The sequence below is a fragment of the Mesoplodon bidens genome, assembly GCF_964165515.1.
Source record: "Mesoplodon bidens genome assembly, chromosome: 6".
NCBI lineage: Eukaryota > Metazoa > Chordata > Mammalia > Artiodactyla > Ziphiidae > Mesoplodon > Mesoplodon bidens.
In genome coordinates, this window is record NC_138162.1 from 112,097,584 (window position 1) to 112,229,765 (window position 132,182).

At 49.2% G+C, this 132,182-nt stretch overlaps 3 protein-coding genes and 1 long non-coding RNA gene across 6 annotated transcripts; 2 read left to right on the forward strand and 2 right to left on the reverse strand.

The window, feature by feature from the left end:
* Positions 1-8,316: 8,316 nt before the first annotated feature.
* Positions 8,317-21,974, forward strand: NEIL2 (nei like DNA glycosylase 2). The gene is made up of 5 exons (XM_081238059.1): positions 8,317-8,481; positions 10,328-10,467; positions 15,640-15,974; positions 19,672-19,871; positions 21,559-21,974. The coding sequence occupies exons 2-5, from the start codon at positions 10,330-10,332 to the stop codon at positions 21,918-21,920; spliced, it is 1,035 nt and encodes a 344-aa protein (XP_081094185.1). The 5' UTR covers positions 8,317-8,481; positions 10,328-10,329; the 3' UTR covers positions 21,921-21,974.
* A 6,191-nt stretch (positions 21,975-28,165) lies between these two features.
* Positions 28,166-62,046, forward strand: FDFT1 (farnesyl-diphosphate farnesyltransferase 1). Of its 3 annotated transcripts, XM_081237871.1 has the most exons (9): positions 28,166-28,264; positions 29,113-29,271; positions 40,240-40,337; positions 41,151-41,334; positions 46,335-46,463; positions 50,233-50,424; positions 53,419-53,595; positions 54,712-54,864; positions 61,163-62,046. In XM_081237871.1, the coding sequence occupies exons 1-9, from the start codon at positions 28,259-28,261 to the stop codon at positions 61,382-61,384; spliced, it is 1,320 nt and encodes a 439-aa protein (XP_081093997.1). In that variant the 5' UTR covers positions 28,166-28,258; the 3' UTR covers positions 61,385-62,046. The 3 variants fall into 3 exon arrangements, with proteins under 3 accessions (XP_081093997.1, XP_081093998.1, XP_081093996.1); XM_081237872.1 differs by lacking the exon at positions 29,113-29,271 and having other exon boundaries at positions 28,167-28,264; XM_081237870.1 differs by lacking the exons at positions 28,166-28,264; positions 29,113-29,271 and having other exon boundaries at positions 39,931-40,337.
* A 3,662-nt stretch (positions 62,047-65,708) lies between these two features.
* Positions 65,709-85,536, reverse strand: CTSB (cathepsin B). Its single transcript, XM_081238192.1, has 10 exons — positions 85,396-85,536; positions 73,998-74,148; positions 72,938-73,023; positions 71,892-72,006; positions 70,216-70,334; positions 69,353-69,438; positions 68,915-69,058; positions 68,439-68,555; positions 66,915-67,043; positions 65,709-66,576 (listed from the first exon to the last, which is right to left on the reverse strand). The coding sequence occupies exons 2-10, from the start codon at positions 74,121-74,123 to the stop codon at positions 66,491-66,493; spliced, it is 1,008 nt and encodes a 335-aa protein (XP_081094318.1). The 5' UTR covers positions 74,124-74,148; positions 85,396-85,536; the 3' UTR covers positions 65,709-66,490.
* A 22,917-nt stretch (positions 85,537-108,453) lies between these two features.
* Positions 108,454-111,993, reverse strand: LOC308619053. The gene is made up of 2 exons (XR_014016118.1): positions 111,747-111,993; positions 108,454-109,140 (listed from the first exon to the last, which is right to left on the reverse strand). It is a non-coding gene; the product is annotated as an uncharacterized lncRNA (long non-coding RNA).
* Between the last annotated feature and the right edge of the window lie 20,189 nt (positions 111,994-132,182).

The window sequence follows — 132,182 nt, forward strand, 5'->3', positions numbered from 1 at the left end:
GTCTTTCCTGGGAGGTTCGCTGCTGCCCTTTGCAAGGCAGCCCTGAGCCACTGAGGCCCCTTTGCTGATCCGCTCACAGGCTGCGTCTGAACCGTTTCTCCCTTCATTCCTTTGGGCAGTTGGCCGAGGCTTCCTCTGTGTGTGACGGGGGCTAGTGACAAGGACGAGCTCGTGACCTTGACAGGTAACCTCTAGGCTTGGTTTCCTAGGAGAGGGTTGGACCAGCCCTTAACTAAATTTCCTGTGGCCCAGAAGTTGCCTCCCAACGAAGGGGGCATTTTTAGACCTCCCGTCGGGCACACCAGCGGCTGGAGCATGAGGCCGAGCTGCAGGGCAGTGGTCTCTCCAGCCCTCCTGGTTTGAGACGTGCGCTAGACGTGCTCTGCCATCTTCTCCTTTCTGGTTTGATCCAAACAAGCCCCTGGAGGGGGTCAGGGGTGCTCCACACCAGTGGCACAGAAGGTGCAAATTTCTCCTTTGTCCATTTTGTCTTCACTTTCTTAGTCTACAGAATTGCTTAATTGCTTCATCTTAAAAGTGAGGTGGGGTTGTGGGGAGTGGCCCTAAGGCCTGTGGAAGGGAACCCAGAGGGGCAAATCCACCCCCACTGAGAACTGTTGGCAGTAGCTTCCTGCCTCTCAGCTGGCTTATGCCAAACCCAGTGGGCAACTGGCGGCCTTTGACCTTTCACAACACCCTGGTTATTTTTGAGCAGGTAAGGGAAAAAAAAAACTATAACAACCATTCTTCTATGTAAAAGCCTTTTAAGTGGCTAATAGCCAAAGCTATTAAACACAGCTACCATCCAAAGGGATGAGTAACCGATAACTCTAGCAAAGAATAACAAAAGAGATTCAAAACCGAAAATAAAACCTACCAGGATTTATGTTGGCCTTGAGGAGGACGTGTTTCCTGATGATGAAGTCTTTGCTGAAACATTTTTGCCACTTCCCTTTAGGAATGGTTTTCAGAAGGATATATATATATATATATATATATATATATATATATATATATATACACATACACACACACACACACACACACACACAATACCAGAAGATTGACCTCATTCCTTATATAGTCATAACTTATGCTTCACTCCAGATGGTAAAATCCAGCTTGATTCAGCCTCCTTGCTCACCAGACGTGGTTGCTTTCCCAAATCAATGCATCCTCAGAGTAAGTCAAGTTGCTACCAGTCAAGATACTCGAAAGGATACAATTCCCAGATGTTTGGGAAGTGGCTGGAGGCGGGGGTAGGGGGCCAGCAACGAGAAACGTCTGGCCTAACACAGTGAGTGCTGCAGCCAGTGGCATGTGTTCGGGCTCAGACATCCCTCACATTCCCTTTCGGGCTCACCTCTCACTATGACAAAAATTCTGAAGCACAGGTCAAATCATTTTAACAGTCAAGAGCATTAATCCTTAATATTTGACTTTTGGATGCCTTTAGGGGGTGAGTAGTAGCAGATTTAGCCATGATTATGTTTGGCTTGGGTTGACAGTAGTGAAAATAAGTTTATATTCACTGAACATGCCTCAGATGGAGCTGGGCTGGAGTTTATTTGACGTGCCCCCCTTTCCGAGCCCACAGAACTTACTGACTTGGATACTAGGGCATGAGAAACAGCCATTTGGAAAGCTGCTTTTGGAGTGGAGGTGACTGGTTTTCAGTTTTTTAATCATTTTCTGACATTGGAAACTACTCTTCAGATTGCATCCTTGCCTTGCTTGAAGCTGGAACACAAACATGCCACCATCCTTAACTACACAGATATGTATCTTCCCAGAACCAAGGACCAGCCTCAAAGCTTCCAGGTTTAGCCTGGGAAGTGGAACCCATGCTCCTGAGGGCTCCCTGCCCTGGACACTGTTGCTTTCGTTCAGTTCCTTAGCCTCCTGGGAGCACTGCTGCTCTATTTCACCCTGGCTCCTGTGCGATCTTTATCTCCCCTCCAGTAGCTGCAGCTGTAACGTCTGCAAAAAGACTTCAATAACAAGGAGAACTAAATAATCCAAGCAAGAATGGCATTAAAACAGACCTAGTTTCTCAGAGTCCAGTTTTCTTTGGGCCTGTGTGTGACTAGATCACTGGTTGAAGCTTGGGGGATTGTGGGTTTAGTTTTACAGAAAGAGGCGATCATACATAGCCCAGCTGTGCTCTGGGCTAACAGGAACAGTGGAACCAGGAAAAGCCTGCAAGGTACTGGGCGGTACTCTTGGGCCCCAGCTTAGCAGCGGTGGCAGGCCCTGTGCGAGGGTGTTTTCACACAGACCCAAAGAGGGAGCTTCTCTTGAGTGAAGGGTGATAAATGAGATCCCCACACCCCGTCACGCACACGCTCCATCCCCTCCCTGCTCTGCGGTGACTGCCTTCTGTCCTACAGCTGTGGTGGCCTCGCTTCACCTGAGAAATAAACATGTGACTGCATAGGTTTTTAACCAGATGTACTTGAAGTTCAAATCACTGGGCAGTTTGGAAGTTCCAAATCAGTGAATCTCTGATTGCAGGACTTAATTCAGATGAAGTTCAATACTAGTAAGCGATACTAGTGAACACTAACAGTAGACCCCTGTTACAACGAAGGTATTGTAGTCTCTTGTGCTGCTGCTTCTTTAAGATAGATCTACTCAGATGAATTGGGTTGTAATTAGACGTGAAATATTTAGCTCTATCATTCCTCCTCTGTCCTTTTCCTTTAGAACTCATGAAAATAAAAAAATTGAAAATATCCGTTATTTCTAGGGTTCTTGATTATCTTAAGACTTTGGGGCTGGGCTGGGAAACAAAAGAGGTAAGACTGAAATAACAGAATCCTAAACAGACCTTTGACCAGGACTCTGCTGAACAAAGCAATGGGTGATACCAGCTAATGTGCTCCATTGCTTTGTACTTACTCAGAGAATCCCCCAGACATCTCTGTAGTGGTGTGGGCTGGAAACACTTTCAGCAAGTCTTCCTGTCCCCCGACTCTTTTAACATCCTTGCAGATTTCCTTAATGTGGCTTCCAGACTTACCACAGCCAGAGTTCCCCCTTTACCCCAGCCCTACCATAGTGTCCATGTTTTGAAATTATTTTGTCTACATAATTATTTGGGCTTTTCTCACTTTTTAAAGATCAAAACCCAAACTGCATATAAATTACACTTCAGTTTTTAAAAGAACAGAAAGCATAACTGCTCATCTCTGCTACCAGATAGTCCGTAACACTAAGCTGATTGAATTCCCGTCTTAGGCAGAGATGCTCGATTTAGGTTGCTCTGCACTCTTGGTATGGCTATCGGATAGATGTTTACCTTGGGGCTTTTTGACTATTTGAAAATGGCTCATGGGGTCCTATTGGTTGAACCTCTGGGTCCCGGGGGCTCTCGGAGGGGACCACTACCATACAATCACTTCCTGGAACAGATTCTGTACCCATTTCCACCCGTGCTTCTGCTTTCTTGAAAAGTAAGGGAGGGACTTCCCTGGCGGTCCAGTGGTTAGGACTCCACGCTTTCACTGCGAAGGACGCGGGTTCAATCCCTGGTCGGGGAGCTAAGATCCCACAAGCTGTGTGGCACGGCCAAAAAAAAAAAAAAAAAGGAAAGAAAAGTAAGGGAGGAGCCCACCAGAAAGAGCCAGACACGGGATTCTGAGGTTTCAGAATTCTAGTCCAGGTTTGGCCAGTGTCTAGCTGTGTGACTCTGGGCATTTCACCAAACTGCTCTTCACGTCAGCAGCTTCATCTGCAACGGTTTTGGAGGAGGGAATCTTTAAGTTCCCTTTAAGCTCTAAGCAGTTGTGAGAGCAGAAGTAATCCGAAATTATCCTTGCCATATCTGGTATCACGCAGTGAGCACAAGTCCCATACCTGGTTGGTGCTGTCAAGCTGTGAGGATGGTCAGGAAAAGACATGAAGAAATTCATCCCTGGGGTCACACTGAATTCGATACAGCACCCAGGACTTTGGACCAGCAGCTCTGAAACCACAAGTTGAGCAAAGTGGCTCATCTCTCTGAGTCTTACATACTCTTGTTGGTACGGATGAAATCTCAGGGCCCCAAGATTTGAACGTACTCCCTCTGGGGACTCCGGATGGATGTTCTCCAAGGGGAAAATAGTACCTTTATTGTGACCCAAGTAATGAGGTTTAAAAATGTTTCAGAAGCTATTCATCCAAATGAGCATTGCCTCTCAAAGTAGCTGCCTTGGAAACTACTTATTCCACTGTTTCAGGCACGGTGAAAACATAGGTTGGAACTCCCTTTAGAGGCTCTCCAGACCTGCCTGGATCAGCCTAAGAGAACCAAGCTTATTGCTTCTCAGCCACAAACAGAATTGGGGTGGCCCAAATAGAATTACATCACTTGACCAATTTTTGTCACCTGTCCTGATTCTAAACGCCCCTTCAAAGAATAGAAATTTGCCATCTTGAAGAGCTATTGAAGAAAGGACTGTAGGCTCTGAAAGCTGATTTCAGTGGAGGAAGCAGATCGATGGGAAACATTTTCAGGTCTTTTACCGCTGATGGGGACAGCATGCCATGCTGTAGTTGTGGTGTGTTTTCTTACGTCCATCAAATGACCTTGGTGTCTTCCCTCACTACCCAGCCGTGTTGATGAGGTTTGGGAGGCGCTTCAGGTTATGGGACCGGAACAGGGTCCTGCTTGGAGAATGCTTGAAGAAAGTCATTTCTGCAATTTGGGGCAGTGTTTTTTTTTTTTTTTTTAATTTTTGGAGTCCCAGACCTCTCTGAAAATGTAACAAAATCCATGACCACTTTCCTAGAAAGGTACACATATATGAGTGGTACACATACACCACTCACAATTTCAGGGGTTTTATGAACTCTGGAAACTTCTCCATATTCCCCAGGTTAAGAACGCCTACACTCAGGCTCCAGTTTAGTCTAGGGCTGCAAGGCTGTGTTGGTCAAACTGACCAGGTCAGCTCCATCTGACCAGGGTGTCCTGGTACTTGGGACCCAGAGCAAACCTTGCCATTTAGCTATGAAGTAAAGCAGTGGGACAGTCCCAGGGCAGTTGTCAAGGCCCCTGGAGCTGCTCTAGGCCCCCCTGGAGGTCCTGCAGCCTAAAATCTAGCAGTTTGCACAGGGACAGGGCTGAGGAATTCCTGGTAGCCCCTTCCTTACAGGAGGGTTTGGCCCTGAGGTCTGTGGGAGTATAGGGGGGGTCACAGGACACGAGCTGCTAAGCACTGGGGGTAGTATTGCTGAGGTTTCCTTCCTCAGCTGACCAGGGCAAGTCGAATTGAAGGGAAATAACCCCACTAGGAAAAAGGATGCCTGGATTGGGAGGCCATGCCTGACTCATTTACAGACCATGAGGGGTCTCAGAGATCATCGGGTCCAAACCCTCTTGTCCCACCAGCGTCGAGGGAACTTGCCCAAGGCCACAGAGCTGGCATGAGGAAGAGGGGCACTTACTGAGCACCTACCCTCACTAAGGAGGCCAAGACTGGCATAAAGATACCTCCCTTGCAGTTAACGCGCTCACCATTTGGGGGCGCCGGCGTTCTCTTCCTTGTGGCCTCCAGAATGCAACAGCCTGATTTTCAAACATTCAATCTGAGACAACCCCGGAAATTGTGCTAAAAAAAGTACCTGCCACTTACCGAGCACTCCTGCAAATCAGCTGCGGTAGTAAGTAGCTTTATACATCCATTAAAACTTTCCTATATCCTCACAACCACGTTTTGCACACGAAGAAGATTCAGCCCATGGATTTTAAGTAGCTCCCTTAGGCCACAGAACTAGTACATGCAGAACCAGGATTCAAACCTGACTGCAGAATGTGAGCTTTTACACCGCCCCCCCGCCTCTCCCAAAGAGTGGAAACCTAAAAGCTGAAAACCCCGCACAACCTGGGGTCCCACTCCAAGATGAAGTCTTTCAACGTCTTTCTAGAAGTTGGGGAGAATCCTTGGTTCCGAATTCTCCAATTTAGACACGATGAAAGAAGGCCCTAGAACCACTGGAAAATAGGGCTCACCATCCACAGGCCAAAAAAGAGGGGCAACTGGAATGGACCCAGGAGCCTCACTCTCAGCCCTCCAGGCTCCCCAGGGGTTCCTAGAGACACATGAAACCTCCTCCATGTGGTTCAGGACCCCAAGCTCACTCTTTGGCAGTCTGATTCCTCACCACATCCTACTGCTTTTCTCCATCACATCCTTTCTTGCTTTAATCGATTTTCATGGGCATTGTAACTTTAACCCTGTTTAAGATGTCACCAGCACAAAGGGAGAGGGAGAAATTGGCTCCATGGCCCTTAGAAAACTGGGTGCTGACCCCCGTAGTGCTGAGGCCCAGGCTCCTGTGGGCTTTGAGGTTGCCCCCCCTCCCCATCCAGGACGCAACTAATAATAACTAAAAACATATTGATCTATCGCTATATGTCAGGCTCAGTGCTAAGAGATTTAGGTGAATCATCTCAGTAAATCCCACCATAACCCAGTGAGGTAGGCATTTCACTGCATTTTACAGACAAAGAAACTAAGGTATGGAAAGGTTAAATTACTTGCCCAGCTCTGCCCACTGAGCGGTGGGATTTGGACTCAGGTAGTCTGATGCAGCAACAGTGTTCTTCGCTGCTATTCTGTAGAGTTGCGCTTCTGGAAGCTCGCCCTTCTCCAGGCAGATTCCCCAGCTTTATTGTCTTAGAATGGTGATTGCATACATTTGCACCGCACTTTACAGTTTATGAGTTTCGTATCTAAGATCTAACTTAGCCATTCATTCAAAGAATATTTACTAAGTGCCCAGCAACTGCCAACCACTGTGCTCCGAAGTCCTCGCTGCTCCACCTTGTGTCCCTGGACCAGCAGCAGCAGCAGCAGCAGCCGGGAGCCTGTGGGAAAGGCAAAATCTTGGGCCCTGCTACAAACCTTGCTTTGTGATATTTCCATAATAACACCATGAAATAGCTATCCCACTTCATGCTGAATAGATTCAGAGGTACTGTGACTTGCTTGCCTCCCCATAACTACTATTGAGGCAATATATGTAAGGAGCTTAGAACAGTGCATGTGCTCAGCAAACAACAGCTATACTGTAAATGACAGAGGTAAGCTGTGAACCACGTGGTTGCTCAACTCTACAACCCTTCGGCCTCAGAAGAGCCCTCTTAGGCACCAGGCATTCAGTCCAAGAGGTGAGGCAAGGATTGTGGCTCTGGCTTCCTTCCCAGCTCAGCCAGAGTCTACAGAATGGGGAGTTAGGGGCTCCAGAAGCTACTGTTAGGGTGTGCTTGATCCTACAGCACGTGGCATCCTGTGGTGGGTATGTTGTTCCCAGAAGAGGCCAGGTACAGAAAGAGGGAGACCAGAAGGCCCAGGGGGGGATGGAAACACCATCCCCTCAAACCTCATCCCCCCTCCAGGGCTCCTCTGTGCTGAGCACCCTCAGTAGCCCAGACCTTCCAGCCTTCCTCTCCTCACTTCCTGCCCTAGCTAGTTCAGTAGAAGGACCACCCATACTGCTCCGGCTGGATCAGCAGGACACAACCTGGGGAGGGACTGGGCCTGTCTCCCTATGCTGGCCAAGACCTCCCCAGGGCCCTCTCAGCTATGGTCCCTGTTGCCTGCCATCCGGAACAGTTTCCCTAAACTTCCCTGCTGACTTCTTGGAAAGTGCTGGCTCCCCATCCTCTTTGGAGAATTAACAACAATGGAACATTCTTATTTTAAAATAGTCTACTATTTTATCTTTTTTATTGTCTGGAAAAATTTAATATTACCTTTAAAGCAAAATTTGCTTATGGTAAAAATTCAAATAATAATATTCAAATTATATAAAGTAAAAAAAGAAAAAAAAATCCCACCCTTTAAAAACTTCATGAGATTTCTTGACAACCTGTTTCCTTTTCACAATTACCTCGCTGGGCTCGGAGGCCCAGCAAACCCAAAGGCTTGCCTTTGCCTGACCACCTAAATTTCTCCTATTCAGCAACTTATTTTTCTCTATCTTCGTGAGATAATAAACGTTCCAAAGGCGATTGCTTCTTCCCCACCGTCTGCTCTGACTCACTCTCTCTCCACCCTTTAGCCGCGACACTCGGCATTGGCCCAGCCTCCAGCGACCTCCTTAGGGGAGGAGCTCCGCACCCTCACCCGCTCTCCCAAGGGCGAGAGCCCCCCCCCACTCCCGCCTCCCAGGACAGAGCCCCGCACCTGTTTGGACAACGAAATCCCGAACCCCACCCGCGCAGGGCGAGTCCCGCCTCCTACGCTCACCGGGGGGAGGAGCCCCGATCTACCCCACCCCCCCGAGGGAGGAGCCTCGCTCTACCCACTCCCCACCTCCAGTCAGAGGCCCGCTCCCCTCACGCCTCCCACGCCCGCCTACGACAGAGTCCCGCGCGCACCCCGGGCGGAACCCGGGCGCACACCGGGCGCCGGGTGTTCCACGGCCCGCGCGGAGGCGGTCTGCGGGCCTCGCAGGCGCTGGGGTCTGGGGTCTGCGGGCGGGGAGCCGGTAAGTCCCGCCGCGGGTCCCGCTGCGGCGTCGCGGGACGTGCGCGGGTGGGGAGGGGGCGGAGCGGCGCGTCCTCGGCGGTAGCGGGTCCCCCCCCCACCATCGGAAATACAGGGCTTTCCCCAGCTTTACCCTCGTCACCTTGTTACCGGCGTGAAAACTCAGTTACCGAACCTTTTAGAAGCATCCCTCATGGAAACCCGCAGCCCGGGTTGAATTTTTCTTTCTTTTTTGGCTGTTTACCACTTTTTAACATTTTTCCCCCCGCGCCCGACCGAGGCTCCTGCAGTGACCGTCAGTCCCGTCTCTGCGCCCGCTTCTCCCCCCCATCACCCCGAGAAGGCGCTGGGCAAAGCAGCCATTTTAGACTGTCCCGGGGGCGGGGGCGGCGGTGACGCCCCCTCCTCTGTCAGTGTGGTCCGCTAGCCAGCCCCTTACCAGCCTCGCGCGGTTAACGAGGGTGCGCGGGGTGTCCCCTCGGGACCTGTGTCCCTTCGGCTTCTGATCTTTTAAGGCTGTGGTAGAGGCAGCTCGCTGCCCAGCTTTCCATCTCCATAAATAAACCCGAGAAAGAAACATGCCCTTGTGTCGAAAGATTTTAAGCATCAGAGGCATTTCAGAGAGGAGCTTTTCCAGAAGCTTCCACGGTTGGAGAGACCAGGGCGCAGAGCTGCACTGTGGCCGGTCTTCCTGCAGCCCCGCAGTTTTGTCAGGAGAGCCTCTCGAGTGACTTGAAGGTCTGATTAGGGGCAGTTGTACTACATTTTAGTGAGTCTAAAGCACCATCAAATTAAAAATGCATATTGTGGAACGTGCTGCTAATTAAACTCTGAGAAAGCATGGACTGTAAGAGGCACCGCCATTTCAGAGATCTTTAAATATTACTTAAAATTACTGAAATGGAGTAGCTACCACTGTGCCAGGAAACTGCTTAATTCTTTGGGTTTTCATCATAACTTGCAGTCTTGTGCAGGTGAGGAAACAGGTGGGTAAGTAGGGTAAGGGTGGGGGGAGTGCCTTCTGTGTCTTAGAAGCTGGGGTGCCGAGCGCTCAGGCCCAAACATGTGAATGCCTCCTGCACAAGCTCGCAGTGAACTTGGATGATTTGGGCAGGAAGAGGTGGGGGTCACAGGTCACCCTACATCACGGTTAAAATGGAACCCCAGCTGTTTTTCAGTTACCAGGGATAAGCGTCTCTAGGTAAGCCAGATGTGGCCTCTCCCTGATCTGACCTGACATGACCCTGTGTCTGCACCTGTCATGATTCTGAGCTCTGCATTGTTGTCACATACGCACTGCTGCTACTAGCAGGGTGGTCCTGGCAGGGCTGGATCTGCATCTGTGTCTGTGTCCCTTACAGCCTTCTCTGCCTCGACCAACTCTCCACTGAAAGAGGGGAGATAAAGCAGCAGCAGTGGGCTGGAATGCTTGGCTTGGGGAGGCAGAAGAACAGAGAAAGCCTGGAGATGAGTTAGGACCGCAGTCCAGGACACAAGTAACCAGGGCGGGCTCCCGTCCAGGCTGCCACAGGATCAAAGCGGAGGGCGCTCGTGGTGTGATGCCTGGCACACTGTTGGTCCTGCCTGAAGGAAGGCGAGAGGGGCTGGGATGGGGCAACCGTCCTCGGGAAGCTGGCTCACAGCCTGCCGCACGGGGGCGTTCTCTTTGATCCGAACCCCCTTCCCAGCCACATTCCCTTTTGGGCCGTATATGCTCTTAAAGTTGATGGCAAAAAAAAAAAAAAAAAAAAAAAACCAAAAAACGGCTGCGTGGAGCTTGGCCCCCATCAGAAATGCTAGAGAAACCAGCTGAGTCAGTGGCCTCTTGTCCACATTTCTGCCTGCAGGGATGCCGGAGGGGCCGTCTGTGAGGAAGTTTCACCATCTGGTCTCCCCCTTCGTGGGGCAGCAGGTGGTCAAGACGGGGGGCAGCACTAAGAAGCTGAACCCTGCCGGCTTCCGGTCCCTGTGGCTGCAGGACACCCAGGTGAGTTCATGGGCTTCTGACGGGCTCGTTCCACAGCTCCCCCCAGCGGCCGACTCCATCAGCACACCCTGTACCGCCCCTAAATGTGTCTCAAGACTTGCCGCGCTCTCACTTCCTGGAGCCTGAGGCGACCACGCTGGGGCTCCACGCAGCTCCGCTTCTGACATTTCTCAGCCTCGGGTGAACAGCACAGTGGCCTGCGGAACTATAAGAAATACATGTGCACGAGCTGGGTATTCACATTCAGCGTCTGGAGCGGTTGTGATGACTCCGGCAGACCCTGATGTGCACCTTTGTTTGGAAACCGTGTTTAATTCTATGGGGCCAGCAAGGAGGTGAGGAAGGAGCATAGCCTTCTGATCTGGGTTTCAGCCTGACTCCTCTTTGCTCTGAGCATGAGTCAGAACTCCCTAAGGCAGCGGTCCCCAACCTTTTTGGCACCAGGAACCGGTTTCGTGGAAGACAATTTTTCCATGGATGGCGGTGGCGGTGGGGGGGATGCTTCAGGCGGTAACGTGAGCGATGGGGAGCGGCAGATGAAGCTTCGCTCGCTCTTCCGCCCACCGCTCCCCTCCTGCTGTGCGGCCCGGCCCGGTACCGGGGGTTGGGGACCCCTGCCCTAAGGGGCTCGCAGAGCTCTTTGTGGTCTGACTCATGCCTCCCTCTCTGGCCTGCAGTTCACCCCGCCCCAGATCTCTCTCCAATCATTTGGAACCATCTACAGCTCCTCTCACAGTCCTTCACGGTCGACGTGCTGCTCCCCTGTGCGGGCAGGTCTTCCTTTTTCTCCCAGCCCCACCCCCATTCCTGTCCTTTCATGTTACCATGGTAATTCCTGGTCTCCTGGATTCAGCTTTGCCGTCACATCCTCTGAGAAGCCTGCCCTGCCTGCTCTGAGTTGGAGAAGAGACTCTGCTGTGCTTCCCGGGCACCCTGTACCTCCTGTTGGATGCCCACTGCTGAATTTGTCCTGCCTGTTGAGTGGAGGAGACAAGTAAACAGGGCAGGGGCTGTGACCTCAGCAATATTGTATTCCTGGCACCTAACTGAGTGCCCGGCACTTAGGTGGCATTTGGTAATTGGCGGTAGAAAAACCAAGGATTTCTGCTGCTTCTTAGCTGTGTGTTCCTAAGCAAGTTACATAACCTCCTAGCTCTAGTGTCTGCTAGAGTTGTAAAATGGGGATAAACACCTACCAGTTGAAATTGTTGAATTAAGCAGACTTTTTGCCTGGCACATAATAGGTGCTCAGTAAATACTAGTTTTCTGTCTTCCACCTTGCCCTTCTCTCTCTCTCTCTCTCTCTCTCTCTCTCTCTCTCTCTCTCTCTCTCTAGTACATACATACACACACACACGCACACACACAGGCTATAAAACCATTCTTGGTTAGAACTGGAAGAGGTCTGGAAGAGGTCTGCTACACCTTTATGTGTGTTTTCTGCATTTGGAGGTGGGGTTCAGGGAGGGGGAGTGGTTAGCCCAAGCCGACGTAGCTAGCAAGGGACAGAGACTGGAGCACAGGCCCCCTGACCTCCAGGTTTGCGCTGTTCCCGTTAGAGCACCTGGACTCTTTGTCCAGACTGTCCTGCAGAGTTTGCAGGACAGGATTAATGTCCCTTTGTCTCTGGGTCCCAGTGGCCGGGATCTTAGCACCTGCCTTCACAGAGCTGGCTTGCACAAAATATTTACTCAATAGCTGAGTAGACAGAAGAATGTGAGGCAAGGGAGCCCTGAGATGGATCTGGGCACTGGTGTCCCAGTAAACCAAGGCAAGGGTCAGTGTTGGGAGCCCAGAAGCCTAAGGGAGGTGGCCTTGGGGAGCTGCCCGGCATGTGGGTCCCCATCAGTGGGCTCCCTTTCTGTGCCTCTGTCCGTGGGTCCTGTTCTCAGGATCTGAGAGTTGAATTTGGAAGTTTAGACCTGTGTCCCTAAATGGGAAGCTGTTAGGTAACAATGAGTGGAGGAAGGGAGCGTGTGATTAAGGCCCAGCTGAGGGCCTCGACATAGAAGAGGTCCTGTGGCCTGGAGAAAAAGCCTTCATGATGAAGACGGGACTTGAGATGGACCTTGAAGGATGGAGGACTTAAGTGGGTCAAAAGGAGAAGAAAGGGCATTTCAGGTTTGAGAATCAGTTACAGATTCAAAAATGGAGATGGAATGAGCAGGGTGAGCTCGTGAGGCGGAGGAAAATTGGCCCCACTCTGTGCCAGCTGTTTATCTGGCATGGCCCTTCACTGTCCTTCCTTATACGCTCTCCAGTTTCTGTGTCAGGAATTATGTATAATTGTTCATAACAGACTCAGAAGAGTGGCTTATACAAGTCAGGAGTTTTTTTTTCCCCCCCTTCCCATAATGGAAAGTCCAGAGGACGCCATCCAGGGTGGTGTAGGAGTGACACGAGGTCACTGGGCCCCAAGCTCCTGCTCTTCTCTCCCTGGGGTGTAGCCCTCATCCTCATGATGATGATGATAACATGGCTGCTGGGATTCCAGCCATTACATCCACATTCCAGGCAGGAAGAAAAGGCAGGAGAGAGCTGGAGACTGGTTCATCCATTTTAAAGAGATTTCCTGGAAACCACATTTGACCATTCCTGCACAATCTCACTGGCTTCCCCATCCGTAAGGGAGGCTGGGAGATGTAGGTTTTTAGCTGAGTATGTTGACGTTCCTATAAATCAGTAGATTTGTTGGGAAGAGGGGAGAGAGGGATATTGGGAGGCAGCCAGCAGTCTCTCCACACTTGGTCCCATATCATCTTCTCTTTTGTTTTAGCCTCTCATTTTGCAGAGCACACACTCCAGAGCTGCCTAAGAAAGCATTAGGGGTGGGAGGTAAATATTGAGTCCTTTCCGCCTGTTCATGTTTCTGTCCCATCCTAGTCTGGGTGGGTGGGACATCTGGAGATCAAATCCCACTGCATACTTAGACTTCATATCAGTCCTCCAATTAAAAAATATTTACAGCTTTATTGAGGTGTAATTCACATCACATCCAGTTCACCCATTTCAAGTGTATAATTCAGTTTCTTGACACAGAGTTGTGCAGCCATCACCATAATCAACTTCAGAACCTTTCATCACCCCCAAAAGAAGCCTTGTGCCCGTGAGTCCTTTCCCTTTCACCCCAACTCTCCACCCCCAGCCCTAAGCGACCATTTTACTCTATTTTCTGTCCTACAGATTTGCCTTTTGGGGGGGCAGTTCACATACTTGGAATCATGCCGTGTGTGACTGGCTTCTTTCACTGAGCATAATGTTTCGTAGGTTCATCCCTGTTATAACCTGTGTCAGAACTTCCTTTTAAATCCTGAATTTCCTGAGGGAAGGAGCAGAGACTCACTCATCTGTGTGACCCTCAGCACCTAGCACACTGTCTGGCACGTTGTATAAACCCAGTTAGCAATTAGAACTGAACTATCCATAGTGTCAGAGGAATTTAAAAGAGGGACGGCGGAAATTGCCATTGTTGGGAAGGGTGCAAGGGTCTCCTGACCTAGGCCTTTTGACCTGGTAAATATTTTGACCTTGAGGGTCATCTGACAGATATTTTCATCAGCCTTATTCCAACATGGGTGAAGTTGCATCGAGAAAGTGTTGTCTGGAGCAGATTCTCTTATGCCTGCTTAATTCCTTGCTCAGGTTTTTATGTAAGCTCAGTTAAACCATTTCTGATGTGTGGCAGCAAACAACTGTGCTCAGATTTGCAGTTAAGTTATTCTGGAATTATTTAGAAAGATAATGCCCTCTTTTGAGGAGAGGGCTTCAAAAGACTGCTCCAGGGCTTCCCTGGTGGCGCAGTGGTTGAGAGTCTGCCTGCCGATTCAGGCGACACGTGTTCGTGCCCCGGTCCGGGAAGATCCCACAGGCCGTGGAGCGGCTGGGCCCGTGAGCCATGACCGCTGGGCCTGCGCATCCGGAGCCTGTGCTCCGCAACAGGAGAGGCCACAACAGTGAGAGGCCCGCGTACAGCAAAAAAAAAAAAAAAAAAAAAAAAAAAAGACTGCTCCAGTTGTTAATTTTTATACTAATTGACAAATTGGAGATCTCCTCAGAACTGTGATCTTTAAGTATGTACCTTTGGTGGTCAAATTATCACAGGCATTTCCACTATTAATGCCAGACGTTTTGGTTTTAATTCTTGGAAAGACTGCCTGAATTTCGGGTCTTGCAGAACAGGCTTATCCTGGAATCGGGCCATATACACATTACCTGCCAGGACTAGCAATATGAAAATAGAATACTCAGCAGGTGGAACATTCTTTTACACACATTTTCCGTTTTCATTTTCGTCTACTGAAATCATATTGATCGTCATTTTTTATTGTGAGGTCTCTTGTGGCCATTCCTTCTATCAAATCCAATTTCAGTGGGGTGGTGAGGGCTACAGAATTTTACAGTGGGTTGTCTTTAGCTGCTGTCAATTTGTGTATGGTGTGTATGTGTATGTATGCTGATGATCTCTAACAGAGAAAAAGTATTATGAATTGAATACAGGAATGACAATTAGTATTTACTTATTAGCTAATTCATGAAAAAAATTGGGAGTATTTCCCCTCAGGTATTCTAGGGTGACCCTGCATCTAGCGTGCATCTATTTCATTGCTGATCTGATTCTTCCACTTGCTTCTAATCACTTTGAAAACTATGTACTAAGTGCCCACACGACTGGAGCAAAAAGCAAAAGGCAAGTCCCAGATACTCAAGTTGGGAAAGTTTCATGGAAGAGGCAAGAGGGGAGACATCTGCATTAGGATAAATGTCTGTATACACCTCTTCCAGTCTTCCCCTTTCTGGGTAAGACTCAGTCTGTTTTGACTGCAGTAACAGAATACCTCACACCACGTGGCTTATAAACAACAGAAATTTATTTCTCACAGTCTGGAGCATGGAAAGTCCAAGGTCAAGGTGCCCGCAGATTCAGTGTCTGGTGAGGACCCACTTCCTGGTTTGTAGACAGCCATCTTTTTGCTGTGTCCTCATGTGGAAGAAGGGTCTCTTTTATAAGGGCACTAATCCCATTCATGAGGGCTCCACCCTCATGACCTCATCACCTCCTGGAGGCCCCACCTCCAGACACCATCACACTGGGGGTTGATTTCAACACATGAATTTTGGGAGGACACAAATAAGTCTATAGCAGGGGCTTAGATCGTGTTCATCTTTTTCTAGGTCCACGGAAAGAAATTATTCCTTAGATTTGATCCAGATGAAGAAATCGTGTCCCCTGGCAACAACTCACTGTCAGAGCCTCTACAAAAAGAGTGGGAGGAAGAGGCCGGGCACCACCAGGAAGTCTGTGGCCAATCCTCCGGGTCCCCAGGAGGAGACGATGCTGTCCCCAGTGGAGACGATAGTCTGCAGTGTTTGTGGGGAGACAGCCCTGCAGGAGGTGCTGAGAGGTGGCTGCGGGTCAGCTTTGGTATGTTTGGCAGCGTTTGGGTGAACGAGTTCTCCAGAGCGAAGAAAGCAAACAAGAGGGGTGACTGGAGGGACCCTATCCCAAGGTAAGGCGTGGTTGAGCAGGCCGTGGGCTGTGACTGTCGGCAGCTGTGCGGGGTCCGTGGGGTTCGCCAGGGCTCTGCTGTGCGGGCCTGGGCTGGGCTCTGCAGGCACGCTGGGTGGTCTCCAGCAGCCCGCCGCCTAGGAGGGAGAACCTGCGTCTCTGCCCACTGACGTGGCAGGTTGACGGTGGTCTGCACCCAGAGAGGGATGGGGAGGGACCACCTGGCAGCTTAGAGAGCGGGGAGCACTTTCCCAACAGACACAGCCCTTGAGGCTGGGAGGCCTCTGAACAGCATCTCATGGCTTGACTAGTGCTCTCTGAATGTAGGGGTAGAATTGCCCCAGTTTTCAGTCTGTTAATGTTGAGGAGAATATCAATGCAGAAAACTCTCTCCATGTTCAGGATTCTTTGCTTAGTGTAGATTCCCAGAGGAATCATTGCTGGTCAAAGAGAATGAACATTCTTATGGTAGCACTGAGTTTTTTGTGTACTTTTTATCAATTTGGAGGGGCTTTCGGATCTTGTGCGTTAACCTCTGTGATGTGTGGTGCTAGTGTTTCCAGCCTGTCTGTGTCCTTTGATGGTGTTTGTGCCTTTAGGCATTCGGGATTTTTAGTTTGTATGTAGTGAGTGGTCAGTATTTTCCTTGATAGCTCTTAAGTTTTATCCTCTTGCTAAGGAAGGCTCCTTCTACCTCCAATCAAAATACTTTTCTAGTTTCATAATGATATATTTTTTCATGTCCAGAACGACAGTCTTTGTTTATGGTATGATGTAAAGGCCAGTAAGATGCTTGGAACTATAAAAATAACTCAGATAGGGAGTTCCCTGGCAGTCCAATGGTTAGGACTCGGCACTTCCACTGCCGAGGGCCTGGGTTTGATCCCGGGTCCGGGAACTAAGATCCCACAAGCCGCATGGTGAGGCCAAAAAAAAAAGAGAGAGAGAGTAAAAAAAAAACAAAACTCAGACTGGCTTGAATGGTAAGGAGATTTTTTTGACTCACAGACAGTTGACCCTTGAACAACACAGGTTTGAACCGCACGGGGCCACTTACACGGGGATTTTTTCACTAGTAATATTACATTGCTACGTGACTCACTCTGAGGTTGGTTGAATCCGTGGATACGGAACCGTGGATACAGAGGCCGGCTGTAAGTTACGTGCGCGGATTTTCAACTCTTCAGAGGGTCAGTGTCCCAACCCCCGAGTTGTTCAGGGGTCAACCATATTAGAAGTTCAGAGGGAGTGTGGGCTTCGGCGTTGACTCAGGTCCAAGCCTTGGGCTTCACATTCTTGTGATTCTCCTGACTTTGCACTTTGCCACATGTTGGTTTTGTCCTTAGACCAGCAGCAGGAGACTCCTGCAGTTCCAGGCCTTATATCCACCCAAGAGGAAGAGAAGAGAGGGAGGCTCATTTCTAAAGTTCAAATGAGCAAGGAGAGCTTTCCCCGAAACCCCCAGGAAACCTCTCATGGCCCGAAGCTGGGCTCGTGGGCTGAATCCGGATTCGGTCACCAGCCGCGACGATTGGCACGCTCTTCCACTAACAAGGCTGGTCCCGCAGGCCTTCAAATTTATTGCCACACAGGGAACTCATGTCATTCACTTATTTTTGAATCTCTTCCTGTCAAGTTATAACTCCTTCCATGTTGCATATTTTGCTTTGCCTGCCCTGCCCCCTTTTTTTCTTTATTAGGCTTGCCTGAGTTTTTGGGTTTTTTTTGGTACGCAGGCCTCTCACTGTTGTGGCCTCTCCCGTTGCGGAGCACAGGCTCCGGACGCGCAGGCTCAGAGGCCATGGCTCACGGGCCCAGCCACTCCGTGGCATGTGGGGTCTTCCCGGACCGGGGCACGAACCCGTGTCCCCTGCATCGGCAGGCGGACTCTCAACCACTGCGCCACCAGGGAAGCCCTTGCCTGAGTTTTATTTACTTTGTTGATCTTTCAAATAAGTCATAATAGTTTTGTATGCTATCCATATGGAAGAGTATTTCCTAATTTTTCAAATCTTTGAGTGTTTGGGGTCATCTTTTTGCGGGGTTTTTTGTTTTAATTTTTTTTATTGGGTTACGATCAGGGTGGCAGCCTGTAAATTTTCTACTTTTGGCATCAAGATTTGCAGCCAAACACATAATTGATCTTTGCTTACATTTTGTGTACATAAATGAAAATAGAATATTCATTAAAAGTAAAACATTCTGACAAAAACCAAACAAACAAAAAAAGAAAAACATTCTGTAAATGTTAAGAACAGGTTATTGTTTTGATAGCTCAGCTTTTCTCTGTTTTTGCTTTTTTTTTTTGTTTAATATACAGAACTTGGGAAGAGGATCATTGAAGTCCCCCAGGCTAGTTGTGGTTTTATAGAGCTTCTCCTTGTCTTTCGTTTTTGTTTCTGTGTTTTGCTGCCCTTGGTCCCAGGCATCAGGGTCCCTGACTCTCAAAGGTTCTTTGCAGCTTCATTATTAAACAATCCTGGATCCTCTCTCTGCCTTTAGCCCTAATTCTGCTTCTCTTGATGTTAACAGTGCCACTCCACGTTTGGTTGGCTCACCCCCTGGTCTTTTTTCCACTTAGTTGTAGGTCTGTTTTTTCACTTATTTTAGGTATGCTTGTTATAAACAGTAAATAGCAGGCTTTTGTATCTCTTTAATCTCAGACACAAACTCCTTGTTTTGAAATGGGGTAATTGTGCTATTTGGATTTTCTTTCATTTGTAGTTTTATTGTCCCTTGTTTTCTTTTTTTCTGTTGGATTTATCACATTTCTTTTCTTCCTTTTTTTTTTTAATTGATTTTATTTTTGGCTGCATTGGGTCTTTGTTACTGTGTGCGGGCTTTCTCTAGCTGCAGCGAGCGGGGGCTACTACTCTTTGTTGCGATGCGCGGGCTTCTCATTGTGGTGGCTTCTCTTGTCATGGCTCACGGGCTCTAGAGCTCAGGCTCAGTAGTTGTGGCGCATGGGCTTAGTTGCTCCGCGGCATGTGGGATCTTCCCGGACCAGGGCTCGGACCTATGTCCCCTGCGTTGGCAGGCGGATTCTTAACCACCCTCATCTTGAGATCCTTGCTGATTTAATTTCCGTTGGGATGTACTTTTCCTTGAGTAATCACCTCAGGTACTATGCGTAGGTGTTTTCCTGAGTCCTGTTCCTCTCAAGTTGTCCCTTTACTTTCACATAAGATACCACCCAGGTCAGATACGTGAGTCTTGGAGTCCAGCTGCAGCCCGAGTCTCTCCCCTCACACAGTAACCCGTTATTGCTTATCAGGGTTCGTGAGGTTTCTCCTGTGTCCCTGGGGTGGGGGGCGGTGTGTGTATGTGTCTCTCTTGGGAGATCTTGCCCGGGACTGGGACAGGTGCCTGCTTAGCGTCCGTTTCTCTGCCCTCCTTCCTTATGAAGCCCTGCTTTGTGCCATAGCCACACCTCCCGAACTTGAGACTTTTCTGTGCGTCCCAAGTTGTCTTCTGCCAACACGTATTGTTATTATCAGAGAAAAGGAGAGAGTATCCATTTTCTTTTAATTCCTCCATTTGGCCGTGAGAGTTTAACAACTCAGGCAGAGCCATCCCTTTTCTCCTCTGGGACCTTAGCTTCCCCAGATTATCCTGAGCGGAGTGGGTGCTGTGTGTGCACGTGCGACCCGATGCTGCTCTCATAGCCCTGTGCTCTGTGACCTCTCCTCTCTTCCCAGGCTGGTCCTGCACTTCGGCGGGGGCGGCTTCTTGGCCTTCTATAACTGTCAGATGGTGTGGAGCTCCTCTTCCCCGGTGGTGAGACCCACCTCTGACATCTTGTCAGAAAAGTTCCATCGAGGACAGGCCCTGGAAGCTCTGGGCCGGGAGCAGCCCGTCTGCTATACGCTGTTGGACCAGAGATACTTCTCAGGCTTAGGTATGGCTGAGGGCAGAGGGTGGTCCTGCTGACCGACCTAATGAAAAAGTCCCTCGTCCAGGAGGCAGGAAACTGGCACCCACCGCTGGTGTCAGTGATGCTGGATGATCACCTGGGCTCCTTAGCTCCACTTCCCTCGTTTTTAAGATGAGGGAGTAGACCAGGCCATCTCTAACTTCTCTCCTACCCTAATTATATTATCAGTCGTAGTCGGCCTGATAGCCACATTGGAGCGTGACCTTCTAGAGGGCAGGGATCACATCCCCTCCATCCTTTTTTTTTTTTAATTTATTATTTTGTTGTTTGTTTGTTTTTTTGCGGTACACGGGCCTCCCACTGTTGTGGCCTCTGCCTTTGCGGAGCACAGGCTCCGGACGCGCAGGCTCCGTGGCCATGGCTCACGGGCCCAGCCGCTCCGTGGCATGTGGGATCCTCCCGGACCGGGGCACGAACCCACGTCCCCTGCATCGGCAGGCGGACTCTCAACCACTGTGCCACCAGGGAAGCCCTAATTTATTTTTTAATTGAAGTATAGTAGGACAAACGCAGACCCTGCTCCCCAGAGGAGCACAGGCTTCCAGGAGCGGCCTTTGGGGTAAATTAGCAAGAGAAATGCTGTGTAACTGGCTGTTGTTACAAACGATAATCAGAACAGCCGACATTTTTCAGGTGACTCCACTGTGCCAGGTACGTGGGTTCATCCTTACTGCTCTTCCTCAGGATGGCCACTTACTAGTTTTCCCTTCATTCAGATGAAGAAGCGAAAGCAAAAGGCACATTGCTCTAAGGGCACAGCTGAGATATGGAGCAGGTAGTCTGCTGGCGAATTTTAGAGAGAAATTTTGTGTGACCGTGAAGCTCTTGGAAAGAGCCGCCTTTTCCCCCGTCCGTCTGCTCCACACGTGCCGGACGCCTGGCCTCCACCGAGCCCACCTTCTCTCCTGGAGGAGAGTGTTGTTTAGTGACCCAGCAAGCATGGACTCAGCCCCCTGGAGCTAGAGACAGACTGTGCTAAATGCCTAGGAGAGGTTAAAGAAAGTGCACTGTTGGGACATTTTGAAGAAACTTACTGATTCTGGAAGGAGAGGTCGAGGTTGACTTCACAGCAAATAGGCAGGAGTAGGAAAATCATACAATAATACCTCCTCCACACTTTCTATATCTCAGGAGTCATGCTTGACACTTTCAATAATAATCACAGCTAGTATTTATTGATTCCTCTCTACACACCAGCACAGTGCTCAGCATTTGTATGTGTGTGTGAGAATTCTCATTTACTGCCCACGAAAACCGGGGAACCTACCCCCGCTTTACAGACCAGGAAACGGAAGCCTCAAGAAGGCAGGGAATTCACCAGGGTCAGGTAGCCGGGATCTGGTTGGGCCGGGATTCACAGGGTCCGGAGCCCCTTTTGTTAATCTCTTTGCTGTAACACGGGCCACGCGTGAGCTTCATGTCATTTCGTCTTCACAACAACCCAAAGGGTAAGTGTTAGCAAATACGTCGCAGACGGACCGGCCGATTCAGTGCGTGACTTGCCCGGGAGCTTCTCGGCCGCGCTGGATCTTCCTGAGATGCTCCCCGCTGCCGTTGTATCAGCTGCGCTCTGTTTTGTTAACTTTGTGGCCAGCTTTCCTTACGGATGTGTCCTTTTTCCTTCCCTTGTCCCCTCCCTGCCTTCTTCCAGGGAACATCATTAAGAACGAGGCCCTGTTCAGAGCTGGGATCCACCCGCTTTCTCCCGGCTCACTCCTGGGTCTTCCGCGCCTCGAGGCCCTGGTGGACCATGTGGTGGCCTTCAGTGCAGGCTGGCTGCGGGGCAAGTTCCAGGGCACACAGCAGCACACGCAGATCTACCAGAAGGAGTGGTGCCCTGCTGGGCACCAGGTTGTGAGGGAGGCACTGGGGCCTCCGGGGGGCTTCCAGAGGCTCACGTGGTGGTGCCCCCAGTGCCAGCCCAGGTTGTCTCCGGATGAGCCAGAGCAGGCGGAGCCCTCCTCGGGCACTCAGGCCCCTTCTACACAGAGCCTTGCCCTTGAGGGACCGTGATGCCTGAGTGTCGCCAAAGGGGTTGTGGGCAGGGTTTGGGACTGGGGACAGGAATTGGGGGGGTGGGGTCGGGATGCCAGCGCTGTTGGTGTTCATCTCACCGGAGTTCAGGCTGAGGCAGTTTCCACAGGGTCCGATTTTGTTCTTTTCTAGTTTTGGTTCATTCTTCCTATCTAATTCCACCACTGTTGACAGATGAGGCAAATCGTGATGGCAGTTAAGGGGAAACCTCCCGGAATGACAGTGGGGCAACGAAAACGAGAGCCAGCGGAAGAGAGCTGTGCCACCATTGCTTTGCAGGTGTTTGGTTTGGTTTGGTTTTGGTTCTGAAACATGGGCTGGTGTTAAGACCCTCCATTTGAGAACCAGGAGAAGGGAATTATCCTTCTTGGTTCCCCAAAAGGATCCAGGGATGAGGAGGGAGTAACAGGAGAGTGTTGCTCGGATTCAGCCTCCTGCCTGGACCCTTCCCATGGGACGGAGATGCCAGGAGAAGGAGGGGAAACGGGGACCAGGGAGCTGGCCACCTTCCCAGTTTGTCCATGGGCTTTAGAAAAAAGCGACTTGTTTCCTCCCCAAGGTGATGTGTTTGTGACCGTTGACATGCTCAACAGTGCAGGAATCCAGGTTGTTAGCAAAACCTAGAAGAAACCAGGACATGAAAATAAAGCTCTTTGTTACTTTGTGTTCTCATCTTTATTTGGCAGTAAAGCTTCTTTCACTGTACATAACTGAGCTCTCTGTGAAGGTGCCATTTAGGACTTGTTGGGTTGGTCGGATGGATCCATTTAAAAGGCACAGGGCAGGGAGAAGGGTGAACATGCACCCTTATACTTGTCTGTCTTAAGTCACTGGGAGTTGTCCACAGCGGGGAAAGCCACCTTATGGCAGGCATTAGCTCAGGGCCAAGATGGTACCCAGATAGGCCATTTCCCGTAAGTCAGCATCTGTCAGGGTCTGGAGTACAAGAGGGGGGTGGGCTGGACAGGCATCACAGCCTGCGTGCGGGTGGACACCCACTGCAATTGGTAGAAAAGGGGAAATGCTGTTGCAGTTGCTGAGAAAAGCAGCGACAGGACTAGAAACAGCCGTGGGTGTGGAAAGAAGAAGAGATGGGAGGGTCACCATGGGGATGGGCTCCTACGCGTCAGCTGGCTGGATGTGAAAACGAGAGAGGGAGGGGGCTGAGAGCTGGAGGAAGCTGCCCCCACCTCGCCATTGAGACAGAGAGTCACGGGAGCTGAGCAGGTTCCGTCAGGAGACAGACCCTGTGTGCTGAGCTTGAGGCACCTGCACCTAAGTGGGGGGACAACACAGCCGGGAAATGGGTCTGGCTACCCGCAAGTGCAGGCTTGCAGGTATGGATTTGGGAGCTTTCCTCAGAGCTGAGGGTCGGTTCGAGAAGGTTAACAAGGCGATCATGCAGCATGAGAAGGATGGAGATCACAGGGAAACCTTTAGAAGAAGGTCTTTTGTTCAAGGGGCAAGAGGAGACAAGCCAATGGAAGATCAGATAAAACAGGAGGAAGGAACTTCGGGGGCAGCCAGTGGTGCACACGTCGGAGAAGAGGCCTTCGAGTTTGACGGTTGGTCGAATTTGAGGTCATGACCTCAATTTGGTCGAATTTGAGGTCATGACCTTCAAGAGCCATTTGTGCGGAGTGGCAGGTGGTCTGCAGGGGCTGAGGACTGGGTGGGAGCCCAGGGGGCAGTGAGTGTGCTCCACTCTTCAAGAAGGTTGTCCTTGAGGGACTTCGCTGGTGGTCCAGTGGTTAAAACGACAAGCTCCCAATGCAGGGGGCCCAGGTTCAATCCCTGGTCAGGGAACTAGATCCCACATGCATGCTGCAGCTAAGAGCCCACATGCTGCAACAACAACAATAAAAAAGATCCAGCGTGCTGCAACTAAGACCTGGCACAGCCAAATAAATAATTTTTTTTGTTTTTTTTGCTGTACGCGGGCCTCTCACTGTTGTGGCCTCTCCCGTTGCGGAACACAGGGTCTGGACGCACAGGCTCAGCGGCCATGGCTCACGGGCCTAGCCTCTCCGCGGCATGTGGGATCCTCCCGGACCGGAGCACGAACCCGTGTCCCCTGCATCGGCAGGCGGACTCTCAACCACTGCGCCACCAGGGAAGCCCAATAAATATTTTTTTTAAAAAAAGGTTGTCCTTGAAAGAAATGAGAAAGGGGGTCAGGGAGGGAGAGTGATGAAAGGATGGATGTGATGTGAGGATTTGTGTGTGATCAGGTGAGGGGAAAACCAGGAGGGAGACACCAGCGCCAGCACTTAGAGATGCCTGGGCTCCGGTGGGGAAAGAAAAGTAGACCCAGAGAAAACCAGCTGGCACAGAGTAGGAGTGGGGAGGTTTGTAACAGCTACGGGGAAGTTAGAGCCGCTTAGGGCTCAAGGGAAGGTTATAGAGCCACGCTAGAGACCAGAGTAGTCGCTCCATTTCCCAACTTCGTACAGCAGTCTCCCGTAGCTTAGGGTCAAAAACAAAGAGGGATGCTGGATGAACCCACAGTTGAAGGTCGTCAGGGTATGAACGGTAGAAGTCCAAGAGGGCAAAGGAGAGTCCTTATTTTATTAAGTTGTTTAAAATTATTTTTAAAAATACATCAAAAGATTCAAGCCATACAAAAGATTACAGAGCAAGACATGGAAGAAGAATCCTCAGTCTTCTCTGTCCTCTTGGGAGCTGACATCATTTCTCTGACTTCAGTCTGTATTGGGGGAAAATAGTAGCACCTAGCAGTTGAGTTGTAAAGGCTGGTGGCCGCACCATGAGTTCTGCATCGGAACTGCATAGACTGGGTTCCGCGTGGAAGCAGCGGGGAAGCGGAAACGTGGACTGCCAGCAGAAAGCACAGCTACTGCAGCCCTCTGCGAGGTTATCATTCATCCTGGCAGGAGGCTCTCGGCGGAAAGTCTCAAGTTAGTTCTGCAAAGGGGAAAGGCAGGGATAGCAGAGGTGGACTGAATGAGGGCTAAGAGAAGAGGATGGTGGTACAGAACCTACAGGACTGGCGAGGTGAACAGGGGAATGACTCCTGTGGCCTGCGTGCCTGTTGGACGTAAGGAAAGGCTGCAGTTGAGGGATGGGGTACAGAGTCAGCGAGTCCTGGTTTCACTTAGAAGAGAGAGAGGTGAGGCATTTGGACTCAGCAGATTCCAGGGTAAAGAGTTGCTTATGAGCTGGAGTTTCATGATAACTGACGTTGTAAAAAACTTGCAATTTTGTGTGAGGTTTCAGTGGCCTTAGCCATCTAATAAATATTTTTTAAATGCCTCCTAAATGCTAGTTCTGGGAATACAGTGATAAACAAGACAAGAAAACTGTAGTAGTAGGAGGAGGCGGGCTTGTTACAACAGAGTGTTAGAAGCATTTTAGTAGGTTATTGTAAAGTGCTTTTTGTTGGGGGGCGGGGGGTTGGATAAGTGACTGCCGTCTGTGTTCTAAAAGTTCCAGTATAGTCCCTATTTCAAGCCCTGATCTTTAATAAGAAGTAATGGAGACTTCTTAAGTGGCAAGCACTGTGCCAGGTGCCCTGTTCAGACACGGTCCCTGACCTTGAGGGGTTCAAGGTGAGGTGAAGAGTCAGGCAAGGGATAATTAGCATACAGAAAGTTCAGGATGAGAGTGACCACTGAACATCATTGAAGTACTGAGGTTTGTGGAAATAAAGACCACCAAAATAAGAATAAGCAAGTGAGGCCCTTTATTCAGAGCTTGCTATAGCAAGGGCATCAGCCCCCATCACTTGCATGTGGCAGAAACTCAGAGGCAGGCAGGGAGTGGGAAAACTATCGTCAAAAAAAAAAAAAAAATGAACTCATCGTTGTGCTCTGATGGGAGGAGGTTGGCAAGGGGATGCTGGAAGTGGGCTGTCTTCCGTGATTGGTTTGGGGAACATATTTGGCTTTCTGTGGTTGGTCCTGAGTTGGAAGTGGAGGCAAAGAATACAGAAGTAATTGATCAAGTCCTGACCATTCCAGGCCAGTTGGTGCGGAGGCTGTGGGACAGAACTGTGATACTGTATATGGTCTGGTCACTGTCCGTTTGTCCACTCCCACAGTCTCTGGCTGGGCACCTGGACCCGACTCCGCAGCTGGAGGGGGCTCCAGCTGTGCCTAGTAAACAGCAGCACCGCGCCAGACGCTTCTGTCTCTCCCTCTTTGGGATGGAACCTCATCTACTTTGTCTCTGTGATTTCCAGTGTCTGCCATGTTGTCGGTGCTCAGTGGGTGTTTGTGAAATCTGAAGAACAGATAAAGGAGAGGCCAGGGAGCTTCAGAAAAGGGTTCCTGAAGCAGGGGAGTCCACCTGCGCTGTAATGAAGGCGTGGCAGGTAGCTTGGTGAGGATGGAGGAAGGGCATTCAGGGCAGGTGAATTACTTGAGTCCTGGGGTATGAACTACTGTGGCCTGTGTGGCAAGTGCTGCCAGGGCTGGATCAGGGTTTGAGAGTTGTCCAGTGACTGAATAGGAGGCTGAAATCCAAAGGGAATGTAGGTGACAAATGATGGGAGGATTTTTATTCTATGCCAGAATTCTCAGATTTTATCTTGAAAGGCATTTCCTTTGTGCAATTTAAAATTGAAAGAAGGGAATGTTTTTTACAGGGTCCTTTTGACAGGCAGGGGAGTGCTAAAACTCTTAGCTTTATGTCTTCTGGCCAAAAGCAGTATGCAAGTAGAGATACAAAGTTATAACTTGACAGAGTTTAAAAAGGACCAAACAGGGCTTCCCTGGTGGCGCAGTGGTTGAGAGTCCGCCTGCCAATGCAGGGGACACGGGTTCGTGCCCCGGTCTGGGAAGATCTCACATGCCGCGGAGCGGCTGGGCCCGTGAGCCATGGCCGCTGAGCCTGCGCATCCGGAGCCTGTGCTCCGCAACGGGAGAGGCCACAACAGTGAGAGGCCCGCGTACAGAAAAAAAAAAAAAAAAAAAAAAAAAAAATTAAAAAGGACCAAACATCAGATACAACGAAAAGAAATTGTAGGTAAATGAGTCAGTTCTCAGTGAAGCTCCCTTCAGTCTGTTTTTCTGTGTTGCCAGACTGGACTCATGGAACCAAAGTCTAGAAGCCCACAGGGCCTCACCTTAAGCTAATTAAAATCATAGTACCTTATAAAATAAAATAAAATTGAAAGATTGAGATTACTCAAGCTGTTACATGGGAATGGATGGAGAGAGAGAGATGGGAAACCGACCTGTAACAGTTTGAGAGAGAAGGTGGGGCTTGAACCTGGATGGAGCAGAGAGGAGAGATTAAGAGGAGAGATGTTTGTTTCTTGGATTCCAGAGAACTGTTGAATGACTTACACAGGGCAGGTGTAGGGAGAGAAAGGAGGAGTTAGGGATGACATTTGGATTTTATAATTAGGCAACTGGGAGGCTGTTAGTGCCATTCACAGGAGAAGCAGTCTCAATGGGAGAGAGATTCCAGTTGGGGCCATGTTAAGTTTGCAATGCTGAGGGGACATCAAAGAGTTGCATTGTTCTGGAGGCTTGGAGGTATGTGAGCAAACAAAGGTCTGTCGTCATTGAACTTATATTCTAGCAAGGAGAAACAGACACTAAACATCGTAAGTAAACTGTGTATTTTATATCAGAACGTGATCAGTACTGAGATAGGAACGTGATCAGTACTGAGATAGGCTGGGACCTGAGACCCTTTACTGTAGTGCTTGCACCTGGACAAATGAGCAACAGGATACAAAGAAACTATAAGGGACTAAAAATAACTGCCTGCGTGGGCAGTTGGGGCAAATTATGAAGAATAAGATACAAAAAGACCCAAACCCAACTGTCACTTCTGAGGTGCCAGGAACAAAAGCGGGTACTACATAATCCCTGCACACAGCGCCACCAAAGGGGTGGGCAGACCACCTAAGCCCCCCCTCTGGCCCCGCCCGCCACCCACTGATCTGCCTCTACCTTCCCCCCATTTAACGGACACAAGCTCTCCCCCCTTCAGAGAGTGAGCAAGGGAACCTGTTACTTGTCTTCACTCCCTGGAGTCCCAGTAACGCCTTGCCTGAATTCCTGATCTGGCTTCATCAATTTCTATTGACTAAAGAGTCCAAAGACCTTAGTCGGTAACAATAGGACGGGAAAAACTAGAGCAGGCCGGGGCGTCAGCAGCGGTGAGGGCGGGGCAAGCTGTAGTATAAAACAGTGTGATGGGGGTGGGCCTACATGAGGTGAGGGTTCAGCAAAGACTTGAAGGAGGTGATCGAGTTAGCCAATTGCATATCAGGGGGAAAAAATATTGCCGGAAGAAGGAAGTGTAGACAACAAGTCCTGGGGCCAAGGAAGGAGGGATTGAAAATGCAGGTGAGAGACGTAATGGGGATGGAGGGCTACTCGTGCAGAGCTTTTAGACCCTCGTGGGGACTTTGGCTTTTACCGAGTGAAATGGACAGATATTGCAGGGTTTTTAGGCAGTGATCTGAGCTGCCTTAATTTTTTAAAGGATCACTGCGGTGTTAAAATAGATTTGGGGGTTGGGGTAGCACGTATTTTTGCAGGGCTTGTGAGAGCTCTAGGATCGAGATAAAAATTTCCACATCACCCTTTGATAGGCCGTAGAAACGCTTCAGATCCTTTTTTGGGACTAAATTTACATGCTCGGAAGCCTCAGGCTGATTGCACCCATTCGAGGCGCGGCTGTAAGCCGAGCACGTCCCGGAAGAGCTAATCTGCCTGGCAGGACAAACACGTGGAGGGCTTAGCGGGCTCTGGCCTGCTGGGCTCTCAGCGAAAGCCGGGCCGGAGCGAGCCTCCCACGCACTGAGCTCCGCCTCGGGGGGCTTCTCAAAGTCTGGGTTCACTCCTGCAGCCCCGCACTGGGAAAGCAGAGGAAAGCAAAGGCCCGCCCCATTAAGAGCACCAATCCCGCTCGCCTGCCTCTTTCTCCCCCTCCAATTAGCTTCTAGGATGTGGTCCTCACGCCAGACACATCCCGCCGCCGATTGGCCGGCATCTTGCTGGTGCGAGCGGCCCTGGCCAATCAGCGCTCGCCAGTCCACCCCGCGAGCCCGCGGGCAGAGGCGCGAGAGACTGAGGCCAGTTGAAGTTGGCGGGGAGGTGGGCGTGGCGCCGCCGCGCTGGGCTCGCCTCCGCCGCGCTGGGCCCGCCTCCGCCCCGCCCCGCCCTCCGACTAATCCTTTGGTTGCGGGTAGGGGCCAGCCCGAGGTATCCGCGAGGTGAGCTCCGAGGTCCGACGGTTCGCCGCCGCCAGCATGGAGTTCGTGAAGTGCTTGGGGCACCCCGAGGAGTTCTACAACCTGCTACGCTTCCAGATGGGGGGCCGGCAGAAGGTGATACCCAAGATGGACCAGGTGGGCCGAGCATCCCTGCATCCCGGCGGACCGGGGAGGCTGCGCGCGACTGCCGGCTTCTGGGCCTGGCCGGCAGGGCCCAGAATCGAGGGCCAGGGTTGCGGCCAGCGGGTGCCAAACGCCTCGGGCTCCCTCCTTCCCTCGGGGGAGCAGACCCCTGACCCCTGTCAGGCGGCCCCACCCTCCCAGCCTGGTTCCCCTCTCCTTAATCAGATGTCGGGCCCGGCTGCCCTTGGTCTCCTAGGCATCCGCCCCCATCCCCAAGTTGTCTTGCTGCCTAAAATGCTTCTGTTCGTTCACAACACTGGTTTTCAAGTAGTTTTGCTTCATATTGCGTTCTGTCCCTGAGATTGATGTTTTTCTGGGTTCTGATATGTGGGTTACAAAACTGAGATTGCATGGGTAGATTAAGTGGGAGAGGACGTGTGAAAGAATTTTGTGAACATAATGAACTATGCAAATGTTGTCACGAATACCTTTTCTGGAATGAAACCTTACTCATCCTTCCAGTTTTCAGTTACACCACCTCCAAACGCTTCTCCCCCTTTCCTGCAGTCTGATCAATCCCTTCTTCCTCAGTGCTCCCTGAGGTTTTTAGAATACTTGTCTACTCTTGCAAGTTCTTATTAATTTTCTCTATATCTGTCGATTAGCTACGCTGTTGGCTGCTTGAAGGCCAGTCTTGGTTTTATTTCTATTTCAACTTCCTCACTCCTGTACCCTTTGTTAAATGAATGCTTACAAAGGTATTTATTCCAACAAGAAAATCACTAAGTGATTATTGAATGAATAGACACGTTCACCTGAATTAGCGGGGTTATATCAAAAGTTCTAAATTCTTTTCCCCAATGGAAGTAACACAAATACCGTCCTGTGTTTATACTTTTAGTTGTTGTCCTTTATTAAAACACTTTAGTTTCCCATCAGAAAGAAAAGTTTTGCCTTTGTCTTATAACTCAGAATCCTTCTCATCCTTCGAGGTCTGGCTTCTGTGAATGCCACCTCTGTTGACCATTCAGCAGATATTTATTAAACAACTGTTCTGCTTTAGGCCTTATACTGGGTGCAGGAGGGCAGGATAACATGTATAGACAAATAAGACACCCAAAGAGCTCATTGTCTTGTCAGGTCGATAAAACGTTATAAAATTGTTCATAGAGAGCTTAGGAAGTCACCATAACGAGATGCCTTTTAATGTTACCTGTGACCCTCCCTCGACCATTTTCTCTAGCACTGTTTTACCTTATATCAGTCCCATAGTCTTGTATTGTGGTTATTTGTCTATGGGTTTTATGTTCCCAAAGTACCTTTCAGATTTAAGATTCTATGTTTGATTCTGGACTTTAAGCTATTTGAAAACAGGAGTCTTCTTTGATGTACCTTTAGTGAATTAATGAACAAAAGGTGGATGCAATGCCCTCAAGATACCTCTACGTTTTTAAACAAGAGAAACTTAAGTAACTGTGGCAGAATATAGTAAATGCCATAAGGAAATTCACAGAAGGGAAAAATCACCTCTGGCTGGGATAGGGGATTAATCTTTTGAGGGATGCCTAAAGGAAATACAGCCTTAAATTTCTTCTGTGCCTTGATCAATAGATATTTGTTTAATTAGGAGATTCTGGCTAAGAGTTCTTACTTGGCCCTTTCCTGAAATTATTTGCAGATATTTATGTTACTGTATGTTTGTGTGTTTGGGGGGGAAAAGAATTCTGTTCACTATTATCAGATGCTTTCAGGGATCTGTGACCCAAAACAGAAAAATAGTCACTGCTTTACAATCCAGGATATACAGTTTCCTGAACACCTCCTGTGACAGGTAATTCACTACCTCTGGAGACTGCCCATCTCCAGACAGTTCTGGTTTTTAGGAGGTGTTATCTTACAGTGAGGGAGGGAGCCTGATTCCTCCAGCTCCATTTTTCTTTCTCAAGATTGCTTTGGCTATTCAGGGTCTTTTGTGTTTCCGTACAAATTGTAAAATTTTTTGTTCTAGTTCTGTGAAAAATGCCATTGGTATTTGATAGGGATTGCATTGAATCTGTCGATTGCTTTGCGTAGTATAGTCATTTTCACAATATTGAGTCTTCCAATCCAAGAACATGGTATATCTCTTCATCTGTTTATGTCATCTTTGATTTCTTTCATCAGTGTTCTACAGTTTTCTGAGGACAGGTCTTTTGCCTCCTAGGTTTGTTCCTAGGTATTTTATTCTTTTTGTTGCAGTGGTAAATGGGATTGTTTCCTTAATTTCTCTTTCTGACCTTTTGTTGTTAGTGTATAGGAATGGAAGAGATTTCTGTGTATTAATTTTGTATTCTGCAAATTTACCAGATTCATTGATTAGCTCTAGTAGTTTTCTGGTTGCATCTTTAGGATTTTCTCTGGATAGTATCATGTCATCTGCAAAGTGACAGTTTTACTTCTTTTCCAATTTGTATTCCTTTTATTTCTTTTTCTTCTCTGATTGCCATGGCTAGGACTTCCAAAACTATGTTGAATAATAGTGGCGAGAGTGGACACACTTGGCTTGTTCCTGATCTTAGAGGAATTGCTTTCAGTTTTTCACCATTATGAATGGTGTTTGCTGTGGGTTTGTCATATATGGCCTTTATTATGTTGAGGTAGGTTCCCTCTGTGCCCACTTTCTGGAGAGTTTTTATCGTAAATGGGTATTGAATTTTGTTGAAAGCTTTTTCTACATCTATTGAGATGATCATATGGTTTTTATTCTTTAATTTATTAATATGGTGTATCACATTAATTGATTTGGGTATATTGAAGAATCCTTGCATCCCTGGAATAAATCCCACTTGATCATGGTGTATGATCCTTTTAATCTGTTGTTGGATTCTGTTTGCTAGTATTTTGTTGAGGATTTTTGCATCTATTTTCATCAGTGATACTGACCTGTAATTTTCTTTTTTTGTGATATCTTTGTCTGGTTTTGGTATCAGGGTGATGGTGGCCTCATAGAATGAGTTTGGGAGGGTTCCACCCTCTGCAATTTTTTGGAAGAGTTTGAGAAGGATAGGTGTTAGTTAGCTCTTCTCTAAATGTTTGATAGAATTCACCTGTGAAGCCATCTGGTCCTGGACTTTTGTTTGCTGGAAGATTTTTAATCACAGTTTCAATTTCATTACTTGTGATTGGTCTGTTCATATTTTCTATTTCTTCTTGGTTCAGTCTTGAAAGGTTGTACTTTTCTCAGAATTTGTCCATTTCATCCAGGTTGTCCAGTTTATTGGCATATAGTTGCTTGTAGTAGTCTCTTATGAGCCTTTGTATTTTTGTGATGTCACTTGTAAATTCTCCTTTTTCATTTCTAATTTTACTGATTTGAGTCCTCTCCCTTTTTTTCTTGATAAGTCTGGCTAAAGGTTTATCAACTTCGTTTATCTTCTCAAAGAACCAGCTTTTAGTTTTATTGATCTTTGCTATTGTTTTCTTTGTTTCTATTTCATTTATTTCTGCTCTGATCTTTATGATTTCTTTCCTTCTACTAACTTTGGGTTTTGTTTTCTCTTTCTCTAGCTGCTTTAGGTGTAAGGTTAGGTTGTTTATTTGAGATTTTTCTTGTTTCTTGAGGTAGGATTGTATTGCTATAAACTTCCCTCTTAGAACTGCTTTTCCTGCATCCCATAGGTTTTGGGTTGTCGTGTTTTCATTGTCATTTGTTTCTAGGTATTTTTTTTATTTCCTCTTTAATTTCTTCAGTGATCTCTTATTTATTTAGTAGCGTATTGTTTAGCCTCCATGTGTTTGTATTTTTTACAGTTTTTTTCCTGGAATTGATTTCTAATCTCATGGCGTTGTGGTTTGAAAAGATACTTGATACGATTTCAATTTTCTTAAATTTACCGAGGCTTGATTTGTGACCCAAGATGTGATCTATCCTGGAGAATGTTCTGTGAGTACTTGAGAGGAAAGTGTATCCTGCCACTTTAATTATATAAATATCAATTAAGTCTGTTTGGTTCATTGACTTTTTTAGGCAGTCTCACCATGCTGTGGACTTAGAGCCATGGTCAGCCCAGACCCCTTCAAGGTCTGTTCTTCCATCTTGATGTCCTCCTGAAAGACTTTTTAAACCTAGACCTTCACCTTTTAGGTAAAGGGTGTCATAATAATGGCTAACATTTATTGTGCTCTTACTGTGTGCCCAGCGCCTCCTAACATGTATTATTTAAACCTTCCAGTAACCCTGTGAGGAAGCTACTATTATTTTTCCTGTTTTTATAGATGAAAGAACAGGCACAGAGAGGTTAGTTATTACCTGAGGTCCCACAGCTGTTCACTTGTGGAGACTGCCTTTGACCCTGGCAGTCTGAGTCCAGAGCTCACTCTCTTGACCCCATCATGCTGCTGGTCATTAAGGCGATGGGCCAGAGAGTCACATTAAGCAGAGGGTCGTCCAGATTCAGCTAAAAGCTGGACACGCTTTGTGTGATGGACACAGACTGGAAACTGTGTATCCTCAGTCGGTTCCCAGCCTGATGGAGAGCAGGTGTACAAAAGATACCTAGGGGGCTTCCCTGGTGGCGCAGTGGTTAGGAGTCCACCTGCTGATGCAGGGGACACGAGTTCGTGCCCCGGTCCGGGAGGATCCCACATACCGCGGAGCGGCTGGGCCCATGAGCCGTGGCCGCTGAGCCTGCGCATCTGGAACCTGTGCTCCGCAACGGGAGAGGCCACAACAGTGAGAGGCCCGCGTACTGCAAAAAAAAAAAAAAAAAGATACCTAGGAAGTGCCAAGTCATCTTAAGTACATTGAGATTTCAGGAAGTTTTAGTGAAGTCGAACTGTTTTACAGTGAAAAGTTTTTAGAAAACACAGAAGTGCTTTGCAAAGTGTAGGGCCTTGAAAAGAGGTATTAGATTTAGATGAGTGGGGGAGGATCCTCTGTGGGGAAAGCCAGTATGAGCCAAGTCATGTAGGTGGGACTAAGCACAGTGTGTGTGGCTGGAGTTGAGTGCAAAGCGCAGTGGGTACATGTGGGAGTGCAGGAGCTGAGCTGTATTCCGTGAAGCAGGCAGTGGTCAAATGCACCTGTGGCGCTATGGAAGCAGTATTTTTGGAACAGTAGTTTGGCAGGTGAATGGAATCAGGAGATTAAACTGTGAGAATAATCAAGTTAATAACGATAATAGTAATATTAATAGACAGCATTTCTTGAGTTCTGTGTTCCAGGCACTGGCGAAGCTCTTGAAGTCTGTTATCTCCATGTTATCAGTTAGCTTTCGTTGGGTACCCACCCCAAAACGGAGTGGCTTAATTCTGGAGACCGGATGCACAACAGTGCGACTTCACACGCTCACAAGTGGTCAGGATGGTCAATTTCATGTTATGTATATTTTACCACAGTTAAAAAACCAAACTCAGTGACTTAAAATAACAACTGTTATTTAGTTCACAGTTCTCTTGGAGAGCTGGGGAGTTCTGGTCTGGGCCAACTTGAGTCATTTCTACTGGGTTTGCTCAGCTGGCTGGTTGGCATGTGGCTGGACTGTCTGATGAGCAGGCCGTAGGCTGGAGCATTGAGGGGAGGCTGGGCCCTGTGTGTCTCATCCTGCGGACTAGCCTGGGGACTGTCCGCTGTTGATTGAATCATGCAAACCCCAGTGTGCACGCACTCTTCCGCTTTCTGCTTGACACACAGTTGCTACTGTCTTCTTGGCCAAAAAAAGTCACACGGGGAGCCCAGATGCGAAGAGGTGGAGATAGACTCCACCTCCTGATGGGAAGAGCCACAAACTTTATGGCCATTTTGTAACTTACCATACTTAGGCGATCTTGACAACAACGCTAAAGAGATAAGTGCTATTATTACTGCCATTTTACAGGTTAGGAAACTGTGGGTGGCATAAAGGAGTTGAATTTGGAAGCTCTCGAGTGGTGGCTCCATGATGCCATCCCTGGCCTGTCTGAAGACCTTCATGCTTCCACTCTGGAGGCCACCCAGAATAAAGAGCACAGGCTTTGACTGGCCCCAGAGGGCTGATCACATTCCAGTGCTGTCACGTGTGCACCAGACACATCACGGGCACACGGTAATTTCTGGCTTCCATCTGCCCTTCCCAATTCTGTTGTGCATTTCCTCCCGCCCTCCCTCCTTCCTATCCTTCCTATATTCACTTAACAAACATCCGGCCACTGCTTGCACGCTTGATATTGTTCTAGGTGCTGGGATAAAACAGTGAACCAGGGCTTCCCTGGTGGCGCAGTGGTTGAGAGTCCGCCTGCCGATGCAGGGGACACGGGTTCGTGCCCCGGTCCGGGAGGATCCCACATGCCGCGGAGCGGCTGGGCCCGTGAGCCATGGCCGCTGGGCCTGCGCGTCCGGAGCCTGTGCTCCGCAACGGGAGAGGCCACAGCAGTGAGAGGCCCGCATACCGCAAAAAAAAAAAAAAAAAAAAAAAAAAAAACCAAAAACAGTGAACCAAATAGGTGAAGACCTTGCTTTTGTGAATCGTACATTCTAATAGAAGAGAGAGAGAAGGAAAAAGAAAGCAAATATACAATATTTCGGGTGGAGAGAAGTACTACAAAGAAAAATGATAGCAGGGCAAGGGAGCTGAGCGTCTGAAGTCAGGGGACACAATTTATAGGGTTGTGATTTGGGTCCAGAGACTTCTCTGTGTCACATTTCCTTCTCTATGAAATAAGACTTGGAAAAAATGGTAGCATTGGATACCTCTAGAGAGGCGAATGGGTGGCCACAGTAAAGGGTAGGGGTAAGACTTTTCACAGTATAATCTTCTTAATTTTTTAAAAAGTGAGACCTGGGCTATTCCCTCTCCTAGCTTTAAGATTTGATGAGCAATGCAGTACAGTATTATTTTGTTAGTTGTAGTTTTCCTGAGCCGTTTTTAACCCCCATGAACCATTTTTTAAAAATAACTGAGTATACCTCTAGTTAGAGGAAACATAGGAAAAACCATTTTCCTTCACTTAACATTATCTTCGTTTCTCTCTTAGTGTTGTAACAAAGAAGCTGGGGGGAAAAAATTACACTTAGCAGACACGGAGGGCTGAGATTATTTCAGTCACAGAAGGATTTGGCTGTAGGAGTTCAGGGTTCCCTAAATTGACTTATCCTGAATTTTTAGGAGCATATCAGTAAATCTGGCATCATACTACCACCTGCAAGTTGTGTGACATCACTAAGAGAGCACATAATGGAAAAACTCGGTGTTTTGTAATCATGCAGTTCTGGCTTCTGTCAAGTCTAAATCCTGTTACTTAGACTAATGTCTATGAAGTTTAATCCTGACTCTATTCCTTTTGGTGACTTAACCTCCAGCAACAGGTTCTTCCTCCGTAAAATAGAGACAGTGGATCACGATCTGTCAATCACAATTTCCCACCTCCGAAATGGTCTGAAAACAAAGAGGTTTTTAATAAGTCTGGCCCAAGGTCCCTTGGCAGTACAATGTGCTCTGATATATAATAAAGTGACCCCACTTAGTATAACTATTCACATGTTTTGCTGAAGAAGTGTTGATAATCAGTTACAGGGAGCCATTCCACCATGGAAGGCTGTATGTGCATTTCATTGCCTGTCTTCTAAAACACTACAGATTCTGAATTCTGCTACACATCTGGCCATGAAGACCTTGGATGGATTGCAGGTCTATATCATATCATCTTTAAAAGGTTGCGTAATGTTTGTATTGTGCTTGGCATGTAGTAGCTGCCCAGTAAGTGGCAGGTATTACTCTTGCTGTTATGTAACTTCATTTCTCAAGTTTGTGGGATCTTCCCTCCCTTCTGAGGGAGCCTATGTTACTTAATCTGAATGGAAGGCCGTGGGGAGGGCTGGTTGCCGTCCACTTGTGGAACTGTCTTCCAGGTGGAGCCCCAGTCGTGGGAGGACAGTCCTGTACTTCTCACCACCGCACACTCTTCCTCTCAATGCCCTTTATCCCTGTTTTCTCTCACTGGAGAGTTCTTGTGAGCACGCTCATCTCAGACAGCAAAGAAAAACATCAGGAGGCTCTAGGGACAGGCCACAGTAGCTTTAGCTTTTTATTTAAAAGATTTTTTTTCCGTTAGCTCATGGGAAGCAAGCAGTGGAAATGTTTTTAACAGTGGTGTTTTCCATAGTGTGTTTCATAGTTAAATCTCCCTGTATCTTCTTGGCAATTTGAGGAAATTATTGTTACAGAATGAGGTATTGACACAAATAGGTGCCAGGAAAAAAGAATGATGGGGTAAGGAGATGCGAAGTGATTTCGTGACCTCGCTCCAGTGGTTAAGAACCCGCCTGCCAATGCAGGGGATATGGGTTCGAGCCCTGGTCCGGGAAGATCCCACATGCCACGGAGCAGCTAAGCCCGTGTGCCACAACTACTGAGGCTGTGCTCTGGACCCTGTGAGCGACAGCTACTGAGTCCACGTGCCACAACTACTGAAGCCCATGTGCCTAGAGCCCGTGCTCCGCAACAAGAGAAGCCCCCGCAATGAGAAGCCCGCGCACCGCAACGAAGAGTAGCCCTCGCTCACCGCAACTAGAGAAAGCCCGCGAGCAGCAACGAAGAACCAACGCGGCCAAAAATAAAATAAATTTATATTAAAAAAAAAAGACAAGGATGACTGCTTTAAAAAAAAAAAAGAGTGGAGAAGGTGTGTTGGAAAGGAGGGGGCGTCCTTCAAGATCGTTGCTTTTCAGAACGAGTGCGATGAACCTTTTTTTTAAATATATAAATTTATTTATTTATATTTATTTTTGGCTGCGTTGGGTCTTCGTTGCTTCGCGCGGGCTTTCTCCAGTTGCAGCGAGCAGGGGCTACTCTTCGTTGCGGTGGGCGGGCTTCTCATTGCGGTGGCTTCTCGTTGCAGAGCACGGGCTCTAGGCGCGGGGGGCTTCAGTAGTTGTGCGTGGACTCAGTAGTTGTGGCTTGCAGGCTCTAGAGCACAGGCTCAGTAGTTGTGGCGCACGGGCTTAGCTGCTCCGTGGCATGTGGGATCTTCTTGGACCAGAGCTCGAACCTGTGTCCCCTGCATCAGCAGGTGGATTCTTAACCACTGCGCCACCAGGGAAGTCCCAACGTGTGATGCACCTTTGACATCAGCCCCCAAACCCTTAGTTGTATCCGGGGATTAAAACATTTGCCAGTGCAGTGAAAGGAATCATTGTGTCCTGATAACAACAGTTGTACGTGAAGAGCTGGCTTAGAGCTCAGAAAAGAGCTGTTATTCTGTTCCTTCTATTTTATTGTGAAGTCTTGCCTCTCCACATTTTGATAGGGAAGGAGTTGGTGAATTGTTTTTAAATACTCTTTGAACTTACTCATTTACTCATCAGACCTTCACTGAGTATTTTTATATGCCAGACTGTATGTACGAAATGATTTTACTAATATATGGTGCTTAGTAAATGTTAATTTTTACTAATTTTTTTAATTGAACTTGGCAATAATTTCTCATGATTATGTGATTTAAAAAGAAAAGCTTTATTCTCTTGACAGAAGAACATGTATCCATGGTAGGAAATAAACACATATGAAAAGAAGATAGTTCACCTGGACTCCAGCAGGGTCCCAAGGTTCACTGTTAACATTCCAAAGTGACTATGGGATTTCCATATACATATATATATGTGTGTGTGTGTGTGTGTGTGTACATATATTTATTTTAAACCATCCCCCCTGTTGTTAGATATTGCAGATGTTTCCCGTTTCTCTCTTAAAAAGAGAGTGGGGGAGACTGGGGGGCGTGGTATATGGGGACTCTGTATTTTCCACTCAATTTTCCCTGAACCTAAAACTGCTCTAAAATATGAAGTCTCCATTAAAAAATATACAAAACAGCCAGCAATTCTTTCTGATATGCTTGTATATCAGAACATGGCTTTTTTTTTTTTTCTGGAAAAAACAGTTTTTGTCTTCCTTAGGGAAGATTAAATAAGGTTCGTAAAGATCGTTACAGCTCACTGATTTGAAAGGGAAAGATGATTAAAAATCTTAAAAGGAATAGCTAGCTTTCCAGAGGATAATAGAGGTTTAACAGGTGTTAAAGTAAAACCAGAACTGGACATTAGTTAAAGGAGTAAAAACAGATTTCATTCAGAAAAGCAATTGCAATAGAGGAAAGAGACCTCAGTATAGAACTGGGCTCGGTTCCGAATACAGCAAAGAGCAGAGTGTAGGTGTGGGTGGACGGAAAAGTACTAAGAGGACACATCTGGGGTGAGGGGCATTCTGCTGGAGGCAGGTCAGGGCGCTGGGACGGTGGGGGAAGAGGAGCGGGCCACATGGTGCGGGTGATCATACATGGCGGATGAGGGATTCTGGCTAAACCAATTTAGCAGGTTTCTTGCTAAAGCTGAGCGACGCAAAAGATAAACACAGAAGTACAAAGGTGGAGGATTTAGGAGCCTGACTGAAGTTTGGCCGGAGAGATTCGGGTTCCGTTAACAGCCTGCGGGTTCTGGGGAGAAGGGGAACAAGGTGAGGAAGGCGCGGGTGGGGAGCCGGAGGCCGCGGGGCGGCGCTCGCATCTGGGCAGGGTGGGCGGCGCTGGCCGCGGGGCGGGTGGGGCGGTGCTCGGCTCGCATCTGGGCGGGCGGGGCGGCGGACGCCCGCTCCCTGCTCCGCCGCCCCAAGCCTATTGCGGTGGAGCAAGAGCCGGTCCCGCCCTTCGGTGGGCGCCCCTCCGCTCCTCTCGGGTCTATGGAGGAAAAACTGCGCTGGCCCCGCGATTTCCATGGCCGCAGTCGCCTGCGGCACCAAGGCCATGTCCCTTTTCAAGCGGACCTTGGTGCTGAGCCCCGGCGCGGCGCCCAGGGGCGCGGGCACTCCCCCGCGCGGCTGCCCCTTGCCCCCCGCCACTTGGCCCTCCAAGGACCGGCCGCGGGGAGAGGGCATGTGCGGCCGGGTGCGGAGCCCCGCGGCAGCCGGCCGCCCGCCCCAGCCCCACTCCAGCCCCTCCGCGTCTCCCACCGCCGTGTGTCTCCTCTGCCCGCAGGACTCGCTCAGCAGCAGCTTGAAAACTTGTTACAAGTACTTGAATCAGACCAGTCGCAGTTTCGCAGCTGTTATCCAGGCGCTGGATGGGGAAATGCGGTGAGTGGCGCAGGCAGCCCTTTGTGACTTGGGGGAAGAAAACTTTGCCACGGGTCATTCGAAGCCACTTTTTGACACGGCCCCTCGCGTTGCTGTCTCCGTGCTTGTGGCGTAGCCTGAACAGGCCCCGGTGGGTGAAGGAAATGTTCGCGGTTGAAAAACGCCTGTGTTTACTTTAGAATGCCCTTCCAGGCACCTGGCCATCTCATAGCGTCCCTGCAGGCCCAGCTCTTTCAGGGAGGGGGAGGGGATGTTTATTAACTTTTTTTAGTGTTGGCAGCTGGACCTGTCTCTAAGCGGCTCATGCATTTTCCTTGGCTTCACTTACGCTACTTTGCATTTCTGGTATATTGGGTTAATTCTTCTGAAGTTGCCTCTGTGCAGATTACATACGTGACTTAGCCGTTAGGTATGATAGTATTGATAGTGAGAAGTTATTGTGTCTTTTGACTTTATCTTATCTGCAAAATAATAGTTCCGGCCAAATGGTCTGCTGGTCTTTCTACAGGTGTGCTGCGTTAGTTAAATGTTAACTCATTGTGGGAGTAGTAGTGACGTCCAGCTGGCAGGTTTTTTATTTATTTATTTATTTGTTTTTTATAAATAAACTACAGAAGTCCATTCTCCCATCTAAGAAAGAGAAGCCAAGAAGTTGCATTAAGTACGAAAAGTTTTGGATATCCCTTCATAGTTCTGTAGAGTTAAGGGTGTAGGAGGGTTTAGAAAATGGCCCAGCAAAAATGAGATGTGATTTTAAAACAAATATCTTTGAACGTTTGTTCCAATGTGTTGATAGTTATTCCTTTCTTACAGCCACGCAGTATGCATATTTTATCTGGTTCTCCGAGCCCTGGACACGCTGGAAGATGACATGACCATCAGTATAGAAAGAAAGGTCCCCCTGTTACACAACTTCCACTCGTACCTTTATGAGCCCGACTGGCGGTTCACGGAGAGCAAGGAGAAGGACCGACAAGTCCTGGAGGACTTTCCAACGGTAGCGGGACTAACGGGACGCAGTCGTGCGCGTGATTGGTGGGGTGGCCGTCAGCTGGCCCGTGTGCCTGGCGGGAACTGCAAAGCCAGCAGTCTCAGGGCAGTGTAGCATAATGTGGCGATGGTGCGTCTCAAGCCAGACGCCTGGGTTGGCGGCCCCACGCTCCCACTCGTTAACTGGTGCTGCGTTACATAGCCTGCCTGTGCCTCTGTTTCTTCATCGGTAAGACAGAGAGAATAATGGTCCCTGCCTCCTAGTGTGGCTGTGAGGCTGGAAAGAGTTAACGTAGGTGGGGCTCTTAGGTGTTAGCTGCTACTGTCATTACCAGGATGTCGTTGGGAAGTCCAGCCTTCCTTCCTGTGGAGAGAGCACTCCAGTGCCAGGGTCGTGAAAGCTCGGTCCTCCAGCCAGTGCACCCGAGCACGCAGCCTAGGTGTGTCGCGCTCCTGGCCTCTGGGGCACCCCGAACCTGGTGGCGTCCTGTGCAGCTCATGATGGGTGGCAGCTGTGAGGTAGGGCGCGGGCTCTTCGCAGCTGAGCTGAGGACTGAAGCAGGATGATCTCTGCCACCCGCAGCTGTGGGAGCCTGGACACACCCCTTAACTTGCTTGTGCCTCAGTTTCCTCGTTTGTAAAGTTAGAGCTGCGAGGCCTGAATGAGCTCATACATGTAGAGTACTTAGAATGGTGTTCTATAAATATTAGGTATTGAGTCCACTCAGTTGGAGTAAAGTGGGTTCTAATTAAAATCTTGAGCTTTAGAAGATCCCACAGATTTCTCTTGTGCATGCGACTAGGACCTACTCTTCTGGGATTTGCGCAAGTCTTATCACATAAATAAGTGATTCTTCCGTACCTTATAAATAAAGGTTTGATTTAGCAAAGTCTCATATTCCCTAAGAGCCCAAAGAAGCCCTTTTTGTTCACAGTTGCCAGAATTTGAGGGGAAGAATAGTCCTTAAGTGGTGGCTCCCTTACTATTGAAACAAATCTATATTCTTCAGCGGGGAGGGGAGGAATCCAACCATTACGGAAGAATGTTTGAGAAGGACTCCTTTGGAGCAAGGGCTGTTTCAGGTTACTGAGATCACACCTTCAGTGTCACAGCCAAAAACAAAATACAGTACCATACAAACCAAGAGAAAAGGGCTGTGAAGAAACATTAGGTGGCGTTCATATAGTACGATACAAAAGAAGAAAAGAGAAAAATCTGGTGAAGAGTTAGGCAAGGAAGTAGAGCTCTCACATAGGGAAGGTGCTGGTGATTGGTTCTCACGGGACACCTCTCACAAGACCAGAGCAGGTGGCGTCTGCCTGGAAGTCCGTGGCCATTTACCAGTGAGCTTTTGAAACGGCCAATGCAGAGAAAGGGCCGCAAACAGGGTAACATCCCACTTGTAACTGAAGTGTGTTCTCACTTAAAAAAAAAAAAATCATACATTGTTCTAGCTGGAGCCTCCGAAAACAAAAGCAATCTCCCAGACTACTTGAATCTTCATAACAAACAATTTCTGGTCATGGGATAAATGTTTAAAAATCAAGGCGGCCCTGTCCACTCAACAAAAATGAAAGAATATGAAAATAAATGCCAAAATAATTTCGGAGCTATAGCTAGTAAATTTTCAGACAGTATTCTAATGTGCGTATGAAACCTGAGTCTATTTCTTTATAAAAACGACACTTTGTTCTGGAAGGTTCAAGGTGAAGACTAAATGCATCTTTCGCTGTACTGGGTCGTAGGGTCAGCGCACAGGCGCTACGCTCTCAAAAGCAGAGACTCGCTCCTGTGGAGTGAAGGGGACAGAAAGTGCAGGCGTCGCTACTTTGCTGTTGTTAACCTTTTACATCCTTGTGAATGTGAAATACGCGAAGCTGTGTGTTTTGTGAGCGTGTGTAATTTTAAGACACTTGCATTGGCGGTCCTGTCCGTCTGTGGTTCAGCTTGGGAGAGGAGTGTGTGGAGACACCTCCTGCCTCACCTTCAGGAGCAGTTTGTGTGCTGGCTTGTCCCAGCAGCTCCAATTTGAAGGGTGAACCTGTTGCCGAGGGTTAGGTGTACAGTGGGTTTGGGGCGAGGGCCTCCCTCACACAGCACTGCTCTCAGATGGGGGCAAGAAAGGCCCTTCCCCCTCCCCTCACTTATTTATTTTTTTAAGTCCATCTTTTTTTTTTTTGGCCGCGCAGTGTGGCATGCGGGATCTTAGTTCCCCAACTAGGTTTCGAACCTGTGCCCCCTGCATTGGGAGCCCAGTTTTGTAACCACTGGACCGCCAGGGAAGTCCCTTCCTGCCCCTCACTTTAGAGGGCCCCCCTCTGGGCCACCTCACCCTCAAGGGGGGCCGTGGGAGCGTGCCTGCCCCGAGCTTGTGCAGCTCACCTTGTAGACCATCTTCTGGGGGTCTGGGGTTGCCTGCCCTTCATTGCTGCGCGCGGGCTTTCTCTAGTTGCAGCGAGCAGGGGCTACTCTTTGTTGCTGTGCGTGGGCAGTGAGAACACTGCGGTGGCTTCTCTTGTTGTGGAGCACGGGCTCTAGGCACACGGGCTTCAGTCGTTGTGGCTTGCAGGCTCTAGAGTGCAGGCTCAGTAGTTGTGGCACATGGGCTTAGTGGCAGTTTTTTTAATATTAGGAATATTAATTCTTTATCTGCAGTATAAATTCCAAATATTTTTTCCACCTTTTCACCTGCCTTTTTTCATCTTAAAAGCACTTGGTTCTAGGAAACCATTTTTTAAAATCTTTTTTTAAATAAAAAATAAATTTATTTATTTATTTTTGGCTGCGTTGGGTCTTTGCTGTTGCGCGCGGGCTTTCTCTAGTTGTGGCGAGCAGGGGCTACTCTCCGTTGCGTGCACGGGCTTCTCATTGCGGTGGCTTCTCTTGTTGAGGAGCACGGGCTCTAGGCACACAGGCTTCAGTAGTTGTGGCACACGGGCTCAGTAGTTGTGGCTTGTGGGCTCTAGAACGCAGGCTCAGTAGTTGTGGTGCACAGGCTTAGTTGCTCCGTGGCATGTGGGATCTTCCCGGACCAGGGCTCGAACCCATGTCCCCTGCACTGGCAGGTGGATTCTTATCCACTGCGCCACCAGGAAAGCCCCACCCAGTGTTTTGATCATAACATCCTAAGGTTTATAATCAGGGAGATTTCTGTGCACATGCTCCCCTTGCCCCTGGCTTCGGGGCTGGCCTTTCTCCATTGTACCAGTGGACTCCCGTGGTGTCCTTCCTTTGTGTACTTGGAGTCACTAGAGAGTAACCCCGGGACCTAGAAGTGTACTGTAGCTGGGAAACAGAATTCCCTGGAGGGACAAGGAAAAGCCCCTCCTGGCTGACCTCTCGGGCAGAGCTGCCTGGGGCAGTCGGGCCCCTCCCTCCCCACCCTCCCTCAGGTTTCTGGGAAAACGTAGAGCTCTTCATGGTCACTCCTCCCTAGATATTTTTGTTTTCATGTTTTGAATTATATAATGATGTAGTAAGTACCCAAGAGTTGAAGTTGGTTCACATCCAGCAGTGAAGTGTTTATTTTGGAGCCTTTGCTTTCAAGCCTAAGCCGCTCCTCCCCCAGCTCGCTGGCCTTTCCCCTCCTATAAATAGAAGTGACCCAGCCTGGGATCTGTTGAAAGACCAGGTCCTCGGGAGATTCAGGGATTCAAATGACCTTTGGTAGAGCTGTTCGTTTGCTTCAGTCCACGTGGGAATTACCTTTTGGCTTTGTCTTGGAACAGCTGTTCTGGAGAGAACAGTTCTGGAGAGATCAGTTTGGTTTTATGGAATTTGGGGGGTTAACAGTTTATGTTCATCAGAATAATCCTAAAGGATCTTAGGCTTCTGAACCCGTTCAGTGCCCTGCAGTCCTCTGGGTTTCCCTCAGGTCCTTAAATTTAGGTGTTTCCTGAGGGAGTTTCTCTAACCTTTCTGTAAACATAGACCAGGTATTTCTCACACTTCGGAAGCGTAGCAAAGTCTATTCACTGTTTTCAGTATTGTGTGTTGATAGCATATTATTTGAGAAGTTTCATGGTGTTTTTTTTGGATTGGCCAAAAAGTTCGTTCGGGTTTTCATCCCATCTTACGGAAAAACCCGAACGAGCTTTTGGGCCAACCCAGTATATTCTATTTTGATAACCTACAGACACTTCTTTGAACTCAAGCAAGATACTTGTACAGTAGCAGTGACTTTTAAGAACATCAATAGTACTTTTCGACATTAAAGCTTGGGCTATGAAAAAGAAATGTTGGATAGCCTGCTGCAGATTGAACTAAACTGAGTTGTTTAAGGAATTAGCAAAGTGTAGCCTTATAGTAGGGAGACACCGTAGCTTCATGGTGTGAATTCGCGAACTGAGGATAGACAATGGTTGGCTGGTCTCCTTGCTAGAACATAAGCTCTGGGGGCGGAGTTTCTGGTCATCTCCCGGCTGTGCATCCCAGTGCTCACAACAGTGCTTGTTGCATAGGAAGTGCCCAAGACATGTTTGCACCCATGAATCTTCATTATCATGAGGCTTGTCTGCAAATGAGGCGTTCTTCCTAAAATTCTTACACTTATGTCCAGTTTTATGTTGAATTATCTCATTTCTCATTAGGTGGGAAGATGAGCGTATAATAAGACTATGAATCTTCTTTTTTGGGGGTGGGGTGGGGGGCTTGCCCCGAGGCTTGTGGGATCTTAGTTCCCTGACCAGGGGTCGAACCCGGGCCCTCAGCAGTGAGAGCTCGGAGTCTTAACCCCTGGACTGCCAGGGAATTCCCTGAATCTTCTTTTGAGTCTAGAAACTTTAGCATTTCTGTACCCTTCTATTTTAATATTGATGAAATTTGCCGAACTTATTCAATATGTAGAAAGCTAGCATAATCTAGATGTTAGACTTACAGCTGGATCGTTTGGGAGTCTTCCCTAATGAGTTCTGTTGTTGCTTTGCTTTATGATCTGTAGGTACCCTGTTGGTTCCCAGTTTTAATACGTATTTCATATTTTCTGTTTTTTATGACCTCCATTTCAGATCTCCCTGGAGTTTCGAAATCTGGCTGAGAAATACCAAACAGTGATTGTTGACATTTGCCGGAAGATGGGATTTGGGATGGCAGAGTTTTTGGATAAGCGTGTGATGTCTGAACAGGAGTGGGACAAGGTTAGTGTCCCTGTGGAGCATTGTCGGTGTGAGTGGCACTGATGAACTGGCGGTGCTCACTGTGACACTCGGGCTGGGGGACAAGGGGTGGTTTCACAGCCCAGCTGTAATGTCTCCACATAAACACTTAACAGGGGCTTACGTGTAGTCATACCTGGAATAATCGTTGCTCTGGGGAGCTTATCGTCAAGGTAGGCCAGGGGTCCCCAACCCCTGGGCCGTGGACCGGTACAGGTCCACAGCCCGTTAGCAACCGGGCCGCCCAGCAGGAGGTGCGCGACGGGCGAGCGAGCGGAGCTTCATCTGCTGCTCCCCGTCGCTGGCATTAGCCATCCCCCCACCCCCACTGTGTCCGTGGAAAAACTGTCTTCCACGAAACCGGTCCCTGGTGCCAAAAAGGTTGGGGACCACTGAGTTAGGCCAAAGCAGATATAACTCGTCCCAGAGGTGCAAACATTAAGCTGATGAAAGTGTCTCTGACTTGCTGTGAAATTTGAGGTTAATGACCAAAGTACTGCATGTAATATAGAGACATCAGTAGTTCTCACATCTTAAAATGTGTCTTCTATTTTTTTTTTCCTTTACTGAGCACGCGTGTGTGTTTCTGAGTCATTTCCAGTTCCTTCATAACACAAGCTTACTTATTTTTAAAATGAAATTTGGGTTTCTGTTCGTTTTTAACATTTCTTTATTTAGTCTGTGCTAGGTCTTACTTGCAGCATGCTGGGTCTTTACTTGTGGCATGCGGGATCTAGTTCCCCAACCAGGGATCGAGCTCAAGCCCCCTGCATTGGGAGTGCAGAGTCTTAGCCACTGGACCACCAGGGAGTCCCCACGAGCTTACTTTTAAATTCAGTGCCACCTTGGCCCCATTTACTTAGGAGTAGGTATCAGACTGTTAAATTATATTCTGTGTCTGTTTCCTCAGAAACAAAACGGTTCACGAGGATCCCAAGGCACTAACTTGGATCATAGTTGCATTACGCTGGGGAGTGAGTGCCTTTCTAATACCCGCTCCTCCTTCCCCATCATCTTTTCATACAAATAAGACGATGCGAGAGGTTCCAGGTTTCTTGACGTCCGCCTACCTCTTTTTATGGTGCTCGTAGGTGCACATACGTGGAGGTACACCGCAGGAGCCCCTGGGGGGCCCAGGTTGTCTTCCTCCAGGGACAGAGCAGCTGGAAAGGGCTGTGAGAGCAGATGATGTGGCAGATACAATTACACTGGCTTCCATCTGGCCAGAGGTTATCCCTGACCAGCAGCTGTGAAGGACGTCGGCCAGGGGTTGGGGAGAGCGTGCTTCTGCGGACAAAGTGACGTAATTGACTACGGGGACTAAACTTGACTCAAAATACAAGATAGGAGGGGAGGGGGTCTTGCCCATTTTCCATAGGCATGGCCTCTGTGAGACTTACTCATCACCTCAACGGAAGCAGAGACATTTTAAACGTCTAAATTGTGTATATATTTTGTGTCTCTAATAGTGTTCAGGTTAGGATCCCAGAAGAGATGCTGCTGCATATTCATCGAGTGAGTGTAGGTCCAAGGTCTGGCCTCCTCGTTTTTCACGACTCAAAGCTTGATAACAGCATCTTTGGAACTGGTGGTTTATGCTCCACGAGTTAGCGTGAGTGTGGCTGCTGCCAGAATATCAGTTTAGGAATTTAAAGTTAAAGCTGAAACTCCTGGCCACGAACCAGCGCTGGTTATCAGCACAGTAACTGCCTTTTCTGCCGTGCAGATCTGTTCAGGAAACTTAATTATAGGCTGTTGAATAGAAGTTCTGATCAGATCAACACTGAATACTTGTAAAGATTTTTCTTTTCCTTCCACTTTGGAGGAAAATGAATACCTCCATTCTAGGAGTACTTCTACCCCAAGAACTGTTATCTTAACATAAAATATACTTTTCCTTGGACAGCAATATGGATGTTGTAATGTAATATGTAATGTTTTTATTAATTTCTAGTAAGTCTTTTAAAAATTTCGTGTAGTTGTCCACGGCTGCTTTCTCTCTGATTTCAGCATATCTTTACTCTTTCCAGATCCTTCCTCTCCTAGAACGTATTTCAAGTGCTTTTTCTACCATTTCATCGTACCCCTTGATTAGTCTGTGACTTTGTATTACTTTCTTTTTAAAAAATTAATTAATTAATTAATTAATTTTTGGCTGCGTGGGTCTTCGTTGCTGCGCACGGGCTTTCTCTAGTTGCGGCGAGCAGGGGCTACTCTTCATTGTGGTGCGCGGGCTTCTCATTGCAGTGGCTTCTCTTGTTGCAGAGCACGGGCTCTAGGCGTGCGGGCTTCAGTAGCCATAGCACGCAGGCTCAGTAGTTGTGGCGCATGGGCTTAGTTGCTCCGCGGCATGTGGGGTCTTCCCAGACCAGGGCTCGAACCCTTGTCCCCTGCATTGGAAGGCGGATTCTTAACCACTGCACCACCAGGGAAGCCCTGTATTACTTTCAACCAGAGACACTCTCTACTCTGGTCTTTGCCTAACTCTGCCGCAGAGGGTACCTTCTTTAACTCCTCTTCACTTCTTAAGTTGTCTAATGGACATTCATTTTATAAACGTATTGCTTTAAGTAGTACAATATTGTAAATCAACTATATTTCAATTTAAAAACGAAGAGTATTCCATTGAGTTGTCTTGGAATACTCTTCTCCGGGGAGGACAGCTTTGACAAACCACTTGTATAGAAAAAAACTTCTTTGACAATTAAGATTTACATTTACTCAGATTTCATTTGAGAGAAAGGCAGAGTTTTAGCAAAGTTGTTAAACACTGCCTCTGAAGCCATACGGCTTGGCTGAGAATCCCTGGCCTCTGACTGGCCAGATGAGTGATCTTGTGCAAGTTAAGTGACGTCTCTGTGCCTCAGTTTCTGCATCTGCACATTGGTGATAATTATTGAATGTGCCCCAGAAGACGTTTGTGAGGACCGAATATGCAGCATGCTTAAAACACATCCTTGAGGACTTCCCTGGTGGTCCAGTGGGTAAGACTCCACGCTCCCACTGCAGGGGACCCGGGTTCGAACTCTGGTAAGGAGCTAGATCCCACATGCATGCCGCAACTAAGAGGTCTGCATGCCTCAACCAAAGATCCTGCATGCCACAACTGAAGATCCCGAGTGTCGCGACTAAGACCCAGCACAGCCTAAATAAATTAATTAATTAAAATTTTTTTAAAAAATGAGTGAATAACTTAGGAAAGTACATTTAAAAAATAAATAAAACACATCCTTGTTATGTAAAAAAAAAAAAAAAAAAGTACTACCACTATGTTCTTTTACTTAATGAGGATCTTGAGACACTGCAAGATCTTAAAATGTCTTCAAGATTAAATTCTACTTAGTATTCTAGTTTCTGTTAGAATATTCCTTATTCCCTCATGGCCTTCACTCCCAATTTGGGATATCAAAAAGTTTACTGTACTAGTTTATTTTTTCAATAACCTTTTATTCTAGAAGCAGTGCATGTGTATTGTACAGATATAGAAAATACAGTAAAATAAATAAAGAAATAAATAAAACCAGAAACATCACATGAGCCAGAGATCACTTTTGTTAAGTCTTTTGTGCACATCCTTCTTGGAATGTTTTTTCCTCCTTACATGTACATGGTGTATAATGTGGTTTTTTTAAGCAAAATGAGATCTTTTACATTCTTTTTGGAACCTGTTTTTTTGTAGATAATGATCTCTGGCATTTCTGTTTTAGTAAAAGTTTCATTATTAAAGTACTTTAAAAATCGTCTTTTACAGTACTGTCACTATGTTGCTGGGCTGGTGGGAATTGGCCTTTCTCGTCTGTTCTCGGCCTCAGAGTTAGAAGATCCCTTAATTGGTGAAGACACAGAGCTTGCCAACTCTATGGGCCTGTTTCTGCAGAAAACAAACATCATCCGTGATTATCTGGAAGACCAGCGAGAAGGAAGAGAGTTCTGGCCTCAAGAGGTAATAGGTTCAGGGGATTTGGGGAGAAATACTTTTGAATGGTCTCTGACAACAAAACATTAAACCCTTTTGGTTGCAACTGACAGAAACACGAATCAAGCTCCCTTAGACAGCATAGGAGACGGTGTAGACTAGGTTAGGATTTAGTTTGCTTCAGGGGGATGGGCTGCATCCAGGGATTCAGACTATGTAATAAGGCTTTGTCCCCTTTCTACCTCTTGGACAGGCTTTGTCCAGTGGTGGGTATAACGTCCCATGACTCACTCATAGGCTTGGTTCCTATGCCCATCCCTTAATCAGTAGCCAGAGCATTGAGCACTCGGTCTAGACCTGGAGTATGTCTGCCCACACATGTAGGGCATGTGGATTTCCTCCAAGAAGGAAGGACTCTATGGCAAGAAGAGGCACCAGATGGGCACCCACTGCAGATGTTCATTATCAGAGACGAGTGGATCTTTGACTTAATTTAAAATGGACAGGGAAAGGGAGGGCTTTGACATTGATTTTATTCAGAAGGAAAGCTAGGAAATCTTATGACTGTCTCCTGATTTTACCCCAGCATTTACCTTTTGTTTTAATCCATCAAATGGTATCCTAGGGACTTCCTTGGTGGCACAGTGGTTAAGAATCCGCCCGCCAGTGCAGGGGACACGGGTTCGAGCCCTGGTCCGGGAAGATCCCACGTGCCGCGGAGCAGCTAAGCCCGTGCGCCACAACTACTGAGCCTGTGCTCTAGAGCCCACGTGCCACAACTACTGAAGCCTGCGCGCCTAGAGCCTGTGCTCCACAACAAGAGAAGCCACCGCAATGAGAAGCCCACACAACGCAATGAAAAGTAGCCTCTACTCACTGCAACTAGAGAAAGTTGTGGCTCGTGGGGTCTAGAGTGCAGGCTCAGTAGTTGTGGTGCACGGGCTTAGTTGCTCCGTGGCATGTGGGATCTTCTCGGACCAGGGCTCGAACCCCTGTCCCCTGCATTGGCAGGTGGATTCTTAACCACTGCACCACCAGGGAAGTCCATTAATATTTATGAATTTTGAAGAAAAAAAAGAACAGTACTTCCCTATGTTTATACATGTTGGTAATAGTTTGTCCTTTATACTTCAAGGGCACTTTTTCTGCATATAAAGTTTTTAGCTCACATTTTCGAGTTTCTTAAATGTGTTACTCCATGTTCTCCTGCTTTAAGACCGTCTGTTGAAAATCTCACGATAACTTACTCTTCTTTTCCGTATACGTGATGGGTTCTTTCTCTCCTCCTTGGTGGTCACTGCCTGGATCCGTTATCAGTGGAGATGCTGAATGGTGCTGTCTTAATTCTGTCATCCTTTCCGCATTTATTAGCTGGAATTTTGTATTTTGTAAAACTGTGATGGTGGCAGCGTCATAGTGTTTGGATTTTCCCAGATTCTCACCAAAAAAAAAAAAAAAAAAAAAAGATTGAAAAAAACTCAACCAAAAACCTGAAACAGATGTATCCAAAACAATGGATAGCATGTCCAGAAGCACAAGTGACAAAGCATCCCCAGGAGCTCCAAAACACAAATGGGTGCAGACAAAACACCAGCTCCAAAAACAAAACCTGCAAAACCTGTGCAGGACAAAGCCAAGGTGGCTACAGGGTGTCTCGGACCCGAAGGAAGGAGTGGACAGTGGGATGGACCCACTTGAGAAGAACAGGTGAAACAGGAATGGGTGTTCCTTCTCTGGCTGTGGGCAAGTCCACGGGGGCCATGGGGAAGCCTGGAAGAGCTGGAGTGCATTGGCCCCCTTGAACTGGACGTGGACCCAGGCCAGTCAGGATTCTCTTCCAGGATTGGGCCCCCATTGAGGGGTGAAATAAAAACTGAGCAGCGAGATCTATGTGACATCAACCAGATGCAACATATGAATCTCGTTTAGGTCCTTACTGGAAGAAACCAAGTGGAAAGAAAATTAGACAGTGGGATAATACGACTGCTAATTGGATAATTTGTATTAAATATTTATCGTTAACTTTTAGTTGTGATAAGATATATGTACAAGAAAGGTTCCTAGTGTTTTGGATATTCATAATGAAGTATTTGTGGATAAAATGATATATTAGGGCTTTAATTTAAAATAATTTGGGGCTGGGGCCGTATAGCTGAAACAAGATTGGCCAAGTGTCAGTAGCTGTTGAAGCTGGTGGATGGAAACGTAGGCGCTCATTAACGTTTTTCTCCAGGTTCTGCAGGACAATCTTGTACCAGCAATCTGAGTGGGTTTAGGTGCAAATTAAGAATGGATAGCAAATGTGACTTACCATAGAATCTCTTAGTCATTTTAGGCCTAGTCCTTTATTTGGGGGAGTGTATAAAGTTACAGTAAGTGTTATTCTTTAGGAAGGTTAAGAATACCCAAGGATAAAAGTACATTATTTGCTAGCTTCAGAAAATCCTCTAAATACTATTAAAGATCATCAAACCAATTCTATTGTTGGAGTTGAGGATGTTATTTCATTTTCAGGTCACTAAGGTCAAGGAGGTAATGTTCTTACAGTAGAGACTCAGCTCATTTCCCCACATACGCTTGTTCAGCAGTGTTCTTATCAGAACTGGGAATGTAATGTTAATCATTAATTATTTTGAGGCCTTGGCCATCTTGAGAATGTTTAATGTTTAGCTTGCAGTGCTGTTGTAGCTGATGTTGTTATAGCTGGTTATGTTTTCGGGAACAGACCAATGCCTTGCAAATAAGGAGGCCTCTTTGGCCTGAGGTCATCAAAGTATTGCTTAGTACATGCTGCACTAATTGTCCCAAAGGGACACTTTCCCAAATACTTAACTTACTCTTGATTATGATGAGATCTTGACTGTAGTCATAATAGACATTGCCTAGAGGTTAAAACGGACTTGGCAGCAGCTAAGACAGGCTTTGTATATCGCAGTTCTTACACACAGAGATCCTTTCCTGGGACTTGTACACTGCTCCCCTGTGCACGTGCTGATCTGTCTTTCCATTTTATCTGCCTAGGCTTGGAGCAAGTATGTGAACAAGCTGGGTGACTTTGCCAAGCCAGAGAACATGGACTTGGCCGTGCAGTGCCTGAATGAGCTCATAGCCAGCACGCTGCACCACATCCCTGACGTCATCACTTACCTTTCACGACTTAGAAACCAGAGCATATTCAACTTCTGTGCTATTCCACAGGTGTGGATCGGGGAGGCCGAGGGGTCGGGGTGGCGTGCTGGGGATGGCATGCCTAGAATGCGTGTACTGTTTTGGTCTGTGTATTCAGGAATGTGGTTCCTCAAAAAAATGACTCTAGTGTATTTTCTTCTGTCAAGGGCAGGCACGTTCACAACACCTCCCCTCTGCCCCATGGCCATCACACTCAGGTCAGCCTTGAGGTTAAGCCTGCTTCTTTCCAGAACCTTCTAGAACCCTTTTTTCTAAACGAGTTAGTTTGATGCTTATTCTCACAATTAAATCTAGGGCTTTGAGTCAGATTTATGAGGAGTGCTGGGTGAAACACAGGTGAAGCTGTTACTAAAAAGTCTTATTTAAGGACCTAATTTTGGCTGTCCTTTTCCCAGATCTTGGGATAACAGAACCTGGTCCTGTGGACCTAGGAGCTTATACTTTTTAAATGTCTTTACCAGTTATTTCCGGTTTTAACTCAAATAAAATGAAGAAAGTTATAAGATTTAACTGAGTTGGAAACATGGTTTCGTCTTGTTCTCATGACCAATCTGACCAGTTGATGGAACTAAACTCTATGCCAGACTTATGTTTCCATCTATCCTAGAAATAATTTACCTTTGAGCATGGGAAACTACACAGCCCCCTTTCTTTTGTCCCCTGCCACCCCCATGCTACTTTTTTTTTTAAATGTATAATGATTATGTTCATTGTAGGAAAAATAGGGAGAAAAAACAAAATAGAAAAAACTTTCCAGATATTATTTTGGAATATCTATTTTTCAGATCTAATAACCCATTGCCCCAGCATGGAAAATGTTACATTGGCTTGTGTTTGTTTTTTCCAAATAAAAAGGAAATATCGTGACTAAACTATAGAATTATTCAAGACTGCAAAGGGCACTTGATTCTGTGTTTTGCTGAGAAAGGGAAACATGGGAAAGGGAGAAGTCTTGACATGCTTTCTTTGTGGGTATTTTCTCTTGGTTAGTTGCATCTTAGCCCTTTGGCACTTTCTACCGAAGGTTCTCTTCCCTTCTCATGATGATTGCTTACAGTGCAGTTTCTCACTTTTTTTCATGAAATGAGATGAATTAGTGTTTTCTCTCTCTCTCATTATCTGTAGGTCATGGCCATTGCCACTCTGGCTGCCTGTTACAATAATCAGCAGGTATTCAAAGGGGTGGTGAAGATACGAAAAGGGCAAGCAGTCACCCTGATGATGGATGCCACCAACATGCCAGCTGTAAAAGCTATAATACACCAGTACATGGAAGAGGTGGGCTTTCATTTCATAATATCACTATTTAAACATTTCATGTTTGGAAATTAGATGATCTTAACAGCTCACAATGTTACGGCATTGGTGTTGGACGGGCTGGTGTCCTTCATTTGGAAGAACAGGCACAGAGAGCCGGGTGTTGGGAGCTGCCCGGTGCCCTGGTCAGAGGGGATAAAGGAAGCCAGGCCTTAGGACGGAGCTCCCAGGAGAATCATATTTTTTGAGTCGGAAGATGAAGTTAGAGGCCAACCAGGCTTCTTGTCTCACGACTGAGGCGTGTGAAGCCGAGGCTGTGGCTGCTGACACAGCATCTGAGTGGATCTAGGACCCCAGGCCACACTCCCGACACCCGGTCCAGTACTTTCTGCTATGGCAGGGACCTCAATTGAGAAACCATCGTGGGGAATTCAGCAAAGGAAAACCATCAAGCTGCAGCTATTTCTAAATTTTCTAATGCAGATCTCATTTCAGATGCCCAAACCATCCTGTAAAACAGAACGTGCTTGTTCTAGTCAAATCTCCAGCTCTGGAGGGTGTAATACATGACTTGGTTCAAAAGAACTTTTTCTTAGAGGCTAGAACTCTACTCGCCAGGCCCTGGAGCGGGGCTTCTCAAATGGCGGTGATTTGGCTTCCCCCTCCCCTGGGGGACACTTGGCCATGTGTGGAGACATCTTTGATTGTCACGCTGGGGTGTGAGTGGCTCCTGCCATCTGGTGCGTAGACACCCGCGATCCTTAGGCTGGTTCTTACTGAAGACTGAAATACTGCAGAAGGAGATGAAAACACACGGTCTCCCTCCCCGCAGGTCACTGCTGCCCCTAGTTTTCTGACCCTTCCAGTCCCCCGCTTACGCTTTGACAGGGATGAGATTTGTAGCAGCAGTTTCATCTAAACAGAATTCTACAAAACAACTCCTTCCTCTGATTTCCATTGCACATTGCACCTTCTTCTTGTATTCCCTCCCTGTCTTGCACCTGCCAAGTTTTGCACCTCAGCATTTCTGCCTGAGGCACCTATAGAAGGTATAAGAGAAAAATTAGATTTTTTAAAAATCCTAAAATTCTTTTACTGACTAGATGAATATGTTCAGCCATTGACCAAAAAACTGCTGCTGACGAGACTTGGGAGATTGGGGTTCACTGTTGAGCCAGCACTTATTTGGGGCATACTCTGTGCCTGGCATAGCAGCCAAATAGGTGGATACTATTAATGTCAAGGAAATTTGAGGCCCTAACCCCACGGCTGGGGCCAGAATTTGGACCCAGGTCTGGCTGACTTCAGAGCCTACACTGTTCACCATGATTCTAAGGGCTTGAATTACCCTTTCTAAACTGAATAGTGCCTTTTTTAGTCACTGTTTCTCCATTTTATGTAAATTAGAAACATTCTATATGGTTTGTAGTTCAGAGAATATTTTAGTTTTGCAGTTTTATTCTGATCACTGATTTTAGAAAACGATGTTTTAAAAACTGTGGTAGGCAGTTCCATACTATATTAAACTTCAGATTTTATTAGGTATTTTCCTTAACTACTGGAATTAAATCTAGTTGTGATTCACAGTTTGATTTAGGGCAGGGCTGGGCAGACTACAGTTATGATTCACAGTTTGATTTAGAGCAGGACTGGCTGACCCCCTGATTTTGTAAATGCCTTTTTATTAGGACATAGCCATGCCCATTTGTTTCCGTATTGTCCGTGGCTTCTCAGGGCTCTACAGCAGCAGAGCTGAGTGGCTGTAACAGAGGGGGCCCACAAAGCTGAAAATACTTTCTTGGACCTTTAAGGAAAAGTTTGCTGACCTCTGATCTAGGGCATGAATTATTTTGTTTAAAATTACTCTAGGGACTTCCCTGGTGGTCCAGTGGTTAAGACTCCATGGTCCCAATGCAGGGGGCCTGGGTTCAATCCCCGGTCAGGGAACTAGATCCCACACACATGCCGCAGCGAAGATCCTACACGTGGCAACGCAGATCCCGCATGCCGCAACTAAGACCCGGCGCAGCCAAATAAATAAATGAGTGTTTTTTTTTAAGTCTATAAAACTACTCTAGTGAAACTCAGGGTATTTTGGAGGAAATACTGATAACTTGATTTGACTCAAAAAACTGAAAATTTCTAAGTCTCAAGTATAGAATGTGATAATGGTTTTAGTATCAGCCTTAAGGACTTTTTTTTTTTTTTGGCTGCATTGGGTCTTCGTTGCTGCGCGCAAGCTCTCTCTAGTTACGGGGAGTGGGGGCTACTCTTCGTTGCGGTGCACGGGCTTCTCATTGTGGTGGCTTCTCTTGTTGCGGAGCACAGGCTTCATTAGTTGTGGCACGTGGGCTCAGTAGTTGTGGTTCTCAGGCTCTAGAGCGCAGGCTCAGTACTTGTGGTACATGGGCTTAGTTGCTCCATGGCATGTGGGATCTTCCCAGACCAGGGCTCTAACCCGTGTCCCCTGCATTGGCAGGCGGATTCTTAACCACTGCACCACCAGGGGAGCCCAAGGACATTTTGTCAATACAATTTCAAATGAAGACTTTTTGTATGAAGTCCACACATTGTCAGGCATTTTGCTGGTGGCCAGACGTTAACTTACTCCCGTGTCTCCTCACTGAGCACGTCTGTCCTTTGCAGTAAGACGGGAAGACATTTACCCCTCAGGTCCCTGGTTGTAGCAGTGACGCACCTGCAGGGGACTTCAGAGTTCTCCTCTTGCAACTCTAAGTTGTAAAGGACGAGGTGGAGCGAAGCCAGATCCTCTGAGCAGGGGAGCTGCCCCTCAGGCCCTCATCCTCTGGAGCAGCCTCAGCTGGAAACCAGTCTGGCTACCTGGCAGCTGGTGAGAAGCTCAACCAGCTATTCCGGGGCAGAAACAAATGCTCAGGCAAACAGCCAGAAACTTTTATTTCCTTCTCTGCCAAAGATGATTCCTTGGCAAGGGCCAACTTCTTCAAGCGGGTGGAGCTTCCCGTTTGGCTGTGGCCGGTCCTCTCAGTCCCTGTGGGTCCTTGTGACTCAGAGTGTGGTCCTCCTCCCGGCTTCTGCGTCCCCTGCCGGCGTGTGAGCGTTTCAGTCCTTGAGTCAGAATGTGCCCATAGCAGGATGCCCAGGTGGCTCCTGTGAACACAGTTTGAAGAGCACGGCTCTAGCTCCCTACCTCGTTGTCAGCCAGCTGTGTATTTAACCCTGTGAGCAAGTACGGAACTGGATGCTGTGAATTTGGGTTTGGATGCCGTGAACTCAGGATTGGATGCTGTGAATTTGCGATGGGATGTCTGACCTCGCTGCACTTTTGTCTGTGTCCTGACCCCCATCTCAGCACTCTTTCCCTCCTGCCCTCTTGCCTGAGCTCCTCCGCCTTTCTCCCCCGCCCCTGCCTCTCAGTGTATATCTGCGCTCAGGTCAGTCCCTGCAGACAGCGGGCACATGGTAACTCCTCCTGGACTTCAGCTCTCTCTGCCCCCCCGCTCCCTCTCCTTTCCTTCACAGCTAAGCTTCTTGAAAGGGCAGGTCTTCTTCTTCTTCTTTTTTAAAATATTTATTTATTTATTTAATTGGTTGCGTCGGGTCTTAGTTGCGGCAGGTGGGCTCCTTAGTTGCGGCTCAAGGGCCCCTTAGTTGTGGCATGCAAACTCTTAGTTGTGGCATGCATGTGGGATCTAGTTCCTGGACCTGGTATTGAACCTGGGCCCCCTGCATTGGGAGCGTGGAGTATTAACCACTGCACCACCAGGGAAGTCCCAGGGCACGTGTTCTTAACGTTATTGATTCCCTTTTTTTTTCTCAGCCTCTTCATGGTAACTTTTGTTTCCTACCTTTGTCATTAGAACTTTTCTTACCGAAGTGATTTGATGACACACACACCCCCTCCCCCCAACCCAGCGCACAAATCTCATGAGCACTTTCTTTACTCTTGGCTGATCCCACTGTATTGTTTGACACTGTGGGTCTCTCACCTTGAAGCCCTTTCCTCTTTTGGCTTCTGTGACACTTGACCCCAGTTCAACCTCTTACCCCTCTGCCTGCTCCTTGGTCCTCTGGCTCCTGCTGCTGGTGTTTCCTGGGGTTCGTTCTTGATTTTCGTGTTTCCTCACCACGTAAGGGCTCTCCGGCTCCTCCAGCTCTGGCCTTGCTCATTAGCTTCTTTTTGTTGTCTGATGACATTGCCTTTCACGTAATCGTGGAATCCAGGTGGCCTGGAGGCTGTTGCATGTCGTCGTCTGTTCTCCCTAAGCCACCTCAGGAATCTCCACATCCTGGCTGTTCTGGTTACGCTTTCATACTTGTCACAATTTTGTGCGCATTACCCTCTGACCAAGCGCTTCTAGAACTTTACCTACAAAAAATAACCAGAAAATGTGCAGCAGTGCTTATTGGAGCATTTTGTCCTCATGCCTCGTTGGGAATGAATTGATTAAATTGTAGCACATTCATACTATGCAGCTTGTGTTTAAAAAAAGAATGACATTATTTTGTGGGTTCTAGCATTAAAAAAACGTCCATAAAAAATCATGTGAGTGAAGGAAGTCAAATTATAGAACAGTATGTTTGTAATCTAATTTTTAAATAAAATTGTATGTATAATTTGATATGGATAATATAGTCATATATTTGTACATCATATATAATCATATATAGTACGTATACTATATAATACATCTCTATGACGTTTTGTGTTTGTATAGACGCTTATATGGGCGTAGCAAGAGGTATAAAAGGAACTACACCAGTGTATCATATTATTACATTAATGTGTGTATTAATATGTGACGGTTTGTACATTTATATGTATAGGCTAATAAGGACAAAGCGAGGGGGAAAAATTTAAGGGAATTTTGATTTCTTTATTTTTGTTTGGCCTTTTTTTATAAGCATAATTCGATCATCTAAAATTTTTGAGAAGAAATGATAGTTTCATCCCCGTGTGCCCTTCTCTCTGTAGCTGTGCTTCATAGCATCGCGTTAGATGTTAGATGTCATTGGCGTATTCCTGTCAGCGTGTTCTTTGATTTCCTCGCTATATTAAATTGTAGCTGTGCTTTTTGGGGTGAGGGGGGCAAGAATATAAGAGAACGTTTGTGGGAAAAACACACCATCGTGTAATGGACAAACTGAAGATAATGATTTAATAGATGCCGGCTCCGTCCCCTTCATCCGCTTTGCCTCCTTCTGGGCTCAGGTCCCCGTCGCGTCCCACCTTAGTGACCTCTGGGTCGGTTGGTTTGAGGCAGGAAACGTCGATCGAGGGCCTGCTGTGTGCCGGGCACAGGGCTGGGCTGGAGATGGAAAGGCAAGGAAGCCGCGGTGCCTTCAGGCCTTCGGTCCATTCAGGGAGACGCGCAGATGGTGGCCCGGCGTGGGCGACGGGGAGAGTATATACCCGAGGGGGCCCTCGGCCCGACCTGGGCATCCGGGCCAGGTGCTGTAGAAGACAGCTACCTAGGCCGAGACTTGGGTGGAGGTGAGACTCAGCCCGGCGACGGCACGTGGGAGGAGCGTTCCCGGGGCAGAGGGAACGGTGTGAGCGGGGAGGGAACAGAAGCAGCAGCATCGCACACGGAAGACGATCGCAGGCAGCTGTTACTGGCGTGCGCGGGGGCCTGGGCAGGGCCAGGGGCACGCTCGGGAGCTCAGGCCTCACCCGGCCGGGGATAGGAACCCCCGAGGCTGTCACGCAGAAGGGGTTGTAGGTCTCTTTGGTGACGGCGTGGTGGGGCAGATGAGTGGGTTTTAGGGTTCAAGCACAGAGGCAGGAGCTCGATGTGGAAGCTCCGATGGGAGGGCCTAACCTAAGCAGGAGCAGCGTTTGCAGGCGTGGGGAGGCGGCCTGGGCTCAGCAGGGGTTCCGGAGCTTTGGGAGGGGAGGGTGTGCAGGGACGGGGGTGCCTCCAGGGTGACTCTCGGGGGCCCTGCTTTGTCCTCGCCTGCCGCGCACACCCCAGAGTCCATCGCGTTCTCCTCAGTGCCCGTGCCCGGTCTGTGCCGTGTGTTTCCCTCCTCCGTGTGGCTCTGCTGTAGCCTCAGCGAGCCACGTGGACGTCCCTGGCTCTGCGAGGTTCCAGGGGTGGGGCTCTGTGGGGCCACCCTGCTGCTCCCGGATGGCCCATGGGATCACACAGGCCCCGCTGACATCCTGCCGTATTAGTGGAGTGACTTCGGGTTATTACTTTTGTGTTCTCTGAGCCTCAGTTTTTCGCATTGGTAAAATGGGCATAAACTGCCTAGCTGTTTCAGGTTGTAGTAAGAAGTGAACACGGATGTTCATAACGTCCCTGGGACTTACTGTTTTCTTCTCTTTCTTCCACAGATTTTTCACAGAATCCCTAACTCCGACCCACGTTCTGCGAAAACAAGGCAGATCATCTCCTCGATCAGGACACGGACTCTTCCCAACCGTCAGCTCATCTCTCGGAGCCACTACTCGCCCATTTACCTGTCGGTTGTCATGCTCCTGGCGGCCCTCAGCTGGCAGTATCTGAGCGCCCTGTCCCGGGTCACGGAGGACTACGCTCAGACCGGAGAACACTGACCGGGCTCGGTCGGGAGACTCAACAGCCCGGGAAACGGGCTGACCTTCTCTTCGGGGATGGCTGTGGGCTTCTCCCCGTTTTTCCCTCCTGTTTAATCCCTCAAAGAACTCTGTGGGCCTGGACCGTTAGAAACTGTGACATGTGGTGAAGATAAGATTAAAGGGAAGGGACACTTCAGCCTCGGCTGCCTGTGTTCACCTGTGCCCACCTGGGCGGGGTGACAGGGCTGAGTGTCCACTGTGTGGGTCACAGTCAGGGCTGCATCTGGGCCTGCAGAGAGATCATACTTAGTGTGAATACGGGCTAGAATTAAATGTATTTCATTTGAAGCAGCCTCTGAATACCTATCCTAGTAGAAAGTGAAGTGCATTTTCTTTTCTTCTGTTCCTGTTTTTCTTATCCTTTTGTTTTCTTCAGTGGACTTGAATGTAGTAGATGCGAATGTTTAGAGTTCTAGGAATGTTCCCGTGTTTCCTAAGGATGCAGACTGTTTGCTGCACGTGGAGGCCAGGAAGTAACTTCTGGGTGGGGTGAGCATTGTTTCCTCCTCTAAAGGGAATTTAGGTTTCAGGATTGCCTTTGGTCCCATCGTAGCAGGTTGGTTTCCAGTTAAGGCTGACGTTTTTGAGATTTTTATAATAAAGAACTGAATTACTCGGCATTTGTCAAGGGCAGTTCACTTGAAGCCTGGATGAGCGTGGCAGGTATGGAACTCCAGGCTGGAGTTACTGGTTGAGGGACGGTGGCCACTGCTGCCCCTGGGAAGCAGGGACCCGGCCTCCCCACCCTGTGCTGTGCCTGCCGGGAAGGGAGCAAAGGCATCACCTCCGCCAGCCTGCTCTACTTTCAGCTAATTCCCTTAGCTACATTCAGAAATTTTACTGCATTCAGAGGGTGTTTTCAGCTTTGGGGTTTTTTTCTGTTTGTTTCTCAAGAAAGGCAGAAGATGTTTTCGGGTGATTGGCTTGAAAGCCAAGTGGCACTTAGCCCGGGGTTCCCCCAGCACGGTGGTCCACCTCCCTCTTCCCCCCAGCATCGCCGAGGTTTGGGCTGTGCCCACCCAGTGACTCCCTGAGAGTCTCAGCTCAGAGCGGGTGTTTGAAGAAGCCCCTTGGGCTGAGAATCCCTGTCGCAGGGCGTTACTTTCCCGAAGCTGTGATCTTGGTGTGCAGTGTATAGTCAGCCCTCTTTTGCTGCAGCTCTGTGTGTTGTGACTTAGTCACTGAAGGAGCTGTGTTCCAGCAATAACGTTGGGTTTGCACTGTGACACACGTACCCGCACTGATGCTTCTCGTGTGGGCCACTGCTGCCGCCTGACCGTGGACTGTTTTGTGTGGTTCATTTGAGACTCAGTCCTGGATGAACCAGTCACCGCATTGAAGCCAAAGTCACTTACCACTTAGAGCACAGCTCTAAGCCAGGCTCAGCAGTGAGTAATTTAAGCATCAAAGCTTGGTTTGCGATTCCAAGGTAGGTGTTCAGATCTGTGTGTTGAAATCTATTAGTTCTACTGCAGTTCACGCAGGACACGGCACAACTCGGCGGAAAGAGCCTTGGTCTGAGGTGGATGCGTGGGAAGCTTCTCTCCTGGCTCGGCTGTGGGGCTTTCTGAGCTTCTGGTGGTTTGTATGATCTTTTAGGTCCCTCCCAGCTGTAAAGCTATCAAGGTCTTAGCTCGCATGCCCACTCCTTTGGAAGAACATTTCCCTTCTAAATGTTTTCTCTACTGCAATTGCCAGATAATACAGGATACCCAGTTAAACTTGAATTTCGGATAAACTGGTTTTTTAGTATAATTATGTCCCAAATACTGCACAGGACATATTTATACTAAAAAATGACTTCTGAAATTCAAATCTGATTTGGCATCCTGGTTTTTTTTTTTTTTTTTTTTTTTTTTTTGCTGTACGCGGGCCTCTCACTGTTGTGGCCTCTCCTGTTGCGGAGCACAGGCTCCGGACGCGCAGGCTCAGCGGCCATGGCTCACGGGCCCAGCCGCTCCGCGGCATGTGGGGTATTTCCGGACCGGGGCACGAACCCGCGTCCCCTGCATCGGCAGGCGGACTCTCAACCACTGCGCCACTAGGGAAGCCCCGGCATCCTGTATTTTTATTTGCTGAATCTGGCAACCCCACCGTCTACTCCAGACTTTTAAGGTAAGTCATTAAATGTATAGCATCCTTGGCATAGTCTACGTGACTCCTGCTTACAGTGGGAGATTTTTAAGTTTTCCTCAGAGGAATATCTGACCCATCTGCATCCAGGGCTTTACATCAAGAAACTTAACAGAGCCTAACCCCATTTGGGGAACTTTCTGGAGCCCTAGCTGAGACCTGCACACACACCCACACCCTGCCCTGGGAAACAACTACCTGGAAGCCCCACTCTTCTATCTACTGAGCCCCTTATCTGCGGCTGGGGCTGTAGGGGGAGGAGGAAGGGTGGCTAGACATTTGTTAATTAACAGGCATTCTAGGTTATTAGTATTTTTTAAATTTATTTTTGGCTGCACTGGGTCTTCATTGCTGCGTGTAGGCTTATTGCGGTGGCTTCTCGTTGCGGGGCACGGGCTCTAGAGCACAGGCTCAATAGTTGTGGCGCACGGGCTTAGTTGTCCCACCGGATGTGGGATCTTCCCGGACCAGGGCTCGAACCCATGTGCCCTGCATTGGCAGGTGTATTCTTAACCACCAGGGAAGCCCGAGGTTATTCTTAGTTTTGGAAACAGAGCTCTAAGGCTGGTTCTTAAACTTTAGTGAACTGCTTGAAGTTTCCAGATTGCTAGGACCATGCTTTCTCAGTGCATCTGGGGAGGTGCCCCTAAACCTGCGTTTTTAACAAGTTGCCTGGTGACACAAATGTTGCTGGTCAGGAGACCAGCCTGGGAACCACTGCTCTAAGGCGTTCGTCAAACCATAGTGAACGTGAGTCCCCTGGAGTCCTGGTTAACTACAGATGCAGATTCAGGTCTGGCCCCAAATTGTGCATTTCTTGCAAGAACCCCGGAGATGGCAATGCTGCTGGTCCATGGACCGCTCCTGAGGCTCCAAAGTACAGTTTCTGATGCCTATGAAAGGAACGGGAAAGGTTGGAGTACCTTTGCTCACCCTTCTAAATCTGAACAAAAATACGCCCTTCTCCACGTAAAGAACGAAAAGGCACTCACCTCCAGCTGTCATCTTGTTGGAGGCACCAAGAACTTCCCACCTACTGAGCAGAGCCGAGGCGATGAGGTGGGGGTAGTGTGTGTACTGCAGTAGTGACATCAGCCCCGGTCGTAAACATTGCTTTCTAACAAAGACTCCTTAGGCCAAGCACGAAGATGCCCCGAGGTGCAGTTCGCTCCACTTAGTGCATCTCTGCTGGCGTCCAGGTGAGGATGGAGGTGCAGGTGGGTAGGGGGTGCGAATGGGAGAAAGTAGTAAACAGAGTTATTCAACTCAGTTTGGGAGTGGGTAGAAAACGTTAGAACTGCACTGAGCTTACGAATGTATCCTAGTTGAAATTGCACAGATACCGACCGCAATGATGAATTTGTAGCTTTAACCCTTGTTAAACATTCTGTAAGTACTATGAGTGTCACCAGTTTTTCCTGCAGTCATGTTCACCACGTGTTTAAGAGCGTATCTGAGGTAGTTCTGGTCCTAATTTCTGGGGCACGTGAGAAGTTAAACCTGTGCTTCTGGGAAGAGCTGGTCCCACTCCCACTTGTGGAAGGGAAATGACTCGGGGTATTGACAGGCCGGGGTGCGGGCACAGGTGGAGATTCTGTCTCCTGTTCCCTCGAGAACTAACTGGGGTCCTCCCGTTGTGTACGGGTAATTCTTAACGAGCGTCCCAAGAGACAGGAGCTCGTAACACTGCACACGGGCTCTGCCCCGACCCGGGCAGCTGGTCTTCCAGCAGGACTGGTTACATCGCCAGTTCACCACGCCTGCAGGAACCCTCAGGTCGCTGCTGGTGTGCGGTTGGTAAAATAAAAAAAAGAGGTAAGAGTTCTTACCTCTTTAAGCAGGCACAGAGCTCATCGAGGCTTGGGGCAGTGTGGGGTGGTAGATTTATAGAAAAGCGTTGACAGGAAGGTAAGAAGAGAGGAGGTGCTGTGGTTTGAAAATATGGCTGCAGCAGTGAAGTTAAAAAGTTAGGTATTTTTGTTCCACTCAACCCAGGCAAGATATCCCTGGTTAGAGGTTCAAGGGCACCCAGATCCACGGGAACACGATTCCTTCTGGGGGAGAAGGAGCGACGGCAGCTAAAAGTCTACAGTGACAAACAACCTTCGAGATGCCACCAGAACGCAGACTTCACGTTGAAGGAGAGGCATTTTATTGGCAGTCATTCCTTTATTAACAGGGTGAAGCAGTGATTTTAAAACAGTAAAAGCCGGCTTCTCCCCAAACTAGGTTCACTGTGGTATCAGAGGGCAGCAGGTCAGAGAAATCCCAACCACCGAGTTTGAAGGAGACAAGCTGTACAACTAGTACAGCTCTTCCAACGAGTAGACTCTCACCCACATGATCAGCCGAGGAGCACGCAACAGAAAACCTAAGAATCATGCCAAGGACAAGACCAGAGAGGGCCAGCAGCGCTGCAGACCTCGACAGGTGCAGGCGCCCTGGGAGAACGTGGCTTTCTCCAAAGGGCTGCCCCACTCTCTCTCTCTCCTCAACCTACTCCGGATCTAGAAAGCCGCCTGCTCGGGGGGGAATCCATGGAGCTAGGAGAGCTCTGCTTTCCACTCCTCTGGGCAACTACAGACCCTTCAGGTCTGTCTTGCTCCCTGGTGACGCAGAGGCGGGGGCAGCAGGCACTACACAGCTGGTCTGCAGGAGAGGCTCGCTCTGCTTTGGCGGAGGCTTGCGTCGTGACAGCCCGTCCACCGGGCTGGCCTTGGCTGCGTCTCCTTGGAAGACGGTGCGGATGGCAGACAGGAGGCTTGGCCCGACCCAGTCCTCAGGCCCTGGCTAAAAGCCCTTGTATCTCACCCTAACTCAAAGAATAAAAGACATTCCTACCCCCCATCTCATCCCCAGTCCGAATGGCGGTATTTAGGGAAAAACTGCCCCAGGGCCAGCGGACAGGCCCACAGGAGGTTACATCTTCTTCTAGTACTGACGAGTGCATGGGATTCCAGCCACGATTTCCGATTCGATTCCACAGTGATCCTGTCCTCTGAGGATTTTAAAGAAGCCTAGAGAGCAGAAGACGCCTTTAGAGTGTGCTTGGCTTTTGCCGACATACCCACACCCACCCCTGAAAGACGGGGAAGCGGAAGTCACAAACCAGCCTCAAAGCCGTCACCAGCCGGCCCACAAGGTGTTCTGCCGGCTTCCGTTCACCCCGCAGCGCAGCCCCTGCACCCGGTGCCGTGGGGACCCGGGCCGAGCACACACCCTCCCGGGATCAGAGGCTGCGCTCGAAGCAGCCCCGGCTCCCCGGCACCTGCGCAGCTGGCAGAGCAGGAGGACAGGACGCCCGCTGTGCCCTGGCTCGGGGGCCCTACTCTCAGCAGGAAGGGGCTGCGCTCACCATTGTCACCCCAGTCGGTGTTCCAGGAGTTGCCGACCAGCCAGTAGGGGGTGCCGTTCTCCACTCCCCAGCCCAGGATGCGGATGGCGTGGCCTCCCATCATCTCTCCCGTGACGTGCTGGTACACCCCTGGGAAAGGGGAAAGCGGTCAGACCGAGACCAGGCGGCCGCCCCATCTGCCACAGCACCCCTCCAGCTCGGCTGGTCACCCCGGGCAGGACGGACGGGGCCGGAGGAAAGGACGGGCCCTGGTGTTCCACGAGAAGGCTCCAGGGGTTCCCACAACATTTGGGAGTTACTTATTTTTGAAAGCCTGACATATGGGGGGTAAATATTAAGATGGAGGCCAATCAGATGTGTTTGTTGGTTGCCTTTAAAACTAAAGTTGTAAATTCTAATAAAAATACCAAGTTAACTGTGTTACATCCAGGGACTCCATGTAATGATGTGTCAAAAGGGTTCCGTGGCTTAGTTTTAAACTGCTGCTCTGGGACACACCCTGCAGAGGTGCTGGGAGAGAGGGGCTGGGCCGGCAGCTGCCAGTGCTGACGACCCAGAAAGATGCTGGCTAAGGTGCTCCGAGGACCCCCAGGCTACCGCCTCCCTGGTGAATCACTTCGTCAAACTGGAAATGCGTCCTCTCATATAACATTGGTGGAAACTGTTAAAAATGATAAAGTTGGCAGTTCTTTTCTTGCCAGGCACCTTGGGTTTTTTTCTATAAGATTGGAGAGCTTTGGAGTTTTCCATCTAGCAGCATATAAAATGAGACAAGCCCGCAGCACAGACTGTTCGTCTGGAATGGGGGATTTCTAAGACAGCTCTCAGGCGGGGACCATCCTGTCCCCGGCCGTTTGAATCCCCACAGCAAGGTGCTCCCTCTTTCCTCATCCACTGGGTGCTGGGCATGATGCTTAGGCTCTGCCAAGACAAAGATGAAGGAGGTTGGGCTTCCCTGGTGGCGCAGTGGTTGAGAGTCCGCCTGCCGATGCAGGGGACACGGGTTCGTGCCCCTATCCCGGAAGATCCCACATGCCGCGGAGCGGCTGGGCCCGCGAGCCATGGCCGCGGAGCCTGTGTGTCCGGAGCCTGTGCTCCGCAACGGGAGAGGCCACAGCAGTGAGAGGCCCGCGTACAGCAAAAAAAAAAAAAAAAAAAAAAAAAAAAAAAAAAAAAAAAAAAAAAAGATGAAGGAGGTCACTCCTACCGTTACAATGTGAATGCGATGAGGAAGCAATGGAGGCGGATGGAGGCGGGGATGGAAAGGCTCCCCAAGGAGATACTGGAGCTGGCCTTTCCGGGAGGAGTAGGAATCAGCCATACAGGAGACCTCTGGAGATGCCAGGAGGAGCCAGAGGACAGGGCAGGCAGGAAGGTGCCCAGAGCTCTACCACCAGCCAAGGAGCGGCCAGGGGCATGTGGCACCACCTCCCCCTGGAGGCCCACCTCCCACCCAGGAGGTCCCGCCAGTGGGGAACGCAGACCTCCCTCCCCCGCCAGCTGCCACCAGGGGTCGAGACACACCAGACTTGTACATCAGGAAGTCCGAATACACGGAGAAGGCCCCCTCGACTGGGCCGTTTTTGTAGATCTCCGCCATGATGTCCTTCTCGCTACCGGAGACGCTGTAGGAACTGCATCCTGCAAAGGAACCGGCCAAGTGGGACACGGCGCCTCCCACAGAGGGTGGCACGGGCTTGCCCCCGGCTCGTGTGCGCAGTGAGCCTGAGGCCCTGGGAGCAGGGCAGGCGGCACCCAGAGGGATTCTAGGGCAGACTCCTCCCCCGTGCCATGAGGGCTTGGGTCGCTTCCCTCCACGGCTGAAGGTCTAAGACACCATTCCCGCAGACTTCAGGGTGGAAACGGGCCGAGAACGCAGTGCACTGCTCCCTCCCGGAACACAGGCCCCGTTCTGTGTTCCTGACCTAAGACCCCGAAGTCCTGGCCCTCCCTCCTTGGCTTCCCCCCGCCGGTGCGCTGGGGTCACCCGCCCCGCTTACCAAAGTGCTTGTCTTCTTTGTAGGACGGGGTGTAGCCGGGCTCACAGATCTTGCTGCACTTGGGGGTGTCGCCCTCCCCCGTGCACGGGGGCCGGGAGCCGTTCACGTGGTGCTCGCAGGGGGGGATAGAGTAGGGCCTGCAACCTGGAGGGCCAAGGGCACAGGTGGGTGTCAGGAGGAGGCCCCTCGAGGCCAGAGAGCAGAATCGGGGCGACGGCTCGCGGGAACAGAAGTTGCCCTCAAGCCTGCGGCACTGACGCTGTCCTCCTGCTGCTAACCCTGCCGCACACGAGGCTGCCTTGTCTTTCGACCTGGATTTTCAGCCCAGCATTCCTGCCCTCAGCCCTTAACCTCTACTTTGTAGGGGGAAATGAGACCACTATTATTCCTGCGTATAAAATCCATCTGGCCAGATGGGGGCTGAGGGCAGACACTCACCCACATGTGAGTTATAGAGGCCCCCGGACACCAGGCCTTGTTTCGTCCAGAAGTTCCAGGCTCCAGAGGGGAAGCCCCCATTACAGCTGAGAAAAGAACCACTGGTTAAACTCACGGTGAGAGTGGTTCTCGCTGCTCCCAGACCACAGCCCGCTGCACCACCACCGCCTTCAGCAACTGGCCCAACGGTTCTCGCAGATCCCCAAATGCCCCATTCATCCTCCCGACAGCCACTTCTTGCAGGGACTCGCCCAGGCCTGCCCACCAAGATCCCCCAGAAGACAGAAGTACTTTCATAATCACGTCCACACCAGGCTCTGTCTTCTGTCTAGACAGCGGTTCTCGAAGGGCAGTATGTTAGAATCCTGAGGCTCTTACAAAACACCAGTGCCAGGGATTCCCATGTCACTGCTGTGGGGTGAGACCTGGGCTTTTTTTTTTTTTTTTAAAACTCCCAGGTATCGCTGTCTGCAGCCGCATCTGAGAACCACTGTTGCAGAAGCAAGGACAGAGCTGGCAGAAGACAGGGATCTGGTTACCAACGTGGCTTGTCTGGGAGCCCCCCACCCTTAACTACAGAGAAGGAGACAGGCCCCAGGCCACTACACTTCCTCAAGCAGGAAAGGGGAACCAGCACGACAAAACCCAGAAGCTGAGCCGCCTGTGCCCAGAACATGTGTCTGGCCCCCACGGCCCACACCCAGCTCTGCGCGGCCGGCCTGGTTTCCAACACCCTGGGTCCCCATCGTGTCTCAGCAGAGGTGTCGTCCTGCCTGAGGGAGCGGCGCTCCCGCCCGCAGGGAGCCCCCCGGCCAGCGCCCACCCGCGGGTCTGGTGGGCGGCTCCAAGGGGCTCCGACTCACCCATCCCCACACTCGTCGCCACAGCAGGTCAGCATGTCCTCGGCGGACACCTCCACGTTGACACGCCCGTTGCTGCGGATGCAGAGCCGGTCAGAGATGGCTTCCACAGCCCCGAACGCCTGCAAGAACCGGCGCACTGAGCCCCATCCTGCACGGCGGGCCCCCCAGCCTCCACCCGGGGGGCAACGTCGGGCACCCCGCGCCTTCCTGGCGGCTGGTCCCTCTCCACGGCAGCGGAGGGGCCTGGTGCTCAAGCTGGGCATTAAAGCCAGAGACCAGTCCACCCCAAACCTCTACCTGGGCATTCAGCTCTCGCTGCTGAAACATGCGGTCTTTGGTTTCTGACATAAAAATATAGCTTGTACGAAGGATGAATACTGTATGATTCGACTTACATATGAGGTGCCCAGACGAGTTAAAATCGTTGAGAGACCGAAAAAAAAAAAAAGTCCGGGGTGGAGCACAGAGCTGTTAGCGTGACCGCTTCCCCCTCGGGCCCGTACAGCCCCCCGGTCCTTCCGCTGACCCTACCCAGGACCGCACGGTGCAGTCACTTGTGTGTCATCAAAGCCTTTAGTGCTTACTTAGGACCTGGTAGCCTCTGTTCTGTTAGTCCCTGAACAGTGATGAAAACCTTCGCGGACATATTCCTGGTCCCCGTGAAACAGACCCGTTACCCGTTCATGAATCTTAAGAATGTACTTTCCCTTTCCAAGCACCTACCTACCCCCCATACCCTGGGTGAGCTATAAAACTGTCCCGGGGGGGCTTCCCTGGGGGCGCAGTGGTTGAGAGTCCGCCTGCCGATGCAGGGGACACGGGTTCGTGCCCCGGTCCGGGAAGATCCCACATGCCGCGGAGCGGCTGGGCCCGTGAGCCATGGCCGCTGAGCCTGCGCGGCCGGAGCCTGCGCTCCGCAACGGGAGAGGCCACAACAGTGAGAGGCCCACGTACCGCAAAAAAAAAAAAAACTGTCCCAGGGGCTCCTCAGCAGTGCAAAATGCGACTGCACATGCTTCCAGACTGCCGTCCCCACTCACACCCCTCATCCCGATCCCACCCTGCGAGTTACCCTGGAATACACTGATTCACTGATTTAAAAAAAGAAAAACCACAAGAGACAGAAAGCAGAAGAGTGGTTGTTGAGGGTTGGGGAGAGGGGAATGGGAGTTAGTGTTTCGTGGGCACAGAGTCTCAGTTTTGCACGATGAAGGGCTCTGTGGACGGAGGTGGTGATACCTGCACAGCAACCCGAATGGACCCAACGCCACTGGGTGGTACATTTAATGATTAAGAGGGTTAAATTTATGTCATGAGTATTTTACCCAAACAAACACAATTTAGGCAGCTCATTGATACAGATGGGATGCTTCTTCAAAGTTAATGGTATTTGCTGATGGCCTGGGACAGCGTGTCAAACAGAAATAAAAACTGCTTCACAACCCATACGTGGGACATGCCCTGTACAGGGCATCCTGCGTGTACTGATTCTTTCACCTGGTCCTGCAATGATTCACGTCCTTAGGGATCCTTCTTGTTTTTATACTGGTGGACACTGAGCCTCGGGAACCTTCTGTGACTTGCCTAGTCACAGCTGGTCTAACCTCAACCCCCCTGGTCTCTCCCACCCCAACTTGTCCCCTGGCCCCAGCCCTCCCGGCCAGCAGGGGACTCACCCAGCAGGAGCCGCAGGAACCCTGGTCTCTGATCTCTCTGATGGTCGGGCAGTTTGGCCACTGTTCCCGGGCATCGAAGCTTTCAGGCAGAATCATGCCCTCAGCAAAGGCAGCTCTGGAAAAAGGAAGGTCTCTATCGCAAGCTGTCACCTTAGAACCCACTCTCCTATCCCCACAAAGGCCAGCTGACTGCCGTCACCCAGAAGGGGAGAGGCACAAGGACATGCAAAGGAGGGAGTATGCAAGGGTGTCCCCTTGGAATTTTATTTATTTATTTAAACACTTTTTTTTTTTTTTTGGCTGTGCCGTGCGTCTTGCAGGATCTTAGTTCCCCGACCAGGGATCGAACCCGGGCCCTCAGCAGTGACAGCGTGGAGTCCTAACCACCGGACCACCAGGGAATTCCCCCCTTGGAATTTTATAAAACAAAATAGGTTCTACTGCTCCACGTAACTTACTATTCTGTACGTTTCTTTCTACACCCATTTTGTGGATATTTTTGAAGAGTTTTCGCCACAGGGTCCAGATAATTGTGTCTCTTGCTTCCGCAACCCGACCCCGAATCAAACATCTGCCCAGGCTCATCATTTTTCAAATACCTTCACAACTGTGTAATGGTCCCCATAACGTTACTATCCCATCCTCACTGAAAACCTAACACTTCCTTCAAGAGTAATATCTACACGAAAATAGAAACTGCAGACTTTTCCAGAAAAAAAAAAAAACAAAACATTAACGGCAGATCGTATGGCTTTTCTTAGATTTTCCTTAAATTATTCAAGATTGGGTCCATTCAGATCTTGGAGACCCAGACCTGGGGCCTTTCCCACTGCGGCTGGCACGCCTGGAGAAGCACCGTAGGACACTCTGGCATCGGCGGCTAGGCCCTGTACCTCAGGCAGAGTCCCTGCAGCTCCGGGGTCAGTGAGGCCTCCAGATGCCGGGGAAGCCTCCTTGCCTCCCCCTTCCCTCTGTGCCAAGCGTCTCTGCTCCAACGGCAGCGGTGCTGGTGTAGCTGCGTGTCCTCCCCAGCAGTGGGCACTCACCTCTGGGGCAGCTTGGGCCCGCCCAGGAAGGTGCCACACAGCTTCTTCACGTAGCTCAGGTCCACGTTGTAGAAGTTGTGTCCAGCCTGGAAGACAGCCGCACCCATAGCAGTCACCCACCAACACAGGGCGGCAGGGCAGTGGGGATGTTTCCAGAGCATGCACACCACCCACACAAGCCCTGACAAGGCCGGGGGTCCCCTCCACCTCCGCAGAGCAAGGGGGTTAGGGCACTGCTACAGAACAAATGTCTGCGTCCCCCCCAAAATTCATGTTGCAACCTAACTCCAATGTGATGGTGTTAAGAAGTGGGGCCTTTAGAGGTGCTTAGGTCATGAGGGTGGAGCCCCCATGAATGGGATCAGTGCCCTTTTATAAGGAGACTCCACAGAGCTAGCTTACCCCTCAGGCTAAGTGAGGGCACAAAAAGAAGTCAGCCACCTGCAACCCGGAAGAGGGCCCCCCCCAGAACCCGACTGTGCCAACACCCTGATCTTGGACCTCCAGCCTCCAGAACTGCAAGCAACACATTCCCGTTTACAAGCACTGATCTATGCGCTTTTGTTACAGCGTCTGAATGGATTAAGACAGGCATCTGCAGAGCAGGCGGGGAGCAGACCAGAGTGACCGCATGGGCAGTGGGCAGCTCTCAGACCAGTGGCTATCTCCCCCAAGCTGTACCATTTGCTGACATCACGAGAGACCCTCCACTGCCCTGAACATGGCTTATCCCTCATCCCTCTGTTCCTGTAGCCTCGGGCCTCAGGGCTGGGCAGAATCACCGAGTTGGTGGTACTGATGGGCTGTGACACCTGCCACGGTGGGGTTACAGTGTCTGCCCGGCGGTGAACTCTTCCAGAGCTGGTTTACACCCACGCACCTTCACACACTCTCACACACAGACAACACACACTCCAGGGAAGGGGACAGGGCAGTGCGCGTGGGCCTCAGTGGCCAGGTCTGTGCATCAGATCAACTGTCTAGGACACACTGTCCCGTGGGCCACAGCTGCAGCCCCTCCCTCGGGAGTCAGAGTACACAGAAGGGGCCCCCAGCCCACCTTCCACGTAGTGTTTTGCTTGTTAACAAAGTTGACCAGCTCATCCGACAGAGGCGGGAAATGCACATTGCTCCAGGCACCGGTCAGCACCACCAGGCAGCTGAGTGTGGCCAAGAGCCGCCACATTTTGGAAACTGGATCCTAGATTAACCTGGAAAGGAAAGGACACAAGACATCAGGCTGCTTTTCCCTCAGTTCAGGTGCTGGACACACAGAAGGTGTCACCTCAGGTAGCACTGTTCTGGGGCCACGAACAACCCAGTGGTCGAAGGGATCCCGTTCCGTCCTGGCTCTACCACCTGCTCCCTTGTGCTCCTCAGTTTCCTCTTCTGGAGCTGAGGTGTCAGCAGACAGCCTTCAAGCCTCGGTGCCCATGTGCTCTCGGCCTTGTCTCAAAGTCCCAGCCCATGCCCATAGCATGCAGGACTGTGAAATGGACTCATGTTTGTGTCCCACGCCCCCAAATTCAAGCTGAAATCCTACCCCCCAAGGGACGGTGTTAGGACGTGGGGCCTTTGGGGAATGATGAGGTCATGAGGGTGGAGCCCTCATGAATGGGATTAGCGCCCTTGTTATGAAAGAGATCCTACAGAGCTCCCTGGCCCCTTCCTCCATGTGAGGACACAGGGGAAGTCTGACCAGGCAGGGGGTCCTTACTGGCAGATGCTGGCCCCTGATCTGGGGCTCCCAGTCTCCAGAACTGTGAGCAGTAAGTTTGTTTGGAAGCCACCGTCTGTAGCATTCTGTTGTAACGGCCTGAATGGCTAAGACAGACTGTGTGCTTCTCCTCCAGGTGGCTGGGAGCATGCACGAGAGAGAAAGACAAGAAAGGGCTGTGCTGTGTGCGTGAGGCCCCGTCGGATGCCGGCAGGACACCATGTCACCCGGTCTCTAGAGCTGCTGCAGGACCAGGGCAGGGCTCACAGTCTGAAATGATGCTGGTCACTGCACGGTTTGTGGATCAACTATCTCGTGACCTGGGAGGTCGGGGCCGAGGCCGCTCGGCTGTCAGAACCCACCGCAGGGCCCAGGCGACAAGCAGTTTCAACAAGTCCATTCCAAACAGATGGACAAACCCGGATCTTCAGGCAAAGTCGAATCCAGTGCCCTCCCCACTATGGCCAACCTGCCTCTGCATGGGTTCCTGGAACAAAGTTTGTGACTTCTCCCAAGTTTGTGCTCCCAAGGAATAAACGGCCTTTCCCTGTGATCATGTCTCAAGCGGAAGACCAGTGGGATACGAAAAACGCGAGAGAAGATAAATCTCATGAGCCACATTCTGGACACCAAACAAGCAAACACAAGCCCACCTGCAGCCCCGCATGTGCTGTCTCGAGAGCCGGGAAGCAGCGCTGGTTTGGCCGGTGGCACAGGTCTCCCGGAACTGTCTGTGGCTTTTCCAGTCAGCCAAGGGCTCTGCTTCCAGTTTCACAGACGGGGCTCCCGAGAAGGGAAGCCATCCCATCACCACCAAGGCCTTAGCTCTTGGATTGGCCTGCAGGTCAGGAGATGGCCAACTTCCAGCTCAGCCTCTGAGGCACACTCTTAGGCAAGAAGCTCTGATGAGAGCAAGAAATGTGACCTGGGCGCCACGGCACTGCGGGGCCTCGTGAGATGCCCACTGTCCCTGACCTCAGGGGGCTGGCACAGCAGGGTCACTGGGTCACCTCCTCAGGTCACAGGTTTTTGTGAGGGGTACATGAAGATGACGTAGGTGACAGTACTGAACATGCTGCCTTCCACACAGTGAATTATATTCAAGGGAAAACCTAACTTAATTGTTGCTTAAGCAACAATTCACTTGGAAGAATCCACGTGTGAAGATAACCAGACGGTTCTGGAAAAGAACAGCGATGGAGGCCTGAAGGTCTGGGGTGGGAAACGTACGATCAACCCTGGGTGACGCCAGACCAGGAAGAGCTGCCATCAACTAAACAGGCCATTCGGAAGCACATTCTACGAGGGAGGAAATAGCACATGTTGGTGGATGGTGCCTGCACAACTGGCTGTGCATTTCGGAAAAAAAACCCCAAAAGACTCAATCTTTACCCTCAAGTCCTTACTATATAAAAAGTGCCACATGGAACAAAGATCTTGAATAAAAACAGAAGTTGTATGAAGAAAATAAGGGCACTTTTAAAAATGTAACACTGGCGTGAGGAATGCCTAAGATTGACATAAAACAGAATCTTAAAGGGGAAAATGATTACATGAAAACAAAGCCTCTCTTCTAGAAAAAACAAAATACAAAGTGACAAATGGACAAAAAACAGTCCTTACAAATACTTAGGGCTCTGTTTCCCTAATATGCAAAGGACTCAAAAAATCATAATAGAAAAATGGCCAGAGGACATACACAGTAAATGTACAGAAAAAACTACAGAAGGCCAACAGATACTTAAAGATGCTCAGCAAAGACGTATGTATCTTCCAGACTGGCAAAGGTGGCAGGGTTGGAAAGTTTTCAGCTGGGGTTAGATGTGTAGGGAAACAGATGCTAACGCTGATGAATACCCAGTGGTAGGTATGACCCACCCTCTGTCAATTCTCCTAACTGCATGCCCTTTGACTCAGCAGTTTGACATTTAGAAATTTATCCCACAAGCCTCAAGATGAAAGATACCGGTATACGGGTGTTCACTAAACATTCTTGGTGTTCGCAAAAGGCCGGACAGAAAGCATCTAATAACATTAACTGTAACAGCTGTGGTAAATGCTTAAATGATAGAACACAAAAGCAGCCATTAGGAAATGAACTAGTGAATCACACGGTACTGATAAAAGAGACCAAAACAGACAGTAAGTGAAGGAGAGAGCAAAGCGGCAGGTGAGTCATGGCAAGTGTGAGCCCATCAGGGCCACGTACATGTTCATCCCCGTCACTCGTGCAAAACGTTGAGAAAAACATACACAAGTCCCAAGAAGCTGCTGATTTTCACTATACAGCCGCCTTTTTTTTAAATGAGCATGTTACATATATATATTTTTTTAAATGAGCATGTTACATATATATATATATTTTTAAATGAGCATGTTACATATATATATATTTTTTAAATGAGCATGTTACATATATATATATATTTTTAAATGAGCATGTTATATTTGTGGGTTTTTTTTTTAAGGAAGAGTAATAGCTGGTGCTACCAAAGACCCAGAGCCACCCAGCTGAAAGAACATTTGCTCTGATGCACCCCCAAATGCTGTTTCCAATCGGATGCCTTCTCCCCGGTGACTTCCTGCTCACAACGCTTAACTTTCCCGTTTTCAGTGACTCACGGGGAAGCTGATGCTCACATGACCCCGTGTCAGGCAGCCTCCAAACTGTTAGGAAACGTCTTTCCGCGTCTGCGTGCGGCAGGAGGAGCGACAGAGCTCTCTGGGGCCTCTTTTAAAAGTCTTCTGGGCAGAGATGCAAAGCAGAGGGTTCCTTTATATCGACACCCTGACCTACCCCCGGCATCTTAACAACATCTGCCCCAAGATGGGAGGTGTGCTCCCCACACGTGGGCGTCCGGACCCACCAGGCAGGTGGAGGCCTGGCTGACGGGCCCGTCAGAATCGCACCTGGAAGGGTACCACCCTAGGCTCTCACCACTACCTGTCCAGGTGTCAGGAACATGGCAGGGTCCTCGGGAAACCAGAGGCCATCTGCGCAGAACACTCCCCGTGTGTCAAACAGGAGTGTCCCCAGGGCCCCTGGCGGGCTTAGCCGGCCGCTCACGTGGAGCGTGGGGCACCTCCACGCACCAGACTGCACAGATCTCTCTGGTTTCGGGAACCCCCTGGAGGTCCGGTGGTTAGCTCTCGGCACTTTCACTGCCGAGGGCCTGGGTTTGATCCCTGGCCACCCCTGGTCCGGGAACTGGTATCCCGCAAGCTGCATGGCACAGCCAAAAAAAAGAGGAAAGGGTTCTCTGGTTTCGCGGGGGCGGGGAACGTGGGCGGCTCCCAGTTGGTTCTCAGTCGCTGGGCTGAGAACGGCCCAACGTCCCGCCCTCCTTCCCTGCCCCATGGCTCCTGTCAACTGTTCTCCCTGCTCATCCCTGGCCTCAGTGAGAACCGGGCCCGTGAGCCTGGGGTCAGGGTGCAGTATGAACCACCACTCCAGCCTGGTCATGGGGCCTTCCCTGCAGCCGCAGCCCGCCCGCCGGGGCCGCAGCATCACAGGAGTATCTGGGCTGGAGTTCAAGTGGTCAACAGCCGCGGGAGCCGCTGGAGAGGATGAGAGTGGGGCTTGGGGTCAGGAGACTTGGAGTCCACTTACTTCCCAACTGTGTACCCGCCTTCACTGAGCCTCAGTCTCACCACCTGTAAAATGGGGCTAGTGACCACTCATGTCCCCGGGTGGAAGTCCAGAGTGAAAGGAGGGTGCCTGCCAGTCAGAAGGCAGCAAAGGCCCCACCCTTCTCCTCCTCCCTGTCTCCTCGCCTTTCCCCACTTGCAGTCTGTGCCAGACAAGTCCAGTTCACTCAAACCCGCCCAAAATACCTCCACGTCACAAAGAGCCCCAATTAAAACTGAGATTTTAACTCTAATCAATCTCCCAATGGACCTCTCCTTCTAAGGGTCCGGGGGTTGCTGAGATCCCAGAGAATACGGAATCAAATTTCTCCTCCTATGGGGACAGACAGATGCCCCTGCATTCCAGTGGACACCAGCTCTTCCTCTCTGTCCACATCCACATGCATCCTGAAACAGGACAAACTAAGCACAAACGGTTTAAAGCATGAGCTGTGCTGTTACCAAGCCAGTCACGGTCCCACTCGTGGCCTCAGCATGAAACACTACCAGCTTTCACTTCCCCTCTTTTGAACAAACATTTCCCTTTTCTCAATTCTGTGGGGGTTTCTCCCCCCTTAAGAACGAGAGAGAAAGGACAGAAAGTCCTTATTGTGAGGGAAGAGGGCCCCAAACAGGATTAGGACACCTGCAAGTCACCAGATCCCCATCAGGGTGTGGACAGGAGGAAGGACAGCTGTGGGCAGATGTGCCCTGCAGCCCTCAGTCAGCTGACTTGCTGGGAAGACCCTGGGCTCCATCACACCCTCTGGCCCTTTTCCAAGCTACCCTCTGGCTTTAAAACATGGGCTCTCTCACTTCTTTCCGCTCCAAAGCCCTAGAGCACCTGACTGTTTATGTGAAAGCGCATTCCGCTCGAGCTCGGCAGAATGCTGTCCTGGGCAAAGTGGGGACCGCGTCCAGGTGACTCTGTGAGCCTCCCGAGAGCAGAGCTGCTCCCCACACCACCGTGAAGCCAGTCCTGGGGCCACCATGGGCCTCGGGGCTCTGGAAGGAGGGGAAGGAACACAGGCGTTCTGACATCCCAGGGACACACAGCCAAGCTTGACTTTTAAAACAGCTTTCTCACGTGGTTAAGAGCCCTCTGTAGACTGGATTCTAAATCTGATCTAAGCAGACAGGACACATGTACCTGAAATTTCCAAATCGGCCAGCTGCGACCTCGCGGCTAATCCAGAAGCAGACGGATGCGGGTCCAGCCACAGGCTTTCATCAGGTCCTGTGCCCTCCCTCACCCCCTGCTGCCGCTTAAACACTGCTGCCCCTTTCACTGTTGGCTCAAAGGAACTGAGTGCCTACATGTTGCCAACAGCCACAAATGAAGGTTGTTTCTGACAGGTCCGCAGAGTGGCTCTAGGCGGGGGAAGGTGGAAGGGCTGGAGGGCTGTGAAGGTCCAGTGGGACCTTTTGCTACAGCTTGTGTTTCTTTCTCTTCCACAAAGGCTGCTCGGCCCCTCGCCGTCACCGCAGCACTTGCTCCTGGAGCCTGGGCCACTTCAGCGCTCCCACACAGAAGCAGGCAGGCCTGTGCTTCCCCTCCACATCAGCCGCCCACTTACACCTCCATGCTGGAGCGGCACAAGCGCCTTGATCTCAACTGTGCTCAGATCGACCCGAAGGACACCCGGGACCTCTCCTCGAGTCTGCAGCACAGCCTTGATGCGCTCTTTCTGTTTTACGTCTTGGTTCCTAATGGAAACATGTGAAGCTGCTTTCTGGCTTATAATCTTTAAATCAAAACCAAAACCAAACAAAAAGAGCTGCCAGTCTTCATCCTCACAGTTTTTTTTTTTTTTTTTTTTTTGCGGTACGCGGGCCTCTCACTGTTGTGGCCTCTCCCGTTGCGGAGCACAGGCTCCGGACGCGCAGGCTCAGCGGCCATGGCTCACGGGCCCAGCCGCTCCGCAGCATGTGGGATCTTCCCGGACCGGGGCACGAACCCGTGTCCCCTGCATCGGCAGGTGGACTCTCAACCACTGCGCCACCAGGAAAGCCCCATCCTCAGGCTTTAAGGAGACAGATGGCCAGGCACCGGCTGGCTATCCAGCCCCTAGAGCCCGGCTCCCGGCAGCTGAATGAGCCCAAGCAAGTGCTGTGTGGCCCAGAAAAGGCATCCAGCGCGTCACTGCAGGCTCCAGGAGCTGTGAGAAGGCCCCACCTGCCTCCGCCACCTGAACCCTTTTGGACAATCACAGGGACCCCCCTGCTCCCCATCTGCCGGTCGTCTATCTGAAATAAGTGACTAATTCCCACCAGGCTCAGCAGAGAGGCCTCCTTAAGCTGCTCTCCCATGGTGCCTGGAAACCGCGCGGCTACACTGCCCACAAATGGGACGCTGCTTAAGATCAGTCACAGCAGCTCATAACCTGCACACAGAAGAAAATTACTCTCCTAGGCCTAAAACAATGGACCCCCCAAGAAGGCCCTCAGCGGTCAAAACATTCTGTATTTTTGAGAAACATGACCATTTGGGCAAAGTTCTGGAAAGTTCTGGGGGCTTCTGCTTGCTGGATTGCTCCCCGACTCTGACCCTGACTTCGCGAGATGCTGAAGGAGTACTTCATCCCCGTGTCTAAGCTTCTAAAACGGGCGTGCTGCCTGGATTCTGAAGGGCCTTGGGGCTACTTCATAAAAGCTTTCAGAAATCCTTGGAGAGTCAAATGAGATTAGTGTTCCATGCCTCTCCAGCCTGCGGGAACACAGCAGCTCCCTAATTCAATCCGAGGCCAGAGTACATCTCCCTGCTGGCTGGGCGATGATGGGGGTATTGGCAGACACAAGAGCAAGCAACAGAAAGGCCTCGCCTCTCCGGCCTGGTCCGGGCTTCCTCCCCTGGGGCCCTGGGAAGATACACTCCCCTCGCCAGGCTGCTGGGAAATGGCAGGAGACGTCTTCCCCGCAGCCTGGCTCGGTGTGTGTGGACAGCCCTACAGCCACCAGAAAACCATCCCTCAGGCACCAGCACCAGCAGCGCGAACGTATAGCTCCCCGTGCACAGGCCGGTTACCTCCTGCCATCCCAGGGTAATTCTGTCTGATCTCAGCTGTATCCCAGTGTGGAAGAAAAATCATGATCCCCCTACTCAGATGACGGTTTATCCTGCTCTCCTGACCACCAGGACAAAGCAGCCCCCAAATACCTGCAGGGTTAAGTAGATGGAGAAGGGGGGTGCCGATGGCTCCCAGCTGACGTGTGACGAGGCCTCTACCCTGGAGCGGCTGAACCCCTCGGGCGGCATCGCCTTCCCAGGTCTTGCGCAAGCCCAGAGGCCACGTGACTGGTTTGTTCCAGTGAGCACAACCTGCCCCAGTCCAGGTCAGCAGGTCAGGGGGTCACGGAGAAGCTCAGCCCCGCTGGGTCTCTCGGCAGAGGAGCTAGGTTCACACTGCTCTATCCTGCATCAGTTCACTGCCTAGATGGTATCTGTCCTATCCTCCTTGCCGTGCTGGTAACTCTAGGTTATCTTGACGACCGGACTAAGGGAGTGATTTGCCTCGCAGAGACGGGTAATACAGTCAAGACTGCAGGCACCATCCTTCCCAGCGCCCAGCATTCATAAGATGGTAGTGACGGAAAAGGGCCTCTGGTCTTGATTAAGGCTTTTGTTTCCCAGGTGAGGGGAAGTGAAGCTTAAGACAAGACCCACGGCAAGCTCTGGATGGTGTACCTGGGTAGGAACAGAACTGCCAAGAGATCGAATTGTAGAGATTCCCCCACAATTACCTGGGTGTCATGTCACAAACTTGCAGGTGCCTCAGTTTTCTCACCTGTGAAGTGGAAGAGTCAGACTTCCAGTACCCAAAACCCACACGCATCCTCAGAGTTAAAAAATCAGAAAATACTATCGAATTGCAGACAAGTCCAGATACCTAGGTTAGGATCAAAAGAAGCCTTCTTAAGTTCTAGCTGTGGACAAACACATTAAAACCCACAAGCTATCACTGATCAACAACAAAAACAGAAAAACCTCATCAATGGTTTCCTAGAGCAAAGAATTAAATTTGACTTCCCAGTCATGCAAATCAAAACAAGGACAGCATTTCAAACGCACCAGACTGGCAGAAATTAAAGGCCGATAATATCTGGTGTCGGTAAACATGAGAGACAAGAACCCTCAAGGCCACTGGGAATATACGTTGGTAAAACCTCACTGGACAGCACTGTCAGTATCTAGAAAAATGGAAGGTGCACACACCTCAGGACCCAGCAACTCACTGACTTCTCCTGCTTCTGCCCTAGCGAATCGCTTGCAAGTGTCTGACAGACACAAGGATACTGCAGCGCTGTGAGAACGGTGAAAAAGCAAAACCAACTGTCCCTCAGGAAATAAATACACCGTGCATTTAAGATGAATGAACTGGATCTGCTATGTATCTATGTATTAACTAAAGTAAGTCAATCTCACAGACAAGTGGAAAAAGGACACATGCAGTATAATTAAAGTATGTTAATTTCAATAACATTATTCACAAATTGATACAAAGTATTAAAAGAACAAGGAGAAAAAAAAACCCAACCAGGCAGGAGAATCATAGAGAAAAGATAGGAGTTACAAGGTCCCTCAGACACCAGTAACAGATTTGCAGAGTGAAGAAGCTGGAAGCTGCTGCCTGACCACGGGGGCCATGACCAGCAGGGAAGGCACTGACTCTAAGACCACACACCCACCCACCCACCCACACACACACACACACACACACAGACACACAGACACACACAGACACCCCTGAGATAAGTTGTGGGTGTTGCAGAAAGCAGGTGGGGATGAGGCCTGCGCTTTAAGACGGGACTGAAGTCTAAACATTTAATGGTGTTTGATCCCTAGATCCCCCTCCTACCCAAACTAGGTTGGGATGTGAACATACCAGGCAAGCAGGGACTCGGGAGTCATCTCCCAGGCACCCTTGCTTAGGCAGCTCTGGAGTGTGCGCTGAGCGCGAACCAAGAAAGATGAAGACACGGGACGAGGGGTGGAATGCCGACAGCCTCCCCAAACCCAGTGAGTCCAACACACACCTGCGTGTGTGCTTCAACTAGATTCGTCAACTTACCGTCCATTCTGACCACCTCTACACATGAGGCTGAACCACATCCAAGTGCCTGACTGCAATCCTCCTTGACGTACAAAAACTACCATTCCATATAGTTCAGCCTCACATATTTCCAACGCTTTCCTTATGCTAAACTGCCCAAAACAGGCGGCAGACACGGTGGGTCCTCACCCTGAAACGTTTCAGTTCTTCTCTCCCGAGCACGGGAATATTCAATACAACCCCAACTCATCACCACATTTAAGAAAACCAGCCAACAGACATCCCAAGGCTCACCTGAAAGCACTCTTCCTTCACCTCCCAATCCAGCTGCCAAGGGTAACACAAGGTATCTTAGCCCTACAATGTATGCCACTTCCTACTCCAACTCCCAGGGCCGGCAGCTGGGGAAAGAAAGAGCCCATCTACAAGGAGGGCCGCAGCTCAGGCTGCTGAATCGGCAGCACACAGGCAGGTGCTTCCTGGAGCTAAAGGGCTTCCACACTCACTGCCTGGCCAGTTCAGAAACACGCTGTCCTGACCCAGCAGCAGGGGGGCTCAAGTGGAGCCAGGGCTGTGTCTGGCCCAAGTCGCCTTCCCCTGGGCCTGGGAAGCCCCCAGATAAGGGATCTGCACCCTTCCACTTGGCTGCACCCCAGCTCTGGGACAAAAATGCCCCCAAAGGTTTGAGCGAATCCATTCTCCAGGGTGCCTTCAACTCGCTGGGAAAGCCACACAGGTTGAACGGGGCAGCCCAGCCCCTTTCTCTACGAAGCTCAAGGGCGCTAAGTCACCATCACCAGTGCCAACGGGAAACAATCCTCCGGAAAGTTAAGGATGTTATGAAAGAAAAGGAAAGTAGCCTTTACCAAACCAGACGCCCTGCTAAGGCTCTTCCTCGTATCACGCTGCATCTATAGATTCAACTAGATGAACGCACCTCAGCTGCATTCGCCTCTAGTGAGGCACCTGAGGGTCAGTTTTTCCAAAAGTAACCAAAGGTTCTAGGCCTCCCTTTGAACCCCTCCTCCCCCCACTGGGTACGAGTCTCTTCTGGGTCAGGGGGAGGGAATGTGGAGCCTGAGCTACTGTCCTTCTCCCCGTGCCAGCCTACTGGTTTCCTCAGTGCCTGGGGAAGGGGTTGACCGAGGCCCACGAAGAAGACAAATCCAATTCACATCCACCTGGACAGCCGGCGGACCCCCAAACTCGGTCATCCCACAACGCTCTCTCTCCGAGGCCTCCACGGTCATCAGCTGAGGGACAGGCGATGCCCCCGGGCCTCTGCCCTGCCTTCGCCTCTCCCGCAGCACCCTGGGCCCAGGCCGGCTCCCTTCCTTAGCATCCAGGGGTGGGCCCGGCATCTCCCTCCCCCCACACTCCCGGGGGGAAGGGGCTGGGACCCCGGGTCCTACAGCCTCCTGTCCCCCCCTCTGCTTAGTTTCTCCTCCCATCTGTGGATTTCACTCTTCCTGTGGGTCCCACCCCGCTCCACCCAGTTCCAGGTTCCTGTTTTCCAATTTCTGTCTTCTGGGGGTCCCCGGACTTGGGTGTGATTGTGTGCAAGAAACTGCGCGGGTAAACCCTTTAGAAAAAGAATACACCTAAAACTGATGCAGGTAAATACTATCATCCCAGCAATTTGCCGAGAAAACTGAGGCCCAGAAGCTCAAAAGGGGCTGGGGAGCCGAGCTGCCGCCGAAGTCAGCGGGGCCCGGGCCAAGCTCTTCCTCGTAGGCTCCTCCCTCGGATCCCACCGCCTGGCCCTCCCCGGCCCTGAAGACCGCGGACCGTGGGGTCTGGATGACCCGGCCTGGGGTCAGAACACGACCCGGGGACGGGGGGCTGGCGGGGGGACACGAGCCTCCCAGCCGGAGAGGGAATGGGGGAGGAGCCCCGGCTACCCGCGCGGGGGTTGATTTTTGCTTTTCTCACCACAACGACGTCCGGGAGGGCGCCGTGCAGCCCCGGCTCGCTCGGCTGCGACTGCCCGAGGGTCCCCCTTTCCGCCGGCCAGGGATGCCGGTCTCCCCATCCCCCCGACCCGCCCGCACGCACTTACTCACCGCGCTCCGCTGCCGCCGCAGAGGGCCTGGGCCTGCAGCCTGAGACCGCCCTGGCCGGTGTTGGGGCTGGTGCCGGTGTCTGAGCAGCCGCTGTAGCTCCCCAGGGTCGCCCCCGCGCTAAGTAGAGCGCTCGGCCCCGCCCCGCGCTCGACTGACTCATCACGTGACCGCCGGCGCCCCGCCCCGCGCCCGGCTGACTCACCACGTGACCGCCGGCGCCCCGCCCCCGCCCGGGACCGTCCAGCCGCCTGGGAAGAGGGGTTCCGAGCTCCATCGGCTTCCACCCTGCGCGCTGGGACCCGTGCGGAGCGGAAGGGGGCTGGAGGCGGCCCTCGGGGCCTCACCCCGCCTGGAGAGATTCCCCGGGGCCCACCCTGCCCAGACGCAGCGCATCAAAGCCAAAGCCCGGATCCCTACTTGGGGGAGGGGATAGCTGTTTCTTATTTCGTTGATCCAGAAACAACTGCCAGAGATGGGGGTATCGAGACAGCAGGCTTCTCAGAAGAGCCTTAAAAGGCTGTTGGCTTTACTATTCTGAGGCTGTGCCTATCAGATAGTCCAGCTATGTAAGAAAAAAAAGGTAGTAGTTAATTACCACTGAGGACTAATTTCAGGAGCTGCATCGGGATTTCTATAGAGAAGGACCTGAGAGGCAGAAACACGTTTGGAAGAGTGGTGCCAGGAGGCCGGTCCTGAAGAGGACGTACACAGCAAGCACACTGTTGTACTTGAAGTTTACTTGGGGGTGGGGGTCCCTATGGAGGCTGATGGAGGGGCTCAAGTCCCACTTGGTTCCATGATTCCCCGGATGTTTTTTTTAAATAAATTTATTTATTTATTTATTTATTTATTTATTTGGGGGCTGTGTTGGGTCTTCGTTGCTATGCGCGGGCGTTCTCTGGTTGCTGCGAGCGGGGGCTACTCTTCATTGCAGTGAGGGCTTCTCATTGCGGTGGCTTCTCATGTTGTGGAGCACGGGCTCTAGGTGCGTGGGCTTCATTAGTTGTGGCACGCGGGCTCAGTAGTTGTGGCTCACGGGCTCTAGAGCGCAGGCTCAGTAGTTGTGGCGCACGGGCTTAGTTGCTCCGTGGCATGTGGGATCTTCCCGGACCAGGGCTAGAACCTGTGTCCACTACATTGGCAGGCGGATTCTTAACCACTGTGCCACCAGGGAAATCCCCTGGATGTTTCTAATATGCATGACAATCTTGCAAGGTTGGTATGATCCCAGTTTTATTCAACGGGCTCAGAAGAGTCTGGTATTTTATCCTGGTGCTCCTGTAGTAAGAAAGCTGTAGGTCTGGCCAACTCCAGGAGGCCCTGGTTGTCTGCTGTGTCCTGCAGATGCCTGGCCATGAGCTGTGACACAGTCCCTGTGCATGCCAGGGCCCTTCAGAGAGCTCTCCGGACACATGTGGTCGCACCTGTTTGGTCCCAGTTAGGGGTAAGAGTGGAAGGAAAAAAGACTCAGTCCACACATGGTTGCTGCATCCTCAAGTGTGTGGAATATCCAAGGAACTTACAACAGCAGTGGGGATCAAGAGACTCCAGCCTTGGACTCCGGACTGCAAGTCAGTGTTTTGCCGAGTCACCTTCATATGACATCAGTCATTCTTGAATTCCATAATAGTGCTCATAAGAGGCACAGGTTGGAGGACACACCCATGATCATGATAAATCTCTCTCTCCCTCTCTCTTCTTTACAGCATGACACGAGGAGTGCCAAGTGCTTTCCATGCATTCTCTCAATTTTACGGAATTTTGGATGGGTGCCATTATAGAGATAGAAACCCCTTTTGAAATAGGGCAAAAGAAAAATAAACAGGTACTACTAGAGTAGAATTGAACCATTCCTGGGAGATCCAGGAGTGCTTCATGGAGGAAGCAACATGCCACAGGATCTATGTTACTTCCCTCTTTGCTCTCACTGGTTCTTAAGCCCCAAGAGGACCAGGACTTTGCCTGTGTTGTTCCCTCTGTGTCCCCAGCACATAGTAGCGTGCTTGGCACCTAGTAGAGAACGAACACTTGTTCATTGAGTGAATTCATATGAAATGGACTTTGAAGGTTTAATAGAATTTTGGCTTAACTTGCCAGGTTTGGGACCAGGGAATAGCGCTCAGAATGTACAGAAGGGCCTTGGCCTGTACGTGCAGAAGATGTTTGCCTGTTGAGCTTCTGGGAAAGAGGCCTAGGTATACAACCAAAAGAGATAAAAACATATCCTCACAAAAACTTGGATTCAGATGTTCATTGCAGCATTATTCACAATAAACAAAGAGTAGAACAACCCAGTGCCCATCCACTGATGAACTGGTACTCAATACGCCATATGCCCATATAATGGAATGGTACTCATTTATAAAAAGGAATGAAATATCAGTACATACTACGGCATGGATGAGCCTTGAAAACATTTATGCTAAGTGAAAGAAGCCAGTCACAAAGACCACATATCATATGATCCCATTTATATGAAATGTCCAGAAGAGGCAAATCTATAGAGATTGAAAGTAGATTAGTGATTGTCTCAGGCTGGGGGGGCGGACAGGGAGATGGGAGATTTGGGAGGTGATAGCTAAAAGGTATGGGATTTCTTGAGTAATAAAAGTGCTCTAAAATTGATTGTAGTGATGGATATATATGTACCCTAAGAGCATAGTAAAAGAAAAAAACATTGAATTGTACATTTTTAAATGAGTAAATGTTTTGGTATGTCAGTTATATCTCAATAAAACTATTACAAAAAATTTTTTTAAGAGGGTTGATTAAGGAAGTACTGGAAAAGGCTAAAGTAGAAACAATCCTCCCCCCACCCCCTTTTTCTGGCTGTCCTTTAAAAAGTCCCTTTTCTGAAGAAATACCGGATCTGTTTTTCCCTCTTTTGTAAACACTTGTAAATTCATTGTCCTCTGACCTCTTTCTGCCAGCTTCTAAATCCAGGGGAGTTAGGCTGGTGGTAGAGAGATTTTTAATGGATGGTCTGTCGATATTTACTGGGCTCTTTATTTTTTTTTTATTAGTTTCTGCTTTATAACAAAGTGAATCAGTCATACATATACATCTGTTCCCACATCCCTTCCCTCATGCATCTCCCTCCCTCCCACCCTACTGGGCTCTTTAGTAGCTGACAGTGGAGTCTGATGGTGTGGGCATCGGCTAGTTCTTCCTCCCAGGTGTTGACCCAACAGAGTGACACCTGATAAAAGCGAATCCTCTCTCTACCTTCTTTTTTTTTTTAAATTTTTATTTATTTATTTGGTTGTGTGGGATCTTAGTTGCAGCAGGCGGGCTCCTTAGTTGTGGTTCGCCAGCTCCTTAGTTGCAGCATGAATGTGGGATCTAGTTCCCTGACCGGGGATAGAACCCAGGCCCCTTGCATTGGGAGCGCAGAGTCTTAGCCACTGGACAACCAGGGAAGTCCCACAGATAAGACTTTTTGAAGGTCTCCTTGGGCCCCTAATTCTTACTTTAGGCCTTTTATGAGCCTGAGAGCGTGATCTCCTGAGACCTCTAGCAGGTGGAAGGAAGGAAGTATTTGAAGGAGGATTTCTTTCCCCCATTCCCCCAACTGCCCTGCCCCCAGTTCACTCAAGCCTACAGGGCCAGAAGCACTGGATTCTACCATGAACCAGAATCTTCTGAGCTTCCTGGAGGGCTCTGACCAATGGGAAGAGTTGACAATAGTCTCCTGCACAGAGATCTTGTTCCCTGAAAGCTGGGTTCACCTCTTGGTGGATGTTGAGCCAATAGACACAACCAAGTCAAAGATCAGGAGAAGGATGTATTATTACTTGCAGCAAGGAAGGAGAACACTGGGGATCTTTCCCAAAGCAGTGTCTCCCCAAACAGCAAAACTGGGGAAGGTTTAAGCTAAGGGTACATACGTATTAATGAAGGGGCTTGAGCAGAGGACTATTAGCACAGCATTGGGGCTAACGTCGACAGAGTCCAAGTCTTATTAGGTGATTGAAGTCGGGAGGGTCAACGTCATCATTCTGTGTCCTCCACGTGGGTGGGGACCTTGTTCCCGCAGAACTCAGAGATATATTGGGGGGACTTCCCTGGTCAGGGAACTAAGATCCCACATGCCATTCAGCCAAAAGAAATACATTTTTAAAAGGATATATTATTATGTATACCCCTTGAGGAGAAACTAGGACTCTGCTTTATCACTGCACTATTGTTTGACTGCCTTTTCTCTGTTCCTGCATTCCTTTGTTCCCTTAAAATCATTAATTAGTGAGAGCTACTCAAGGGCAAGCATTGTGGCCAGGCTTAGATCACAAAAGGGCTTAGGCCAAAATGGGTTCTCTTGTATCAAGAAAACCATTCCTGGCTCCCTTTCTCCAGGACCCCCTACCCCATCTGCTTACAATCTCCCTTCTCAACACTCTTTTTTCCCACTGGTCCTAGCCAGGGTGGAAAAAAAAAAAAAAAAAACGGAGCCAGAAAAACTTGGGTTTGATTTCTAGTTCCAAAGTTTCTTCACTTTTCCCAGCCTCTAAACAGGTTGTTATGAGGGGATAATTTAAGTTAGAGTCTGTGTAGTGCACCAACCACAGTGTCCATGAAACCGAGCAGGACACTATGGGGCCTTCCTGGTGACAAACTCCCCCCATGTTCCCCACCTCTTGTTTGTAAAAAACCTTTAACTTCCTAGGTCTTCCCCAAGTTCCAAAGAGCACACTTAATCAGAGGAATTTAAAAATGCAGAAACAAAGGAAAACAGTGAAACAAGACAATATAATAACAGTTTAGCCATAAAACAAAGTCAAGGACCTTTAGTTCCTCCTCAAGGACTATAGATAATATCCTGAACCATATCCTTGAGTTGTTTTGCAGAGACAAACCGCCCCCCATCAAGTTGAGGAAGTTAACTACATTCAGACCACCAGCAGCACTTAGACCCCAGACCGGCTGGAGCCAGAAAACTGATAACTGAGATCACCTTGTTACCGCCTCACCAACTAATTAGAAGGATGTCCATGAGTTGATCACGCACCCCAGACCCTCCCTCTCACTCTGTCTTTAAAAACCCTTCCCTAAAAGCCACTGGGGAGTCCAGGTCTTTTGAGCGTGAGCTGGCCGTTCCCCTTGCTTGGCCCTGCAATAAATGCTGTACTTTCCTTCACCACAACCCGGTGTCAATATATTGGCTTTGCTGCACATCTGGGTGCGCGGAACCAAGTTAGGTTTAGTAACACCCACAAATACACTCTTCAAGTTTACAAAGCTCCTCCCACTTTCTAATGGCCAGAGCAAGATATATAGAAAGTTCTGGTCTTAAAACATGGACAATACCAAATGTTGGCAAGGATGTGAAGCAATGGGGGTTCTTTTCTTTTTTTAATTAAAAGTAGAGAGAGAGAGGAAGCAAGCTCTCTGGAATCTCTTCTGATAAGGGAACTCTGAGGACCTCATCTAAACCTAGCTAATTCCCAAAGACCCCATCTCCAAATACCATCTCACTGGGGGTGAGGGCTTCAACATGTGAAATCTGGGGGGACACGATTCAGTCCGCAGCAGGGAGTTAATACATGTAAGGCACCGAGCGCCCAGCACAGGAAACACGCCCCAGATCAAGAGTGCTGACAAGACATGTGAGTATGTTTGTACTCATATAGCTCTTTATGGTTTGCAAAACAGTCTCACCCTCATAATCTTTCCCACTTGGAGCCTCTTAGCCGCCCTCTGAGGTAGGCTTCTTCCAGATGAGAAAACCCAGGAGAGGCTGGGCCATTTGCCAAAGTCACGTGCACTTAAGCAGCTAAGCCTCCTGACTCAGCCCATGTGTTTCCTCTCTCTTCTTCTCAGGTCACCGGCACCACCTTTAGCAAAATGTGTCCCCTTGGACCCACTCCAAGGCTGCCTAGGAGCTCACAAAGGGGTCTGAGTTACAGAGAATTGACGAGTCTGCTTTGGGTCCCATACTTGGGTGTCTCCTGGAATGTGTCAGACTGTTTCTGTCCTAGGTACTAAGTTTCCCCTAGAGACAGACCTGTTGACTTAGCTCTCTGAAAAAGCAGCTCCATGCCATCAGCAGTGAATACAGAACATATAATCAGCAAAGTCATCAGGAAGAGTGACAATAGGGAAGTACCCCAATTGAGGGTTCTCCATCACTTGGGGCTCAGATGGGAGAAAAGTCTTATTACTGTACACCAGCAGAAATCGTTTCTGAGTATGAGATTCTTTTTGCTAAGGGAAGGTAAACAGTAAACTGTTCCCATTTAAATGCAAAGTCATTGCTCTGGCTCATTTTAGAGACCAGTGAGGTCACCACGGATGGATGGTCTGATTTCTCTATCGATTTCGGAAGGCTTGTTTGCTGTAGGTGGACAATAAGTACTTTTCAAAAATCAACTCATCTTCAGAGAAGATCTTTTATTTCTCATGAATCCTTCTTTTGCTTGAGGATGTCTTTAGATTTTAGAAGTCCATGGTGAGGAGACTTCCCTGGCGGTCCAGTGGTTAAGACTCCATGCTCCCACTGCAGGGGGCACGGGTTCGATCCCTGGTCAGGGAGCTAAGATCCCACATGCTGCGCAGCACAGCCAAAAAATTTCAAAAAAAAAGAAAAGAAAGAAAAGAAAAGAAATCCATGGTGAGATATGAACTCCTTTGTTTCCTCCAGATGTCTACCTGTGTGACCACCCCATCCTTGTCTATTTATGTTGGGTTCCGTGGAGGTGAGAAAACCTCCTCTAATTGGCATTGGTCTGTGACTGGATGAATAAGTATCTTCTGACTGTTAATCATCTAATCTGCGTGTGTGTGTGTGAAGGGAAGTAGTGGATTAGTCATCAGGGAGTAGGTGGGGGAAGTTGGTGAATGTGCAACAAGAGCCGAGAAGGGCTTGAGCATTCACTGGGGGCAGGGTACAGCCTGAATTCCAGTGAACTGAAAACGGAATCTCAGTTTTCTGCCTTCCGTTCAGCCAGGAGTGGCCTTCAGTCCTGGAGCAGGAGCTTCACACATGCTCATGGCTGGGGTAACAGGCTCCTGAACCCATAAAATAATGGTGCCTCCTGGGCTTCCCTGGTGGCGCAGTGGTTAAGAATCCACCTGCCAATGCAGGGGACACAGGTTCGAGCCCTGGTCCGGGAAGATCCCACATGCCGTGGAGCAACTAAGCCCGTGAGCCACAACTACTGAGCCCGCATGCTACAACTACTGAGCCCGCGTGCCACAACTACTGAAGCCCACATGCCTAAAGCCCGTGCTCTGCAACAAGAGAAGCCACCGCAATAAGAAGCCCGCGCACTGCAACGAAGAGTAGCCCCCGCTCGCCACAACTAGAGAAAGCCTGTGCATAGCAACAAAGACCCAACGCAGCCAAAAATAAAGTTAAAAAAAAAAAAAAAAGAACGGTGCCTTGTGCCAGCAGAGGGAATGTGACCTGTAGGAGGCCGACTTCTAGCTGTCAGCAATCTGCTGGTAGCGCTGGGCCAGAGGTCCATCAGGAAGCCGAGGGCAGGAGGACAGGCTGAGCTCGAGCCTGCAGCCAGCTGTTGCCATGAACAAGCACATAGCTCAAGCCCAGGGGCAGGAGGGGAACCAGGGTGTGTGTGTCTGAGACAAGCCTGAGTTAATCAAGGCAAAAATATCTGTGCTCTGTTAGCAAAAATATCCTTGCTCCCTTTTACACTTTGCTATTTTCTTGCACTTGAGGTTTTCACCTGGGACCTCCCCTCCCTTTAGATTCAGGTAAAATGGATGGAAAACTTCCATTTTGACGGTCTTTGGATGTTAAATGTGTCCCTAGATGTTGCAAATCTCCAGGTGAAGGAGGATACTGGGGGAGGCGTGCTTGCTTTCTGAAGACGTAAAACTCCACCCTTGTTCAACTTCTTTATTATTTTATTTATGTATTTATGTATTTATTTTGGCCACACCGTGAGGCACGGGGGATCTTAGTGACCTGACCAGGGATCAAACCCTCACCCCCTGCCGTGGAAGCACGAGGTCTTAACCACTGGACCGCCAGGGAACATCCACCAGCCTTGTTCCATTTCTGAAGCTCACACTGAACCTGATGAGTTCAGTAAACCCTCCTGGAGATTTAGGAATAGACCGTGAAGATGGGCAGCTGGAGGCCACGAGGTGGAGGAGGGCTGTACCTTGCAGAAGGGCATCCAGAACACGAGGCATCTCCTTCCAGAAGATGCTCTTTGCGGACCCCGCCGTGCTGGATTTCATGTCGCCCCGACCTCTCCTCTCTCCTTCCCTGCCTCACATACAGCTGCCTCCCCGCTTCTCTGATGTCGGCGTCCTTGCTGACATTCATCCACCCCACAAGGTCTCATCTGTCCCAACCTGGCCTAGCTCAAGATCCGTCCTGTATCGGTTGGAGTTCTGGGTTCAGTTCAGCTCTTTTTAATTTCATTTCTCCAGGAAAGTTCCTTTTGGAAATCCCAACCTTGCTCAGCTGAACGAAGCAGGTCAGGGCAGGACTGCTGTGGGGTTGTGCGTGCACGGAGACTCCACGTTGTCCTGGCCTCCCGGTTCCAGGTGCCCCAGGGGAGCCCAGCGTTGGGAGGGGGGTGGAGGTGCAGCTCCTTCGTAGTTGGCACAAGTGAGGCACTCATGCTGCAGAAGCCCTCCCAGGCAAGGGAACATGTTCCAGACACACCTACCAAGGTTGCCCTGAAGATTTCTTCAGGTTTTTTAAATTTATTTTTTATTTTTGGCTGTGCCACAGGGCTTGCGGGATCTTAGTTCCCCGACCAGGGATTGAACCCAGGGCCACGGCAGTGAGAGCGCCAAGTCCTAACCACTGGACCGCCAGGGAACTCCTCAGTTGTTTTTTTAATAGACAATTTTTTAGAGCCTGTTGAGGTTCACAGCAAAATTGATGGGAAGGTACAGAGATTTCCCGTATATCCCCTGCCCCTGGCAAGCATACAGCCTCCCCACTACCGCCATCCCCCACCAGATGGTACATTTGCTACAAGTGATGAACCTACATTTGAACATCATTATCGCCCAGAGTCCACGGTTTACATTACGGTTCACTTTTCCTTTTTTTTTTTTTTTTTTTTGTGGCTGCATTGGGTCTTCGTTGCTGCGCGCGGGCTTTCTCTAGTTGTGGTGCACGGGCTTCTCACTGTGGTGGCTTCTCTTGTTGCAGAGCATGCGCTCTAGGCATGCGGGCTTCAGTAGTTGTGGCTTGCGGGCTCAGCAGTTGTGGCACGTGGGCTCAGTAGCTGCAGCTCGTGGGCTCTAGAGCGCAGGCTCAGTAGTTGTGGCACATGGGCTTAGTTGCTCCGCGGCACATGGGATCTCCCCGGACCAGGGCTCGAACCCGTGTCCCCTGCATTGGCAGGTGGATTCTTAACCACTGCGCCACCAGGGAAGCCCAGAATGTGGGTTTTGCAGCCCACAGACCTGATGCCAGATCCAGGCTCTGCCACTCACTCACTGTGCGAACTGGGACAGGTTAACTGACGTCTGTGAGCCTCGATTTCTTCTGCAAAATAATCAGAGTGGTTATAAGGGTGAAAGGGAGTATCCCAGGTACATTCGTCTGCTCAGCCTACTGCAACAGGGAACCACAGACTCGGGGGCTTCAACAACAGAAATTTGCGTTCTCACAGCTCTGGAGGCTGGAGGTCTGAGATCAAGGCGTCAGCAGCGTTGGTTTCTTCTGAGGCCTCTATCCTGGACGTGCAGATGGCCGCCGTCTCTCTCAGCCCTGTGGCGGTCCCTCCTCTGTGCCTGAGCACCACTGGTGTCTCTCTATGTTCCCATTTCACCTTCTTATAAGTACACAGGTCAGGTTGGATTAGGGCCCACCCTCAAGGCCTGGCTTCATTTTAAGTTAATCACATCTTTAAGGGCTCTATCTCCAAACACAGTCACATTCAGCAGTACTGGGGATTAGGGCTTCAACATATGAATATTGGGGGGCGGGGGGAACACGCAATTCAGGTCATAACACCAGGGAAAGCTTCTAGCCAAGTAGTGGCCTCCAGAGATCCTCATTATTAGGAGACCCTGCCATTTCCTTCCCTAGCCTCTTTCTCCCTGCTCCTAAATCTGGAATGTTTTTGTGCTTTTGATGATTATGCAGGGGGTGAGAGTAGTATTTTTCACAGAGCTTAATAGTAAAAACTAAGTAAGGGCAAGAAAAGAGGAAATGTGAAAAGCCTGCTCAGCACTGCTCTACAGTCTCCCCTCAGGGGCTTCCCTTGGGCTAGTCTTACTAGTCGAGAAACTGTCTGCTGGTTCTGAATATGTGGAAAATGTGTTACTCCCAGGTCAAAAACATGCTGTGGTTACAACCGACCTCTTGTGCCTTTTGTGATGGAGTGTTTGCTGCATAAATGAAGAAAAGGTGTTTAGAGGATATTTCTACATCCACATTAGTGGAGCCTTTTTGGTGAGGTCTCTCTTAGTAGCATTTTTTTTTTTTTTTTTGGCCACATTGCATGGCATGCGGGATCCCCAACCAGGGGATCCCACACCCCCTGCAGTGGAAGCATAGAGTCCTAACCATTGGACCACCAGGGAAGTCCAGTAGCATTCTTATTTATTTTTATTGTCCTTGAAAAAGTCTAAGTAACCTTAAAATGGAAAGGCACCTCAACGTGATTGAGGGCCTTGTATGTGCCAGGTACTGTTGGGAATACAGAGAGGGTCTTGAGAGGCTCTCTGCTCTCCCGGAGGTCAACTGTTTACGACAGCCCATACATCCACTGCCAAAGGTTACAAGGCTGTAGTACTTTCTATAGGTAACTTGAACCCTGGCTGGTGGTCACCGGCCTTGTGCCTGAACAGTGGGGGTGCTAGGATGCTTGCTGCCTCACCAGGTTTCCCTGACATCTGAATATGGAGTTAGATCTCTGTCCTACTTGCTCCCCCCCGCCCCGCCCCCAGGTTCAAGTATCACTTTCTGCCCAGGTGAGGCTGCCACATTCTTTGATTTGGGCCAAATGGCCTCGATTCCATCAGCTCATGCTCTTGGGATTCGGTTCCCAGACCTGACCTCATCCTGGTCGGGTTTCTTACCATTTACCACTATCTCCCTGAAAGCACGGCCTCCAGAATGGACCCAACCCAGAGCAGTGCAGTGCCTGGGGTAGGATGGGGGACAGCCCTCCCCACCAAGACCCAAGGGCTATTTTCTCCACAAGCAGTGCCGTCATGGATGGTTTCTCTAAAGCCAAGAGTCTTTTTTCTCAAATTCCTAATGTTCAGACTCTTCATTAAATCCTGTGACTTCTCCCTTCTCTGCACTAGGGTTGGGTCAGGGCTACATAATCAAGTCACCTGTCTCTCATCCACTTTACTGTTATGAATGATAATTTTCATTTATTTATAGTAATGTTGACCCGCTATGGTGTGACAAAGGCCTTGCCTTAAATATTTTATGGATTTCTAAAAGCCTGACCTGTGGTTTGAGCTGCAAAGAGGATGACAGGTACGCCTTTGTCTTTCCAGAACAGTCCCAGGGCGCTGGGAGCCCAAGGACAGGCCAGCCTCTTTCGCTCCACTGCAGTCCTTGTAGCAAATTCTTATTTCTGGGTTCCAGGGGACAGGGACTTTGGAATCGCAAAGACAGATTTTAAAATATATGTTATACATACATAACAAGTAAATATAAATGATAATAGCAGGGAATTCCCTGGCGGTCCAGTGGTTAGGACTCCGCACTTTCGCTGCCAAGGGCCTGGGTTCAATCCCTGATCGGAGAACTAAGATCCTGCAAGCAGCGAGGCATGGCCCCAAGAAAGATAATAACAGTCTACATGCACTTTCAGTGCACAGTGTCATTCAGTCTTCACATCGACCCTGTAAGATCTCTTCACAGATTAGGAAACTGAGGCAGAACAGCTAGGTAACCTGTCCAGGGACCCAGAGCCAGTCAGCACTAAAGCCGGGACGTGGAATCTGCTCATTTGGCTGCGATTCAGCAAATCAGTCAGGAGCAGTAACCAGCGCCACCAAGGGCCCTCCTAGAGCCAGGTGCCGGGAGAAGGTGGTGAGCAGAAAGCCGGGGCGCCCCAGAGCACAGCCCAATCGGCTGATGGCATTTTACTGGGGAGCCAGATGACCTGTACTTCCACACACACAAACACACACACATCGCAAACACACACACACACACACACACACACACACACACACGTCTGTGTCCGGCAAAGGAGGGGGAGAAAGAGAGCAGGCCTGGGGTTCTGACAGAGAATCTGGGACAGCTTTACCAAAGTGACCTTGGAGCTAGACTTTGAAAGACAGGAGAGTCTGAACAGGAGGAAGGGACTTGGGGAGCTGAGGCCCCAGATCCCTCCAGGCAGGGAACAGCAGGAACAAAGCTTTGGGCCGGGGGACAAGGCAGGCGCCTCCCGAGGACGGCCGGGTGTGGCCAGGGGCCTGGGGGAGAGGACTAAGCAGGGGGAGAATGACTGGGGTGATGGCAGACCCAGCTCGGCTTCTGCTTCGAAGAATTTCCACATATGCTCCTTCCCTGTCGTGCCTTTGGCACTTGGAATTTGTCTTGGCAGCGCCCTCTGCTTCCGATGGTCTCCCCCTCTTTATGTCCACCTGAGTTCCAGGCTAAGAATCAACGCACGTCTTCCTTGAAGCGTTTATTGATCCCGTGCCGGGAAGGACCTCACCGTCCCGAGCTACTGGAGCTAATGCCCTGTGGTCACTCGGGGTGAGTACACTCGGAGCCCCGGGAGGGAGGGACGGCACCCTGCTCGCCTCGGTCCCTTCCCAGGACCCCGTTTCTGTCCCCGCACGCGGTGCTCATCCCAGCCCCTCCTCTGAATAAGTCCGTGGACTTGCCCCGGGAGCCCCCTGGCCGCTCAGCCCCCGGCCCCAGGCCGCGGCACTCACTGTGCAATAAGCTTCGCTCCTCCGGGGGCAGACGGAGCTAAGCTGGACCCCTGCCTAGTCTGGACCCTCAAACGGTTTGTGGTCCCCTTTCCCAGCAAACGTGCGGGGCAGAGAAGGAGGACGCCCTGCCTCCTGCCGGCAGGATCTCCAGCAGGAGCCCCTCTGGATCCACAAAGTTCGCTGGCATTTTACTGTTTCTGTTGGACAGTTCAAACCCAGGACACTTGCTCTTCATTATTGCAGACGCAGCAGAATCACAGCGGCGCATCTCTGTGGGCCCGCTTCCTGCCCCAGGGGAAGAACAGAGGGTCTCCAAGCCGCTCTCTGGTGTGCTGCCCCCGAGTTTGGCTGCAGGTCCCGGGCACCCATCGAGGTTCACCCTGTGGCCCAGGGCGAGGCCGGAGGTCGGGAAATAAAGGGAACACAAAGCCATTTGGTCTCTGTCTCTTACTGTCCAGAAACTTGCTTCTCACTGTGACAGGGAGTGTGGAGGCGAGGCCTCACCCAGGGGGGCCAGTTGTGCCGGGCTCCCTCCCGACTCCGGGGTCCTCCGCAGCCCCAGCCCCTGCAGGAACAAGGGCAAGGTGCACATGGCTCACCTCGCCCACCAGAGGCCTCCTGATGCTTGCTTTGACCCTCCCCTCTGAGCTTCATGCGCTTTGGTGAAGATGAATGGAGGAAGGAGTTAAAGGCCTTCATCTCCTTCTGTGCTTTGCCTCCCAAGCCCTCCTCATTCCTCTTCTCTCTCCTAGAGCTGAAAGGGCTCCTTTGTCAGCCTTAGCGCACTTTCCTAGCCCCATGTGGGGGCCATCGTCCGCTGCCCACATCTGTATCCTTCTTGCTGTATCTTATCTTTCTCCAGGATACACTGAACACCTGTGCAGACTGCTCACTGCGCAACCCTGGGGTGAGCCATTCACAGACATGAGGAGGTGAACGCACAAAGGTACACAACCACGTCGTGGGCCCCCTTCTGCATTTCGTACACTGTCTTTGTCACGTCAGAGTCCATCAGAGGCTCCCCTGAGTTGGCGGCTCTGAGGTCCTTTTCCCGTTTTTGAGAAGAGTCTGGCTCAGAGAACTATTTCTCTATTAGAAGAAAAAACAATTCAGGGATTATGACAGTGGTAACTAATACTTGGCCTCAGGGTTTGGGAGAAACTAAAGAGGGTGGTGAGGAGTTGGGAGAAATAGAGCATGTAAGCCTTAAAGAAAGGGATAACTTCTGCTCAGTTCTGGAAGATTCTGGCCATAGAAGTGAGCTGTTCTCATCACCCACACAGAGAAAGAAAACTGTCATCAGAGTGATGGAGACATTCTTTCAGGCAGCAGACTGCAGTTCTGAAGGCTGTCTGGCCAGGCAGCACCTATGGGACCTGCAGGATTTTCCTCTTATGATGGCACCATTCTCCCTGCTTTGGTTCCATAACGTCCTTTTTTTTTTCTTAAATTTATTTTATTGAAGTATAGTTAATTTACAATGTTGTGTTAATTTCTGCTGTACATCAAAGTGATTCAGTTATACATATATATACATTATTTTTCAGATTCTTTTCCATTATGGTTTATCACAGGTTATTGAATATAGTTCCCTGTGTTATACAGTAGGACCTTGTTGTTCATAATTTCTTTTTATTTTTTAATTTTGAAAAAATTCTAACCATTTTTTAAAGTTGAAGTATACTTCACTTGCAGTGTCATAGTTTCAGGTGTACAGCAGTGATTCAGTTACACACACACACACATATATATATATGAATATATATATATACCATAATTTCTTGATGAACACAATTTTGTCCTCACAGCAATGCTGGGACATTTGATCTCAGGGATGAGTCTGTCTGGGGACTTCCCTGGTGGTCCAGTGGTTAAGGCTCTGTGCTTCCAACACAGGGGGTGTGGGTTTGATCCCTGGTTGGGGAGCTAAGATACCACATGCCATGCAGTGCAGTCAAAAAAAAAGAATGAAAAACAAAAAAGGGATGAGTCAGTCTGGATGCAGCGGTGCCCTTACTAGTCCTCAAGCCATGAGCTAGTTCTTGGTGGTAAAGAGGAGGGCGACCAGGAGGGTGTGTACTCGGGGAATCCCGTGAAGAATGCATTCCAAGGAGCTCTACACAATCGCTCGCCACACAGACCTGCTGGGTTAGGGTTCCTGGTGGGCCAGAGAGTGGCGTGGAGCTGGGGGCCGCGTTCAGTAGCAGTTCAGGGAGGGCCAGGGTGTGAGGGGAGTGGCCCCTACGAGTGAGTGGGAATTTGTGGGTGAGGATAAACAGCTGTCCAGAGGTGTCCCCTGCGGGCCCCAGGCGCTGGGGCTGACCTCCAGAGTACGCTGGACTCTCCCGCAGGGGAAGGGTCTCCCCTGAGCCCCGGGGCTGCTGGTCCAGCCATCCTGTCAGGCAGACGCTGAGGCTGGGGTTCTAGTGAGAGCCAGGGGTGGTAAGGCCTGCGAAATGAGGCCAGGTCCCCGCTATGGGCTGAATTGTGCCCCTTCCCAAATTCATCTGTTGAAGCCCCCGTATCTCAGTGTGACCGTATTTGGAGATAAGGTCTTCCAAGGGGTGACTGAGTTAGAATGAGGCCTTTAGGGTGGGCCCTCATCCAATCTCACTGCTGTCCTTATAAGAAGAAAAACTGTAGAGACCAGGCAGAGGACACAGAGGGGAAAAGACCACATGAGCACACGGTGAGAAGGAGACTGTGATACTGTGATATATAAAAAATATATATTTGGTCACCCAGATGACCAAAATATATTCCTCATGTATATTTGGTCTCTGTCCACAGTTCCTGACTCACAGCTCCCCACACCCTTGGGACTTCCTAAGGGTTGAGAGTGATAAATGTGAATGGGGTGACTTTTGGATCCCATCTAAGGATGAGGGCTGGTTGCCAGGGAGACCAACCAAGTGACTACGCGGTTGGAACTTCCAGTCTTGCCCCCAACCCCTGTGGAGGTGGGTGGGGCTGGAGGTTGGATCAGTTGCCATCACCAATGATTTAATCAACAATGCCTATGTAATGAAGTATCCAAAAAACCCAAAGGGATTGAGTTTGGAAAGCTTCTGGGTTGGTGAACACGAAATTCAGGGAGAGCCGTGTGCCCGGAGAGGGCATGAAAGGGCCCCATCTCTTGCCATATACCTTGCCCTGTGCATCTCCTCCACCTGGCTGTGCTTGAGTTACATTCTTTTGTAATAAGCCAGTCATCTAGTAAGTAAAATGTTTCTCTGAGTTCTGTGAGCTGCTCTAGCAAATTAACTGTGTCTGAAGTGGGGGAGAGGGGCAGTCTTGTAGGACTGAATCCTTAACCTGTGGGATCTGAAGCTATCTCTGGGTAGACATGTTAGAGTTGAGTTGAATTGTAAGATACCCTGGTGGTGTCTGAGGACTGTCTGTTGGTATGGGGGACCACCGCCCACCCCAATTAGAATTGGGTTCAGGAACCTAATTTAGTGACCATCCGTAAGCCAAGGAGAGAGGCCTCAGAAGAAACCAACATTTCTGACACCTTGATCTCAGAGTTCCAGGCTCCAGAACTGTGAAAAAATTAATTTCTATTGTTTAAGTAAAGAAACTGAGGGTGGCTTCCAGCCAAAAGCCAGCTAGGACCTAAGGCTCTCATCAGTCCGACAGCCCCAAAGGAACTGACAACCACAGAAGTGAGTTTGGAAGTGGATCCTCCCTGAGCTGAGCCTTCAGACAAGACCTCAACCTTGGCCAACTACAGCCTTGTGAGAGACCCTGAGCAGAGGACAGCAAAGCTGTGTCCAGATTCCTGACCCACAGCAGCCGTGTGATTGTAGAAGTGTTTTAAGGAATGGTGTGCTAATGTTACTTGCCAGTAAGTAAGTAACACAATCCTGAAATAGCTCTTTGAGATGGAGGCTGGAGTTTATTCTGGACCCAGTTAACATTGGCCTGAGGCAGACTCCTCGACTATACCTGGAAACTGGAGTCGCCTGGGATGAATCACCTCTCCACTGGCTCTCAAATTCCTCATTGATGAAATGAGAAGTTTGGACAGATTTCCAAGGTCTCTTCTGGTGCCAACTTTCTACGATATGATTAAGAGGCCACAGCCAGCACACTTGGGTTGGTTGGCTTGTGGCAGCCCATTGACACCTTGTTTAAAAGCCAGTGTTTGGCATTTCAGAGTTTTGCAGAAGGCAGCCGGAGTGGGTCAAATAGTATCTCCCCAAATTCGTGTCCTTCCAGAAGCTCAGGGTGTGACCTCATTTGGAATGAGGGTCTCTGCAAATGTAATTAGGTTGAGATCCTACTGGATTAGGGTTGGCCCTCCCAAATCCAATAACTGGTGTCTTTATAAGAAGAGGAAGGGAATTCCCTGGTGGTCCAGTGGTTAGGACTCGGTGCTTTCACTGCTGTGGGCCTGGGTTCGATCCCTGGTCGGGGAACTAAGATCCCACAAGCTGCACCACACAGCCAGGAAAAAAAAAAAAAAAAAAGAGGAGGACACACAGAGACACACTGAGAAGAAGGGGATATGAAGGTAAGAAGACAGAGGCAGAGATGAGAGTGATCAGCTACAAGCTGAGGAATCCAAGACTGCCAGGAATCACCAGAAGCTACAAGAGAAACAAAGAAGGATTCTTTCCTAGATCCTTTGACGGGAGCATGGACCCGCTGACACCTTGATTTTGGACTTCTGATCTCCAGAACTGTGAATGAATAACTTTCTACTGTTTTCAGTCCAGTTTGTGGTAATTTGATATGGCAGCCCTAGGAGACTCATACAACAGCATATTTATTTTCTTTTAAATTTATGTATGCTATACAGAAGTCATCGATATTCCTGGAATTTTCATGAAGTATAGATATTCCACGATGTGGCTATGAAAAAGGATGATTTTGAAGATTTTCAGGTACTATTATAAACAGTTTTCCAAATGAAGAACAGAAAGCAGAATTATGTACAGTGTGATTATGACCGGGTAAAAAGGAGACCCATTGCAGAGGGAAAGCTGAAATAGTAGGACTGTGGAAGATTTTCTCCCTTTTAATTTTTCAAAATTCTTTAATATGTTTATATTCACTTCTGTGGAAAATATTATAGGAAAATTGCATAAAAGGAATCCAGATTTTAAGAGAGTATGTGAAACACATAGGTGATGGAATATGATAATGATGTGAGCTTGTGACCCCACTACCCACCCAGGAATAACAGTGTTAGCCATGAAAGTGCATCACCTGTATACTTTTTCCCTATCTACCCCCTCCCTCCCAGAGGTAATAAATATTCAAAGTTGAACCTCTATCACTATTTTACCTTTTTAAAAACAGTATTGCTGTGAATTATGAATCTGTAAATGGTAATTGTTCAGTCCTATTTATTTTGAGGTTTATTAGAATGGTGTACATCCTAGTTTTGTGACATGCTTTTTTGGTTCCATGTTATACGCCTAACATTGATCCATATTGATTTATATAGCTGTTCTTCACTCAGTTTCGTTGCTGTATAGCCTGCTTTTCAAATGTATTCATTTATGGCTTTGTCCAGGTATTTGGGAATAAAGGAATACAGGTGGGGAAAAAGGAAAATCAGATTTTGAGACAAAATTTTCGGAGAGCCAAACTCTGCACGCAGGGACCTGGGGCATGATTTGACCAAGTCATGGTTGTTTTCTTTCCTCTTTCCCTCCCGGTTTGCATATTTCCTTGCCTGATGCCAGGACATGATTTCAGAGGGTTGCATGCTTACCGGACCTGAGCCTGCCCAGCCTGGCTCCCATTTCAGGAAGACCCGAGGGCAGAGCCCCTGGACGGCTCAGGGCAGGGAGCAGACCTCACAGCGCAGCGAAACTCTGCTGCTTTCTTCGGAAGTGGTTAGGAAAGGTCTTTTATTTTGGGCATTTTTGCTTCCTCTCTGTATCTTTGGCCCATGCAGTGACCTCAGCGTCTCCTGACTGTGGAGTCACATGCCTTTCTCTACCTTGGAGTCTGAGCTTTATAAAGCCCCAGCTCTTCGGCAATAGGTAATGTGTGGGCCTGATGTCAACAGCGTGGACAAGTCTCTCCGCCGCTCTCTATCCGTCCACGTGAGCGCAGTGACTCCTGAGGCGCCCCGATTTGAGCCTCCCTAGAGGAACCCACAGCGCACACTGTCCTGAGACAGGCCCTGACCCGCTAATGACAGCCCTCATGTGCTGCTTTGGTTTACAAAGCCTCTGCAAACACACTCCCATATGATTCCTGCAGCAACCCTGCGGGCAGGCTCTCCAAGTTCATTTGACGGAGGGGATGGTCCATTGTCAAGTGGGACAATGGGGTGGGAAAAGTGTGGTCAGAGAAGACGCTGGCATTTATTTATTAAGACTCTTCTCTGGGCCTTGCCCAGCACTGGGTGCACTGTACACGCTTGACCCTTTAAACAAACTTGTGAGGCAAGTAGTATTTTCATGCTATTTTTAAAAAAAGACAACTGTTATGTTCCTCCCTCCACCCCCCACATTCATATGTTGAAGTCCTCACCCCCCTTGGATGTATTAGGTGGTGGGGTCTTTGGGAGATAATTAAGTTTACATAAAATTATGCGATTGGGGCCCCCATGATGGGATGAGTGTCCTCACAGGAGAAAGATCAGAGCTCTCTCTCCAGCACGTGAGGACACAGTGACAAGGCGGCTCTCACCCAGATACTAGATCTGCTGGCACCTTGGTCTTGGGTTTCCAGCCTCCAGAAATGTGAGAAGTAAATGGTGGGTAAGCTACCCAATCTATGCTATCCTTGTTATTGATTCTGAATTGACTAGGACAATAACCAGGCTCAAAGTGTGGAGTGACACAGCAACCAGGGGAAGAGCAGGAACTGAAACTCTGCCCTGGGTCTCAGGTCTAGTGCTTTTGCCTATCGCTAACATTTTGATCACACCAAAACTAGTACAGGCATACTTCAGGGCACTGTGGGTTTGGTTCCAGGCCACCTCAATAGAGCGAATACTGCAATAAAGCGAGTCACATGAATTTGTTTCCCGGTGCATGTAAAAGTTATGTTTATGCTATACTGCAGTCTGTTATGCATGCAACAGCGCTAAGACTAAAACAATGTACAGGGAGTTCCGTGGCAGTCCAGTGGTGAGGACTCTGCGCTCCCCCTGCCGGGGCCCTGAGTTCAATCCCTGGTTGGGGAACCAAGATCCCACAAGCCGTGCGGCTCAGCCAGAAGAGAAAATAATAATAATAAAATAAAACAATGTACATACCCTAACTAAAAAATACTTTCTTGCTAAAAAATGCTAACCCTCATCTGAGCCTTCAGCAAATCACAATCTTTTTGCTGGTGGAGGGTCTCGCCTCGATGTTGAAGGCTGCTGACTGATCAGGGTGGTGGCTGCTGAAGGCTGGGGTGGCCGTGACAATTGCTTAAAATAAGACCACAGTGAAGTGTGCCTCATCCATTGCCTCTTCCTTTCATGAATGATTTCTCTGTAGCAGGCAATGCTGTTTGATAGCATTTTACCCAAAGTAGGACTTTGTTCAAAACTGGAGTCAATCCTCTCAAACCCTGTCACTGCTTTATCAACTAAGTTGATGTCATATCCTAAATTCTTCATTGTTGTTTCAACAATCTTCACAGATTCCATCTCAAGAAACCACTTTCGTTGCTCATCCATAAGAAGCAAATCCTCGGGGCTTCCCTGGTGGCGAAGTGGTTGAGAATCCACCTCCCAATGCAGGGGACACGGGTTTGATCCCTTGTCCGGGAAGATCCCACATGCCGCAGAGCAGCTAAGCCCATGTGCCACAACTACTGAGCCTGTGCTCTAGACCCCGCGAGCTACAACTACTGAGCCTGCGTGCCAAAATTACTGAAGCCCGTGCGCCTAGAGCCTGTGCTCTCCAACAAGAGAAGCCACTGCAATGAGAAGCCTGCGCACCACAACGAAGAGTAGCCCCTGCTCATTGCAACTGGAGAAAGCCCATGCGCACAGCAACAAAGACCCAACTCAGCCAAAAATAAATAAATAAAATAAGTAAATTAAAAAAGAAAAAGCAAATCCTCACCCATTCAAGGTTTATCATGAGATTGTAGCAATTTAGTCACATCCTTAGGCTGCACTTCTAATTCTAGTTCTCCTACTGTTTCCACCACATCTGCAGTGACTTCCTCCACTGAAGTCTTGAACCCCTCCAAGTCATCCATGAAGGCTGGACTCAGCTTCTTCCACACTCCTGTTCATGTTGATATTTGGACCTATTCCCATGAACCATGGATGTTCTTAATGGCATCTAGAATGGTGAATCCTTTTCAGAAGGTTTTCAATGGACTTTGCCCAGGTCCATCAGAGGAATCTCTATCTATGGCAGCTATAGCCTTATGAAATGTATTTCTTAAATAGTAAGACTTGAAAGTCAAAAGGACTCCTTAATCCATAGTCTGCAGGCATTGTGTTAACAGGCATAAAAACAACATTAATGTTACTGTACGTCTCCATCAGATGATGGGTAACCAGGTGCATTGTCAATGAGCAGTAATATTTTGAAAGGAATCTTTTATTCTGAACAGTAGGTCTCAACATGAGCTTAAAATAGTCAGTAAACCATGCTGTAAACAGATGTCATGTCATCCAGGCCTTGTCGTTCCATTTATAGAGCACAGGCAGAGTAGATTTAGCATAATTCTTAAGGGTCCTAGGAATTTGGGAATGGTAAGTGAGCACTGGTTTCAACTTAAAGTCACCAGATGCATTAGACTAACGAGAGAGTCTGCCTGTCCTTAGAATCTTTGAAGCCAGGCATTGACTTCTCCCCTCTAGCTATGAAATTCCTAGGTGGCATCTTCTTCCAATATAAGGCATTTCGTCTACACTGAAAATCTGCTTTTTAGTGTAGCTGTTATGGATTCCAAGCTTGCACTGCATTTAGGCCCCTATAGGACAATGATGGAAGGGAAACTGCCCTGCCCTGGGAGTGGCTCCTGGTCCACATTGGGTGCCCTATTGGGTCTTAGATCACGATACCAGGCCAAGTCCCTTTGTCCCAGGAACTAACACAGGATTTTCTAATCGATCCCTACAAGGAGGGGGAGCCAGTACCACAGCTTCCTGAGCCCCAGTGTCGGGAATTGGGGCTGGATGGGAACGAGAGGCAGTGGGAGGGGTGGGTATGTTGGCATAACAGCTGGAGCAGCTGGGACAGCCAGCTTGGCCAGAGGTTGGAGCACCATATCCTAAACCTTGTTCCCTTTCTTTTCTTCCTGTATGACAGATTTTCCCTTGGGTTTCTCTTACCATATGGTGACAATTGTCTGACTTTTTCCCACCCTGATATAAGAGCACAAATGCTTTCACATAGAGTATTTCATCTTTCGTCCTCGCGTCTTCACAGAATAGCTATAGAGCCACTCAAAGGCCACCATGAAACCATAAATAGCAACTGATCATCTCTAACCATTCATTAAAAGGATGACTTTTTGCCTTGGCATCAACCAACTGGGCTGAATTCTGGGATGGGGCTTTTGGTGATTTTAGAACCAAGTGGAAACTTTCTCTTTTCCCTGGGAATGTCCCACTTTTGGACAAGAGCAGACAGGTTTTTTGGTTCTTTTCCTCAATTTGACATCAGTCTGTAAATGGAGAAATGGTACCAAAACAAAAATGAAACGAGAAACCCAAAGAACAAACAGAAAACCCTAAATAAACCCTCAAGTTTTGTCTCGGGGTTTTACATATCACAAGAACCATCAACCCAACCCCCATGCAATGTGACTCCCTGGCCAGGCCAATGATACAGGAGACCACAAACGATGTAATTAACACAGCAAGGGTGACGGTACATGGTGCACAGGGTCCCAAGATAAGCCTGCCTAAGCCACTCCTGGAGACCCTAACAGGTAGTGCAGTCACACATTGTAACAATAAAATATCATCTTCCTGTCAGTCATGGGTTCACAGCTGTAATCAGACCGCTTATCCAAAATGCACCCCAGAGGACTTTCTTTAGGGACAGTTGAAACATTCCCCAATTTTTAAAGACAGAAATACCAGACAAACAAAACACAAATGGCACACGCAAATGCTAGCATCCAAAGAAACAAACGAACTGGTTCACAGATCAGGTGCAAGTCTAGCAACTAATTCCTCTCTCCAACAGGGTACCCCACTCAAATACAAAGCAAATTGGCTTATTCTGGAGAAAAAAAAGCCCCAAACAGAGGAAATAAAATTTCTGGCTGTACACCAGAGTGACTTACCCTACTGTATTGAGCCCGTCAGCTCCCAGATGTCAATTCCCTGCTCCATTTGCCAAGGGGCAGCCAGTGCTGCTTCAGGGAATTTTGAAGGAGTCTCAGGACAAGTGGTCCCAGCAGCTGCCCGGGCCTTACCAGAAAATTCCCCAATCTGGGGCCTGCAGGCCACAAGCAGCAAGGCTCCTGGCTGGCTTCAGAAGATGGTAGACTCGTGTCCCAAGGAGCCATCTTCCCCTAGTTAGAATTCAGACTTCTTTTCTACTGAAAGGGGTGGGAGTAAAGTCCTGGTTCAGTCAGCCTCCAGAGGGGACAGGTTAATTTCTTCCTTCCTGCAGCCATTCACAGGTGGGCTTGGTCAGGATGTTTCCTGGGAGCTAAACGCAGGTATTTTAGCTGAATGCTCACTACCTGGGGGGCAGGGTTCCCAGAGATGGGCCATTATGCATCATTTAAGCTTCTGGGAAACATCCTTTTAGCGATTAACTTGTAATAGAATACAAAGGTCTTCCTTATTACACAGCCACCTTCGTGAATTCTCTGAGCTGGATCTCTTGGGCTCTACGGCGTCTACATCAGCACTTGCTGCTTCACGCTGCACTTTCACGTGGTGGAGACGGCTTCTTTCCTTCAACCTCATGAACCCGTCTCTGCTAGCGTCACTTTTCTTTGGCAGCTTCCTCATCTGTCAGCCTTCAAAGAAATGAAGAGAGTTAGGGCCTTGCTCTGGATTAGGCTTTGGGTTAAGGGAATGTTGTGGCTGGTTTGATCTTCTATCCAGACCACTAAACGCTTTCCATATCACCAATAAGGCTGATGAGTTTCGACACATGCCTACATTGGGACTTCCCTGGCGGTCCAGTGCTTAAGACTCCACACTTCCAATGCAGGGGGCACAGGTTCCATCCCTGGTCGGGGAACATACTTCCCTCCCCCCAAAGTTTCCTTGTGCCCCTTTGTAATTCATCCCTACTTTCACCCTTGTCCCCAGGCAACCACTGATAAGCTGTTTGTTACTGAGTATTTTCATTTTTGAGAATTTTAGATTACGCACAATGCGTTCTCTTTTATGTCTGGTTCCTTGCATTCAGCATAATGATTTTGAAAATCGTCCATGTTATTATGTGTATCGATAGTTTGTTCCTTTTTAAAAAATTTTTTTTATTGAGGTATAGTTGTTTTACAATGTTGTGTTAGTTTCTACTGTACAGTGGAGTTCCCTTTGAGTTTGTTCCTTTTTAAAAATTAAACAATATTAACAGCTTTATTGGGGTACAATTGGCATACAATAAATTGCATGTATTTAACGTATACACTTTGATAAACTTTGACCCATGAATATGCACAATGAAACCATCACATTAATCAAAATAATGAAAACATCCATCACTCCCCAAAGTCTTCTTGTGCCCCTGTGTAATCCCTCCCTGCTGCTTTTCTCTGTACACCGCCCCCGGCCCCAGGCAACCACTGATTTGGCTCTAACTATGGATTCAACTACATTTTCTAGAATTTTATATACGTGGAATCATATAGTATGGGGTCCTTTTTGTCTGACTTTTTTTTTTTTTAATAAATAAATTTATTTATTTATTTATTTATTTATGGCTGCGCTGGGTCTTTGTCGCTGCGCACAGGCTTTCTCTAGTTGTGGTGTGCAGCCTTCTCATTGTGGTGGCTTCTCTTGTTGCAGAGCACGGGCTCCAGAGCACAGGCTCAGTAGTTGTGGCTCACGGACTTAATTGCTCCGGGGCATGTGGGATCCTCCCAGACCAGGGCTCGAACCCGTGTCCGCTGCACTGGCAGGCGGATTCTTGACCACTGCACCACCAGGGAAGTCCCTTGTCTGGCTTCTGGTATGTCGATTCATCTCTGTAGGTACATGCTCACTTTTTTTTTTTTATTACTGAGTAGTATTCCATTGAACAGACCACAGTTTGTTTTATTCACTCACCATGGATGGAAGTTTGGGTTGTTTCCATTTCTTGGCTATTATAAAGAAAGGTGCAATGAACACTTGAGCGCAAGTCTTTGTGTGAATCAGTATTTTAATTCCTGCTGAGTAAATACCTAAAAGCGGAATGGCTAGATCGCCTGTAGGTGTACGCTGAATTTTTCAAGCAACTGTCAAACTGGTTTTCTAAGTGGTTATACCTTTTTACATTCCCACCAGCAGTGTGTGAGTTCCAGCCCCTCCGCACCCTCACCAGCACCTGCTGTGGTCATCCTTTAGTGTAACAGGCCAGTGGGTAGGCAGTTGTATCTTATCATGGTTTTAATTTGCTGATGACTAGAGATATTAAACACTTTTTCATGTTCTTATTGGCCATTCATATACCTTCTTTGGTGAAATGTTTATCCAAGCCTTTTGCCCATTTTTGAAATGGGGCCATTTGTCTTCTTCTGAGTGAGTGAAATGCAAAGTCTAGAGAGTGCTGCAAACATGTAACTTATTTGCACAGGGACAGTGCGCCCTGCGTCATTTTCCTTCTGACTTTTAGAGCTTGCCGCCCACATCAGGTGGTGGTGGTGGTAGAGGGGAACTATAAGGACCTGGGCAAATGCAGCCAACAGGGTCACATGCAGAGGACGCGGGTGGGGTGAGGTTGGCGGGCCTCTTATGGCATCGTAACCTCTGAAAGAGGGTCCATGTATCTGGAAAGGTCACTGCGTCTGGGCACTCCTTCCCACATTTTTGATCCCAGCCCCTATATGGCTCCAGGTTGAAATCCCCTCAAACTACGGACATACAAATTACCAGGAAATGTGGCTGCAAAGTGCAAACACCAGAGCTTCATCTTATCACCAAACTGATGTCTGTGTACAGCCGAAGCAGCCAGGATGTGGGTTTGGTGGTCTTTGCTCTGCTGCCTGTGGGAGGTTTTGTGGATCACAGGGCAATGATTTGCCAGTAATGATGACTGGGGTGAGGCTATTAATAATTCTCGACATTTACTGAGCACACAACAATTTACAAAGTTTGTCCTTGCCTAGTGTCCGTTTTCCCTTTGAGATGGGCAGGGCATTGGTCAGTGTGCCCATTTTACAGGGAAACTGACTGAGGGTCTGACAGGCTGGGAGTGATGGAGGCGGGACTCCTCCTCCAGCCCAGAGAGCCTGGTGGAGTCATTCCCAGGGCAGCCTCAGCATCGCATGGCTGTGACCTCCCAGTTTACCTGCTTCCGGTGTACCTTCTCTTCTCTCTTTTCCCTGTGGATCCCGCCTTCCCATTTTTATTTATTGAACAAACATACACTGTTCACCGAACAAAGAACGAAATGAGAAACAAGTGTACTTACTGGACTCCGGAGCCAGAGAAACCCGAGTCAATCCTATAATCTCAAGGGACTAGTTTCCCCCGAGACTCGCAAACAGGCCGCCGCCTTTCGGGCCCTCTCGTCGTATGTAGATTGGACAGACCCTCTTCTGGAGCCTCACGCTGAAGCCAGCCAAGAGCTGGCGCTCTGAGTTTGCATTCGTTTCGAATTCAGACTGCGGGTGGGTCCCTGGAACCCCACGAGCCCCGGTCTTCCCGGCGAAGCTCCAGGCTCCACGCCCCAGGCCGCCTCTCTAGCCGCCGCGAGCCCGCGGCATCCTCCGTTACTGCCGACAGCGCCACCCAGCGGCTCACCTGGGAACAGTCGCCACCGCCCGGAGAAAGGGAGGGGCTTCTGGGCGCGGAGCGGTGGGGAGAGCCCTGCTTTGGTCCCGATCCGCTGGGTCGGATGGAAACCACCCCAGGTCGGGGTGGGGGGGGGCGCCTTCTCACCGTGGAGAACGGACGGCGACACGCAAGCCAGCTAGAGCCACCTCCGTTGCTTCTGCTGCCGTGACTTAAGGTTTTCCCGTCCCCGGAGTGGGCTCTGTGTGTGCCCAGGGCTGCGACTTGGGGGGAGCCCTGTGCTGAGTCTGTCGTGGGGAGGGCCTCCCGTCCGCACCTGCAGCATTTTCACAGATGCACGGGGCGCGCGGGTTTCTGTCTTCGCCTTCCCCGCAGGCCTCCTGGGAATTCCCGTCCCCTCCGGTTCCTCCCCCTCCTTCCTCTTTTTCATTAAACGCCTCCGTTTTCTGGACACGCAGGTGTCTGCCGCTGACTGACCCAAGGCGTGCAGTCAGGGCACTTGGGATCCAGACACAGCTGTGCCCCATGGGAGCATCTTGTCCTAGGGCACGTGGGGCAGGAGAGGCTCACGGTGGAAAACGGAGCTTCCTGATTGGCTGACACCCTCCAAGCTCTGCTGTGGGCCCCCCTGAGCCTGTAGGTCGGGGGACAAAAGCCGCCCTCCCCGCCCCCGCAATCCCAGACCCCATCTTCTGGCTCAGCCTACTCCTCCAGCCTCACCTCCCAGGCAGGTGGTCTCGCTGTTCCCCCAGAACATTCCCATAATTTCCCACTAGTGTCTCCTCCTGGAAGGCAGCTCAGCTCCCTTGGCCTGAAATCTGCACATCCACACAGGCTCTGCTTTTGCTCCCTGAGCCTTCACAGACATCTGACAAGACTCTCTGCCACCCCAGTTCCAGGACCAAAAGCTCATATTGGACGTGTGGACACGGTTTTTTAATTATCTTAATGTTTTTCTAATTAGAAGGGTGATATGTGTGCTGTTCTGTACAAAACATTTAAAGAAAAAGTAAGAATCACCCATTAAACCACTACCCTGATATAACTACTATTAATTTTAATTAGTACATTCCTCTAGACTTATAATTTTTTTGTGAAAGTACATGTATTTTACAAATATAAGATCATATCTATGAACCATCTTTTTTTTTAAAATTTATTTGGTTGCATCAGGTCTTAGTTGCAGCAGGCGGGCTCCTTAATTGTGGCTCGCCAGCTCCTTCGTTGCAGCGTGCAAACTCTTAATTGTGGCATGCATGTGGGATCTAGTTCCCTGACCAGGGATCAAACCTGGGCCCCCTGCATTGGGAGCATGGACTCTTATCCACTGCACCACCAGGGAAGTCCCTTAACCATCTTTTAATGTGCAAAAGTTATGCTTCTGAAACAACAATTATGCTTCTGAAGCTAGTTATTGAGCTTCCAGAAAGCACGAACTCCTACTCACCCTTCAAAGCCCAGCCCATGTCACTCCTGTCTGAAGGACTCTCTGATTCGCACAGGCAGTGTTAACTGCTTTCTCATCTGGGTGTTGACGACAGCTTGACCATACTTTTATTTCCATATTTATTATCTTGCATTTGGCTATTGGTTTAGGCAACTGATTTCCCCACTTGACTGGAACTCTTTGAGGCTGGGACCCTGTCTGATAGATTTTTGTATTCCTACCTATAAAGAGAGATTATTCTGATACTTGTGAAAATGATAAGAAAAACTAACACAACATTGTAAATCAACTATACTTCAATTTAAAAAAATGAAAATGAAAAAAAAATGGTAAAAAAGACTTTATTCAAGACTATTGCAAAGGGGGTTATGACTCTGGCAGTAGGAGCGAGAGATGGGGTTCAACTCCTACTACAGCAAGGACAAGTTGGGGGGAATCCACACTTCCACTGCAGGGGGCACGGGTTCTATCCCTGGTCGGGAACTAAGATCCTGCAAGCCATGCAGCGTGGCCAAAAAAAAAAAAGACAAGCGGGGATTTCTAGTCAAGGAGCTGAGTGGGGGTAATGGATGGAAAATTACTAAGAGGAAATATCAAGGGTAGGGGAGAGTCTTGCTAAACTGATCTAACAGGATTCCTGCTAAAGACAGGACAAGGACTTAGATATCAATGGTGGGACATGAGGAACTTGATCAGATACCCAGGGTGATCAGTTATCAAGGGTGGGGGGATTCTTGCTAAACTGAGTCAAGCGGCCTGGGGACAGGATGGGGGCCAAGGTCGAGACACAGTTGAGAGGAGGGCTCAGAGGAGCCTGACTGTAATGTTTGGTCAAGGAGAGAGTCTTTGTCACAAAACACATCCACTAAGTATGTATGTACTGAAGTAAATATCATGCACATAATTAAAAATAGGCCACTGAATTTTTAAACTACTCTCTAAGAGCAAAACTCATAATTTCCTCTCCAGAGTTTGTAAACTTGAAAAGAAGGAGTTTGGCAACATGCCTCACATCACCCTTGATGCATCACCCAGAGCCCTCTGTAGGACACAGGAGCTTTATGAAGACCCCCAGCCTGGCTTCTATCCTGGTATCTCATACCCCCCAAATCCATTATTTATTCAAGAAACATTTATTGAACGCTCATTACGTGACAGATACTATTGTAAAAACAGAGAATATAACAGTGATCAAAACAGATCCCTGCCAGACTTCCCTGGTGGCGCAGTGGTTAAAAATCCGCCTGCCAATGCAGGGCACATGGGTTCGATCCCTGGTCCGGGAAGATCCCACTTGCCGCGGAGCAACTAAGCCCGTGCACCACAACTACTGAGCCCACGTGCCATAAGTACTGAAGCCCGTGCGCCTGGAGCCCGTGCTCAGCAACAAGAGAAGTCACTGCAATGAGAAGCCCGCGCACCGCAAGGAAAAGTAGCCCCCGCTCGCCGCAACTAGAGAAAGCCCGCACGCAGCAACAAAGACCCAACACAGCCAAAAAATAAAAAAATTAATAAACAAACAAACAAAACAGATCCTTGCCTTCTTTGGGGCTTACATTTTACTGGAGGGAACCAGACAATAAGCCAAACAAACAAGTAAAATATATACTATATCAAGTGGAGAAAAACAAAGCAAGGGAGGGACAGTCCCGTCCCTAGACTAGAAGGACCCCTGCCCTAAGCCCCACACTTTAGAGGCCTGCCCAGCCTCCTCCAGGGGGAGGAGCTTGCCAAGCCAAGGAGATGCACCCCTGGGAGCCTGAACCCCCTTTTTAGACCACACCCTGGTTACCCAGAATCTCAAAAGTTCCTGCCCAAATGGTGCAGAGTCCACGTCCAGGGCTTGTATGGATCTCCCTGAGGTCTGATCTTAGCAGGTAGAATGGAACACAGGTGTGTGTACCCCTAAGCCTGCGTTGTGATCAGGAGGTGGCTGCTTGCTGGGGACACAGCTGGGATGCTCACATGTGTGGGTGAAGATCTTGAGGGGCCAGGTGGCAATGGGGATGGGAAGAGAAAGGAGGGGCTATATTTTGGGGACCACCATTTTACTCTTGCTGCAGGCTCCACAGATGTTAGGGTCAGGCCCAGGAAGATAAGGATAGGGGCTTTTTTGGGGGGGGGAGGGAGCATCACTGCAATTTTAGATCAGATGTCAGGAAGGCATCACAGAGAAGGTGATATTTTACTGAAGACCTGAGGAAGATGAGGGAAGGAGTGATGTGAATATCTGTGGAAGAGCATTCCAGGCAGAGGAAAAAGCAAGTGCAAAGGCCCTGTGGTGGGCGTGTACCTGGCATGCTCAGGAAAAGACACCTCAGCCCACGGGGACCTGCCACATTTGTGTTTGCACAAAACATAACAGGCTGCTCATAAATGTCATATATATATGACATATATATATATATATATTGGCTGTGCTGTGCAGCATGTGGGGTCTTAGCTCCCCAACCAGGGATCGAACCCATGCCCCCTGCAGTGGAAATGTGGCATCTTAACCACTGGACCACCAGGGAAGTCCCCACAAATGTTATATCGAGTAAATGAAGGGGTCAGGGTCTTCCTTCCCTGTCCTGCGCCAAAGAGTGTTCCTGGGCCAGCTCTGCTGTCATTCTGATGACCAGGGACTGCTACTCTTCAGGCCAGGATTTCCCCAAACCTGCTGTTTTCAAGTTTGTTTTTCCAGTTCCCTTGAGACTCTCTCCTTATCACCTCCACCTTCCTGTTTTCCTCTCCCACCCGCACCCTTGATCTCCCCAAGGTCTCCCCACACGTCTGCCTGTCCTCAGGGACACCCGGGTGTTGGATGTGGCTGCAGACACAGGGCTGAGATGGGGGGTGCGGGGGGGAGGCCGTGCCGAGGAAGGAAACACTCAGAGGTCGCTGGACCTGGTCTCAGCCAAGGGGAACGGGGGAACGTGTGTGGGTACTGACACAGATAAGAGGAGAAGGAAAAAAAAAAAGCCTATCTGGGGGGACCAATCCTGAGTGTTTCACCTGACAGGGAGCCTGGGTCTCAGATTTTCAGCTGGTGGCGTCTCAGCGTTGCTGTCCCTGCTCTGAGCATCCTCCACCCTTGTCGCTGGAGAGGGCCGTGGTCCCTGGGAGGGGGAGGGGGCTGGCCTCCTTTCAGAGAGTGGGCCAGCTCCACCCCCGGGCCCTCCCCCGTCTCCTACGGCACAGACCAGTCCCCTCACAGGCCCTTGCCACCCTCCTGGGCCCGGGTAGCACTGCCTGTCCTCCTCTTCTGGCTGGCGAGGTGGTGGGACACCCTCCCCCATGCTCTAGAGACCCTGCACTTCTTCGCTTGGTTGCCCTGACCACTGTGGCCCTGTGAGCTGTGTCTTCCCTTGGTGTCAGAGGCCTAACACGGGGCCAGACACCCAGTGGACATCCAGAGTGTCAGTTCAGTGAATGAACGGGTAGGACATGAACCCTGAAACAGGCTCCCAGGGCAGTTCAGTAGGTCTAAGGGTGGAGCGGGTGCCAAGAGAGGGGACACGTATCATGTTGAAAATGGGGATGGGACTCGGATTTGGCCAGCATCCTCCATGCAGTCTCTGGAGGTCCCCAGAGGATTGTGCTGGCTGCCTGGGTTGGCAGGGAGGAGCTGGGGAACAGGAGGGGAACATAACCGGTGTTATAAAATGCTTTTGCTACAAGGAGCTCATATTTACCATCTAGCAGGAGGTCCTCCCCTGGGAGGTGGGTGGGACAAGGATCTCAGCACAGATGGAGAAACAGAGGCTCAGAGAGGTGACCTGACTTGCTCAAGATACCCTTGTATCTAAAGGCAGTGTCAGCCCTCACACCCCGACTGACCTCTTGATTGCAGCCTTCTGAGAGAAGCTGAAGCAGGGACTCAGGTCAGCCGTTCCTGGACTTCAATGTACAGACACTGTGAGACAATAAATACATGTCGTTTTCTTTTTGTTATGTGGCAATAGGTAGCAAACACTGATGTACATCAAATACCATGAAAAACTATGGGAATCATATTATCCAGTTAAGTTAAAGATTAAGAGACACTACTTTTAGTTTTAAACATCTTGAACAAAGTCACAAAAACTGTACTTTCAAAGATGTACGTAGTTAACTGTCTTTAAATAGTCCTCTGAGACAGACAATGTTCTTTGGTTGACGGAAACCACTGTTCATTAAATGAATGTTAAGTAAGTTCAAGACATCAGGCCATGGCAAGTTATTGATAAGTTATTTGGGCCAAATACCACCCCCCCGCAGAAAACAACAAATTCTGGAATGAAAAAAAAAGTCTTAAAAGCATTTAAGTATGGATACAACAGCAACAAATTATTAGGTCAAAACTGAAGTATAAACAAGTACCTAGAGATGTAAGCAGAATCTGGAAACCACTTTTGCCTTGAGGGCATTTGCTGATCCTGGCAAATCTGGACTTTCCTTTGACAGCCTCATGGGTTGGATAATAGAGGACAGAAATAAAAGTCCAAGCCCATGTAAGTTGGAAAGTCTAATAGAAAATTTCTCCCACAATATGCTGGCATCACAAAGGGTTACATCCCTAGAGTAAGGGTGAACTTGATGTACAGCCATCCTACTGGGGGTTAGAAATTGATTCCCATTGTCTGGGTGGTCCAAAGAACCTTAAGCTTTGAACTTAGTTTAAGGCAGCTCTGGAGGTGTATAGCCCCTACATACCGGACAGAAGCAAGCAAAATCCTCTTTGGAGAACGGTAGTTTGACCCCAGATCTTAAATTATGGCTATAAATATTTTTTCAAGTATAATGAGCAGCTCACAATAGAAGATAAACTGGCACCAAAAGAAAACAAGTTACCATGAGGAGAACCAGCATAAATAACAGATAATAGAAACAGATATACAAATACATCGCTCTCCTCTCTGTCTGAATATTCCAAGTATATCCCCACAAAAAGTATACTAAATACACTTAAATAAAAGATAAGCTTGAAAATATCTGCAGGAAATTTTCCAAAGTGACATAACAGATCTTAAAAGGAACCAAACAGAACGTTTATGAATGAAACATACAATAACCAAAAATTAAAAGTTCAGTGGCTGGAAATAACAGTCCGTTAGACACAACTAAGTAGAAGAACAGGAAATTAGCCAGAAGAAATAATCTGGAATGCAACACAAGGAGACAAAACAATGGAAAATGGAGAAGAAAGGGTGAGCCATATAGAAGGTAGAATAAGAGGGTCTAACATATGTATAGTTGGAGTCTCAGAAGGAGACAAGAGAGAAGAGAAGAGAGACAATCTTTGAAGGAATAATAGTTAAGGAATTCCCAGAACTGATGAGAGATCCCAATCCACAGGTTCAATTGTAATAGAATAAATCTCTAGGTGGATAAAGAAAACATATATCCACACTAGACACATCTTACTAAAACTGCAGAAAACCAGAGACAAAGAAAAAAAAAATCTTAAAAGTCACCAGAGGGAGAAAAAACAGAGATGATCACACCAGTAATAATGGAATCTAGGAGGTAATCCAATATTTTCAATGTGCTGAAAGAAAATAACTGCCAATCTAGAATTCTATACAGTACAATTTTTTTTAGGAATAAGAGCAAAATTAAGACATTTTCAGATAAATAAGACCAGAGGAATTTTTCAATATTAGACCCATGTAAGGGAATTCTACAGGCTGACAGTAAAACAATCCCAGATGGAAGGACTGAGCTGCAATAATAGAGATCCAAGCAAGTGAGTGAAAATATGGGTAAATGTAAATGAACATACACTGTATCGAACAAAAATACTCATTTGAAAGAAGAACTGGGAAAACGGACATATATAGCAATAGCATGCCAGCTGGAGGGGTAAGTGGAATTAAAGTGTTATAGGATGTTATACTGTCTGGGAGTGGAATAAACATATTGTTCAACTTTACACTCTGATAAGTAGCTAACTCTGCATGCTGTGATTTCCAGGGTAATCATGATAAAAATAGGGCTTATAACTTCCAAGGTGGTAGAGGGGAAAAAAAAAAAAGGAATGAAAAAATTAATCGAGTCAAGTGATGCCCAGAAGAGAAAGAAAAAGAAACTTAGAGCAGCCAAGGCAAAAGAAAATCACAAAAGAAATGGTAGTAAATATGTTAGTAATCCCATTAGATGTAAATGCACTAAATGCTCCTGTTAACAAAGGTTTTCAGTCCGTGTAAAGTAACTCTGCGTGGACCAGAGAGAGGAAACTAAGTTACCCAAGTCCCCAGGGAGTCCGGGGGCAGGGGGACAGCACCCTGCTTCCTAGTCCTGTGTTCTTCCAGCCCTACCCAGTCCCATCAAACCCAGTCTCTCAGTACTGAGCAGCCCACTGTGTGCTGGGTGGTGTCAGAGTTTGGAACATACAGGTGGGTGAAAACAAAGTTTCTATCCTGACTTATCCTAAACGAGGAACAAGTATGTTTCAGCAGGAATTCTTGGATACATCCTTTTTCTAGGGGTTTGGGGTCACAGCACAACTTCATGGTGGTGGTGGCAGGGGTGGGGACAATCTTGAGGACACTTGTGAAGAAGGTCCCGCCTGTGAGCCCCGAATGTCCCCCGGAGTGGGACCTCGTGAACACAGGGGCGGAGGGCGGGAGGGGGCACTTTTCTCAATGGAAATTCATCAATGTGTTTCTGTCTGCCCCAGTTATCAAGGTTGCTATTTCAGTGTGGAGCCGTGGAGCCTCCGCCGGGCTCCCGCCAGACGCGGGGGGTGGGGAGGCAGGGTAGCGATACGGCGGGGTCCTCTCTGTCGTCAGAAAACATGAGCTCACGCCAGGGTTTCTGCAGGTCACCGAGATAGCACTGGCTCCCTGGAGACAGGCGTGACCCTCAGGTCGGCTCCTGGTCATTGAACTAAGTGGGCCCAGATAAGGGCCGGATAATGGTAGCCAAACTCCCACGGCCTGGGCAGGCTTCCCCCAGGGCCCTGAGGCCAGAGGGGGGGCAGGTCAGGGAGGGGCCAGCGGGAGGGGGTCCTCAGGAGATCCCACAGGGGCCCAGGCCTCCTGGGCTCAGGGCCTTACTGTTGGTCCGAGCCCCGGCCAAACCGTTGTTAGGACGCACGGACGTGTGCTGGGCAGACCACTGGCCACAGTAACTCCTGGGAAGATGTCAAACTGGCAGCACTTCCTTCCCTGGACGTTTTCTTGTTTCTTCGCAGTTTGCTGTATCTGTTGGCAGATTTTAGTATGTGGGGAAGTAGACTCGGGCATTTGTTATCGAGTCCAAGCTCGCTCTGCTCGCTGCTCGACAGGCCAATACATCGGAGACGAGGTGTCGAGCGGGGGGACCGAGAAGATGGCAGACTAAAGTCTCCAAATAGCTATCTTACCGGGGGTTGGATGTCAGTGTCTTTTACAGCACAGAGAAGGGGAGGAGATGAGGAAGTTAAAGTAAAAAGGCTGTAAGTTTTGCAAATATCTTCTGGAATCGCCAGCCTGGGAAGGGGATGTGTTAATTTCTTCTTTCTTGCAGCCAGCCACAGGTGGAACAGTGTCCGGATGCTTCCCTGAACAAAGGCACTTGGGTTCAATATTCAGGCATAGGGGCAGGGTTCCCCGAAGCAGGCCATTCTGTATACACAGTATCTTTTCAGTGAACAAAAGCAGCGGAAAGCAAAGGTTAAAGTAAAAGAACCAGATCCAGCATGTTGTCCGGTTTGGCTCTTCCGTGTTCAGGGCCCTGCTGCGGATGGGGTGGGAGGGTACCCGGGGTTAATCTGGGCGGTGGTTTCAGGAAAAGCCAAGGCCTGATCACGCTCCAAACATTTTCTCAACCTCTGTGCTCTGACCCTGAAGCCGCCACGGAGGAGGTTTCATCTCAGCTAAGCCTTCCTGGGACTCAAGCCACAGCCACTTCAAAAAGAAAATGATAAATAGAAACCCGGGTAACCAGGATAGGAGATGGCCACGGCCCAGGCCTGCGAGTCGCTGGGGGCTGCTACACAGCACCTGGGGAGGGTGGGAGGTGGATCGGAGCCGGGAGGACCCCCCAGAGCTCATCACCTCTGTCCTCGTGCATTAGGGAATCTTCCCTTCCTCTGCCCAGAGCAGCCCCCAGGGAGCCTCTATCAAAGGACCGGAGTGCCTCGGGGAGATGGAGCGATTTGCTATCCCTGATTCTTGGGGTGAGGTGAGGGGGTGGTGAGGGGGGTTTGGCACCGAGGCCCAGGGACCCAACGTGCCTGCCCAGGTTGGCGCTGCTGAAGGCATTCTGCGCGTCCCAGAGCTCACAGGCCTTCCCTCTAGGGAAAGAACTTTAAGAAATCATTGGAGGTCTCACTGCTTACGGTATCTTGCCTGTAGACAGCTTCCAACTGCAAAGGAGAGTTAAAACTTGCGCAGAAGCAAATCCCAAGCCCGGCACTGAGAGCGGAGAAACCGGATCCCCATGACTGGAGCGCTAGCGACATCTACCGGAATATGTAGGCACTGCATGTCCGCCGGGCAACGAGTCGTCCCTTGATTCCAACAGTTGATAGTGTGTAAAAAAGTTTAAAAGCATGCAATTCATATGTTATTCATGAATATAAGCACATGCAGAAAAAGTATAAAATATGCCTTCAAATGACAAGCATAACTTGAAGATAGAAGTTACCTCTGGGCAGGGTAGAGATGGAGAGTGTGGTAAGGGTTTTAGCTCTATATGTAATAACTATTTTTTCCTTTAAAGAAATCTGAAGCTGATATGACAAAGTGTCAACATCTATTACATCTTGGAGGAGGTAATAATGGAGTGTTTTTCTGCACTTATCTCTTCGTTTAAGATAGGTTATAATAATAGTAATGATTATTATATAGTATATGTTTATTGTACTATATTATATAGTAAAGTTATATATTCACAGTGTATTGTATAATTACACGTATGTAAGGACAATAAAAAATAAGAATGTAAAATTTGGGGTCCAGGTTTTTGGCCCTGATGGCAGCAGAGCAGCTTAAATAGCAAAAGTTGTTAATACTTGCTGGCTGCTATTATTATAATTAACAGGTTTACCGCAGTTGATGCAAATAATTGAATAGCAACCAAAGACTCATGTATGGGCTAAAGATGAATTGCGCTCTTCAGTAGAGGTGACAAGATGAAGATGATACCTGCATTTGCTGGTTTGATACTGGACAGACTCATTTCTTCGTTGTTGCTGAAGAATGGTCCAGTCTCCATAAGGAGATGTGGTGTGAAACGTCAGAATGTTACTGGCACCGAATCTGGGATTTGCACGTAAGATCTCATGTAGGAGGCTGAAGGAGGTAGTTACAATTGACAGTCAGTACTATCTCCAGATTAACGTTGCAGCCTAGGGATGATCACAGACCACAGCTTCCCACAGTTGGGACTATAACCCAGAAGTCGCCTAACAAAGTCAGCAGGGCTACAGCAGGGATCACCATATTTTTTTTTTTTTTTTTTTTTTGGCAGTACGCAGGCCTCTCACTGCTGTGGCCTCTCCCGTTGCAGAGCACAAGCTCCGGATGCGCAGGCTCAGCGGCCATGGCTCACGGGCCCAGCTGCTCCACGGCAATGTGGGATCTTCCCGGACCGGGACACGAACCCGTGTCCCCTGCATCAGCAGGCGGACTCTCAACCACTGTGCCACCAGGGAAGCCCAGGGATCACCATATTTTGACAATTCAGGTTCACCTTCATAATTTTTTATATGTTTGGGCACCTCTTGTAGTTTATTTACACAGTATATTTTTATTTAAATAAACTCACTTTTCACTACCAGAGATTTGAATGTGATTGGTCTGGTTGTGTCCTGGGATTTTTAAAATGTCCCCAGTTGATTCTCTTATAAGCCAAGGTTGAAAACCACTTCTTCAAAGCAAGAAAGGGAAATCCCAAGTTTCTGGGGGTGAAGAGGGAATTGAAAGGCAGAGTGTTGGTGTGAAAGCTGGTGCTGTGGGCCCTGGAGTCTGGGTGGGTGGATTCTGACCAGGAAATGGATCTGATTGGCTAAAGGCTTGGGTTTCAACATTCGCACAGGGACAGGTGATGAGGCCCCAGGCCTGTGAAAAAGGGGAGCTGGACTTGAGACCCCTGCTCAGTGAAAGGGGGGACTAGAAATAGCCTACCCACTGGTGAGGGAGACTTTGTGTGCCTGGGGCTCTAGGTGGGAAAACATCTCCCAGGATAACCCAAACTCTAGCTGAGAAATTCACTTAAAAATCAGTTCCCAACAACTCAACTATCCATCCATGGATGAATGGATAAACAAAATGTGGCATATACATACAGTGGAATATTATTCAGCCTTAAAAAGGAACAAAATTCTGTTTATTTATTTATTTTTAAAATTGAGATATAATCTATGCATAACATTGTATTAGTTTTAGCTGTACAAGGAATGAAATTCTGACACGTGATACAATGTGGATGAACCTTGAAGACATTACACTGAGTGAAATAAGCCAGTCACAAAAAAGACAGATATTGTGCGATCCCACTTCTGTGAGGTACCTAGAGTAGTCAAATTGATAGAGAAATAGAGTCAAACTAATAGAATGGTGTTTACCAGCAGCAGAGGGGAGGGGAGAGTAGGGAGTTAGTGTTTAATGGGGACAGAGCTTCAGTTTGGGATGATGAAAAAGTTCTGGGAGATGGATGGTGATGATGTCTTCACAACAATGTGAATGTACTTAATGCCATTCAACTGTACACTTAAAAATGATTAAAATGGTAAATTTTATGTTATGTATACTTTACCTCAATAAAAAAAAATTGGTCCCAAGTTTATGGTATCCCTGGAGCGTTTGGCAGAATCAAATAAAATTCTCCTTGGAGGAACAATCCTCTTCTCAGAGTGCATTGGTTCCCACAGTAGAGTGGAGAGACAGGGGATGGGGTAGGGTGAATCCTCACTGAAAATAGTTTCATAGTAATAAATTACAAAACACAGGAAAATCACCTACCTTGATAGAGAAACAGCAGGATTACCACCCAAGAGAGTGAGATAATGGGACAATCTAAAAGAAAATAAATATCTTAAAGATGAAAGAAGAACTAGAAACCATTAAAACATACTATATACAAAAGAATAGCAGTTTAGATATGGCTAAAGAGAAAATTAGCAAATGAGAAAACAGGTCTGAGGAAACTTCAACAAATAAGGCCCAGAACAAAAAAGAGATGGAAAATATAAAAGTGAGTTTAAGAGGCATGAAAGTTGGAATGAGAAGTTTAACTATAAATCCGAAGATGATGTTGGTGGTGCCCTGTGCTAGTCCCTGGACCCATCTGATTTAGAACAGCGGTGGTGGATAATTCCAAGCCCAGTGCCAACATCCTTTCTCAACCATGTGCCACTTCTCTGTTCTGACCCTGGGCTTTCACCAACTGCAAAAGCCTACTCAGTTTACACGTAAGCACAGGCTGGAAGTTTGAAGGTGTTAACACTTCCAGTAGCAGCCCTCAGTCAATGGAGGATGGGAGTAAGTAAATAAATGTCTCAATTAAACTGTCCTTTGTTGAAACAATTGGGGATATATGCTATAAAGTTCTCTAAAGAATCTGCTGCAGGATTGAGTCCCAGTTGGTCACAGTGGTAACTAGTTCAATAATGCAGACTTTTTTGAATTTCCTGCTTCACTCTCCATTCCTCACTATTTCTGGTCACTGAGATAACTTCCAGAATAAACTACTTGCACCTAAATCCTTCTCTCAGGCTAAACTAAAGCACGAGGAGGGAATGCAAAAAATGCATTATGTGAAGAGACAATATTGGAAGGGGTAGTATCTAAGAATTTTCCAGAATTAATGAAAGACAAGTAGCCTTAGATTCAATAAACACAGTCCTAAACAGGATTAAAAAATAAATTTAGGGCTTCCCTGGTGGCGCAGTGGTTAAGAATCTGCCTGCCAATGCAGGGGACATGGGCTCGAGCCCTGGTCTGGGAAGATCCCACATGCCACTGAGCAACTAAGCCTCTGCACCACAACTACTGAGCCTGTGCTCTAGAGCCCATGAGCCACAACTACAGAGCCCACGTGCCACAACTACTGAAGCCCAGGCTCTGCAACAAGAGAAGCCACCGCAATGAGAAGCCCATGCACCACAACGAAGTGTAGCCCCTGCTCACCACAACTTCAGAAAGACCACACACAGCAGCGAAGAGCCAACACAGCCAAAAAAAAGGAAATAACTTTTGCATGGTGAAGGAAACTATTAACAGTTGAAAAGGTAGCCTACTGAATGGGAGAAGATATTTGCAAATCATATATTTCATAAGGGGTTGATATTCAAAATATACAAAGAAGTCATGCAACTCTATAGAAAAAAAAACCCCAAACAACCCAACTAAAAAATGAGCAGAGTACCTGAATAGACATTTTTCCAAAGAAGACATACAGATGGCCAACAGACACATGGAAAGATGCTCAACATCACTTATCATCAGGGAAATGCAGATCAAAACAACGAGATACCACTTCACACCTGTCAGAATGGCTATCATCAAAAAGACAACAAATAACAAGTGTTGACAAGGATGTGGAGAAAAAGGGAACATTTGTGCACTGTTGGTGGGATTGTAAATTGGTATAGTCACTATGGAAAACAGTATGGAGTTTCCTCAAAAAGTTAAAAATATAACTACTGTATGATCTAGTAATCCCACTTCTAAGTATTTACGCACCGAAAACAAAAACGTTAATTTGAAAAGATATATGTACTCCAATGTTTATTGCAGCATTATTTACAATAACCAAGATATGGAAGCAACCTCAGTGTCTTTTGATAGATGAATGAATAAAGAAGATATGGTATACACACACACACACATATATATGCGCGATGGAGTATTACTCAGCCATAAAAAATGAAATCTTGCCATTTGCAACAACATGAATGGATCCAGAGGATATTATGCTGAGTGAAATAAGTCAGACAGAGAAGGGCAAATACCACATTAACTCACATGTGGAATCTAAAAAACAAAACAAAAACAAAACAAAAAGACTCATAGATACAGAAAATAAACAGGTGGTTGTCAGAAGGGAGGGTAGTGGGGGGGTGTGAAATAGGTGTAGGGGAATAAGAGGTACAAACCTCGAGTTATATAATAAATAAGTCATAGGGGTGTTAATATACAGCATAAGGAATATGGCCATTAATATTGTAATACCAGGACTTCCCTGGTGGAGAAGTGGTTAAGAATCTGCCTGCCAATGCAGGAGACATGGGTTCGAGCCCTGGTCCGGGAAGACCCCACATGCTGCGGAGCAACTGAGCCCGTGTGTCACAACTACTGAGCCCGTACGCCTAGAGCCCATGCTCCGCAACAAGAGAAGCCACTGCAATAAGAAGCCCGTACATTGCAACGAAGTGTAGACCCTGCTCACCGCAACTAGAGAAAGCCTGCATGCAGCAACAAAGACCCAACGCAGCAAAAAATAAAAATAAATAATAATTATATATATATATATACATAGTAATAACTTTGTATGAAGACAGAGGATTACCAGACTCATTGCGGTGATCATTTCATAATATATGCAAATGTCAAATTATTGTGTAGTTCACCAAAAGCCAACATAATACTGCACATCGGCTATATATCAATTAAAAAAAATGATAACAATACCTATTTCTTCATCCTTTCACCAAAACTGGTTGTTTTCATCTTTTAAATGTTTTCCCTGACGCTGTTTCTCACTACTCTCCCACTTCTCCATCCCTTTGTGCCATCGACTTCTCTTCCGACACACCAAACACAGACACACTTCAGAGACTCATACTTTGTATTCAAGTCATAAAATCACACAAACATAACCCATATGGTCAGAAGTCATGGAGTGAAAATCACTCAAACAGGCATCCACGGGAATTTGTAAAATCGCACACACACGTCTTCACACACAAACGCAATGTTCTTTCCAGTCAAGATAAGACTATTGGTGGGAAAAGTGCCGCAAACTATCTCATTTCCCCGTGTGGGCGTCCCAGATAAGTGGCCTCCCACATCTGGACAATAATACCCCAGCTGACAGCTTCTCTGCAGCCCTCAGCCCGCCCGTCCGGAGAAGTTACCGTCGTCACGGCTGTGCCTATGGCTGGGTTGGGCCAGCAGCTCTGAGCAGATCGGACGGGCGGACAGCGAAGAGGACCTAGGAGCAGGGGTCACAGCCACGATCGCGGCGTGGCTGGGGATGCCTGGGTGCCCAGCATCACCTGGGAATGGTGGCGGCCAATCAGAGTGATGAGAGTAACCCCGGGGGCCCACATTAGCACTGTGGCCTGGAAGGGAGGATGCTAAGTGGCCAAGCTTGAGGGGTGCATCCAACAGGCATGTAAACCGTCCTGTGCTCTGTCTACCGGGCACTCTGGGTGGGACAGCGCTGGTAACAAGACCCTCTCTGCTGACAACGTTCCCTCCTTTCCCTCCTTTCAGCCTCCTTTCAGCCTTTACACTGCAGCTTCTGCGTTAGGTGAGTGAGTGCCAGGGACTCTGCTGGTCCTAAAGGAAACGGAACACACACAGTTAAGTGCTCACTGCTGCCCTCAAGTACCTCATGGTCTGGAGACGTGTCTCGGATCCCTCTGGCATTATAACTATTTTCTAATCCTAGACCATGTCTTCCCGCCCCGTGTTCCTTGCTGCTGTGTCCAACGTTCATGGTCTCGAGGCCACTGATCTAGCTGCTCACGATGCCTGTTTTGAGTCCTTACTGCTATTTGGGAAGTAAAAGCCTTGAGACGGGCACGTGGGAGACCAGCAGCGACGAACCTGAGACCAGAGGAATACACGGCTCCACGTCCCCACATCCAGGGCTCGGAACGAGAGGCTGGAGCCCGAGAGACTCTGCTTGGAAGCCTGGAGGTGTTGTCAGGCTGTGCAGAGCGTGAAGGTGGCCCGTCCTGATGATGTCTGTGATCCTCCCACTTGGGAGGGAGGGGCAGGGCTCCTCACATCTGCTACAGACGAGAAACTGAAGCCTGCAAAGGTTAAATGACTCGCCCCAGGCGGCACAGCTGGAAAAGGAAGAACCCAGGTCTCTGGACTTGAGGAATGTGGGCCCAGCCACGGGTCACATCCACGGGAGCTTGGCAAGTGCCCTCTCGGTGGAGGAGGCGGGGGCATCCCTTGTGTTCTCCTGGGGCCCAGGCCCCTGTGTGCATCCTGAGGGAGACGGGAGACACAGCAAGTCACCTTTATGCCCTGCTCAGCCCCCAACATGAGCCTCCAGGTGTAACAAGGTTAAGAGGGGAAATTAAACATTAAGGGTGGGCTTGAGGGGTTTATGGGCTGGGTGTGTGTATAAGCCTAATATCCCCAGCACTAGCTGATGAAGCTGCTGGCTTTTCCCTTAGAAATAGTCTGAGCCTTTTGTTCTCCAGTCAGATGGAAACCCCAAACCCTGAGAGTTTTTTACTTGCTGATTTACCTCACATCGGCATCCTGACCCCAGTGACAGCCGTGCGATGGGGCCCTGAGCTTGGATGTGAGGGCCACAACTTGCGCAAGTCCAAGCACAGCCTGTCTAGACTGGGAAGAGTCACACACTGGGGTCCACGGCGGAATTCTATAAAATAATCTAGGGTTAAATATCAAACAGCGGGAAAACCAAATGCCAAACTGGGCCAGAAGAAGGAGTGAAGCTTTAATGTGGAGCTGGGATTCGGAGCTGGGTCAAGAAGAGGCTTGGAAACAGAAGGGAGGGTCAGGGAGAAGAACTGGAGAATTTGGGGGTCATGGTTTTAACGTGTTTTGAACCGTGGAGCCCAATCTCCCCCCAAAAAAGGTTGTTTCAATTTTCACTGCTCCCAGCAAGGGGTGACAGTTCCTGTTGACCAGCACTCTTGCCCATATGGTCAGTCCCCTACATACGAACGAGTTCCCTTCCAAGAGTGCGTTCGTAAGTCCAATTTGTTTGTAAGTCCCACAAAGTCAGCCTAGGTACCCAACTAACACAATCGGCTATATCGTACTGTACTGTAATAGGTTTATAGTACTTTTCACACAAAAAATACATTAAAAAACACAAAAAATAAACATTTTTAATGTTTAAAACTGTTTTGTTTCTCTGACAATACAGTACCTTGAAAAGTACAGTAGTACCAGCTACATCACTGTTGCTTTTATGCTTGCTTCCAGACATCCTAGGTTTGAAATAAAGATACTGTACTACTGTACTCTATACAGTCCTGTACAGTAAAGTACACAAAAGCACAACCACTTGTGGAGGATGCACGCCACGTGACAATGTACACCAGACACGTGAGCTAACTTAGGAGATGACATGCGAGTGCACGTTCGCATCTTTGGAAGCTCGCAACTTGAAGGTTCATATGTACGGGACTTGCTGTACTTGATATTACAACTAAAAAATGGGATCTCATCAGACTATGGTCCTGGAGGGTCTTACTGTCTGGGGGAATTTAAGTGCCCAGCCGTGGAAGACCCTCAGTAAGCATTAGCAATTCATGGTTATCCCCCGGATTGGGGGGAAGGGTTTGCAGGCCTGGGAGGGGAATCTGGAGGCCAAGCCTTAGGTGTCCTGGCCCCGCCATCCCTAAAGGAGGGAGCCAGCCTCTTCCCTGGGGGCAGCCGGACAGATACAGGCCTGCTCTCTAGAACCAGAACCAGAAGGTCCAGATCCTAATCTGGAACCAGCTGTGTGACCTTGGGCAAGTCACTGGCTCTCTCCTTTCTCAATGTTCTTGAGCACAAGATAGAGATAGAAAAACCACGTTTCCCATACGTGGAGCTGTTGTCGGGAGATGAGGTACATTCAATTCAGGTAGGGAAAGATAAAAGTCTCACAGAAATGCAGGAAGCTATCGGAGGTATTAAGAGGGAAATGGGGAACAATGTGAGATCTGGGTGGCACGTGGGATGAGAAATACTGTTCTAGGCCCCTTCTGCTCCCTGACCATCTGCCCTGCATCCAGCCTCTAGGAGGGAGGTGCAGGGTTTACCTGGGAGATGACTCCTGGCCAAGAAGGGACACTCAGAGTCTGTGCAAACGTTCGTGAGAGTCAACTGGCCTGGTGCTTCCAGAAGGGCGTAGGAAGTGAGCAGAAGGGAGAGAGGGGCCCTGGGATGTGTACGGATGGCACATTCTCCATCACTGGCACCTCACCCGTGTGGGGTCGGGGAAGGCAGGGTGCAGTTGTCCCCTCATGTGTGACAAATGTCCCCTTCTCCATCTAGCGATTCCTGAAGTCAGGAGGTGGCTGAAGTGCCCAGGCACCAGGAATCACTGTGTGTCCTGGTCTGGGGGGAGAGGTTGGAGGCCTGTGATCCAGCAAGAGGGGGGCCCAGGGGCCCCTGGGGGGAGTCATAGAACCTTCATTTGTACACTTGAAGGTGGTGCAGGCAGATTGCTGGGGGCTGAGGGAGCCCGGCGGGGGCGGACCGCCGTCTCACAGAGACAGGGGACGAAAAGGACATGTTTCCTGAGTGTTTGCTGCCCACCGGGCATGAAGTACTAATGTATTAGTCTATTTGGTCCTTGCAACATGCTCTGAGGAGTAACAGTTACACTCCCATTTTACAGATGTGGCAACTGGGGTTGCAGGGAACTGCCTCTACTTCAGAGCACATGGCCGTGGGAAGCCCAGCTCCAGGCCCGTCCTCTGGGGGTGACAAGGCGAGCCCCACCTGGCCGGGGCAGAAACCAGCCCTTGCAGTGCTGGACCAGACTGGAAACTGACCCCAGCTGTGAAGCCAGCAGAGCAGTGACATGGCCGTTCCCCTGGGCTCCCCCAGCTGCCCACAGCTCTCTCCATAGCCTCACATGACACCGGAGGAGGACAGTGGATGCTGAGCCTGCACCGTGCCAGAGACTTTAATTCCTGAGCTGGATGAATGCCACGCTGGGCTGGACTGAGACGGCCAATACGGATGGAAATAAATGGCCTGGGTGGTGGGGACCTGGGAGCAAGCATGGACTTTTATTTCAGGGGACAAGGGGAGACTCCCTCTGCCCTTCTGTGCCTGGCTAAGTGGTGGCTCTGTTTGCAGCTGGCCTTGTTCCCAAGTGCAGCTTGGAGTGGGGTGGAAGCTGAGCTAGGAGAGGTGGCCATGTGCCCTGATGGCCGGGGCAGCAGGAACCCCCAGAAAAAGGTCCGGAGCCACGCGGATTTGAAGGCTGCGGCTGACAGTCCGCAGAGGCCCAGCCTGTGCCAAAGTAACCAGAGCTCGGCTGTCCTTTGCCTCCAGGCTCCCTCCCCTCTCCGGTCCTAGGGAGGCCGAGCTGATAGGAGCTGGGTTCTGCCATGAAGTCATCTGTTTTGGTGCCAGGGAAGGGAAGGGCTGGGGGAGCAGGCCGAGGGGCCACAGGGCCCCCGCTCTGTCTGCCTTCCCCAGGCCGGCGCCACGGGTTGGAAAGCCTGAGTCTTATCTAGGCAGTGCCCGCTGCGGGGAGGCGATGGTGGGTGGGAATGGGGGCCCTAGGAGGGCAGGGGGCCGGCTGGGAAGGCCTGTGTATTGTCAGCAAATCTGGAAGAGAAAATGAGAGTTTGGTGGAAATGTCAGGGATCGGGGCATCTGTAGGGCTCTGCAAAGTTTGTCTAGCTGATACCGGGAATGATTCAATCGTGATCTGCTGTGAGCACTCCTTTGACCATGTGCCACTCTACAGAAGAAGGAAAGAACCTAAAGGACATTCCAAAGTGCCGAGGTCGCGGGGAAGACGTGGACCAATCCAGCTCTCTGAGAGGGG

Excerpts from the sequence above, each read along its gene's own strand:
- NEIL2 (XM_081238059.1), top strand. The coding sequence starts at position 10,330 with ATGCCGGAGGGGCCGTCTGTGAGGAAGTTTCACCATCTGGTCTCCCCC. Across the intron at positions 10,468-15,639 it reads TGTGGCTGCAGGACACCCAG|GTCCACGGAAAGAAATTATT; the intron begins GTGAGTTCATGG and ends ATCTTTTTCTAG. Across the intron at positions 15,975-19,671 it reads TGGAGGGACCCTATCCCAAG|GCTGGTCCTGCACTTCGGCG; the intron begins GTAAGGCGTGGT and ends CTCTCTTCCCAG.
- FDFT1 (XM_081237870.1), top strand. The coding sequence starts at position 39,979 with ATGGCCGCAGTCGCCTGCGGCACCAAGGCCATGTCCCTTTTCAAGCGG. Across the intron at positions 41,335-46,334 it reads TCCTGGAGGACTTTCCAACG|ATCTCCCTGGAGTTTCGAAA; the intron begins GTAGCGGGACTA and ends CCTCCATTTCAG. Across the intron at positions 50,425-53,418 it reads GAGAGTTCTGGCCTCAAGAG|GCTTGGAGCAAGTATGTGAA; the intron begins GTAATAGGTTCA and ends TTATCTGCCTAG.
- CTSB (XM_081238192.1), bottom strand. The coding sequence starts at position 74,123 with ATGTGGCGGCTCTTGGCCACACTCAGCTGCCTGGTGGTGCTGACCGGT. Across the intron at positions 68,556-68,914 it reads CAAAGAAGACAAGCACTTTG|GATGCAGTTCCTACAGCGTC; the intron begins GTAAGCGGGGCG and ends GTTCCTTTGCAG. Across the intron at positions 67,044-68,438 it reads CTTCCTGATGTACAAGTCTG|GGGTGTACCAGCACGTCACG; the intron begins GTGTGTCTCGAC and ends CCCCTTTCCCAG.